We start from the raw sequence: 144,179 nt of genomic DNA on the forward strand, positions 1-144,179 counted from the left end.
TTCCCCGCTCAGGTCCCCGGAGTTCACCTTCTTCTTCCTGGTGCATGTAAGTGCATTGTCCGTGTATAATGCGCTGTCCGGGCAGTCACTAAGATCCTGCGCCCGATATCCTGCATGTGTCACTTCCCCGCTCAGGTCCCCGGAGTTCACCTTCTTCTTCCTGGTGCATGTAAGTGCATTGTCCGTGTATAATGCGCTGTGCGGGGAGTCACTAAGATCGTGTGCCCGATATCCTGCATGTGTCGCTTCCCCGCTCAGGTCCCCGGAGTTCACCTTCTTCTTCCTGGTGCATGTAAGTGCATTGTCCGTGTATAATGCGCTGTGCGGGGAGTCACTAAGATCCTGCACCCGATATCCTGCATGTGTCGCTTCCCCGCTCAGGTCCCCGGAGTTCACCTTCTTCTTCCTGGTGCATGTAAGTGCATTGTCCGTGTATAATGTGCTGTGCGGGGAGTCACTAAGATCCTGCGCCCGATATCCTGCATGTGTCGCTTCCCGGCTCAGGTCCCAGGAGTTCACCTTCTTCTTCCTGGTGCATGTAAGTGCATTGTCCGGGTATAATGCGCTGTGCGGAGAGTCACTAAGATCCTGCCCCCGATATCCTGCATGTGTCGCTTCCCGGCTCAGGTCCCTGGAGTTCACCTTCTTCTTCCTGGTGCATGTAAGTGCATTGTCCGGGTATAATGCGCTGTGCGGAGAGTCACTAAGATCCTGCCCCCGATATCCTGCATGTGTCGCTTCCCGGCTCAGGTCCCTGGAGTTCACCTTCTTCTTCCTGGTGCATGTAAGTGCATTGTCCGTGTATAATGCGCTGTGCGGGGAGTCACTAAGATCCTGCACCCGATATCCTGCATGTGTCGCTTCCCCGCTCAGGTCCCTGGAGTTCACCTTCTTCTTCCTGGTGCATGTAAGTGCATTGTCCGTGTATAATGCGCTGTGCGGGGAGTCACTAAGATCCTGCGCCCGATATCCTGCATGTGTGGCTTCCCCGCTCAGGTCCCCAGAGTTCACCTTCTTCTTCCTGGTGCATGTAAGTGCATTGTCCGTGTATAATGCGCTGTGCGGGGAGTCACTAAGATCGTGTCCCTGATATCCTGCATGTGTCGCTTCCCCGCTCAGGTCCCCGGAGTTCACCTTCTTCTTCCTGGTGCATGTAAGTGCATTGTCCGTGTATAATGCGCTGTGCGGGGAGTCACTAAGATCGTGCCCCCGATATCCTGCATGTGTCACTTCCCCGCTCAGGTCCCCGGAGTTCACCTTCTTCTTCCTGGTGCATGTAAGTGCATTGTCCGTGTATAATGCGCTGTGCGGGGAGTCACTAAGATCGTGCCCCCGATATCCTGCATGTGTCGCTTCCCCGCTCAGGTCCCAGGAGTTCACCTTCTTCTTCCTGGTGCATGTAAGTGCATTGTCCGTGTATAATGCGCTGTGCGGAGAGTCACTAAGATCCTGCACCCGATATCCTGCATGTGTCACTTCCACGCTCAGGTCCCCGGAGTTCACCTTCTTCTTCCTGGTGCATGTAAGTGCATTGTCCGTGTATAATGCGCTGTGCGGAGAGTCACTAAGATCCTGCACCCGATATCCTGCATGTGTCGCTTCCCCGCTCAGGTCCCTGGAGTTCACCTTCTTCCTGGTGCATGTAAGTGCATTGTCCGTGTATAATGCGCTGTGCAGGGAGTCACTAAGATCGTGCGTCCGATATCCTGCATGTGTCACTTCCCCGCTCAGGTCCCTGGAGTTCACCTTCTTCTTCCTGGTGCATGTAAGTGCATTGTCCGTGTATAATGCGCTGTGCGGGGAGTCACTAAGATCCTGCACCCGATATCCTGCATGTGTCACTTCCCCGCTCAGGTCCCCGGAGTTCACCTTCTTCTTCCTGGTGCATGTAAGTGCATTGTCCGTGTATAATGCGCTGTGCGGGGAGTCACTAAGATCCTGCACCCGATATCCTGCATGTGTCGCTTCCCGGCTCAGGTCCCCGGAGTTCACCTTCTTCTTCCTGGTGCATGTAAGTGCATTGTCCGTGTATAATGCGCTGTGCGGGGAGTCACTAAGATCGTGCCCCCGATATCCTGTATGTGTCGCTTCCCCGCTCAGGTCCCTGGAGTTCACCTTCTTCTTCCTGGTGCATGTAAGTGCATTGTCCGTGTATAATGCGCTGTGCGGGGAGTCACTAAGATCCTGCACCCGATATCCTGCATGTGTCACTTCCCCGCTCAGGTCCCTGGAGTTCACCTTCTTCTTCCTGGTGCATGTAAGTGCATTGTCCGTGTATAATGCGCTGTGCGGGGAGTCACTAAGATCCTGCGCCCGATATCCTGCATGTGTCGCTTCCCGGCTCAGGTCCCTGGAGTTCACCTTCTTCTTCCTGGTGCATGTAAGTGCATTGTCCGTGTATAATGCGCTGTGCGGGGAGTCACTAAGATCGTGCCCCCGATATCCTGCATGTGTCGCTTCCCCGCTCAGGTCCCTGGAGTTCACCTTCTTCTTCCTGGTGCATGTAAGTGCATTGTCCGTGTATAATGCGCTGTGCGGGGAGTCACTAAGATCGTGCCCCCGATATCCTGCATGTGTCGCTTCCCGGCTCAGGTCCCTGGAGTTCACCTTCTTCTTCCTGGTGCATGTAAGTGCATTGTCCGTGTATAATGCGCTGTGCGGGGAGTCACTAAGATCCTGCATCCGATATCCTGCATGTGTCGCTTCCCCGCTCAGGTTCCTGGAGTTCACCTTCTTCTTCCTGGTGCATGTAAGAGCATTGTCCGTGTATAATGCGCTGTGCGGGGAGTCACTAAGATCCTGCACCGGATATCCTGCATGTGTCGCTTCCCCGCTCAGGTCCCCGGAGTTCACCTTCTTCTTCCTGGTGCATGTAAGTGCATTGTCCGTGTATAATGCGCTGTGCGGGGAGTCACTAAGATCCTGCGCCCGATATCCTGCATGTGTGGCTTCCCCGCTCAGGTCCCCGGAGTTCACCTTCTTCTTCCTGGTGCATGTAAGTGCATTGTCCGTGTATAATGCGCTGTGCGGGGAGTCACTAAGATCGTGCCCCCGATATCCTGCATGTGTCGCTTCCCCGCTCAGGTCCCCGGAGTTCACCTTCTTCTTCCTGGTGCATGTAAGTGCATTGTACGTGTATAATGCGCTGTGCGGGGAGTCACTAAGATCCTGCACCAGATATCCTGCATGTGTGGCTTCCCCGCTCAGGTCCCCGGAGTTCACCTTCTTCTTCCTGGTGCATGTAAGTGCATTGTCCGTGTATAATGCGCTGTGCGGGGAGTCACTAAGATCCTGCGCCCGATATCCTGCATGTGTGGCTTCCCCGCTCAGGTCCCCGGAGTTCACCTTCTTCTTCCTGGTGCATGTAAGTGCATTGTCCGTGTATAATGCGCTGTGCGGGGAGTCACTAAGATCGTGCCCCCGATATCCTGCATGTGTCGCTTCCCCGCTCAGGTCCCCGGAGTTCACCTTCTTCTTCCTGGTGCATGTAAGTGCATTGTCCGTGTATAATGCGCTGTGCGGGGAGTCACTAAGATCGTGCCCCCGATATCCTGCATGTGTCGCTTCCCCGCTCAGGTCCCAGGAGTTCACCTTCTTCTTCCTGGTGCATGTAAGTGCATTGTCCGTGTATAATGCGCTGTGCAGGGAGTCACTAAGATCGTGCGTCCGATATCCTGCATGTGTCACTTCCCCGCTCAGGTCCCTGGAGTTCACCTTCTTCTTCCTGGTGCATGTAAGTGCATTGTCCTTGTATAATGCGCTGTGCGGGGAGTCACTAAGATCCTGCGCCCGATATCCTGCATGTGTCACTTCCCCGCTCAGGTCCCTGGAGTTCACCTTCTTCTTCCTGGTGCATGTAAGTGCATTGTCCGTGTATAATGCGCTGTGCGGGGAGTCACTAAGATCCTGCTCCCGATATCCTGCATGTGTCTCTTCCCCGCTCAGGTCCCTGGAGTTCACCTTCTTCCTGGTGCATGTAAGTGCATTGTCCGTGTATAATGCGCTGTGCGGGGAGTCACTAAGATCCTGCGCCCGATATCCTGCATGTGTCACTTCCCCGCTCAGGTCCCTGGAGTTCACCTTCTTCTTCCTGGTGCATGTAAGTGCTTGGCACAATTTGAAAGTTAAAGACTGAATCAGTCGCATTGTCCGACAGCCGCCTCCCGATTTCAGTCGCACGGAAGCTGCGCCGCTGCTGCAAAATCCCATTGCGTGTGACACAATCCCAGCGCAGACACCTGTTATACCTGTCAAAGCTGCGCAAATCCCGTTAACTCTGAACAGTCCGCCGAAAGTGCGATCCGCGACCCTTAGTAAATAAGCCCCATTGGCTGCACCCTAGACTGTTACCTTATACACCAGAACTAGAGTTGTTCACAGCCTAAGCAGGTGAGCATTAACCAATCACATTTCACATTCCCACCCGGACAATATTTCCCTATGAGCGATGCTTTGTGTTGTCTCTACATCTGTCCGCATGTTTGTGGGTTGTGCTTCCTCTTCTGCCCAGCAGGTGGCAGCATCAGCTGATAAATCCTCCATGTATGTATGTATGCTATACATTGTCACTGCTGCCAGAACTTCTCCATACAATATAAAACACAATAGATGGTGAGCTCTTGGGGCAAGGATGATAGAATATCTAATATTTCTATTTCTCTGATCCTTTTAATGAAGCTGAAATCACTGAGAAGAGAAAAAAAAGTTGTCACAGAGCCCAGTATATGTAGGGGAGAGGATAGTATAGATTATGGTATAACCTGATGTCATATATAGAGGAGGTTAGGTCTGAAAGACTCTCCATAGAGAGGATATAAGGCTCCATGTCATCTGTGACGGGTATATAATATCCCAATCCCTATGTATATACTCATATACAGATTCACATTATATATTATATAGGGTTATTACATGATATATGGCTATTATATGTCCTATATCCCTGCACATTATATATTATATAGGGTTATTACATGATATATGGCTATTATATGCCCTGTATCCCTGTACACTATATATTATATGAGGTTATTAATGGGGTATGGACATTATATGCCCTGTATCCCCGTACATTATATATTATATAGGGTTATTACATGATGTATGGCTATTATATGCCCTGTATCCCAGTACATTATATATTATATAGGGTTATTACATGATGTATGGCTATTATATGCCCTGTATCCCAGTACATTATATATTATATAGGGTTATTACATGATGTATGGCTATTATATGCCCTGTATCCCCGTACATTATATATTATATGAGGTTATTACATGATGTATGGCTATTATATGCCCTGTATCCCTGTACATTATATATTATATGAGGTTATTTCATGGTGTATGGATATTATATGTCCTGTATCCCCGTACATTATATATTATATGAGGTTATTTCATGGTGTATGGCTATTATATGCCCTGTATCCCTGTACATTATATATTATATGAGGTTATTTCATGGTGTATGGATATTATATGTCCTGTATCCCTGTACATTATATATTATATGAGGTTATTTCATGGTGTATGGATATTATATGCCCTGTATCCCTGTACACTATATATTATATAGGGTTATTACATGATGTATGGATATTATATGCCCTGTATCCCTGTACACTATATATTATATAGGGTTATTACATGATGTATGGATATTATATGTCCTGTATCCCTGTACATTATATATTATATGAGGTTATTTCATGGTGTATGGATATTATATGCCCTGTATCCCTGTACACTATATATTATATGAGGTTATTTCATGGTGTATGGATATTATATGCCCTGTATCCCTGTACACTATATATTATATGAGGTTATTTCATGGTGTATGGATATTATATGTACATTATATATTATATAGGGTTATTACATGATGTATGGATATTATATGTCCTGTATCCCCGTACATTATATATTATATAGGGTTATTTCATGGTGTATGGATATTATATGCCCTGTATCCCCGTACATTATATATTATATGAGGTTATTACATGGGGTATGGACATTATATGCCCTGTATCCCTGTACATTATATATTATATGAGGTTATTTCATGGTGTATGGATATTATATGCCCTGTATCCCTGTACACTATATATTATATGAGGTTATTTCATGGTGTATGGAGATTATATGTACATTATATATTATATAGGGTTATTACATGATGTATGGATATTATATGTCCTGTATCCCCGTACATTATATATTATATAGGGTTATTTCATGGTGTATGGATATTATATGCCCTGTATCCCCGTACATTATATATTATATGAGGTTATTACATGGTGTATGGATATTATATGTCCTGTATCCCTGTACATTATATATTATATAGGGTTATTTCATGGTGTATGGATATTATATGCCCTGTATCCCCGTACATTATATATTATATGAGGTTATTACATGGTGTATGGATATTATATGTCCTGTATCCCCGTACATTATATATTATATGAGGTTATTACATGGTGTATGGATATTATATGTCCTGTATCCCTGTACATTATATATTATATAGGGTTATTACATGGTGTATGGAGATTATATGCCCTGTATCCCCGTACATTATATATTATATGAGGTTATTACATGGTGTATGGATATTATATGCCCTGTATCCCTGTACACTATATATTATATGAGGTTATTTCATGGTGTATGGATATTATATGTACATTATATATTATATAGGGTTATTACATGATGTATGGATATTATATGTCCTGTATCCCCGTACATTATATATTATATAGGGTTATTTCATGGTGTATGGATATTATATGTCCTGTATCCCCGTACATTATATATTATATGAGGTTATTACATGGTGTATGGATATTATATGTCCTGTATCCCCGTACATTATATATTATATGAGGTTATTACATGGTGTATGGATATTATATGTCCTGTATCCCTGTACATTATATATTATATAGGGTTATTACATGGTGTATGGAGATTATATGCCCTGTATCCCCGTACATTATATATTATATGAGGTTATTACATGGTGTATGGATATTATATGTCCTGTATCCCTGTACATTATATATTATATGAGGTTATTTCATGGTGTATGGCTATTATATGCCCTGTATCCCCGTACATTATATATTATATGAGGTTATTTCATGGTGTATGGATATTATATGTACATTATATATTATATAGGGTTATTTCATGGTGTATGGATATTATATGTACATTATATATTATATAGGGTTATTTCATGGTGTATGGCTATTATATGCCCTGTATCCCTGTACACTATATATTATATGAGGTTATTTCATGGTGTATGGATATTATATGTACATTATATATTATATAGGGTTATTTCATGGTGTATGGATATTATATGTCCTGTATCCCTGTACATTATATATTATATGAGGTTATTTCATGGTGTATGGATATTATATTTTCTGAACCCTGTACATCAAAGATTATGGTATATAAGATTATTACATGCTGTCGGGATATTATATGTCCTATATCCCTGTACGTTATATATTATATGAGGTTATTACATGCTGTATGGACATTATATGCCCTGTGTCACCGTGCATTACATTATATTATAGGAATATATGGAGAATGTGAGGATTTTATATCCTGTGTTATTGCACAATGAGCAGTGTAGATCCTCCTACAGTATATAGAGGATTATATATCACCTATGACTATACACTATGTAGGAGATATTCAGGAAATTTTAGATTTTGTGTCCGTGTACAATATTGAGAGTTATAGGATGATATCATCTCTAGGGGGACTCTATATGTTCTGCATCACCTGGGAGTATAGGATTATTACCTGTATACACTATATATGTGATGTATTATGTGCACAATCCTGGTAAAGTATACATTATATAGGGTTATATGTGATGTGTGAGTATTTATTAACAATGACTGAGATTACTGGATTATTATAAATCACAATGGTTTCATCTCAGATGTTGCTGTACAATATAATGTTATATTATTATGTGAGATGTATAGGATTTCCATATCATAAATCACAGTACAATATGTAATATCAGATTAATATCTGTGGTCAGCTCCTCCATCACTTTATAATTATCTTATATTACTGGATTATTATCGGTGACCCTAGGAATGATATGTCCGATATTATGTTACTACATGTGTAGAGTAATGTTACTATATGAGGATGTCACTGCCACTTATAGAATATGGAGTGTAAGGTATGTACATTATATAAAACACTATTATATGAGGATGTCACTGCCACTTATAGAATATGGTGTGTAAGGTCTGTACATTATATAAAACACTATTATATGAGGATGTCACTGACACTTATAGAATATGGTGTGTAAGGTCTGTACATTATATAAAACACTATTATATGAGGATGTCACTGCCACTTATAGAATATGGTGTGTAAGGTCTGTACATTATATAAAACACTATTATATGAGGATGTCACTGACACTTATAGAATATGGAGTGTAAGGTCTGTACATTATATAAAACACGATTATATGAGGATGTCACTGCCACTTATAGAATATGGAGTGTAAGGTCTGTACATTATATAAAACACGATTATATGAGGATGTCACTGCCACTTATAGAATACGTGTGTGTAAGGTCTGTACATTATATAAAACACTATTATATGAGGATGTCACTGACACTTATAGAATATGGAGTGTAAGGTCTGTACATTATATGAAACACGATTATATGAGGATGTCACTGCCACTTATAGAATACGTGTGTGTATACAGTCTGTACATTATATGATGATTACTTACTGTGTGTATATTGTGTCCAGGATATGATAAAAGATCAATGTACAATATATATATATCATGTATTAGTAATATTATAGGATTGTTATAAATGATATTCTATATACAGCATCACTATATGCGGCAGATCATGGTCCGTGTATAATGTGTGATGTATGATGACTCTCTGCACAATAGATTATAGGATTATGATTGTTCATCATGTAATACGATTACAATATATATATATATTATAATGTTGTTACCATGTATGAGGATTATACATAATGTATAGCAGGATTATCTATCATGTATCCCTGTATGATAAATTACAGAATTATCATTTGATATGTAGCAGGATTATACATTATTATACATTGCTGTACAATCCGTCATACGATTATAATTTGTATGTATAAGAATGATATATCACGTGTCCCTGAGCAATATGTAACATTATAGGATTATTGGAGGAGATGTATAGCACAGGGATACATCATGTATAATCCTCCTAATCTCGTATTATAATCCTATGATAAAATGTGTAGTGTACAATGAGAGGTGATCGTATCGTGCAGTGATACAAGTGTAATCCTACATTACCGCTAATACTTTACATGTAATAACTCTGTAATATTATATATTGTACCTTAATACATGATAAATGAACATCAACTCTAATCATATATACATATATACAGTAATGTATAATTATATATATATACTGCATTATACAGCAATAATATATATGTCTAATAGCCCTATAATATTCTGTACAGTAATATATGACATATAACACTGACCCTAAATAATAGGATATACTGGGATACCTGATATCCTCACACATAATACATCATGGTCAGGGTATAATCCCACCATATTCTATATTATACGCCGATACCTGATATATAATCCTCATCTTCACACATATTATACAGTATAATCCTATAATATAACCTCCTGGGAGGTTCGGCAGAATTCCGGGATCCAGAGCTGAAATCCCCCGAAACCTGGAGCTGAGACCCTCAAACAGGGAACATGTGTGTGTGTATGTATGGATGTATGTATGGATGTGTCTGAGGAGGATTATATAGAGAAAACCTGAAGATTCTCTGAGGATACAGATATTTACCATCTAGAGAGATCAGTATAGAGGACGTAAACATATATATGTGTGTAATGTAAAGACTGATCCAGTTATACTGCCGAATGTGCATAAGGATATAGGGATCCAGACAGATCGTTATTGAGGACTTACATTATAGATAGATACATAGATATCTGTGTGTGTAGACATTCATGTGTATTGTGTGTGTATCTGTGTATGTACATGTATGTGTGTGTATTGTGTATCTGTGTATGTACATATATATGTGTGTATTGTGTATCTGTGTATCTGTACATATATATGTGTGTATTGTGTATCTGTGTATCTGTACATATATATGTGTGTATTGTGTGTGTACATATATATGTGTGTATTGTGTGTGTATCTGTACATATATATGTGTGTATTGTGTGTGTATCTGTGTGTGTACATATATATGTGTGTATGTGTGTGTATCTGTGTATGTACATATATATATGTACATACACAGATAAACACATACACAGATATATAGATATCTGTGTATGTACATATATTTATATATATATATATATATATATATATATATATATATATATATATATATATGTGTGTGTGTATCTGTGTGTGTACATATATATGTGTGTATGTGTGTGTATCTGTGTGTGTACATATATATATGTGTGTGTGTGTGTGTATCTGTGTGTGTACATATATATATGTGTGTGTGTGTATCTGTGTATGTAGATAGATCGTTATTGAGGATATAGATACACATATATATAGATTTATATGTATGCGTGTATGTATATATATATATATATATATGTGTGAGTGTATACCTGAGTGTATATATATATATATGTGTGGATAATGTATAGACTGATCTAGTAATAGTTCTGTATGTGATATACCTAAAATACGTGTATATCTGTATGCCTGCGTATACATATTAGTGTATATATGTGTGTGTGTGTAATGTATAGACTGATCTAGTTATAGTCCTGCATGTCATGAACATATAGATATATATATTTTATGTAGAAAATATAAATGCGTGTCTTATATAGACTGATCTAGTGCTGTAGGTGATGTACATATGGATATAGGGGATTATGTAGATCGTGTAATACAGGTGAGGATTTGTCTGTGTGATGTCTGCCTTATATTTACATTCACTGTATATTCATTTCACGTACTAGGAACAGGCAAGTACAGTCTTTTGCTCTCTGTTATCATCCACTTCGGACTCTACATAAGTTGCCCCCTGCCCAGGGGTGGGGGCTGGGCATTATAATCACCATGGCTGTGATATTTCTTATCATGTTGGTTAATGTTGAGTGTATACAGGGGGTTTAGGGTTACCACGGTGGCTGCATATGGGGGTCTCAAGTCTTGATTCCCTGTTTATTTGTGGTAAAAGGATCACATGAGAAACCATAGATGACATTTGAAAGAGATCAAAGGAGCAGCAGGGGTTAATGCTGGTTAAGCATTTGGGGTGGGGGGGGGGGGGCTCCTTGTGTGTGGGGTGTCTTGTCCTGGAGCAGCAGGGGTTAATGCAATGTGCACACAATGGGGGGCTCCTTCTATATAGGGGTGTCATTTCCTGTCCTGGAGCAGCAGGGTTTAATGCTGTGTGCACACATTGGGGGGCTCCCTGTGTTCTGGAGCAGCAAGGGTTAATGCTGTGTGCACATATTGGGGGGCTCCCTGTTTATGGGGGGTGTCCTGTCCTGGAGCAGAGGGGTTAACGCTGTGTGCACACATTTGGGGGGCTCCCTGTGTTCTGGAGCAGCAGGGGTTAATGCTGTGCACACATTTGGGGGGCTCCCTGTGTTCTGGAGCAGCAGGGGTTATTGCTGTGTGCACACATTTGGGGGGGGGCTCCCTGTGTTCTGGAGCAGCAGGGGTTAATGCTGTGCACACATTTGGGGGGCTCCCTGTGTTCTGGAGCAGCAGGGGTTATTGCTGTGTGCACACATTTGGGGGGCTCCCTGTTTATGGAGGGTGTCCTGGAGCAGCAGGGGTTATTGCTGTGTGCACACATTTGGGGGGCTCCCTGTGTTCTGGAGCAGCAGGGGTTATTGCTGTGTGCACACATTTGGGGGGGCTCCCTGTGTTCTGGAGCAGCAGGGGTTATTGCTGTATGCACACATTTGGGGGGCTCCCTGTGTCCTGGAGCAGCAGTGGTTAATGTTGTGTGCACACATTTGGGGGGGCTCCCTGTGTCCTGGAGCAGCAGTGGTTAATGCTGTGTGCACACATTTGGGGGGCTCCCTGTGTCCTGGAGCAGCAGTGGTTAATGCTGTGTGCACACATTTGGGGGGGGCTCCCTGTGTCCTGGAGCAGCAGGGGTTATTGCTGTATGCACACATTTGGGGGGCTCCCTGTGTTCTGGAGCAGCAGGGGTTATTGCTGTGTGCACACATTTGGGGGGCTCCCTGTGTTCTGGAGCAGCAGGGGTTATTGCTGTGTGCACACATTTGGGGGGCCCCCTGTGTTCTGGAGCAGCAGGGGTTATTGCTGTGTGCACACATTTGGGGGGCTCCCTGTGTCCTGGAGCAGCAGGGGTTAATGCTGTGTGCACACATTTGGGGGGCTCCCTGTGTTCTGGAGCAGCAGGGGTTAATGCTGTGTGCACACATTTGGGGGGCTCCCTGTGTTCTGGAGCAGCAGGGGTTATTGCTGTGTGCACACATTTGGGGGGCTCCCTGTGTTCTGGAGCAGCAGGAGTTATTGCTGTGTGCACACATTGGGGGGCTCCCTGTGTCCTGGAGCAGCAGGGGTTATTGCTGTGTGCACACATTTGGGGGGGGCTCCCTGTGTTCTGGAGTAGCAGGGGTTATTGCTGTGTGCACACATTTGGGGGGCTCCCTGTGTTCTGGAGCAGCAGTGGTTAATGCTGTGTGCACACATTTGGGGGGCTCCCTGTGTCCTGGAGCAGCAGGGGTTATTGCTGTGTGCACACATTTGGGGGGCTCCCTGTGTCCTGGAGCAGCAGGGGTTAATGCTGTGTGCACACATTTGGGGGGCTCCCTGTGTTCTGGAGCAGCAGGGGTTAATGCTGTGTGCACACATTTGGGGGGCTCCCTGTGTTCTGGAGCAGCAGGGGTTATTGCTGTGTGCACACATTTGGGGGGCTCCCTGTGTTCTGGAGCAGCAGGAGTTATTGCTGTGTGCACACATTTGGGGGGGCTCCCTGTGTCCTGGAGCAGCAGGGGTTATTGCTGTGTGCACACATTTGGGGGGCTCCCTGTGTGTGTGATGTCCCGGAGCCGCAGGGGTTAATGCCGGGGTGGGCCGGGCGTGCACATATTTGGCTGGCCCTCTCTCCCCAGGCTGGGGCTGTCAGTCACTGTGTGAGCAGTCAGAGGGGCAGCAGGACACATGCAGGACCATGAGTGACCGCAGGAGATGCCCGGGGGTCTCTCTCAGCTCCAGGGCTCATGCTTTCTCTGTGGAGGCGCTGATCGGGGGCCACAAGAAGAGGAAACTGCGGGACTGGGAGCCGGACAAGGGCCTGGACCTCTCCATGGACGGACTGGGACCCCCACAGGGAGAGCTGGGGGATGGGGAGGACACGGGGGGCTGCCTGGACCTCAACCCTGGTGAGTCACCCCCTTTATATACCATACCCCTGTATACTGTGCCCTCTGTATATACTATACTCCTGTATACTACTGCCCTGCCTGGTACTATACCCCTGTATATACAATACCCCTGTATACAGTGCCCCATGTATATACTATACCCCTGTATACTGTGCCCCATGTATATACTATACCCCTGCATACTGTGCCCCATGTATATACTATACCCCTGTATACTGTGCCCTCTGTATATACTATACCCCTGCATACTGTGCCCCATGTATGTACTATACCCCTGTATACTGTGCCCTCTGTATATACTATACCCCTATGGACTACTGCCCGGTAATATCTGTGTATAGTACTGCCTGCTACTTTACCCCTATATACTACTGCCTGGTACTATACTAGTGTGTACTGTACCTCCCGTATATACTATACTCCTATATAGTACTGCCCTGCCTGGTACTATACCCATATATGCGTGGTACTATGCCGCTATTTATACTATATACTACTGTCTGGTAATAATATATATAATATACTACTACTGCACCTCTATATACTTTACCCATATATATTATATTATACATATTATTACACATACACACAATATCCCTGTATACTGTGCCCCCAGTATATACTATTCATTTACTTTAATATACCCCTATATACTGCTGCCTGCCTGTATACGATACCCCTACATTATATAGCGCCTGATGTTACCTGTAAGTACTATATGTGATATGTTAGCACACGCTGCAGCCATATATGAGGATGTACAGTATATACCCCTGTTATATGTGATATTATATTATTATACGCCTCTTGCTATGCGGCCGCCTGGTGTTATATTATTATATGTTACTGACTGATGTTATATTATATATCTGACTGCTCTCCGCATATATATATATCGCGATATGTGACCGCCTGGCATTACGTTATTATATCTGGTGTGTAGTATTATTATATTATTATAGTTGTGTGTTTTGTGTTATTTTGTACACGTGTCATTATAGAATATGTGACTGGCAGGGGATTTATTACAGTATATTAGCGCCTTGTATCATATCTGCTTCTATATTAATATATAATAATATGTTACTGCCTGGTATTATACTACAGTATCTTCAGTGTGTCACTGCCTTGTGTTACATGGGACTGCCCGCTATGCTATTATTACTGTTATTATAGAATATGTGACTGGCAGGGGATTTATTACAGTATATTAGCGCCTTGTATCATATCTGCTTCTATATTAATATATATCATAATATGTTACTGCCTGGTATTATACTACAGTATCTTCAGTGTGTCACTGCCTTGTGTTACATGGGACTGCCCGCTATGCTATTATTACTGTTATTATAGAATATGTGACTGGCAGGGGATTTATTACAGTATATTAGCGCCTTGTATCATATCTGCTTCTATATTAATATATATAATAATATGTTACTGCCTGGTATTATACTACAGTATCTACAGTGTGTCACTGCCTTGTGTTACATGGGACTGCCGATATTCTATTATTACTAGATCATTATATGTGTGTTATTATAGAATATGTGACTGCCTTCATGATATCTGACAACCATTATATGTGCGATATATTAGAGCCTCACGGCCTGGTATTATATTATATAAACAGGATGTGATCGGCCTGGATTGTTACATTGTTACGTGGGGCTGCCCGGTATTTTATTATTTTATTTATTGATTTTTATTGTAAACCTCGGATTATATCGTGATGTGTGTGTCATATTAAAACAAACGTGCACGAGGTGGAATAAAAACCGCGTTTGTTTTTCACTATATGGAGTGCTGCCGTTTTTTACTTGTTGTACTCTATGGTGACAGTGTAGGGTAGCAATTTTTTAAAGAGACTGTGCTGCTATTGTTTCCAATTTATATATATATATGATCATAATAGTACACAGAGATCTAGATGAAATAATACAAAGCATGTTACATCATACATATAATCATATACAGACGTGTGGTATAGGCAGCCGGTGTACTATATATAACATATATATTATGGCACATACAATAGAGAGTTTCTCGCCCTGTGATGGGTCCCGGGTGTTTCTGTTCCTCGGACATAAGGATGTGTCTCTGGATATATATAATATGTATATGATAATGTATGTGCTCTCCTTCGATAATAAAGGATACGATGTGCTGGCGGCTTCTTCTTTTGTCGGTTCTGAGATAAATGTTTGTGGACTCGAGGTCTATACCTGATTATATAATATACAGCGGCGCATGTTATACATCTACAGGATATTATATACTGGCGATCATCTATACTGCTCTCTATAATATCCAATATACGGTGGTGTATAACGTCCTCTATAATAGCTATACTGTTCTATATCATATGATGTATACTGTGATGTATACTGCTCTCTATAATATGATGTATACTGCTCTCTATAATATGATGTATACCGTGATGTATACTGCTCTCTATAATGTGATGTATACTGTGATGTATACTGCTCTCTATAATGTGATGTATACTGTGATGTATACTGCTCTCTATATGATGTATACCGTGATGTATACTGCTCTCTATAATATGATGTATACCGTGATGTATACTGCTCTCTATAGTTTGATGTATACTATGATGTATACTGCTCTCTATAATATGATGTATACTGTTCTATATCATATGATGTATACTATGATGTATACTGCTCTCTATAATGTGATGTATACTGTGATGTATACTGCTCTCTATAATGTGATGTATACTGTGATGTATACTGCTCTCTATAATATGATGTATACCGTGATGTATACTGCTCTCTATAGTATGATGTATACTGTGATGTATACTGCTCTCTATAATGTGATGTATACTGTGATGTATACTGCTCTCTATAATATGATGTATACCGTGATGTATACTGCTCTCTATAATATGATGTATACCGTGATGTATACTGCTCTCTATAGTATGATGTATACTGTGATGTATACTGCTCTCTATAATGTGATGTATACTGCTCTCTATAATATGATGTATACTGCTCTCTATAATATGATGTATACTGCTCTCTATAATATGATGTATACCGTGATGTATACTGCTCTCTATAATGTGATGTATACTGTGATGTATACTGCTCTCTATAATGTGATGTATACTGTGATGTATACTGCTCTCTATATGATGTATACCGTGATGTATACTGCTCTCTATAATATGATGTATACCGTGATGTATACTGCTCTCTATAGTATGATGTATACTATGATGTATACTGCTCTCTATAATATGATGTATACTGTTCTATATCATATGATGTATACTATGATGTATACTGCTCTCTATAATGTGATGTATACTGTGATGTATACTGCTCTCTATAATGTGATGTATACTGTGATGTATACTGCTCTCTATAATATGATGTATACCGTGATGTATACTGCTCTCTATAGTATGATGTATACTGTGATGTATACTGCTCTCTATAATGTGATGTATACTGTGATGTATACTGCTCTCTATAATATGATGTATACCGTGATGTATACTGCTCTCTATAATATGATGTATACCGTGATGTATACTGCTCTCTATAGTATGATGTATACTGTGATGTATACTGCTCTCTATAATGTGATGTATACTGCTCTCTATAATATGATGTATACTGTTCCCCATAATGTGAATTATACGGTGATGTATTCTGGATTCTATACTATGATATATACTCGGTCCCATACTATAATATACCACCAGCTTTATAATATGATGTATACTCGGCTGTACTATAATGTATATAAGTCCCATGCTATGGCCTATACCCGGCTCTATAATATCATCTATACAGCTCTTTATGCTTTTATATATACTCTGCTCCATACTGTGGTATATACTCATCTGTATACCAGGATCTATACAATGATGTCTCCTATGTCTTATACCCGGTCTATCCCCGGCTGCGGCGTCTACCCGGTGATCTACACGTTATATACCGGGCTCTATCATGGGCTCTATATACTGCTGGATACCCGGCTGCGTACATGTTATATACCGGGCTCTATATACTGCTGGATACTCGGCTGTATACATGTTATATACCGGGCTGTATACACTTTATATACCGGGCTCTATCATGGGCTCTATATACTGCTGGATACCCGGCTGCGTACATGTTATATACCCGGCTCTATACACGTTATATACTCAGCCTCATACATGTTATATACCCGGCTGTATATACGTTATATACTCAGCCCCATACACGTTGTATACTCGGCTGTTTACATGTTATACACTCGGCCCCATACACGTTACATACCCGACTACTCCATAGACGTCGTATAACCGGCTGTATACACGTTATATACTCGGCCCCATACAAGTTATATACCCGGCTGTATACACGTTACATACCCGACTACTCCATAGACGTCGTATAACCGGCTGTATACACGTTATATACTCGGCCCCATACAAGTTATATACCCGGCTGTATACACGTTATATACTCGGCCCCATACAAGTTATATACCCGGCTGTACATACGTCATATACTCGGCCCCATACAAGTTATATACCCGGCTGTACATACGTCATATACTCGGCCCCATACAAGTTATATACCCGGCTGTACATACGTCATATACTCGGCCCCATACAAGTTATATACCCGGCTGTACATACGTCATATACTCGGCCCCATACACCTTCTATACTCGGTTCAGCCGTTTGTTACATTGTGTCAGTCACCCAGCAGGTGTCCTGATCGGGGTCATGGGGGTCACTTCTAGCTAAAGGTCAGGGGTCAAGTATAGGAGATGGACGGCAGATTTGTCCTTAGAAAACCGGAAAGACTGAGCGATCTCCCCCTATAATATCTGTGATATCCATCTACCACATATACTATCCCCAATACATCCTATAGCTACTGTATATAGTACATGTCACATAATATTCTCTATTTCTATCTGAATCTGTACACTCTATGTAATCTATACGGTGTATTTAATAACTACATTCCTGACAGTATATAATATATACTATGACACCAGATTCTTACCCCAGTGCTGTAGTATAAGATGCACATAGAGATACAGAGATTATTATATTTACTACACGTTCTGTGATATGATATATATATACAGGCAGTCCCCGGGTTACACACAAGATCGGGTCTGTAGGATTGTTCTTAAGTTGAGTTTGTATGTAAGTTGGAACTGTATACTTTATTATTGTAACCCTGGTAAAAAAAATGTTTGGTCTCTGTGACAATTGGATTTTAAAAATGTTGGGTTGTCATAAGAACCAGGAGTAACACTAAATATTAATTACAGACGCCTGTGATAACTGTTATAGCTGTTTATTGTAGCCTAGGACTAAAGTACAGCAAATTACTAAAATCCAGAGGTCCGTTTGTAACTAGGGGTCGTATGTAAGTCAGGTGTTCTTAAGTAGGGGACCGCCTGTATATATGAAACTTGTAAAGTAAAGTCCAGCTCACCTCCCTCTGGTCCTGGGGCAGAGCAGCCACACTCCGAGAACCTTCAGAAAAGCATCCAGAACTCTTAGGATCCAATCGATATGCAGCTTTATTCTATCAAAATCCATAGAACATACATACATATATACATACATACATACATACATACATTGGTGCAGAGATAACAGTCAAACTTTAGGCACAGGCGTCTGTTGTTATCTCTGCACCAATGTATGTATGTATGTATGTATGTGTGTATGTATGTATGTATGTGTGTATGTATGTATGTATGTTCTATGGATTTTAATGGAATAGAGTGCTGGATGCTTTTCTGAAAGATATATATATATATATATATATAATCTAAGGGATTATACCAACACAGGTGTATAACTACACATACACTAATATATCCAATGTAGATAATTAATCCTCACAATCATGTATTATATGCAGAGTGCTAGATAATATAATGGTACTTACATATAAATCAGTCATTTATAATACAAAGAGCTTATACATGAGTATAATCTAGAGCAAGTCTAATAATGATGTATGTATAATATATAGGGAGCTCATATCATAACATATGTATAATATGCAGGAAGCCTATAATATAGTGTATGATAACATATGTAATATATACGGGGAGCCTATAATATAGTGTATGATAACATATGTAATATATACAGGAAGCCTATAATATAGTGTATGATAACATATGTAATATATACGGGGAACCTATAATATAGTGTATGATAACATATGTAATATATACAGGAAGCCTATAATATAGTGTATGATAACATATGTAATATATACAGGGAGCCTATAATATAGTGTATGATAACATATGTAATATATACGGGGAGCCTATAATATAGTGTATGATAACATATGTAATATATACGGGGAACCTATAATATAGTGTATGATAACATATGTAATATATACAGGAAGCCTATAATATAGTGTATGATAACATATGTAATATATACAGGAAGCCTATAATATAGTGTATGATAACATATGTAATATATACGGGGAACCTATAATATAGTGTATGATAACATATGTAATATATACGGGGAACCTATAATATAGTGTATGATAACATATGTAATATATACAGGAAGCCTATAATATAGTGTATGATAACATATGTAATATATACAGGAAGCCTATAATATAGTGTATGATAACATATGTAATATATACAGGGAGCCTATAAAATAGTGTATGATAACATATGTAATATATACAGGAAGCCTATAATATAGTGTATGATAACATATGTAATATATACAGGAAGCCTATAATATAGTGTATGATAACATATGTAATATATACGGGGAGCCTATAATATAGTGTATGATAACATATGTAATATATACAGGAAGCCTATAATATAGTGTATGATAACATATGTAATATATACAGGAAGCCTATAATATAGTGTATGATAACATATGTAATATATACGGGGAGCCTATAATATAGTGTATGATAACATATGTAATATATACAGGAAGCCTATAATATAGTGTATGATAACATATGTAATATATACAGGAAGCCTATAATATAGTGTATGATAACATATGTAATATATACGGGGAGCCTATAATATAGTGTATGATAACATATGTAATATATACGGGGAGCCTATAATATAGTGTATGATAACATATGTAATATATACGGGGAGCCTATAATATAGTGTATGATAACATATGTAATATATACAGGAAGCCTATAATATAGTGTATGATAACATATGTAATATATACGGGGAGCCTATAATATAGTGTATGATAACATATGTAATATATACGGGGAGCCTATAATATAGTGTATGATAACATATGTAATATATACAGGAAGCCTATAATATAGTGTATGATAACATATGTAATATATACAGGAAGCCTATAATATAGTGTATGATAACATATGTAATATATACGGGGAGCCTATAATATAGTGTATGATAACATATGTAATATATACGGGGAGCCTATAATATAGTGTATGATAACATATGTAATATATACGGGGAGCCTATAATATAGTGTATGATAACATATGTAATATATACGGGGAGCCTATAATCATATATGTATAGAGTCTATAAGTGAGATATATACTGAAATATCTGATATGCAGATATATTATAGTGAGATAATCCAGTATGATGTGCAGAATAGTGTAATATATCCTATGACATAATATAGAGAGATTATCATCCCATTATCCTATAATCCACATAGAGGTCTAGAATCACAATGATAGTTCTGTGAGACTAATATTAGGCTCTTTAGTGTCTGCAGTTCTATGGCTGATGCCCCTGATAAATCTGCTGCCAGTGTCTTATGTTATGTGGGTTCTTTGTGACAGAACATCAAAAGTCTCAGCACAAAACTTTATAGAAAATCAAGAGTTCAGTCCAATTGTGAAAAGCAGTGTATGCAAATAATAGTACCAGCAGGGTCCATGTCGGGGGGGGGGGGGGGGGGGGGGCTCTGCGCTGTTCTGTGTCCTATCCAAATAATGGTACCAGCAGGGTCCATGTCAGGGGGGGCTCTGCGCTGCCCTGTGTCCTATCCAAATAATGGTACCAGCAGGGTCCATGTCAGGGGGGGCTCTGCGCTGTCCTGTGTCCTATCCAAATAATGGTACCAGCAGGGTCCATGTCAGGGGGGGCTCTGCGCTGCCCTGTGTCCTATCCAAATAATGGTACCAGCAGGGTCCATGTCAGGGGGGGCTCTGTGCTGTCCTGTGTCCTATCCAAATAATGGTACCAGCAGGGTCCATGTCAGGGGGCTCTGTGCTGCCCTGTGTCCTATCCAAATAATGGTACCAGCAGGGTCCATGTCAGGGGGGGCTCTGTGCTGCCCTGTGTCCTATCCAAATAATGGTACCAGCAGGGTCCATGTCAGGGGGGCTCTGTGCTGCCCTGTGTCCTATCCAAATAATGGCACCAGCAGGGTCCATGTCAGGGGGGCTCTGCGCTGTCCTGTGTCCTATCCAAATAATGGTACCAGCAGGGTCCATGTCAGGGGGGCTCTGTGCTGTCCTGTGTCCTATCCAAATAATGGTACCAGCAGGGTCCATGTCAGGGGGGGCTCTGCGCTGTCCTATGTCCTATCCAAATAATGGTACCAGCAGGGTCCATGTCGGGGGGGCTCTGTGCTGCCCTGTGTCCTATCCAAATAATGGTACCAGCAGGGTCCATGTCGGGGGGGCTCTGTGCTGCCCTGTGTCCTATCCAAATAATGGTACCAGCAGGGTCCATGTCAGGGGGGCTCTGTGCTGTCCTGTGTCCTATCCAAATAATGGTACCAGCAGGGTCCATGTCAGGGGGGCTCTGCGCTGCCCTGTGTCCTATCCAAATAATGGTACCAGCAGGGTCCATGTCAGGGGGCTCTGTGCTGTCCTGTGTCCTATCCAAATAATGGTACCAGCAGGGTCCATGTCAGGGGGGCTCTGCGCTGTCCTGTGTCCTATGCAAATAATGGTACCAGCAGGGTCCATGTCAGGGGGCTCTGTGCTGTCCTGTGTCCTATCCAAATAATGGTACCAGCAGGGTCCATGTCAGGGGGGGCTTTGTGCTGTCCTGTGTCCTATCCAAATAATGGTACCAGCAGGGTCCATGTCAGGGGGGCTCTGTGCTGTCCTGTGTCCTATCCAAATAATGGTACCAGCAGGGTCCATGTCGGGGGGCTCTGTGCTGCCCTGTGTCCTATCCAAATAATGGTACCAGCAGGGTCCATGTCAGGGTGGGCTCTGTGCTGCCCTGTGTCCTATCCAAATAATGGTACCAGCAGGGTCCATGTCAGGGGGGGCTCTGTGCTGTCCTGTGTCCTATCCAAATAATGGTACCAGCAGGGTCCATGTCAGGGGGGCTCTGCGCTGCCCTGTGTCCTATCCAAATAATGGTACCAGCAGGGTCCATGTCAGGGGGGCTCTGTGCTGTCCTGTGTCCTATCCAAATAATGGTACCAGCAGGATCCATGTCAGGGGGGCTCTGCGCTGCCCTGTGTCCTATCCAAATAATGGTACCAGCAGGGTCCATGTCAGGGGGCTCTGTGCTGCCCTGTGTCCTATCCAAATAATGGTACCAGCAGGGTCCATGTCAGGGGGGCTCTGCGCTGCCCTGTGTCCTATGCAAATAATGGTACCAGCAGGGTCCATGTCAGGGGGGCTCTGTGCTGCCCTGTGTCCTATCCAAATAATTGTACCAGCAGGGTCCATGTCAGGGGGGGCTCTGCGCTGCCCTGTGTCCTATCCAAATAATGGTACCAGCAGGGTCCATGTCAGGGGGGCTCTGTGCTGCCCTGTGTCCTATCCAAATAATGGTACCAGCAGGGTCCATGTCAGGGGCTCTGTGCTGCCCTGTGTCCTATCCAAATAATGGTACCAGCAGGGTCCATGTCAGGGGGGGCTCTGCGCTGTCCTGTGTCCTATCCAAATAATGGTACCAGCAGGGTCCATGTCAGGGGGCTCTGCGCTGCCCTGTGTCCTATCCAAATAATGGTACCAGCAGGGTCCATGTCGGGGGGGCTCTGCGCTGCCCTGTGTCCTATCCAAATAATGGTACCAGCAGGGTCCATGTCAGGGGGCTCTGCGCTGCCCTGTGTCCTATCCAAATAATGGTACCAGCAGGGTCCATGTCAGGGGGGGCTCTGTGCTGCCCTGTGTCCTATCCAAATAATGGTACCAGCAGGATCCATGTCAGGGGGGCTCTGTGCTGCCCTGTGTCCTATCCAGATAATGGTACCAGCAGGGTCCATGTCAGGGGGGCTCTGCGCTGTCCTGTGTCCTATCCAAATAATGGTACCAGCAGGGTCCATGTCAGGGGGGCTCTGTGCTGCCCTGTGTCCTATCCAGATAATGGTACCAGCAGGGTCCATGTCAGGGGGGCTCTGCGCTGCCCTGTGTCCTATCCAAATAATGGTACCAGCAGGGTCCATGTCAGGGGGCTCTGTGCTGTCCTGTGTCCTATCCAAATAATGGTACCAGCAGGGTCCATGTCAGGGGGGCTCTGTGCTGCCCTGTGTCCTATCCAAATAATGGTACCAGCAGGGTCCATGTCAGGGGGGGCTCTGCGCTGCCCTGTGTCCTATCCAAATAATGGTACCAGCAGGGTCCATGTCAGGGGGGGCTCTGCGCTGCCCTGTGTCCTATCCAAATAATGGTACCAGCAGGGTCTATGTCAGGGGGGCTCTGCGCTGCCCTGTGTCCTATGCAAATAATGGTACCAGCAGGGTCCATGTCAGGGGGGCTCTGCGCTGCCCTGTGTCCTATGCAAATAATGGTACCAGCAGGGTCCATGTCAGGGGGGGCTCTGCGCTGTCCTGTGTCTTATGCAAATAATGGTACCAGCAGGGTCCATGTCAGGGGGGCTCTGCGCTGCCCTGTGTCCTATGCAATTAATGGTACCAGCAGGGTCCATGTCAGGGGGGGCTCTGCGCTGCCCTGTGTCCTATCCAAATAATGGTACCAGCAGGGTCCATGTCAGGGGGGCTCTGCGCTGTCCTGTGTCCTATCCAAATAATGGTACCAGCAGGGTCCATGTCAGGGGGGGCTCTGCGCTGCCCTGTGTCCTATCCAAATAATGGTACCAGCAGGGTCCATGTCAGGGGGGCTCTGCGCTGTCCTGTGTCCTATCCAAATAATGGTACCAGCAGGGTCCATGTCAGGGGGGGCTCTGCGCTGTCCTGTGTCCTATCCAAATAATGGTACCAGCAGGGTCCATGTCAGGGGGGCTCTGCGCTGTCCTGTGTCCTATCCAAATAATGGTACCAGCAGGGTCCATGTCAGGGGGCTCTGCGCTGCCCTGTGTCCTATCCAAATAATGGTACCAGCAGGGTCCATGTCAGGGGGGCTCTGCGCTGTCCTGTGTCCTATCCAAATAATGGTACCAGCAGGATCCATGTCAGGGGGCTCTGTGCTGCCCTGTGTCCTATCCAAATAATGGTACCAGCAGGGTCCATGTCAGGGGGGGCTCTGTGCTGCCCTGTGTCCTATCCAAATAATGGTACCAGCAGGGTCCATGTCAGGGGGGCTCTGTGCTGTCCTGTGTCCTATGCAAATAATGGTACCAGCAGGGTCCATGTCAGGGGGGCTCTGTGCTGTCCTGTGTCCTATGCAAATAATGGTACCAGCAGGGTCCATGTCAGGGGGGGCTCTGTGCTGCCCTGTGTCCTATCCAAATAATGGTACCAGCAGGGTCCATGTCAGGGGGGGCTCTGTGCTGCCCTGTGTCCTATCCAAATAATGGTACCAGCAGGGTCCATGTCAGGGGGCTCTGCGCTGCCCTGTGTCCTATGCAAATAATGGTACCAGCAGGGTCCATGTCGGGGGGCTCTGTGCTGCCCTGTGTCCTATCCAAATAATGGTACCAGCAGGGTCCATGTCGGGGGGCTCTGCGCTGTCCTGTGTCCTATGCAAATAATGGTACCAGCAGGGTCCATGTCAGGGGGCTCTGCGCTGCCCTGTGTCCTATCCAAATAATGGTACCAGCAGGGTCCATGTCAGGGGGGCTCTGCGCTGCCCTGTGTCCTATCCAAATAATGGTACCAGCAGGGTCCATGTCAGGGGGCTCTGCGCTGCCCTGTGTCCTATCCAAATAATGGTACCAGCAGGGTCCATGTCAGGGGGGCTCTGTGCTGCCCTGTGTCCTATGCAAAGTTACACAACAGCATCTGTACCACAACTGCACCAAAAGATAGACAAGAAAGTAACCCCCCCCCCCCAGAGAGATACATTGTATACAAACGTACAGGAAGGAGATAATGATACAAAGATATTAAAGAGAAAATGTAGAATAACTGTTTGGGCAGGGATCCGGTACGTTCTGTTTGGGCAGGGATCCGTTATGTTCTGTTTGGGCAGGGATCCGTTATGTTCTGTTTGGGCAGGGATCCGTTATGTTCTGTTTGGGCAGGGATCCGGTATGTTCTGTTTGGGCAGGGATCCGTTATGTTCTGTTTGGGCAGGGATCCGTTATGTTCTGTTTGGGCAGGGATCCGGTATGTTCGGTTTGGGCAGGGATCCGGTATGTTCGGTTTGGGCAGGGATCCGTTATGTTCTGTTTGGGCAGGGATCCGTTATGTTCTGTTTGGGCAGGGATCCGGTATGTTCTGTTTGGGCAGGGATCCGGTATGTTCTGTTTGGGCAGGGATCCGGTATGTTCTGTTTGGGCAGGGATCCGGTATGTTCTGTTTGGGCAGGGATCCGGTATGTTCTGTTTGGGCAAGGATCCGGTATGTACTGTTTGGGCAGGGATCCGGTATGTTCTGTTTGGGCAGGGATCCGGTATGTTCTGTTTGGGCAAGGATCCGGTATGTACTGTTTGGGCAGGGATCCGGTATGTTCTGTTTGGGCAGGGATCCATTATGTTCTGTTTGGGCAGGGATCCGGTATGTTCTGTTTGGGCAGGGATCCGTTATGTTCTGTTTGGGCAGGGATCCGTTATGTTCTGTTTGGGCAGGGATCCGCTATCCGTGCGTTTGTTGGAAGGATATAATGCCGGAGGCTGTCGGACTCCGTACGGATAACAGGTCCATGACAAACTGACCAGAACGTACGACATAAAATGTACAATAACGGAGGTGTGGACGATTGTGTGAGCTTTGCATTATAGGGAGCATAGGGAGCATAAAGCTGTTATTCATTATTTTCTTTACATTGATGTCGATGGGATTTTTAACTGATGCGTTATATCTCTGAGCCTTATTTATACTGACTATAAAATATATAATATACAAAGATTCTACAAGCGCAAGGATATATAATATAGAGAAAGTTACTAATCACACAAACTTTAATGAACAATGATATTCACCATAACAAGTGAATATTTAATATAATATACAGAGAGCTGATTATCGCTCTGATATATAATATAAAGAGGTTATAATCACTATAATATAATTTATAATATGCAGAGAGGTCATGATACAAGCAGTCCCCGGGTTACGTACAGGATCTGTAGGTTTGTTCTTAAGTTGAATTTGTATGTAAGTCTGTACTGTATATTTTATTATTGTAACCCCAGCCAAATTTTTTGGTCTATGTGACAATTGGATCTTAAAAATGTTGGGTTGTCATAAGAACCAGAACTAACAATAAACATTAACTACAGATCCTTTTAGTAACTGTTACAGCTGTTCATTGTAGCCCAGGGCTAAAGTACAGTAAATTACCAATAGCCAGAGGTCCGTTTGTAACTAGGGGTCGTATGTAAGTCGGGTGTTCTTAAGTAGGGGACCGCCTAAATATAATATACAGAGAGGTTATAATTACTATGATATATAATATACACAGAGGTTATAATTACTATGATATATAATATACAGAGGTTATAATCACTATGATATATAATATACACAGAGGTTATAATCACTATGATATATAATATACACAGAGGTTATAATTACTATGATATATAATATACACAGAGGTTATAATTACTATGATATATAATATACAGAGGTTATAATCACTATGATATATAATATACAGAGAGGTTATAATCACTATGATATATAATATACAGAGAGGTTATAATCACTATGATATATAATATACACAGAGATTATAATCACTATGATATATAATATACAGAGAGGTTATAATCACTATGATATATAATATACAGAGAGGTTATAATTACTATGATATATAATATACACAGAGGTTATAATCACTATGATATATAATATACAGAGAGGTTATAATTACTATGATATATAATATACACAGAGGTTATAATCACTATGATATATAATATACAGAGAGGTTATAATCACTATGATATATAATATACAGAGAGGTTATAATCACTATGATATATAATATACACAGAGATTATAATCACTATGATATATAATATACAGAGAGGTTATAATCACTATGATATATAATATACAGAGAGGTTATAATTACTATGATATATAATATACACAGAGGTTATAATCACTATGATATATAATATACACAGAGGTTATAATCCCTATGATATATAATATACAGAGAGGTTATAATTACTATGATATATAATATACACAGAGGTTATAATCACTATGATATATAATATACACAGAGGTTATAATTACTATGATATATAATATACAGAGGTTATAATCACTATGATATATAATATACAGAGAGGTTATAATCACTATGATATATAATATACACAGAGGTTATAATCACTATGATATATAATATACACAGAGGTTATAATCACTATGATATATAATATACACAGAGGTTATAATTACTATGATATATAATATACAGAGGTTATAATCACTATGATATATAATATACAGAGAGGTTATAATCACTATGATATATAATATACAGAGAGGTTATAATCACTATGATATATAATATACAGAGAGGTTATAATTACTATGATATATAATATACACAGAGGTTATAATCACTATGATATATAATATACACAGAGGTTATAATTACTATGATATATAATATACAGAGGTTATAATCACTATGATATATAATATACAGAGAGGTTATAATCACTATGATATATAATATACAGAGAGGTTATAATCACTATGATATATAATATACACAGAGATTATAATCACTATGATATATAATATACAGAGAGGTTATAATTACTATGATATATAATATACACAGAGGTTATAATCACTATGATATATAATATACAGAGAGGTTATAATTACTATGATATATAATATATACAGAGGTTATAATTACTATGATATATAATATACAGAGAGGTTATAATCACTATGATATATAATATACACAGAGGTTATAATCACTATGATATATAATATACACAGAGATTATAATCACTATGATATATAATATACAGAGAGGTTATAATTACTATGATATATAATATACACAGAGGTTATAATCACTATGATATATAATATACAGAGAGGTTATAATTACTATGATATATAATATATACAGAGGTTATAATTACTATGATATATAATATACAGAGAGGTTATAATCACTATGATATATAATATACACAGAGGTTATAATCACTATGATATATAATATACACAGAGGTTATAATTACTATGATATATAATATACAGAGGTTATAATCACTATGATATATAATAGAGAGGATATAATCACTATGATATATAATATACAGAGGTTATAATTACTATGATATATAATATACAGAGAGGTTATAATTACTATGATATATAATATACAGAGAGGTTATAATTACTATGATATATAATATACAGAGGTTATAATTACTATGATATATAATATACACAGAGGTTATAATTACTATGATATATAATATACACAGAGGTTATAATCACTATGATATATAATATACACAGAGGTTATAATTACTATGATATATAATATACAGCGGTTATAATTACTATGATATATAATATACACAGAGGTTATAATTACTATGATATATAATATACAGAGAGGTTATAATTACTATGATATATAATATACACAGAGGTTATAATTACTATGATATATAATATACACAGAGGTTATAATTACTATGATATATAATATACACAGAGGTTATAATCACTATGATATATAATATACACAGAGGTTATAATTACTATGATATATAATATACAGAGAGGTTATAATTACTATGATATATAATATACACAGAGGTTATAATCACTATGATGTATAATATACACAGAGGTTATAATCACTATGATGTATAATATACACAGATGTTATAATCACTATGATATATAATATACACAGAGGATATAATCACTATGATATATAATATACACAGAGGTTATAATCACTATGATATATAATATACACAGAGGTTATAATCACTATGATATATAATATACAGAGAGGTTATAATCACTATGATATATAATATACAGAGAGGTTATAATCACTATGATATATAATATACACAGAGGTTATAATCCCTATGATATATAATATACACAGAGGTTATAATCACTATGATATATAATATACAGAGAGGTTATAATTACTATGATATATAATATACACAGAGGTTATAATCACTATGATATATAATATACAGAGAGGTTATAATTACTATGATATATAATATACAGAGAGGTTATAATCACTATGATATATAATATACAGAGAGGTTATAATCACTATGATATATAATATACACAGAGGTTATAATTACTATGATATATAATATACACAGAGGTTATAATTACTATGATATATAATATACACAGAGGTTATAATCACTATGATATATAATATACAGAGGTTATAATTACTATGATATATAATATACACAGAGGTTATAATTACTATGATATATAATATACACAGAGGTTATAATTACTATGATATATAATATACAGAGAGGTTATAATCACTATGATATATAATATACACAGAGGTTATAATCACTATGATATATAATATACACAGAGGTTATAATCACTATGATATATAATATACAGAGAGGTTATAATTACTATGATATATAATATACACAGAGGTTATAATCACTATGATATATAATATACAGAGGTTATAATTACTATGATATATAATATACACAGAGGTTATAATTACTATGATATATAATATACACAGAGGTTATAATTACTATGATATATAATATACAGAGAGGTTATAATCACTATGATATATAATATACACAGAGGTTATAATCACTATGATATATAATATACAGAGGTTATAATTACTATGATATATAATATACACAGAGGTTATAATTACTATGATATATAATATACACAGAGGTTATAATTACTATGATATATAATATACAGAGAGGTTATAATCACTATGATATATAATATACAGAGAGGTTATAATCACTATGATATATAATATACACAGAGGTTATAATCACTATGATATATAATATACAGAGAGGTTATAATCACTATGATATATATATAATATACAGAGAGGTTATAATCACTATGATATATAATATACAGAGAGGATATAATCACTATGATATATAATATACACAGAGGTTATAATCACTATGATATATAATATACAGAGAGGTTATAATTACTATGATATATAATATACAGAGGTTATAATCACTATGATATATAATATACAGAGAGGTTATAATCACTATGATATATAATATACAGAGAGGTTATAATCACTATGATATATAATATACAGAGAGGTTATAATTACTATGATATATAATATACACAGAGGTTATAATCACTATGATATATAATATACACAGAGGTTATAATTACTATGATATATAATATACAGAGGTTATAATCACTATGATATATAATATACAGAGAGGTTATAATCACTATGATATATAATATACAGAGAGGTTATAATCACTATGATATATAATATACACAGAGATTATAATCACTATGATATATAATATACAGAGAGGTTATAATTACTATGATATATAATATACACAGAGGTTATAATCACTATGATATATAATATACAGAGAGGTTATAATTACTATGATATATAATATATACAGAGGTTATAATTACTATGATATATAATATACAGAGAGGTTATAATCACTATGATATATAATATACACAGAGGTTATAATCACTATGATATATAATATACACAGAGATTATAATCACTATGATATATAATATACAGAGAGGTTATAATTACTATGATATATAATATACACAGAGGTTATAATCACTATGATATATAATATACAGAGAGGTTATAATTACTATGATATATAATATATACAGAGGTTATAATTACTATGATATATAATATACAGAGAGGTTATAATCACTATGATATATAATATACACAGAGGTTATAATCACTATGATATATAATATACACAGAGGTTATAATTACTATGATATATAATATACAGAGGTTATAATCACTATGATATATAATAGAGAGGATATAATCACTATGATATATAATATACAGAGGTTATAATTACTATGATATATAATATACAGAGAGGTTATAATTACTATGATATATAATATACAGAGAGGTTATAATTACTATGATATATAATATACAGAGGTTATAATTACTATGATATATAATATACACAGAGGTTATAATTACTATGATATATAATATACACAGAGGTTATAATCACTATGATATATAATATACACAGAGGTTATAATTACTATGATATATAATATACAGCGGTTATAATTACTATGATATATAATATACACAGAGGTTATAATTACTATGATATATAATATACAGAGAGGTTATAATTACTATGATATATAATATACACAGAGGTTATAATTACTATGATATATAATATACACAGAGGTTATAATTACTATGATATATAATATACACAGAGGTTATAATCACTATGATATATAATATACACAGAGGTTATAATTACTATGATATATAATATACAGAGAGGTTATAATTACTATGATATATAATATACACAGAGGTTATAATCACTATGATGTATAATATACACAGAGGTTATAATCACTATGATGTATAATATACACAGATGTTATAATCACTATGATATATAATATACACAGAGGATATAATCACTATGATATATAATATACACAGAGGTTATAATCACTATGATATATAATATACACAGAGGTTATAATCACTATGATATATAATATACAGAGAGGTTATAATCACTATGATATATAATATACAGAGAGGTTATAATCACTATGATATATAATATACACAGAGGTTATAATCCCTATGATATATAATATACACAGAGGTTATAATCACTATGATATATAATATACAGAGAGGTTATAATTACTATGATATATAATATACACAGAGGTTATAATCACTATGATATATAATATACAGAGAGGTTATAATTACTATGATATATAATATACAGAGAGGTTATAATCACTATGATATATAATATACAGAGAGGTTATAATCACTATGATATATAATATACACAGAGGTTATAATTACTATGATATATAATATACACAGAGGTTATAATTACTATGATATATAATATACACAGAGGTTATAATCACTATGATATATAATATACAGAGGTTATAATTACTATGATATATAATATACACAGAGGTTATAATTACTATGATATATAATATACACAGAGGTTATAATTACTATGATATATAATATACAGAGAGGTTATAATCACTATGATATATAATATACACAGAGGTTATAATCACTATGATATATAATATACACAGAGGTTATAATCACTATGATATATAATATACAGAGAGGTTATAATTACTATGATATATAATATACACAGAGGTTATAATCACTATGATATATAATATACAGAGGTTATAATTACTATGATATATAATATACACAGAGGTTATAATTACTATGATATATAATATACACAGAGGTTATAATTACTATGATATATAATATACAGAGAGGTTATAATCACTATGATATATAATATACACAGAGGTTATAATCACTATGATATATAATATACAGAGGTTATAATTACTATGATATATAATATACACAGAGGTTATAATTACTATGATATATAATATACACAGAGGTTATAATTACTATGATATATAATATACAGAGAGGTTATAATCACTATGATATATAATATACAGAGAGGTTATAATCACTATGATATATAATATACACAGAGGTTATAATCACTATGATATATAATATACAGAGAGGTTATAATCACTATGATATATATATAATATACAGAGAGGTTATAATCACTATGATATATAATATACAGAGAGGATATAATCACTATGATATATAATATACACAGAGGTTATAATCACTATGATATATAATATACACAGAGGTTATAATCACTATGATATATAATATACACAGAGGTTATAATCACTATGATATATAATATACAGAGGTTATAATTACTATGATATATAATATACACAGAGGTTATAATCACTATGATATATAATATACAGAGAGGTTATAATCACTATGATATATAATATACAGAGGTTATAATTACTATGATATATAATATACACAGAGGTTATAATCACTATGATATATAATATACAGAGAGGTTATAATCACTATGATATATAATATACAGAGGTTATAATTACTATGATATATAATATACACAGAGGTTATAATTACTATGATATATAATATACAGAGAGGTTATAATCACTATGATATATAATATACACAGAGGTTATAATCACTATGATATATAATATACACAGAGGTTATAATCACTATGATATATAATATACAGAGAGGTTATAATTACTATGATATATAATATACAGAGAGGTTATAATTACTATGATATATAATATACACAGAGGTTATAATCACTATGATGTATAATATACACAGAGGTTATAATCACTATGATGTATAATATACACAGATGTTATAATCACTATGATATATAATATACACAGAGGATATAATCACTATGATATATAATATACAGAGAGGTTATAATCACTATGATATATAATATACAGAGGTTATAATTACTATGATATATAATATACACAGAGGTTATAATTACTATGATATATAATATACAGAGAGGTTATAATCACTATGATATATAATATACACAGAGGTTATAATCACTATGATATATAATATACACAGAGGTTATAATCACTATGATATATAATATACAGAGGTTATAATTACTATGATATATAATATACACAGAGGTTATAATCACTATGATATATAATATACAGAGAGGTTATAATCACTATGATATATAATATACAGAGGTTATAATTACTATGATATATAATATACACAGAGGTTATAATCACTATGATATATAATATACAGAGAGGTTATAATCACTATGATATATAATATACACAGAGGTTATAATCACTATGATATATAATATACAGAGAGGTTATAATTACTATGATATATAATATACAGGAGTTATAATCACTATGATATATAATATACACAGAGGTTATAATTACTATGATATATAATATACACAGAGGTTATAATCACTATGATATATAATATACACAGAGGTTATGAGTATATTTCAATAACCTGGTGACACAGATATATAAGAGGCATTTTGGCTCCATTCTTCCTCATGCTGCTTGGCGTTTCTTTATAACTATATATATAATGTATTATCTATAGGGGCCGGGTCTGATGGTGTAATCCTCCTATCCCTGGGGTGTGTGATACTTCCGCACTCTATTGGATGTATGTAGTTTCTTACTTTGGCCTCTTCTTTTGGGACATTATGTGATTGTTGATCCAGCGACTATTTTGGGGTTATTCATGTTCTGACATTTGTCTCTCTCTGCTCATAAATTACTGTAATTATAATTTGTGATTATCAATGTGACAAGACGGGGTCTGGCATGTGCTGCAGGGACTGCTATGTGCTGCAGGGACTAGTATGTGCTGCAGGGACTAGTATGTGCTGCAGGGACTAGTATGTGCTGCAGGGACTAGTATGTGCTGCAGGGACTAGTATGTGCTGCAGGGACTGCTATGTGCTGCAGGGACTAGTATGTGCTGCAGGGACTGCTATGTGCTGCAGGGACTAGTATGTGCTGCAGGGACTGGTATGTGCTGCAGGGACTAGTATGTGCTGCAGGGACTGCTATGTGCTGCAGGGACTGCTATGTGCTGCAGGGACTAGTATGTGCTGCAGGGACTAGTATGTGCTGCAGGGACTAGTATGTGCTGCAGGGACTAGTATGTGCTGCAGGGACTGCTATGTGCTGCAGGGACTGCTATGTGCTGCAGGGACTAGTATGTGCTGCAGGGACTGCTATGTGCTGCAGGGACTGCTATGTGCTGCAGGGACTAGTATGTGCTGCAGGGACTGCTATGTGCTGCAGGGACTAGTATGTGCTGCAGGGACTGGTATGTGCTGCAGGGACTAGTATGTGCTGCAGGGACTGCTATGTGCTGCAGGGACTAGTATGTGCTGCAGGGACTGGTATGTGCTGCAGGGACTAGTATGTGCTGCAGGGACTAGTATGTGCTGCAGGGACTAGTATGTGCTGCAGGGACTGCTATGTGCTGCAGGGACTGCTATGTGCTGCAGGGACTAGTATGTGCTGCAGGGACTGCTATGTGCTGCAGGGACTGCTATGTGCTGCAGGGACTAGTATGTGCTGCAGGGACTGCTATGTGCTGCAGGGACTAGTATGTGCTGCAGGGACTGGTATGTGCTGCAGGGACTAATATGTGCTGCAGGGACTGCTATGTGCTGCAGGGACTGGTATGTGCTGCAGGGACTAGTATGTGCTGCAGGGACTAGCATGTGCTGTAGGGACTAGTATGTGCTGTAGGGACTGGTATGTGCTGCAGGGACTAGTATGTGCTGCAGGGACTGGTATGTGCTGCAGGGACTAGTATGTGCTGCAGGGACTAGTATGTGCTGCAGGGACTGGTATGTGCTGCAGGGACTGCTATGTGCTGCAGGGACTAGTATGTGCTGCAGGGACTGGTATGTGCTGCAGGGACTAGTATGTACTGCAGGGACTAGTATGTGCTGCAGGGACTAGCATGTACTACAGGGACTAGTATGTGCTGCAGGGACTGCTATGTGCTACAGGGACTGGCATGTACTGCAGGGACTAGTATGTGCTGTAGGGACTAGGATGTGTTGTAGGGACTAGCATGTGCTGTAGGGACTAGTATGTGCTGCAGGGACTAGCATGTGCTGTAGGGTCTAGTATGTGCTGCAGGGACTAGTATGTGCTGCAGGGACTAGCATGTGCTGTAGGGTCTAGTATGTGCTGCAGGGACTAGCATGTGCTGCAGGGACTAGTATGTGCTGCAGGGACTAGCATGTGCTGCAGGGACTAGTGTGTGCTGCAGGGACTGGTATGTGCTGCAGGGACTAGCATGTGCTGCAGGGACTAGTGTGTGCTGCAGGGACTGGTATGTGCTGCAGGGACTAGTATGTGCTGCAGGGACTAGTATGTGCTGCAGGGACTGGCATGTGCTGCAGGGACTGGTATGTGCTGCAGGGACTAGTATGTACTGCAGGGACTAGTATGTACTGCAGGGACTAGTATGTGCTGCAGGGACTAGTATGTACTGCAGGGACTAGCATGTACTACAGGGACTAGTATGTGCTGCAGGGACTGCTATGTACTACAGGGACTGGCATGTACTGCAGGGACTAGTATGTGCTGCAGGGACTAGTATGTGCTGCAGGGACTAGCATTTACTGCAGGGACTAGTATGTGCTGTAGGGACTACTATGTGCTGTAGGGACTACTATGTGCTGCAGGGACTAGTATGTGCTGCAGGGACTAGTATGTGCTGCAGGGACTAGTATGTACTGCAGGGACTAGTATGTGCTGCAGGCACTAGCATGTGCTGTAGGGTCTAGTATGTGCTGCAGGGACTAGTATGTGCTGCAGGGACTAGCATGTGCTGCAGGGACTAGCATGTGCTGTAGGGTCTAGTATGTGCTGCAGGGACTAGCATGTGCTGCAGGGACTAGTATGTACTGCAGGGACTAGTATGTACTGCAGGGACTAGTATGTGCTGCAGGGACTAGTATGTGCTGTAGGGACTAGTATGTGCTGCAGGGACTAGTATGTGCTGCAGGGACTAGTATGTGCTGCAGGGACTGGCGTGTGCTGCAGGGACTAGTGTGTGCTGCAGGGACTAGTATGTGCTGCAGGGACTAGTATGTACTGCAGGGACTAGTATGTGCTGCAGGGACTAGCATGTGCTGTAGGGACTAGTATGTGCTGTAGGGACTGGTATGTGCTGCAGGGACTAGTATGTGCTGCAGGGACTAGTATGTGCTGCAGGGACTGGTATGTGCTGCAGGGACTGCTATGTGCTGCAGGGACTAGTATGTGCTGCAGGGACTGCTATGTGCTGCAGGGACTAGTATGTGCTGCAGGGACTAGTATGTGCTGCAGGGACTAGTATGTGCTGTAGGGACTAGTATGTGCTGCAGGGACTAGTATGTGCTGCAGGGACTGGCGTGTGCTGCAGGGACTAGTGTGTGCTGCAGGGACTGGCGTGTGCTGCAGGGACTAGTGTGTGCTGCAGGGACTAGTATGTGCTGCAGGGACTAGTGTGTGCTGCAGGGACTAGTATGTGCTGTAGGGACTGGCGTGTGCTGCAGGCACTAGTATGTGCTGCAGGGACTGGCGTGTGCTGCAGGGACTGGCGTGTGCTGCAGGCACTAGTATGTGCTGCAGGGACTAGTATGTGCTGCAGGGACTGGCGTGTGCTGCAGGGACTAGTGTGTGCTGCAGGGACTAGTATTTGCTGCAGGGACTGGCGTGTGCTGCAGGGACTAGTGTGTGCTGCAGGGACTGGCGTGTGCTGCAGGGACTAGTGTGTGCTGCAGGGACTAGTATGTTCTGTAGGGACTGGTGTGTGCTGCAGGGACTGGCGTGTGCTGCAGGGACTGGCGTGTGCTGCAGGCACTAGTATGTGCTGCAGGGACTAGTATGTGCTGCAGGGACTGGCGTGTGCTGCAGGGACTAGTGTGTGCTGCAGGGACTAGTATTTGCTGCAGGGACTGGCGTGTGCTGCAGGGACTAGTGTGTGCTGCAGGGACTGGCGTGTGCTGCAGGGACTAGTGTGTGCTGCAGGGACTAGTATGTTCTGTAGGGACTAGTGTGTGCTGCAGGGACTGGCGTGTGCTGCAGGGACTAGTGTGTGCTGCAGGGACTAGTATGTTCTGTAGGGACTGGTGTGTGCTGCAGGGACCTATATACATCCTGGAGAGCGGAGAGGATTACATACTGACCCCCATAACAGGCTACTGTATGGTATGTATCTAATCTCGTTCTTCTGAAAAGACACTACAACTCCCAGGATCTCCATGAGCTCTGAGTGTAAATCTATAATTGTAAATATATATATATGATGTGATATAATGTATAGATATTACAACTCCCATCATGTCCTGGTGCTCTGTTTCTATATATGATGTGATATAATGTATAGATATTACAACTCCCATCATGTCCTGGTGCTCTGTTTCTATATATGATGTGATATAATGTATAGATATTACAACTCCCATCATGTCCTGGTGCTCTGTATCTATATATGATGTGATATAATGTATAGATATTACAACTCCCATCATGTCCTGGTGCTCTGTTTCTATATATGATGTGATATAATGTATAGATATTACAACTCCCATCATGTCCTGGTGCTCTGTTTCTATATATGATGTGATATAATGTATAGATATTACAACTCCTATTATGTCCTGGTGCTCTGTTTCTATATATGATGTCATGTAATGTATATATACTACAACTCCCATCATGACCTGGTGCTCTGTATGTCTATAGCCCCGTAGGTATATTTAAGACAATATAATAGACAGATACTACAACTCCCATCAGGTCGTGTTGTTTTCTGTATAGCTGTGTATGTATAGATGATGTAATCGAATATACATATACTACAACTCCCATCATGTCCTGGAGCTCTGTATGTCTATAGCCCCGTAGGTATATTTAAGACAATATAATAGACAGATACTACAACTCCCATCATGTCTTGGAGCTCAGTGTGTCTATAATTCTGTATCTTAATATGAAATGATATAATGTAAAAATACTACAACTCCCATCAGGTCGTGTTGTTTTCTGTATAGCTGTGTATGCATAGATGATGTAATCGAATATACATATACTACAACTCCCATCATGTCCTGGAGCTCAGTGTGTCTATAATTCTGTATCTTAATATGAAATGATATAATGTAAAAATACTACAACTCCCATCATGCTATGGTGTATCTATAGCCCTATATGTATAAGTGATGTAATATATGTACAGAAACACACGCAGCTGCAGGACATGATGGGAGTTGTAGTATCACTATATTATCATACACGGCTATAGAACCAGGATACAATGGGAGTTATAGTATCTATAGTGGTGTATCCACATATGACGTGATATAATGTACTGATACTACAACTCCTATCATGTCCTGGCGTTCAGTGTGTCTATAATTCTGTATCTTAATATGAAGTGATATAATGTATAGATACTACAACTCCCATCATGTCCGGGTGCTGTGTATGTATCTGATCATGTGACTCGCTCAAGGGAGAGATTGATTAGAAGTGTCTGAGGTAAAACTATTTTATATAGTGAAACCAATCAGGGCGCAGCTTTAATTGTATAAACAGCTGTGAGAAAATGAAAGCCGAGCTCTGATTGGTTTCCATGGGCAACTAGAACAGTTCTGCTCAGACACTTGTGAACCTCCCCCTGTACAGTGTATGTGAGGTAATCACATGACCCCTCAGGCCCCTCCCTCCATACACCATTCTAACGGTTAACAACATAGAATAAACCAATCACAGAGCAGCTTTCATTTTACCTCATGTGTAAGACGTGAGCGGAGCAGTGACCTCATTAGGTGCAACATGGGCGGAGCTACTGTATAGAAAGGAGGGGCCTCCGGTATATAATGTACAGTATATCCATGTGATGTGTGATGTATATACATGTGCGGTGTATATAGGGTATAATGTATATCCATGTGCGGTGTATATAGGGTATAATGTATATACATGTGCGGTGTATATAGGGTATAATGTATATCCATGTGCGGTGTATATAGGGTATAATGTATATCCATGTGCGGTGTATATAGGGTATAATGTATATACATGTGCGGTGTATATAGGGTATAATGTATATCCATGTGCGGTGTATATAGGGTATAATGTATATACATGTGCGGTGTATATAGTGTATAATGTATATCCATGCGCGGTGTATATAGTGTATAATGTATATCCATGTGCGGTGTATATAGGGTATAATGTATATCCATGTGCGGTGTATATAGTGTATAATGTATATCCATGTGCGGTGTATATAGGGTATAATGTATATCCATGTGTGGTGTATATAGGGTATAATGTATATACATGTGCGGTGTATATAGGGTATAATGTATATCCATGTGCGGTGTATATAGTGTATAATGTATATCCATGTGCGGTGTATATAGTGTGTAATGTATATCCATGTGCGGTGTATATAGTGTATAATGTATATCCATGTGTGGTGTATATAGTGTGTAATGTATATCCATGTGCGGTGTATATAGTGTATAATGTATATCCATGTGTGGTGTATATAGGGTATAATGTATATACATGTGTGGTGTATATAGGGTATAATGTATATCCATGTGCGGTGTATATAGTGTATAATGTATATCCATGTGCGGTGTATATAGGGTATAATGTATATCCATGTGCGGTGTATATAGTGTATAATGTATATCCATGCGCGGTGTATATAGTGTATAATGTATATCCATGTGCGGTGTATATAGGGTATAATGTATATCCATGTGCGGTGTATATAGGGTATAATGTATATACATGTGCGGTGTATATAGGGTATAATGTATATCCATGTGCGGTGTATATAGGGTATAATGTATATCCATGTGCGGTGTATATAGGGTATAATGTATATCCATGTGCGGTGTATATAGTGTATAATGTATATCCATGTGCGGTGTATATAGGGTATAATGTATATCCATGTGCGGTGTATATAGTGTATAATGTATATCCATGTGCGGTGTATATAGTGTATAATGTATATCCATGTGCGGTGTATATAGTGTATAATGTATATCCATGTGCGGTGTATATAGGGTATAATGTATATCCATGCGCGGTGTATATAAGGGTATAATGTATATCCATGTGTGGTGTATATAGTGTATAATGTATATCCATGTGCGGTGTATATAGTGTATAATGTATATCCATGTGCGGTGTATATAGTGTATAATGTATATCCATGCGCGGTGTATATAGGGTATAATGTATATCCATGCGCGGTGTATATAGGGTATAATGTATATCCATGTGCGGTGTATATAGGGTATAATGTATATCCATGTGCGGTGTATATAGGGTATAATGTATATCCATGTGCGGTGTATATAGGGTATAATGTATATCCATGTGCGGTGTATATAGGGTATAATGTATATACATGTGCGGTGTATATAGGGTATAATGTATATCCATGTGCGGTGTATATAGTGTATAATGTATATCCATGTGCGGTGTATATAGTGTATAATGTATATCCATGTGCGGTGTATATAGGGTATAATGTATATCCATGTGCGGTGTATATAGTGTATAATGTATATCCATGCGCGGTGTATATAAGGGTATAATGTATATCCATGTGTGGTGTATATAGTGTATAATGTATATCCATGCGCGGTGTATATAGGGTATAATGTATATCCATGCGCGGTGTATATAAGGGTATAATGTATATCCATGTGTGGTGTATATAGTGTATAATGTATATCCATGCGCGGTGTATATAGGGTATAATGTATATCCATGTGTGGTGTATATAGTGTATAATGTATATCCATGTGTGGTGTATATAGTGTATAATGTATATCCATGCGCGGTGTATATAGGGTATAATGTATATCCATGTGTGGTGTATATAGTGTATAATGTATATCCATGTGCGGTGTATATAGTGTATAATGTATATCCATGTGTGGTGTACATAGTGTGTGATGTATATCCATGTGTGGTGTATATAGGGTGTAATGTATATCCATGCGCGGTGTATATAGGGTATAATGTATATCCATGTGCGGTGTATATAGGGTGTAATGTATATCCATGTGCGGTGTATATAGGGTGTAATGTATATCCATGTGCGGTGTATATAGGGTGTAATGTATATCCATGCGCGGTGTATATAGGGTGTAATGTATATCCATGTGCGGTGTATATAGTGTATAATGTATATCCATGCGCGGTGTATATAGTGTATAATGTATATCCATGTGCGGTGTATATAGGGTATAATGTATATCCATGTGCGGTGTATATAGTGTATAATGTATATCCAGGTGCGGTGTATATAGTGTATAATGTATATCCATGTGCGGTGTATATAGGGTGTAATGTATATCCATGCGCGGTGTATATAGGGTATAATGTATATCCATGCGCGGTGTATATAGGGTATAATGTATATCCATGCGCGGTGTATATAGGGTATAATGTATATCCATGCGCGGTGTATATAGGGTATAATGTATATCCATGCGCGGTGTATATAGGGTATAATGTATATCCATGCGCGGTGTATATAGTGTATAATGTATATCCATGCGCGGTGTATATAGGGTATAATGTATATCCATGCGCGGTGTATATAGTGTATAATGTATATCCATGCGCGGTGTATATAGGGTATAATGTACAGTATATCCATGTGATGTGTGATGTATATCCATGTGTGGTGTATATAGTGTATAATGTATATCCATGCGCGGTGTATATAGTGTATAATGTATATCCATGCGCGGTGTATATAGTGTATAATGTATATCCATGCGCGGTGTATATAGTGTATAATGTATATCCATGCGCGGTGTATATAGTGTATAATGTATATCCATGCGCGGTGTATATAGGGTATAATGTATAGTACATCTGTGTGTAGTGCATACAGTTTATACCATGTCTGTATATTGCTGTACGTTGTGTATAATGTATAGATGTGTATTTACTATCAGTACGTATAGAGTCTGTATATAGAGTGTAATGTACTGTATAGATGTGTATACAGTTCATATAATATATATGTTGTACATAAGGTATATAATCTACATGATGTATGTAAAGTGTATAAATCATACCATGTATATAGGGGATATAAACTTTATGGTGTATATAATCCATACGGTGTATATATTGTATGTTATATTTATTGAGCATATAATGTATATGGTATACACAGGGTTTATACAAGTTATATAATCTATATGGGGTATACAGGTTATATATTCTATATGGTGTATACAGGTTATACAATCTATATGGGATATACAGGTAATATATTGTATATGGTGTATACATGTTATACAATCTATTTGGGGTATACAGGGTATATAATCTTTATGGGGTATACAGGGTATATAATGTATACAGGATATACAGGGTGTATAATCTATATGATGTATATGGGGTATATAATGTATATGGGGTACACATGGTATATAATCTATACAGGGTATACAGGGTATATAATCTATATGGGGTAGACAGGGTATATAATCTATATGGGGTAGACAGGGTATATAATCTATACGGGGTATACAGGGTATATAATCTATACGGGGTATTCAGGGTATATAAGCTATACGGGGTATACAGGGTATATAAGCTATATGGGGTATACAGGTTATAAAATCTATTTGGGGTATACATGTAATATATTCTATATGGGGTATACAGGGTATATAATCTATATGGGGTATATGGGGTATATAATCTATATGGGGTATACAGGGTATATAATCTATACGGGGTATACAGGGTATATAATCTATACGGGGTATACAGGGTATATAATCTATACGGGGTATTCAGGGTATATAAGCTATATGGGGTATACAGGTTATAAAATCTATTTGGGGTATACATGTAATATATTCTATATGGGGTATACAGGGTATATAATCTATATGGGGTATATGGGGTATATAATCTATATGGGGTATATGGGGTATATAATCTATATGGGGTATATGGGGTATATAATATATATGGGGTATACAGGGTATATAATGACTCTCCATGTGTATACTTTCCTGCAGCCACTGTGACACTACAACCCCCATCATGTGTGTCTCTGGCTTGTAGTGAATATGTGCTGTATATTTATTATAAGTGATCGTTGCCCCTTTCCTGTCGGTACCAGGATCTCCTCCATCTCCTCCGTCCTATAAGATATAATCTCCGGATTATACGCTCAGCGTCAGGCTGCCGGACATGCTTACACTTTGCGGATATCGGATTTACTGTTATTGTGGAATCTGGGAGCGGTCGTCACTAAGATCTCCTGTTTTCTGAGGATGTTTAGTATTTGGAGAGATTATTGATGTCTCATGATTTATATTTATTGTTACTTATTATTTGTTATTATTTCCTGTTATTATTATACCATTACTCTTTGGATTGTTGGGATTATTTGTCATTTTGTTGCTGAGCTGCAGGAGATGCGTTATATAAAGATGTTCTGTTCATATAAGAAGGATTTGTTTTATTTCTATTATAATAATTTTTGTTCTTATTTCATCTTCTGATGGTTCATAATTTCCACCATTCCGTAATATATACAGAACAGAAATATATACAAACATTTAGAGAGAGAAAGATCTACACTCTATGCACTCTATACAATGATTTTAGTTATTTTTCGTCAAAATGCATTGGCCATTAACCCTTTCACAGTGGCCTCTTTTTAGTGGGTCCCTACATTATAGGGTGCAACATCACATGGCATCCACAACTGCTGCTCTCTAGTGATGGATAGGCTGTATTCTCAGTGATGGCACCGCTGCTCTCTAGTGATGGATAGGCTGTATTCTCAGTGATGGCACCGCTGCTCTCTAGTGATGGATAGGCTGTATTCTCAGTGATGGCTCCGCTGCTCTCTAGTGATGGATAGGCTGTATTCTCAGTGATGGCGCCGCTGCTCTCTAGTGAGGGATAGGCTGTATTCTCAGTGATGGCACCGCTGCTCTCTAGTGAGGGATAGGCTGTATTCTCAGCGATGGCACCGCTGCTCTCTAGTGAGGGATAGGCTGTATTCTCAGCGATGGCACCGCTGCTCTCTAGTGATGGATAGGCTGTATTCTCAGCGATGGCACCGCTGTTCTCTAGTGATGGATAGGCTGTATTCTCAGTGATGTCACCGCTGCTCTCTAGTGATGGATAGGCTGTATTCTCAGTGATGGCACCGCTGCTCTCTAGTGATGGATAGGCTGTATTCTCAGTGATGTCACCGCTGCTCTCTAGTGATGGATAGGCTGTATTCTCAGTGATGGCACCGCTGCTCTCTAGTGAGGGATAGGCTGTATTCTCAGTGATGGCACCGCTGCTCTCTAGTGATGGCACCGCTGCTCTCTAGTGATGGATAGGCTGTATGTGTGATACAGTCTGCTGAGCTGTGTATCTAATCCTGTGATGTGTGATACAGTCTGCTGAGCTGTGTATCTAATCCTGTGATGTGTGATACAGTCTGCTGAGCTGTGTATCTAAGCCTGTGATGTGTGATACAGTCTGCTGAGCTGTGTATCTAAGCCTGTGATGTGTGATACAGTCTGCTGAGCTGTGTATCTAATCCTGTGATGTGTGATACAGTCTGCTGAGCATCTAATCCTGTGATGTGTGATACAGTCTGCTGAGCTGTGTATCTAAGCCTGTGATGTATGATACAGTCTGCTGAGCTGTGTACCTAATCCTGTGATGTGTGATACAGTCTGCTGAGTTGTGTATCTAATCCTGTGATGTGTGATACAGTCTGCTGAGCTGTGTATCTAATCCTGTGATGTGTGATACAGTCTGCTGAGCATCTAATCCTGTGATGTGTGATACAGTCTGCTGAGCTGTGTATCTAAGCCTGTGATGTATGATACAGTCTGCTGAGCTGTGTATCTAATCCTGTGATGTGTGATACAGTCTGCTGAGCTGTGTACCTAATCCTGTGATGTGTGATACAGTCTGCTGAGTTGTGTATCTAATCCTGTGATGTGTGATACAGTCTGCTGAGCTGTGTATCTAATCCTGTGATGTGTGATACAGTCTGCTGAGCTGTGTATCTAATCCTGTGATGTGTGATACAGTCTGCTGAGCTGTGTATCTAATCCTGTGATGTGTGATACAGTCTGCTGAGCTGTGTATCTAATCCTGTGATGTGTGATACAGTCTGCTGAGCTGTGTATCTAATCCTGTGATGTGTGATACAGTCTGCTGAGCTGTGTATCTAATCCTGTGATGTGTGATACAGTCTGCTGAGCTGTGTATCTAATCCTGTGATGTGTGATACAGTCTGCTGAGCTGTGTATCTAATCCTGTGATGTGTGATACAGTCTGCTGAGCTGTGTATCTAATCCTGTGATGTGTGATACAGTCTGCTGAGCTGTGTATCTAATCCTGTGATGTGTGATACAGTCTGCTGAGCTGTGTATCTAATCCTGTGATGTGTGATACAGTCTGCTGAGCTGTGTATCTAATCCTGTGATGTGTGATACAGTCTGCTGAGCTGTGTATCTAATCCTGTGATGTGTGATACAGTCTGCTGAGCTGTGTATCTAATCCTGTGATGTGTGATACAGTCTGCTGAGCTGTGTATCTAAGCCTGTGATGTGTGATACAGTCTGCTGAGCTGTGTATCTAAGCCTGTGATGTGTGATACAGTCTGCTGAGCTGTGTATCTAAGCCTGTGATGTGTGATACAGTCTGCTGAGCTGTGTATCTAATCCTGTGATGTGTGATACAGTCTGCTGAGCTGTGTATCTAAGCCTGTGATGTGTGATACAGTCTGCTGAGCGGTGTATCTAATCCTGTGATGTGTGATACAGTCTGCTGAGCTGTGTATCTAATCCTGTGATGTGTGATACAGTCTGCTGAGCTGTGTATCTAATCCTGTGATGTGTGATACAGTCTGCTGAGCTGTGTATCTAATCCTGTGATGTGTGATACAGTCTGCTGAGGTGTGTATCTAATCCTGTGATGTGTGATACAGTCTGCTGAGCTGTGTACCTAAGCCTGTGATGTGTGATACAGTCTGCTGAGCTGTGTATCTAATCCTGTGATGTGTGATACAGTCTGCTGAGCTGTGTATCTAATCCTGTGATGTGTGATACAGTCTGCTGAGCTGTGTATCTAATCCTGTGATGTGTGATACAGTCTGCTGAGCGGTGTATCTAATCCTGTGATGTGTGATACAGTCTGCTGAGCGGTGTATCTAATCCTGTGATGTGTGATACAGTCTGCTGAGCTGTGTACCTAATCCTGTGATGTGTGGAGACACAAAAAATAAATACAGAGGTGAAATGTCTTGAACCTTTTTGCTGCAGGTTACATGTGGCAGCGTCTAATAATCACCGATCACCAATCTATGATGTAACATTGGTTACAATGTATCTTTGTATTGACATTGGTTCTTGCCCTGTTTTTATGCAGCAATCTTGGTTCTAGTCCTGTATCCTTGGTTTTGGTCCTGTATCTATGTATTGAGCTTGCTTCTGGTCTTATATCTCTGCAGTAAGCTTGGTTCTGGTATGACATCTGTGTAAACGTGGTTCTGGTTCTTTAACTATGAAGCAGGCTAAGTTCCTTTACTATATCTATGTAATAAACCAGGCTCTGGTCCGGTTTCTATGAAATATGCTTAGTTTTTGTGCTGTATCTGTGCAATAATCTTGGTTCCGGTGTTCTATATATGTAGTAAGCTAGGTTCTGGTCATGTACCCATGTAGTAAGCTTGGTTCTGATGCTGTATCTGTGTCAAGCTTGGTAATAATGCTGTATCTATGTATGAAGCTTGGTTTGAGTGCTGTATCTATGTATCAAGCTTGGTTCTGGTGCTGTATCTATGTATCAAGCTTGGTTCTGGTGTTGTATCTTATTATCCAGCTTGGTTATAATGCTGTATCTATGTATCAAGCTTGGTTCTAGTGTTGTATCTATGTATCAAGCTTGGTTCTGGTGTTGTATCTTATTATCCAGCTTGGTTATAATGCTGTATCTATGTAGCAAGCTTGGTTATAATGCTGTATCTATGTAGCAAGCTTGGTTATAATGCTGTATCTATGTATAAAGCTTGGTTCTGGTGCTGTATCTATGTATCAAGCTTGGTTCTGGTGCTGTATCTATTTATCCAGCTTGGTTATAATGCTGTATCTATGTATCAAGCTTGGTTCTAGTGCTGTATCTGTGTATCAAGCTTGGTTCTGGTATTGTATCTTATTATCCAGCTTGGTTATAATGCTGTATCTATGTATCACGCTTGGTTCTGGTGCTGTATCTATTTATCCAGCTTGGTTCTAGTACTGTATCTATGTATCAAACTTGGTTCTAGTGCTGTATCTATGTATCAAGCTTGGTTCTATTGCTGTATCTATGTATCAAGCTTGGTTCTAGTGCTGTATCTATGTATCAAGCTTGGTTATTATGCTGTTACTATGTATCAAGCTTGGTTCAATTGCTGTATCTATGTATCAAGCTTGGTTATAATGCTGTATCTATGTATCACGCTTGGTTCTGGTGTTGTATCTTATTATCAAGCTCGGTTATAATGCTGTATCTATGTATCAAGCTTGGTTCTGGTGCTGTATCTATTTATCCAGCTTGGTTATAGTGCTGTATGTATGTATCAAGTTTGGTTATAATGCTGTATCTCTGTATAAAGCTTGGTTCTAGTGCTGTAACTGTGTATCCAGCTTGGTTATAGTGCTGTATCTATGTATCAAGCTTGGTTCAAGTGCTGTATCTATGTATCAAGCTTAGTTCAAGTGCTGTATCTATGTATCAAGCTTAGTTCAAGTGCTGTATCTATGTATCAAGCTTGGTTCAAGTGCTGTATCTATGTATCAAGCTTGGTTCTAGTGCTGTATCTATGTGTCAAGCTTGGTTATAATGCTGTATCTCTGTATAAAGCTTGGTTCTAGTGCTGTATCTATGTATCAAGCTTGGTTCTAGTGCTGTATCTATGTGTCAAGTTTGGTTATAATGCTGTATCTCTGTATAAAGCTTGGTTCTAGTGCTGTATCTATGTATCAAGCTTGGTTCTAGTGCTGTATCTATGTGTCAAGCTTGGTTATAATGCTGTATCTATGTATCAAGCTTGGTTCAAGTGCTGTATCTATGTATCAAGCTTGGTTATAATTCTGTATCTATGTATAAAGCTTGGTTCTTGTACTATGTATCAAGGTTGGTTATAATGCTGTGTATCTATGTATCAAGCTTAGTTCTGGTGTTGTATCCATTTATCCAGTTTGGTTAAAGTGCTGTAATTATGTATCACGCTTGGTTCAAGTGCTGTATCTATGTATCACGCTTGGTTCAAGTGCTGTATCTATGTATCAAGCTTGGTTCAAGTGCTGTATCTATGTATCAAGCTTGGTTCTAGTGCTGTATCTATGTATCAAGCTTGGTTCTAGTGCTGTATCTATGTGTCAAGCTTGGTTATAATGCTGTATCTATGTATCAAGCTTGGTTCTAGTGCTGTATCTATGTGTCGAGCTTGGTTATAATGCTGTATCTATGTATCAAGCTTGGTTATAATGCTGTATCTATGTATAAAGCTTGGTTCTAGTGCTGTATTTATGTATCAAGCTTGGTTCTGGTGCTGTATCTATTTATCTAGCTTGGTTATAATGCTGTATCTATGTATCAAGCTTGGTTCTGGTGTTGTATCTAATTATCCAGCTTGGTTATAATGATGTATCTATGTATCAAGCTTGGTTCTGGTGTTGTATCTAATTATCCAGCTTGGTTATAATGCTGTATCTATGTATCAAGCTTGGTTCTGGTGCTGTATCTATGTATCAAGCTTGGTTCTGGTGCTGTATCTATGTATCAAGCTTGGTTATAGTGCTTTTTATATGATTATACTTCACAAGGTCCTGGCGGTGGCTTCAGGTGATATTTCAGATGTGCCCTGTGTCTCTATGTGTCTCTATGTGTCTCTATGTGTCTCTATGTGTCTCTATGTGTCTCTATGTGTCTCTATGTGTCTCTATGTGCCTCTATGTGCCTCTATGTGCCTCTATGTGCCTCTATGTGCCTCTATGTGTCTCTATGTGTCTCTATGTGCCTCTATGTGCCTCTATATGCCTCTATGTGCCTCTATGTGCCTCTATGTGTCTCTATGTGCCTCTATGTGTCTCTATGTGTCTGTATGTGTCTCTATGTGCCTCTATGTGTCTCTATGTGTCTCTATGTGCCTCTATGTGCCTCTATGTGTCTCTATGTGCCTCTATGTGTCTCTATGTGCCTCTATGTGCCTCTATGTGTCTGTATGTGTCTCTATGTGTCTCTATGTGCCTCTATGTGTCTCTATGTGTCTCTATGTGCCTCTATGTGTCTCTATGTGTCTGTATGTGTCTGTATGTGTCTCTATGTGCCTCTATGTGTCTCTATGTGTCTCTATGTGCCTCTATGTGTCTCTATGTGTCTCTATCTATGTATCAAGCTTGGTTATAATGCTGTATCTATGTATAAAGCTTGGTTCTAGTGCTTTATTTATGTATCAAGCTTGGTTCTGGTGCTGTATCTATTTATCTAGCTTGGTTATAATGCTGTATCTATGTATCAAGCTTGGTTCTGGTGTTGTATCTAATTATCCAGCTTGGTTATAATGATGTATCTATGTATCAAGCTTGGTTCTGGTGTTGTATCTAATTATCCAGCTTGGTTATAATGCTGTATCTATGTATCAAGCTTGGTTCTGGTGCTGTATCTATGTATCAAGCTTGGTTATAGTGCTTTTTATATGATTATACTTCACAAGGTCCTGGCGGTGGCTTCAGGTGATATTTCAGATGTGCCCTGTGTCTCTATGTGTCTCTATGTGTCTCTATGTGTCTCTATGTGTCTCTATGTGTCTCTATGTGCCTCTATGTGCCTCTATGTGCCTCTATGTGCCTCTATGTGTCTCTATGTGTCTCTATGTGCCTCTATGTGCCTCTATGTGCCTCTATGTGCCTCTATGTGCCTCTATGTGTCTCTATGTGCCTCTATGTGTCTCTATGTGTCTGTATGTGTCTCTATGTGCCTCTATGTGTCTCTATGTGTCTCTATGTGCCTCTATGTGCCTCTATGTGTCTCTATGTGCCTCTATGTGTCTCTATGTGCCTCTATGTGCCTCTATGTGTCTGTATGTGTCTCTATGTGTCTCTATGTGCCTCTATGTGTCTCTATGTGTCTCTATGTGCCTCTATGTGTCTCTATGTGTCTGTATGTGTCTGTATGTGTCTCTATGTGCCTCTATGTGTCTCTATGTGTCTCTCTGTGCCTCTATGTGTCTCTATGTGTCTCTATCTATGTATCAAGCTTGGTTATAATGCTGTATCTATGTATAAAGCTTGGTTCTAGTGCTTTATTTATGTATCAAGCTTGGTTCTGGTGCTGTATCTATTTATCTAGCTTGGTTATAATGCTGTATCTATGTATCAAGCTTGGTTCTGGTGTTGTATCTAATTATCCAGCTTGGTTATAATGATGTATCTATGTATCAAGCTTGGTTCTGGTGTTGTATCTAATTATCCAGCTTGGTTATAATGCTGTATCTATGTATCAAGCTTGGTTCTGGTGCTGTATCTATGTATCAAGCTTGGTTATAGTGCTTTTTATATGATTATACTTCACAAGGTCCTGGCGGTGGCTTCAGGTGATATTTCAGATGTGCCCTGTGTCTCTATGTGTCTCTATGTGCCTCTATGTGCCTCTATGTGTCTCTATGTGCCTCTATGTGTCTCTATGTGCCTCTATGTGCCTCTATGTGTCTGTATGTGTCTCTATGTGTCTCTATGTGCCTCTATGTGTCTCTATGTGTCTCTATGTGCCTCTATGTGTCTCTATGTGTCTGTATGTGTCTGTATGTGTCTCTATGTGCCTCTATGTGTCTCTATGTGCCTCTATGTGTCTCTATGTGTCTCTATCTATGTATCAAGCTTGGTTATAATGCTGTATCTATGTATAAAGCTTGGTTCTAGTGCTTTATTTATGTATCAAGCTTGGTTCTGGTGCTGTATCTATGTATCTAGCTTGGTTATAATGCTGTATCTATGTATCAAGCTTGGTTCTGGTGTTGTATCTAATTATCCAGCTTGGTTATAATGATGTATCTATGTATCAAGCTTGGTTCTGGTGTTGTATCTAATTATCCAGCTTGGTTATAATGCTGTATCTATGTATCAAGCTTGGTTCTGGTGCTGTATCTATGTATCAAGCTTGGTTATAGTGCTTTTTATATGATTATACTTTACAAGGTCCTGGCGGTGGCTTCAGGTGATATTTCAGATGTGCCCTGTGTCTCTATGTGTCTCTATGTGTCTCTATGTGCCTCTGTGTGCCTCTGTGTGCCTCTGTGTGCCTCTGTGTGCCTCTGTGTGCCTCTGTGTGCCTCTGTGTGTCTCTGTGTGTCTCTATGTGTCTCTATGTGTCTCTATGTGCGACTGTAACTTTAACTCTTTACCGTCCCAGGGTGATTGGCAGGCAGTTTGTGTGACATGCTGTGCTGCACCTTACTGCCAGGTTCTGGTCTAACCCTAAAATGTTTTGCACTTATTTACAAAAAATAAAAATTAAAAAAATAATCAATTTTCTGATTTGTAAATGTTCTGCTCATCATACTGTCAATTTAACCCCCAACGACAAATCACTCGGCAACATTCCAGATTTTCAAGGAAATTTTAGATTCAATGATTCCAGAGGCCGATTCATATTTATAGAGGTTATAAAAGTTCTATTTATTAGGAACTCCCCACAAAGTATCGCGTTTTTAAATTGCGCCCCTCAAACTATCCAAATCAGCCCTCGTTATGCCTGGGAACCGGAAATAGAACAAGATGGAGGTTCTATACGGAATGTTCAAAATGTAACAATAAAATGTTGTGTTATTTGTATTTGCTGTACAAAGCAGAAACCCCGAAAATGTGACCCCACTCTGACCCCACTCTGGACACTAAACCCCCCAAGGAGAATAGTAACTCTATTTCTGAGGTGGCTTTACCCGCTGATTACATTTTGGTAACTCTTTGTTTTATGCTCCATAGAGCAGATATCCTGTTATTTCTGCCGACGTCTCATGGATAAAGCTTTTCTGTGTTTGAATAATTTTGCAGAATAAAAACTCATTTAGAGAGAAGAATTTTTGCTTTTTGTTGATTCTGATTCGTTGTGTCGGGGCTTATTTTTTGTGGGATTAGTTGTACTTTTTGCTGGAATCGTGGTGGAGTAAAGGTGACTTTTTGAGAGCTTTCTACGAAGCTTTTGTTTGGTTGGTGTTTTTAGTTTATTGTTACGGTTGCGACAATACCTTATGTGTGCAGTTTGTGGGGAGATTTTCACTTTTTTTTTTATCGTTTAGGGGGCATTTATTATCTATAAAACAATGTTTTAAGTGTAGAAGATCCACGTCCAGGTCCATGCGATATTCATACATACATGAGACCTCGAACATAAAACACATAGCAGGACACATACTGAGGCAGGAAACCAATGGCGTCCCACATGTCTGGGGACAGAAAACGGGGGACAGTGCCATCGGATGATTCGACTGATTCGGACTGAGCACGGGATTTAACTTTCAAATTGTGTCGGAAGAGAATGCACTTACATGCACCGGGAAGAAGGTGAACACCGGGGACCTGAGCGGGGAAGCGACACATGCAGGATATCGGGTGCAGGATCTTAGTGACTCCCTGCACAGCGCATTATACACGGACAATGCACTTACATGCACCGGGAAGAAGGTGAACACCGGGGACCTGAGCGGGGAAGCGACACATGCAGGATATCGGGTGCAGGATCTTAGTGACTCCCTGCACAGCGCATTATACACGGACAATGCACTTACATGCACCAGGAAGAAGAAGGTGAACTCCAGGGACCTGAGCGGGGAAGCGACACATGCAGGATATCGGGTGCAGGATCTTAGTGACTCCCCGCACAGCGCATTATACACGGACAATGCACTTACATGCACCAGGAAGAAGAAGGTGAACTCCGGGGACCTGAGCGGGGAAGCGACACATGCAGGATATCGGGTGCAGGATCTTAGTGACACCCTGCACAGCGCATTATACACGGACAATGCACTTACATGCACCAGGAAGAAGAAGGTGAACTCCAGGGACCTGAGCGGGGAAGTGACACATGCAGGATATCGGGTGCAGGATCTTAGTGACTCCCCGCACAGCGCATTATACACAGACAATGCACTTACATGCACCAGGAAGAAGAAGGTGAACTCCGGGGACCTGAGCGGGGAAGCGACACATGCAGGATATCAGGCGCACGATCTTAGTGACTCCCTGCACAGCGCATTATACACAGACAATGCACTTACATGTACCAGGAAGAAGAAGGTGAACTCCAGGGACCTGAGCGGGGAAGCGACACATGCAGGATATCGGGCGTACGATCTTAGTGACTCCCCGCACAGCACATTATACACGGACAATGCACTTACATGCACCAGGAAGGAGAAGACGAACTCCTGGGACCTGAGCGGGGAAGTGACACATGCAGGATATCGGGCGCAGGATCTTAGTGACTCCCCGCACAGCACATTATACACGGACAATGCACTTACATGTACCAGGAAGAAGAAGGTGAACTCCGGGGACCTGAGCGGGGAAGTGACACATGCAGGATATCGGGCGCAGGATCTTAGTGACTCCCCGCACAGCGCATTATACACGGACAATGCACTTACATGCACCAGGAAGAAGAAGGTGAACTCCGGGGACCTGAGTGGGGAAGCGACACATGCAGGATATCGGGCGCAGGATCTTAGTGACTCCCCGCACAGCGCATTATATACGGACAATGCACTTACATGTACCAGGAAGAAGAAGGTGAACTCCAGGGACCTGAGCGGGGAAGCGACACATGCAGGATATCGGGCGCAGGATCTTAGTGACTCCCCGCACAGCGCATTATACACGGACAATGCACTTACATGCACCAGGAAGAAGAAGGTGAACTCCGGGGACCTGAGCGGGAAAGGGACACATGCAGGATATCGGGCGCAGGATCTTAGTGACTCCCCGTACAGCGCATTATACACGGACAATGCACTTACATGCACCAGGAAGAAGAAGGTGAACTCCGGGGACCTGAGCGGGGAAGTGACACATGCAGGATATCGGGTGTACGATCTTAGTGACTCCCCGCACAGCGCATTATACACGGACAATGCACTTACATGCACCAGGAAGAAGAAGGTGAACTCCGGGGACCTGAGCGGGGAAGCGACACATGCAGGATATCAGGTGCAGGATCTTAGTGACTCCCCGCACAGCGCATTATACACGGACAATGCACTTACATGCACCAGGAAGAAGAAGGTGAACTCCGGGGACCTGAGCGGGGAAGTGACACATGCAGGATATCGGGTGTACGATCTTAGTGACTCCCCGCACAGCGCATTATACACGGACAATGCACTTACATGCACCAGGAAGAAGAAGGTGAACTCCGGGGACCTGAGCGGGGAAGTGACACATGCAGGATATCGGGGGAAGGATCTTAGTGACTCCCCGCACAGCGCATTATACACGGACAATGCACTTACATGCACCAGGAAGAAGAAGGTGAACTCCGGGGACCTGAGCGGGGAAGTGACACATGCAGGATATCGGGTGCAGGATCTTAGTGACTCCCCGCACAGCGCATTATACACGGACAATGCACTTACATGCACCAGGAAGAAGGTGAACTCCGGGGACCTGAGCGGGGAAGTGACACATGCAGGATATCGGGCGCAGGATCTTAGTGACTCCCTGCACAGCACATTATACACGGACAATGCACTTACATGCAACAGGAAGAAGAAGGTGAACCCCGGGGACCTGAGCGGGGAAGCGACACATGCAGGATATCGGGGGCAGGATCTTAGTGACTCCCCACACAGCGCATTATACACAGACAATGCACTTACATGCACCAGGAAGAAGAAGGTGAACTCCAAGGACCTGAGCGGGGAAGCGACACATGCAGGATATCGGGTGCAGGATCTTAGTGACTCCCCGCACAGCCATTATACATGGACAATGCACTTACATGCACCGGGAAGAAGAAGGTGAACTCCAGGGACCTGAGCGGGGAAGCGACACATGCAGGATATCGGGCGCAGGATCTTAGTGACTCCCCGCACAGCGCATTATACACAGACAATGCACTTACATGCACCAGGAAGAAGAAGGTGAACTCCGGGGACCTGAGCGGGGAAGTGACACATGCAGGATATCGGGTGTACGATCTTAGTGACTCCCTGCACAGCGCATTATACACGGACAATGCACTTACATGCACCAGGAAGAAGAAGGTGAACTCCGGGGACCTGAGTGGGGAAGCGACACATGCAGGATATCAGGTACAGGATCTTAGTGACTCCCCGCACAGCGCATTATACACGGACAATGCACTTACATGCACCAGGAAGAAGAAGGTGAACTCCGGGGACCTGAGCGGGGAAGTGACACATGCAGGATATCGGGTGTACGATCTTAGTGACTCCCCGCACAGCGCATTATACACGGACAATGCACTTACATGCACCAGGAAGAAGAAGGTGAACTCCGGGGACCTGAGCGGGGAAGTGACACATGCAGGATATCGGGTGCAGGATCTTAGTGACTCCCCGCACAGCGCATTATACACGGACAATGCACTTACATGCACCTGGAAGAAGAAGGTGAACTCCAGGGACCTGAGCGGGGAAGTGACACATGCAGGATATCAGGCGCAGGATCTTAGTGACTCCCCGCACAGCACATTATACACGGACAATGCACTTACATGCACCAGGAAGAAGGTGAACTCCAGGGACCTGAGCGGGGAAGCGACACATGCAGGATATCGGGCGCACGATCTTAGTGAATCCCCACACAGCGCATTATACACGGACAATGCACTTACATGCACCAGGAAGAAGAAGGTGAACTCCAGGGACCTGAGCGGGGAAGCCACACATGCAGGATATCGGGTGCAGGATCTTAGTGACTCCTCACACAGCGCATTATACACGGACAATGCACTTACATGCACGAGGAAGAAGAAGGTGAACTCCAGGGACCTGAGCGGGGAAGTGACACATGCAGGATATCGGGCGCAGGATCTTAGTGACTCCCCGCACAGCGCATTATACACGGACAATGCACTTACATGCACGAGGAAGAAGAAGGTGAACTCCAGGGACCTGAGCGGGGAAGCGACACATGCAGGATATCGGGCGCAGGATCTTAGTGACTCCCCGCACAGCGCATTATACACAACCAATGCACTTACATGCACCAGGAAGAAGAAGGTGAACTCCGGGGACCTGAGCGGGGAAGTGACACATGCAGGATATCGGGTGTACGATCTTAGTGACTCCCCGCACAGCGCATTATACACGGACAATGCACTTACATGCACCAGGAAGAAGAAGGTGAACTCCGGGGACCTGAGCGGGGAAGTGACACATGCAGGGTATCGGGTGCAGGATCTTAGTGACTCCCCGCACAGCGCATTATACACGGACAATGCACTTACATGCACCAGGAAGAAGGTGAACTCCAGGGACCTGAGCGGGGAAGCGACACATGCAGGATATCGGGCGCACGATCTTAGTGACTCCCCACACAGCGCATTATACACGGACAATGCACTTACATGCACCGGGAAGAAGAAGGTGAACTCCAGGGACCTGAGCGGGGAAGCGACACATGCAGGATATCGGGCGCTGGATCTTAGTGACTCCCCGCACAGAGCATTATACACGGACAATGCACTTACATGCACCAGGAAGAAGAAGGTGAACTCCAGGGACCTGAGTGGGGAAGCGACACATGCAGGATATCGGGTGCAGGATCTTAGTGACTCCCGCACAGCGCATTATACACGGACAATGCACTTACATGCACCGGGAAGAAGAGGGTGAACTCCGGGGACCTGAGCGGGGAAGCGACACATGCAGGATATCGGGCGCTGGATCTTAGTAACTCCCTGCACAGCGCATTATACACGGACAATGCACTTACATGCACCAGGAAGAAGAAGGTGAACTCCCGGGACCTGAGCGGGGAAGCGACACATGCAGGATATCGGGTGCAGGATCTTAGTGACTCCCCGCACAGCGCATTATACACGGACAATGCACTTACATGCACCAGGAAGAAGAAGGTGAACTCCAGGGACCTGAGCGGGGAAGCGACACATGCAGGATATCGGGTGCAGGATCTTAGTGACTCCCCGCACAGCGCATTATACACGGACAATGCACTTACATGCACCAGGAAGAAGAAGGTGAACTCCAGGGACCTGAGCGGGGAAGCGACACATGCAGGGTATCGGGTGCAGGATCTTAGTGACTCCCCGCACAGCGCATTATACACGGACAATGCACTTACATGCACCAGGAAGAAGAAGGTGAACTCCAGGGACCTGAGCGGGGAAGCGACACATGCAGGAAATCGGGCGCAGGATCTTAGTGACTCCCCGCACAGCGCATTATACACGGACAATGCACTTACATGCACCAGGAAGAAGAAGGTGAACTCCAGGGACCTGAGCGGGGAAGCGACACATGCAGGATATCGGGTGCAGGATCTTAGTGACTCCCCGCACAGCGCATTATACACGGACAATGCACTTACATGCACCAGGAAGAAGAAGGTGAACTCCAGGGACCTGAGCGGGGAAGCGACACATGCAGGATATCGGGTGCAGGATCTTAGTGACTCCCCACACAGCACATTATACACGGACAATGCACTTACATGCACCAGGAAGGAGAAGACGAACTCCTGGGACCTGAGCGGGGAAGTGACACATGCAGGATATCGGGCGCAGGATCTTAGTGACTCCCCGCACAGCACATTATACACGGACAATGCACTTACATGTACCAGGAAGAAGAAGGTGAACTCCGGGGACCTGAGCGGGGAAGTGACACATGCAGGATATCGGGCGCAGGATCTTAGTGACTCCCCGCACAGCACATTATACACGGACAATGCACTTACATGTACCAGGAAGAAGAAGGTGAACTCCAGGAACCTGAGCGGGGAAGCGACACATGCAGGATATCAGGCACAGGATCTTAGTGACTCCCCGCACAGCGCATTATACATGGACAATGCACTTACATGCACCAGGAAGAAGAAGGTGAACTCCGGGGACCTGAGCGGGGAAGGGACACATGCAGGATATCGGGCGCAGGATCTTAGTGACTCCCTGCACAGCGCATTATACACGGACAATGCACTTACATGCACCAGGAAGAAGAAGGTGAACTCCGGGGACCTGAGCGGGGAAGTGACACATGCAGGATATCGGGTGTACGATCTTAGTGACTCCCCGCACAGCGCATTATACACGGACAATGCACTTACATGCACCAGGAAGAAGAAGGTGAACTCCGGGGACCTGAGCGGGGAAGTGACACATGCAGGATATCGGGTGTACGATCTTAGTGACTCCCCGCACAGCGCATTATACACGGACAATGCACTTACATGCACCAGGAAGAAGAAGGTGAACTCCAGGGACCTGAGCGGGGAAGTGACACATGCAGGATATCGGGTGTACGATCTTAGTGACTCCCCGCACAGCGCATTATACACGGACAATGCACTTACATGCACCAGGAAGAAGAAGGTGAACTCCGGGGACCTGAGCGGGGAAGTGACACATGCAGGATATCGGGGGAAGGATCTTAGTGACTCCCCGCACAGCGCATTATACACGGACAATGCACTTACATGCACCAGGAAGAAGAAGGTGAACTCCAGGGACCTGAGCGGGGAAGTGACACATGCAGGATATCGGGCGCAGGATCTTAGTGACTCCCCGCACAGCGCATTATACACGGACAATGCACTTACATGCACCAGGAAGAAGAAGGTGAACTCCAGGGACCTGAGCGGGGAAGCGACACATGCAGGATATCGGGGGAAGGATCTTAGTGACTCCCCGCACAGCGCATTATACACGGACAATGCACTTACATGCACCAGGAAGAAGAAGGTGAACTCCGGGGACCTGAGCGGGGAAGTGACACATGCAGGATATCGGGTGCAGGATCTTAGTGACTCCCCGCACAGCGCATTATACACGGACAATGCACTTACATGCACCAGGAAGAAGGTGAACTCCGGGGACCTGAGCGGGGAAGCGACACATGCAGGATATCGGGCGCAGGATCTTAGTGACTCCCTGCACAGCACATTATACACGGACAATGCACTTACATGCAACAGGAAGAAGAAGGTGAACCCCGGGGACCTGAGCGGGGAAGCGACACATGCAGGATATCGGGGGCAGGATCTTAGTGACTCCCCACACAGCGCATTATACACAGACAATGCACTTACATGCACCAGGAAGAAGAAGGTGAACTCCGGGGACCTGAGCGGGGAAGCGACACATGCAGGATATCGGGTGCAGGATCTTAGTGACTCCCGCACAGCGCATTATACACGGACAATGCACTTACATGCACCAGGAAGAAGAAGGAGAACTCCGGGGACCTGAGCGGGGAAGCGACACATGCAGGATATCGGGGGCAGGATCTTAGTGACTCCCCGCACAGCCATTATACATGGACAATGCACTTACATGCACCGGGAAGAAGAAGGTGAACTCCAGGGACCTGAGCGGGGAAGTGACACATGCAGGATATCGGGCGCAGGATCTTAGTGACTCCTCACACAGCGCATTATACACGGACAATGCACTTACATGCACGAGGAAGAAGAAGGTGAACTCCAGGGACCTGAGCGGGGAAGCGACACATGCAGGATATCGGGCGCAGGATCTTAGTGACTCCCCGCACAGCGCATTATACACGGACAATGCACTTACATGCACCAGGAAGAAGAAGGTGAACTCCGGGGACCTGAGCGGGGAAGTGACACATGCAGGATATCGGGTGTACGATCTTAGTGACTCCCCGCACAGCGCATTATACACGGACAATGCACTTACATGCACCAGGAAGAAGAAGGTGAACTCCGGGGACCTGAGCGGGGAAGTGACACATGCAGGATATCGGGTGTACGATCTTAGTGACTCCCCGCACAGCGCATTATACACAGACAGTGCACTTACATGCACCAGGAAGAAGAAGGTGAACTCCGGGGACCTGAGCGGGGAAGTGACACATGCAGGATATCGGGTGCAGGATCTTAGTGACTCCCCGCACAGCGCATTATACACGGACAATGCACTTACATGCACCAGGAAGAAGGTGAACTCCAGGGACCTGAGCGGGGAAGCGACACATGCAGGATATCGGGCGCACGATCTTAGTGACTCCCCACACAGCGCATTATACACGGACGATGCACTTACATGTACCAGGAAGAAGAAGGTGAACTCCGGGACCTGAGCAGGGAAGAGACACATGCAGGATATCGGGCGCAGGATCTTAGTGACTCCCCGCACAGCGCATTATACACGGACAATGCACTTACATGCACCGGGAAGAAGAAGGTGAACTCCAGGGACCTGAGCGGGGAAGCGACACATGCAGGATATCGGGCGCTGGATCTTAGTGACTCCCCGCACAGAGCATTATACACGGACAATGCACTTACATGCACCGGGAAGAAGAGGGTGAACTCCGGGGACCTGAGCGGGGAAGCGACACATGCAGGATATCGGGCGCTGGATCTTAGTAACTCCCTGCACAGCGCATTATACACGGACAATGCACTTACATGCACCAGGAAGAAGAAGGTGAACTCCGGGGACCTGAGCGGGGAAGTGACACATGCAGGATATCGGGCGCAGGATCTTAGTGACTCCCCGCACAGCACATTATACACTGACAATGCACTTACATGCACCAGGAAGAAGAAGGTGAACTCCAGGGACCTGAGCAGGGAAGCGACACATGCAGGATATCAGGCGCAGGATCTTAGTGACTCCCCGCACAGCGCATTATACACGGACAATGCACTTACATGCACCAGGAAGAAGGGGAACACCGGGGACCTGAGCGGGGAAGCGGCACATGCAGGATATCGGGCGCAGGATCTTAGTGACTCCCTGCACAGCACATTATACACGGACAATGCACTTACATGCACCAGGAAGAAGAAGGTGAACTCCGGGGACCTGAGCGGGGAAGCGACACATGCAGGATATCAGGCACAGGATCTTAGTGACTCCCTGCACAGCGCATTATACACAGACAATGCACTTACATGCACCAGGAAGAAGAAGGTGAACTCCGGGGACCTGAGCGGGGAAGTGACACATGCAGGATATCGGGCGCATGATCTTAGTGACTCCCCGCACAGCGCATTATACACGGACAATGCACTTACATGCACCAGGAGGAAGAAGGTGAACTCCAGGGACCTGAACGGGGAAGCGACACATGCAGGATATCGGGCACAGGATCTTAGTGACTCCCCGCACATCGCATTATACACGGACAATGCACTTACATGCACCAGGAAGAAGGTGAACTCCTGGGACCTGAGCGGGGAAGGGACACATGCAGGATATCAGGTACAGGATCTTAGTGACTCCCCACACAGCGCATTATACACGGACAATGCACTTACATGCACCAGGAAGAAGGTGAACACCGGGGACCTGAGCGGGGAAGCGACACATGCAGGATATCGGGGGCAGGATCTTAGTGACTCCCCGCACAGCGCATTATACACGGACAATGCACTTACATGCACCAGGAGGAGGAAGGTGAACTCCAGGGACCTGAGCGGGGAAGCGACACATGCAGGATATCGGGCGCACGATCTTAGTGACTCCCCGCACAGCGCATTATACACGGACAATGCACTTACATGCACCAGGAAGAAGAAGGTGAACTCCGGGGACCTGAGCGGGGAAGCGACACATGCAGGATATCGGACGCAGGATCTTAGTGACTCCCCGCACAGCGCATTATACACGGACAATGCACTTACATGCACCAGGAAGAAGAAGGTGAACTCCAGGGACCTGAGCGGGGAAGCGACACATGCAGGATATCGGGGGCAGGATCTTAGTGACTCCCCGCACAGCGCATTATACACGGACAATGCACTTACATGCACCAGGAAGAAGAAGGTGAACTCCGGGGACCTGAGCGGGGAAGCGACACATGCAGGATATCGGACGCAGGATCTTAGTGACTCCCTGCACAGCGCATTATACACGGACAATGCACTTACATGCACCAGGAAGAAGAAGGTGAACTCCAGGGACCTGAGCGGGGAAGCGACACATGCAGGATATCGGACGCAGGATCTTAGTGACTCCCCGCACAGCGCATTATACACGGACAATGCACTTACATGCACCAGGAAGAAGGTGAACTCCGGGGACCTGAGCGGGGAAGCGACACATGCAGGATATCGGGTGCAGGATCTTAGTGACTCCCCGCACAGCGCATTATACATGGACAATGCACTTACATGCACCAGGAAGAAGAAGGTGAACTCTGGGGACCTGAGCGGGGAAGCGACACATGCAGGATATCGGGTGCAGGATCTTAGTGACTCCCCGCACAGCGCATTATACACGGACAATGCACTTACATGCACCAGGAAGAAGAAGGTGAACTCCGGGGACCTGAGTGGGGAAGCGACACATGCAGGATATCGGGTGCAGGATCTTAGTGACTCCCCGCACAGCGCATTATACACGGACAATGCACTTACATGCACCAGGAAGAAGAAGGTGAACTCTGGGGACCTGAGCGGGGAAGCGACACATGCAGGATATCGGACGCAGGATCTTAGTGACTCCCCGCACAGCGCATTATACACGGACAATGCACTTACATGCGCCAGGAAGAAGAAGGTGAACTCCGGGGACCTGAGCGGGGAAGCGACACATGCAGGATATCGGGTGCACGATCTTAGTGACTCCCCGCACAGCACATTATACACGGACAATGCACTTACATGCACCAGGAAGAAGAAGGTGAACTCCGGGGACCTGAGCGGGGAAGCGACACATGCAGGATATCAGACGCACATTCTTAGTGACTCCCCGCACAGCGCATTATACACAGACAATGCACTTACATGCACCAGGAAGAAGAAGGTGAACTCCGGGGACCTGAGCGGGGAAGCCACACATGCAGGATATCGGGCGCAGGATCTTAGTGACTCCCCGCACAGCACATTATACACGGACAATGCACTTACATGCACCAGGAAGAAGGTGAACTCCTGGGACCTGAGCGGGGAAGGGACACATGCAGGATATCAGGTACAGGATCTTAGTGACTCCCCGCACAGCACATTATACACGGACAATGCACTTACATGCACCAGGAAGAAGAAGGTGAACTCCAAGGACCTGAGCGGGGAAGCGACACATGCAGGATATCAGGTACAGGATCTTAGTGACTCCCCGCACAGCGCATTATACACGGACAATGCACTTACATGCACCAGGAAGAAGAAGGTGAACTCCAAGGACCTGAGCGGGGAAGCGACACATGCAGGATATCAGGTACAGGATCTTAGTGACTCCCCGCACAGCGCATTATACACGGACAATGCACTTACATGCACCAGGAAGAAGAAGGTGAACTCCTGGGACCTGAGCGGGGAAGTGACACATGCAGGATATCGGGTGCAGGATCTTAGTGACTCCCCGCACAGCGCATTATACACGGACAATGCACTTACATGCACCAGGAAGAAGAAGGTGAACTCCTGGGACCTGAGCGGGGAAGCGACACATGCAGGATATCGGACGCAGGATCTTAGTGACTCCCCGCACAGCGCATTATACACGGACAATGCACTTACATGCACCAGGAAGAAGAAGGTGAACTCTGGGGACCTGAGCGGGGAAGCGACACATGCAGGATATCGGGTGCAGGATCTTAGTGACTCCCCGCACAGCGCATTATACACGGACAATGCACTTACATGCACCAGGAAGAAGAAGGTGAACTCCGGGGACCTGAGTGGGGAAGCGACACATGCAGGATATCGGGTGCAGGATCTTAGTGACTCCCCGCACAGCGCATTATACACGGACAATGCACTTACATGCACCAGGAAGAAGAAGGTGAACTCCGGGGACCTGAGCGGGGAAGCGACACATGCAGGATATCGGGTGCAGGATCTTAGTGACTCCCCGCACAGCACATTATACACGGACAATGCACTTACATGCGCCAGGAAGAAGAAGGTGAACTCTGGGGACCTGAGCGGGGAAGCGACACATGCAGGATATCAGGCGCAGGATCTTAGTGACTCCCCGCACAGCGCATTATACACGGACAATGCACTTACATGCGCCAGGAAGAAGAAGGTGAACTCCGGGGACCTGAGCGGGGAAGCGACACATGCAGGATATCGGGTGCAGGATCTTAGTGACTCCCCGCACAGCACATTATACACGGACAATGCACTTACATGCACCAGGAAGAAGAAGGTGAACTCCGGGGACCTGAGCGGGGAAGCGACACATGCAGGATATCAGACGCACATTTTTAGTGACTCCCCGCACAGCGCATTATACACAGACAATGCACTTACATGCACCAGGAAGAAGAAGGTGAACTCCGGGGACCTGAGCGGGGAAGCCACACATGCAGGATATCGGGCGCAGGATCTTAGTGACTCCCCGCACAGCACATTATACACGGACAATGCACTTACATGCACCAGGAAGAAGGTGAACTCCTGGGACCTGAGCGGGGAAGGGACACATGCAGGATATCAGGTACAGGATCTTAGTGACTCCCCGCACAGCACATTATACACGGACAATGCACTTACATGCACCAGGAAGAAGAAGGTGAACTCCAAGGACCTGAGCGGGGAAGCGACACATGCAGGATATCAGGTACAGGATCTTAGTGACTCCCCGCACAGCGCATTATACACGGACAATGCACTTACATGCACCAGGAAGAAGAAGGTGAACTCCTGGGACCTGAGCGGGGAAGTGACACATGCAGGATATCGGGTGCAGGATCTTAGTGACTCCCCGCACAGCGCATTATACACAGACAATGCACTTACATGCACCAGGAAGAAGAAGGTGAACTCTGGGGACCTGAGCGGGGAAGCGACACATGCAGGATATCGGACGCAGGATCTTAGTGACTCCCCGCACAGCGCATTATACACGGACAATGCACTTACATGCACCAGGAAGAAGAAGGTGAACTCTGGGGACCTGAGCGGGGAAGCGACACATGCAGGATATCGGGTGCAGGATCTTAGTGACTCCCCGCACAGCGCATTATACACGGACAATGCACTTACATGCACCAGGAAGAAGAAGGTGAACTCCGGGGACCTGAGTGGGGAAGCGACACATGCAGGATATCGGGTGCAGGATCTTAGTGACTCCCCGCACAGCGCATTATACACGGACAATGCACTTACATGCACCAGGAAGAAGAAGGTGAACTCCGGGGACCTGAGCGGGGAAGCGACACATGCAGGATATCGGGTGCAGGATCTTAGTGACTCCCCGCACAGCACATTATACACGGACAATGCACTTACATGCGCCAGGAAGAAGAAGGTGAACTCTGGGGACCTGAGCGGGGAAGCGACACATGCAGGATATCAGGCGCAGGATCTTAGTGACTCCCCGCACAGCGCATTATACACGGACAATGCACTTACATGCGCCAGGAAGAAGAAGGTGAACTCCGGGGACCTGAGCGGGGAAGCGACACATGCAGGATATCGGGTGCAGGATCTTAGTGACTCCCCGCACAGCACATTATACACGGACAATGCACTTACATGCACCAGGAAGAAGAAGGTGAACTCCGGGGACCTGAGCGGGGAAGCGACACATGCAGGATATCAGACGCACATTTTTAGTGACTCCCCGCACAGCGCATTATACACAGACAATGCACTTACATGCACCAGGAAGAAGAAGGTGAACTCCGGGGACCTGAGCGGGGAAGCCACACATGCAGGATATCGGGCGCAGGATCTTAGTGACTCCCCGCACAGCACATTATACACGGACAATGCACTTACATGCACCAGGAAGAAGGTGAACTCCTGGGACCTGAGCGGGGAAGGGACACATGCAGGATATCAGGTACAGGATCTTAGTGACTCCCCGCACAGCACATTATACACGGACAATGCACTTACATGCACCAGGAAGAAGAAGGTGAACTCCAAGGACCTGAGCGGGGAAGCGACACATGCAGGATATCAGGTACAGGATCTTAGTGACTCCCCGCACAGCGCATTATACACGGACAATGCACTTACATGCACCAGGAAGAAGAAGGTGAACTCCTGGGACCTGAGCGGGGAAGTGACACATGCAGGATATCGGGTGCAGGATCTTAGTGACTCCCCGCACAGCGCATTATACACAGACAATGCACTTACATGCACCAGGAAGAAGAAGGTGAACTCTGGGGACCTGAGCGGGGAAGCGACACATGCAGGATATCGGACGCAGGATCTTAGTGACTCCCCGCACAGCGCATTATACACGGACAATGCACTTACATGCACCAGGAGGAAGAAGGTGAACTCCAGGGACCTGAGCGGGGAAGCGACACATGCAGGATATCGGGCGCACGGTCTTAGTGACTCCCCGCACAGCGCATTATACACAGACAATGCACTTACATGCACCAGGAAGAAGAAGGTGAACTCCAGGGACCTGAGCGAGGAAGTGACACATGCAGGATATCGGGCGCATGATCTTAGTGACTCCCCGCACAGCGCATTATACACAGACAATGCACTTACATGCACCAGGAAGAAGAAGGTGAACTCCAGGGACCTGAGCGGGGAAGGGACACATGCAGGATATCAGGTACAGGATCTTAGTGACTCCCCGCACAGCGCATTATACACAGACAAAGCACTTACATGCACCAGGAAGAAGAAGGTGAACTCTGGGGACCTGAGCGGGGAAGCGACACATGCAGTATATCGGGCGCAGGATCTTAGTGACTCCCCGCACAGCGCATTATACACGGACAATGCACTTACATGCACCAGGAAGAAGAAGGTGAACTCCAGGGACCTGAGCGGGGAAGTGACACATGCAGGATATCGGGCGCATGATCTTAGTGACTCCCCGCACAGCGCATTATACACAGACAATGCACTTACATGCACCAGGAAGAAGAAGGTGAACTCCGGGGACCTGAGCGGGGAAGCGACACATGCAGGATATCGGACGCAGGATCTTAGTGACTCCCCGCACAGCGCATTATACACGGACAATGCACTTACATGCACCAGGAAGAAGAAGGTGAACTCCAGGGACCTGAGCGGGGAAGCGACACATGCAGGATATCGGGCGCACGATCTTAGTGACTCCCCGCACAGCACATTATACACAGACAATGCACTTACATGCACCAGGAAGAAGGTGAACTCCAAGGACCTGAGCGGGGAAGCGACACATGCAGGTTATCGGGGGCAGGATCTTAGTGACTCCTCGCACAGCGCATTATACACGGACAATGCACTTACATGCACCAGGAAGAAGAAGGTGAACTCCGGGGACCTGAGGGGGGAAGCGACACATGCAGGATATCGGGCGCAGGATCTTAGTGACTCCCCGCACAGCACATTATACACAGACAATGCACTTACATGCACCAGGAAGAAGAAGGTGAACTCCAGGGACCTGAGCGGGGAAGCGACACATGCAGGATATCGGGCGCAGGATCTTAGTGACTTCCCGCACAGCGCATTATACACGGACAATGCACTTACATGCACCAGGAAGAAGAAGGTGAACTCTGGGGACCTGAGCGGGGAAGCGACACATGCAGGATATCGGGCGCATGATCTTAGTCACTCCCCACACAGCGCATTATACACGGACAATGCACTTACATGCACCAGGAAGAAGAATGTGAACTCCAGGGACCTGAGCGGGGAAGCGACACATGCAGGATATCGGGTGCATGATCTTAGTGACTCCCCGCACAGCGCATTATACACGGACAATGCACTTACATGCACCAGGAAGAAGAATGTGAACTCCAGGGACCTGAGCGGGGAAGCGACACATGCAGGATATCGGGTGCAGGATCTTAGTGACTCCCCGCACAGCGCATTATACACGGACAATGCACTTACATGCACCAGGAAGAAGAAGGTGAACTCCTGGGACCTGAGCGGGGAAGCGACACATGCAGGATATCGGGCGCATGATCTTAGTGACTCCCCGCACAGCACATTATACACGGACAATGCACTTACATGCACCAGGAAGAAGAAGGTGAACTCTGGGGACCTGAGCGGGGAAGCGACACATGCAGGATATCGGGTGCAGGATCTTAGTGACTCCCCGCACAGCGCATTATACACGGACAATGCACTTACATGTACCAGGAAGAAGAAGGTGAACTCCAGGGACCTGAGCGGGGAAGCGACACATGCAGGATATCGGGGGCAGGGTCTTAGTGACTCCCCGCACAGCACATTATACACAGACAATGCACTTACATGCACCAGGAAGAAGAAGGTGAACTCTGGGGACCTGAGCGGGGAAGCGACACATGCAGGATATCGGGCGCAGGATCTTAGTGACTCCCCGCACAGCGCATTATACACGGACAATGCACTTACATGTACCAGGAAGAAGAAGGTGAACTCCAGGGACCTGAGCGGGGAAGCGACACATGCAGGATATCGGGGGCAGGGTCTTAGTGACTCCCCGCACAGCGCATTATACACGGACAATGCACTTACATGCACCAGGAAGAAGAAGGTGAACTCCAGGGACCTGAGCGGGGAAGTGACACATGCAGGATATCGGACGCAGGATCTTAGTGACTCCCAGCACAGCACATTATACACGGACAATGCACTTACATGCACCAGGAAGAAGAAGGTGAACTCCGGGGACCTGAGCGGGGAAGCGACACATGCAGGATATCGGGCGCAGGATCTTAGTGACTCCCCGCACAGCGCATTATACACGGACAATGCACTTACATGCACCAGGAAGAAGAAGGAGAACTCCAGGGACCTGAGCGGGGAAGTGACACATGCAGAATATCGGGGCAGGATCTTAGTGACTCCCCGCACAGCGCATTATACACGGACAATGCACGTACATGCACCAGGAAGAAGAAGGTGAACTCCAGGGACCTGAGCGGGGAAGCGACACATGCAGGATATCGGGGCACGATCTTAGTGACTCCCCGCACAGCACATTATACACGGACAATGCACTTACATGCACCAGGAAGAAGAAGGTGAACTCCGGGGACCTGAGCGGGGAAGCGACACATGCAGGATATCGGGGCAGGATCTTAGTGACTCCCTGCACATCGCATTATACACGGACAATGCACTTACATGTACCAGGAAGAAGAAGGTGAACTCCAGGGACCTGAGCGGGGAAGCGGCACATGCAGGATATCGGGGGCAGGGTCTTAGTGACTCCCCGCACAGCGCATTATACACGGACAATGCACTTACATGCACCAGGAAGAAGAAGGTGAACTCCAGGGACCTGAGCGGGGAAGGGACACATGCAGGATATCGGACGCAGGATCTTAGTGACTCCCCGCACAGCACATTATACACGGACAATGCACTTACATGCACCAGGAAGAAGAAGGTGAACTCCAGGGACCTGAGCGGGGAAGGGACACATGCAGGATATCGGACGCAGGATCTTAGTGACTCCCCGCACAGCACATTATACACGGACAATGCACTTACATGCACCAGGAAGAAGAAGGTGAACTCCAGGGACCTGAGCGGGGAAGCGACACATGCAGGATATCGGGGCAGGATCTTAGTGACTCCCTGCACATCGCATTATACACGGACAATGCACTTACATGCACCAGGAAGAAGAAGGTGAACTCCGGGGACCTGAGCGGGGAAGCGACACATGCAGGATATCGGGCGCAGGATCTTAGTGACTCCCCGCACAGCGCATTATACACGGACAATGCACTTACATGCACCAGGAAGAAGAAGGAGAACTCCAGGGACCTGAGCGGGGAAGTGACACATGCAGAATATCGGGGCAGGATCTTAGTGACTCCCCGCACAGCGCATTATACACGGACAATGCACGTACATGCACCAGGAAGAAGAAGGTGAACTCCAGGGACCTGAGCGGGGAAGCGACACATGCAGGATATCGGGGCACGATCTTAGTGACTCCCCGCACAGCACATTATACACGGACAATGCACTTACATGCACCAGGAAGAAGAAGGTGAACTCCAGGGACCTGAGCGGGGAAGCGACACATGCAGGATATCGGGGCAGGATCTTAGTGACTCCCTGCACATCGCATTATACACGGACAATGCACTTACATGTACCAGGAAGAAGAAGGTGAACTCCAGGGACCTGAGCGGGGAAGCGACACATGCAGGATATCGGGGGCAGGGTCTTAGTGACTCCCCGCACAGCGCATTATACACGGACAATGCACTTACATGCACCAGGAAGAAGAAGGTGAACTCCGGGGACCTGAGCGGGGAAGCGACACATGCAGGATATCGGGTGCAGGATCTTAGTGACTCCCCGCACAGCGCATTATACACGGACAATGCACTTACATGCACCAGGAAGAAGAAGGAGAACTCCAGGGACCTGAGCGGGGAAGTGACACATGCAGGATATCGGGTGCACGATCTTAGTGACTCCCCGCACAGCGCATTATACACGGACAATGCACTTACATGCACCAGGTGAACTCCGGGGACCTGAGCGGGGAAGCGACACATGCAGGATATCGGGGCAGGATCTTAGTGACTCCCCGCACAGCACATTATACACGGACAATGCACTTACATGCACCAGGTGAACTCCGGGGACCTGAGCGGGGAAGCGACACATGCAGGATATCGGGGCAGGATCTTAGTGACTCCCCGCACAGCACATTATACACGGACAATGCACTTACATGCACCAGGAAGAAGAAGGTGAACTCCGGGGACCTGAGCGGGGAAGCGACACATGCAGGATATCAGGCGCAGGATCTTAGTGACTCCCCGCACAGCGCATTATACACGGACAATGCACTTACATGCACCAGGTGAACTCCGGGGACCTGAGCGGGGAAGCGACACATGCAGGATATCGGGGCAGGATCTTAGTGACTCCCCGCACAGCGCATTATACACGGACAATGCACTTACATGCACCAGGAAGAAGAAGGTGAACTCCAGGGACCTGAGCGGGGAAGCGACACATGCAGGATATCAGGCGCAGGATCTTAGTGACTCCCCGCACAGCGCATTATACACGGACAATGCACTTACATGCACCAGGAAGAAGAAGGTGAACTCCGGGGACCTGAGCGGGGAAGCGACACATGCAGGATATCGGGTGCAGGATCTTAGTGACTCCCCGCACAGCGCATTATACACGGACAATGCACGTACATGCACCAGGAAGAAGAAGGTGAACTCCGGGGACCTGAGCGGGGAAGCGACACATGCAGGATATCGGGTGCAGGATCTTAGTGACTCCCCGCACAGCACATTATACACGGACAATGCACTTACATGCACCAGGAAGAAGAAGGTGAACTCCAAGGACCTGAGCGGGGAAGAGACACATGCAGGATATCGGGCCCACGATCTTAGTGACTCCCCGCACAGCGCATTATACACGGACAATGCACTTACATGCACCAGGAAGAAGAAGGAGAACTCCAGGGACCTGAGCGGGGAAGTGACACATGCAGGATATCGGGTGCACGATCTTAGTGACTCCCCGCACAGCACATTATACACGGACAATGCACTTACATGCACCAGGAAGAAGAAGGTGAACTCCGGGGACCTGAGCGGGGAAGCGACACATGCAGGATATCAGGCGCAGGATCTTAGTGACTCCCCGCACAGCGCATTATACACGGACAATGCACTTACATGCACCAGGAAGAAGAAGGTGAACTCCGGGGACCTGAGCGGGGAAGCGACACATGCAGGATATCGGGGGCAGGGTCTTAGTGACTCCCCGCACAGCACATTATACACAGACAATGCACTTACATGTACCAGGAAGAAGAAGGTGAACTCCAGGGACCTGAGCGGGGAAGCGACACATGCAGGATATCGGGGGCAGGGTCTTAGTGACTCCCCGCACAGCGCATTATACACGGACAATGCACTTACATGCACCAGGAAGAAGAAGGAGAACTCCAGGGACCTGAGCGGGGAAGTGACACATGCAGAATATCGGGGCAGGATCTTAGTGACTCCCCGCACAGCGCATTATACACGGACAATGCACGTACATGCACCAGGAAGAAGAAGGTGAACTCCAGGGACCTGAGCGGGGAAGCGACACATGCAGGATATCGGGGCACGATCTTAGTGACTCCCCGCACAGCACATTATACACGGACAATGCACTTACATGCACCAGGAAGAAGAAGGTGAACTCCGGGGACCTGAGCGGGGAAGCGACACATGCAGGATATCGGGGCAGGATCTTAGTGACTCCCTGCACATCGCATTATACACGGACAATGCACTTACATGTACCAGGAAGAAGAAGGTGAACTCCAGGGACCTGAGCGGGGAAGCGGCACATGCAGGATATCGGGGGCAGGGTCTTAGTGACTCCCCGCACAGCGCATTATACACGGACAATGCACTTACATGCACCAGGAAGAAGAAGGTGAACTCCAGGGACCTGAGCGGGGAAGGGACACATGCAGGATATCGGACGCAGGATCTTAGTGACTCCCCGCACAGCACATTATACACGGACAATGCACTTACATGCACCAGGAAGAAGAAGGTGAACTCCAGGGACCTGAGCGGGGAAGGGACACATGCAGGATATCGGACGCAGGATCTTAGTGACTCCCCGCACAGCACATTATACACGGACAATGCACTTACATGCACCAGGAAGAAGAAGGTGAACTCCAGGGACCTGAGCGGGGAAGCGACACATGCAGGATATCGGGGCAGGATCTTAGTGACTCCCTGCACATCGCATTATACACGGACAATGCACTTACATGCACCAGGAAGAAGAAGGTGAACTCCGGGGACCTGAGCGGGGAAGCGACACATGCAGGATATCGGGCGCAGGATCTTAGTGACTCCCCGCACAGCGCATTATACACGGACAATGCACTTACATGCACCAGGAAGAAGAAGGAGAACTCCAGGGACCTGAGCGGGGAAGTGACACATGCAGAATATCGGGGCAGGATCTTAGTGACTCCCCGCACAGCGCATTATACACGGACAATGCACGTACATGCACCAGGAAGAAGAAGGTGAACTCCAGGGACCTGAGCGGGGAAGCGACACATGCAGGATATCGGGGCACGATCTTAGTGACTCCCCGCACAGCACATTATACACGGACAATGCACTTACATGCACCAGGAAGAAGAAGGTGAACTCCGGGGACCTGAGCGGGGAAGCGACACATGCAGGATATCGGGCGCAGGATCTTAGTGACTCCCCGCACAGCGCATTATACACGGACAATGCACTTACATGCACCAGGAAGAAGAAGGTGAACTCCAGGGACCTGAGCGGGGAAGCGACACATGCAGGATATCGGGGCACGATCTTAGTGACTCCCCGCACAGCACATTATACACGGACAATGCACTTACATGCACCAGGAAGAAGAAGGTGAACTCCGGGGACCTGAGCGGGGAAGCGACACATGCAGGATATCGGGGCAGGATCTTAGTGACTCCCTGCACATCGCATTATACACGGACAATGCACTTACATGTACCAGGAAGAAGAAGGTGAACTCCAGGGACCTGAGCGGGGAAGCGACACATGCAGGATATCGGGGGCAGGGTCTTAGTGACTCCCCGCACAGCGCATTATACACGGACAATGCACTTACATGCACCAGGAAGAAGAAGGTGAACTCCGGGGACCTGAGCGGGGAAGCGACACATGCAGGATATCGGGTGCAGGATCTTAGTGACTCCCCGCACAGCGCATTATACACGGACAATGCACTTACATGCACCAGGAAGAAGAAGGAGAACTCCAGGGACCTAAGTGGGGAAGTGACACATGCAGGATATCGGGTGCACGATCTTAGTGACTCCCCGCACAGCGCATTATACACGGACAATGCACTTACATGCACCAGGTGAACTCCGGGGACCTGAGCGGGGAAGCGACACATGCAGGATATCGGGGCAGGATCTTAGTGACTCCCCGCACAGCACATTATACACGGACAATGCACTTACATGCACCAGGTGAACTCCGGGGACCTGAGCGGGGAAGCGACACATGCAGGATATCGGGGCAGGATCTTAGTGACTCCCCGCACAGCACATTATACACGGACAATGCACTTACATGCACCAGGAAGAAGAAGGTGAACTCCGGGGACCTGAGCGGGGAAGCGACACATGCAGGATATCAGGCGCAGGATCTTAGTGACTCCCCGCACAGCGCATTATACACGGACAATGCACTTACATGCACCAGGTGAACTCCGGGGACCTGAGCGGGGAAGCGACACATGCAGGATATCGGGGCAGGATCTTAGTGACTCCCCGCACAGCGCATTATACACGGACAATGCACTTACATGCACCAGGAAGAAGAAGGTGAACTCCAGGGACCTGAGCGGGGAAGCGACACATGCAGGATATCAGGCGCAGGATCTTAGTGACTCCCCGCACAGCGCATTATACACGGACAATGCACTTACATGCACCAGGAAGAAGAAGGTGAACTCCGGGGACCTGAGCGGGGAAGCGACACATGCAGGATATCGGGTGCAGGATCTTAGTGACTCCCCGCACAGCACATTATACACGGACAATGCACTTACATGCACCAGGAAGAAGAAGGTGAACTCCAAGGACCTGAGCGGGGAAGAGACACATGCAGGATATCGGGCCCACGATCTTAGTGACTCCCCGCACAGCGCATTATACACGGACAATGCACTTACATGCACCAGGAAGAAGATGGTGAACTCCAGGGACCTGAGCGGGGAAGTGACACATGCAGGATATCGGGCGCACGATCTTAGTGACTCCCCGCACAGCACATTATACACGGACAATGCACTTACATGCACCAGGAAGAAGAAGGTGAACTCCGGGGACCTGAGCGGGGAAGCGACACATGCAGGATATCAGGCGCAGGATCTTAGTGACTCCCCGCACAGCGCATTATACACGGACAATGCACTTACATGCACCAGGAAGAAGAAGGTGAACTCCGGGGACCTGAGGGGGGAAGCGACACATGCAGGATATCCGGGCGCAGGATCTTAGTGACTCCCCGCACAGCGCATTATACACGGACAATGCACTTACATGCACCAGGAAGAAGAAGGTGAACTCCGGGGACCTGAGCGGGGAAGTGACACATGCAGGATATCAGGTGCAGGATCTTAGTGACTCCCCGCACAGCGCATTATACACGGACAATGCACTTACATGCACCAGGAAGAAGAAGGTGAACTCCGGGGACCTGAGCGGGGAAGCGACACATGCAGGATATCGGGCGCAGGATCTTAGTGACTCCCCGCACAGCGCATTATACACGGACAATGCACTTACTGAGGACTCCGCAGACGGGTAAGTAGATGACACCCAATCTCTCGGCTTGTTCTCTGTCCTAAATACAAAGTGCATTTATCCAAACATCCTTTACAAGAACCAAGCGGAGCAGCACTCATCCCTGCCGGTCCAAATACTCATTTTGTTAGTAAAACTTACATTAAGTCAGAGCGACATGAACGGCAGGGAGGACTCCTGGGACACCCGCTCCGGGTTTATGGGACGTGGTGTCTGGTCACATGTGACGCGTTTGGCTGCTGGAGGTCTCGGCAGGGGACATTTATCTCCTCGCTGTTTCTGAGATTTTCTGTAACTTATATCTCTGGGAGTCTCCCCCCCTTCTGGCAGCTGTCAGGTGGAGGAGGGGTGTGTGTTGCCCCTTTCTGGACTAGTTTGGATCTGGTTGGGCTTAACCCCCCGCATGCAGTGAAGGAACAGGTGAAAAACTGCAGAGGACTATTCCTGGGAAATCTGTGGCGAGTGCGGACGGGATTTGTGATAGGCCTGCAGGGGGAGATTTATCCGGAGCGCCGGTGTATGATAGTGGCCACGCTGGGGGGCGCGGCCGGGGGGGGGGGGGTGGGCGACGACCACGCAAAACTACTCCTGAAAAATGAGATATTAATAACATCAGGTTTTACTATATTATTTTATACTGATTCTTCCTGAAAATAGTTCTCAGTGGAAGTTGATCACTGGCTGTACATGAACGAACAAGCCAGGAATGATTGTGGATGGTGGAGGCAGGGGGCTTATTCCATGGGGCAGGGGGCTTATTCCATGGGGCAGGGGGCTTATTCCTGGAGCTGTCCATGGGGCAGGGGGCTTATTCCTGGAGCTGTCCATGGGGCAGGGGGCTTATTCCAGGAGCTGTCCATGGGGCAGGGGGCTTATTCCTGGAGCTGTTCATGGGGCAGGGGGCTTATTCCTGGTGCTGTCCATGGGGCAGGGGGCTTATTGCTGGAGCTGTCCATGGGGCAGGGGGCTTATTCCTGGAGCTGTCCATGGGGCAGGGGGCTTATTCCTGGTGCTGTCCATGGGGCAGGGGGCTTATTGCTGGAGCTGTCCATGGGGCAGGGGGCTTATTCCTGGAGCTGTCCATGGGGCAGTGGGCTTATTCCGGGAGCTGTCCATGGGGCAGGGGGCTTATTCCTGGAGCTGTCCATGGGGCAGGGGGCTTATTGCTGGAGCTGTCCATGGGGCAGGGGGCTTATTCCTGGAGCTGTCCTTGGGGCAGGGGGCTTATCCCTGGAGCTGTCCTTGGGGCAGGGGGCTTATTCCAGGAGCTGTCCATGGGGCAGGGGGCTTATTCCTGGAGCTGTCCATGGGGCAGGGGGCTTATTCCTGGAGCTGTCCATGGGGCAGGGGGCTTATTCCGGGAGCTGTCCATGGGGCAGGGGGCTTATTCCTGGAGCTGTCCATGGGGCAGGGGGCTTATTGCTGGAGCTGTCCATGGGGCAGGGGGCTTATTGCTGGAGCTGTCCATGGGGCAGGGGGCTTATTCCTGGAGCTGTCCATGGGGCAGGGGGCTTATTCCGGGAGCTGTCCATGGGGCAGGGGGCTTATTCCTGGAGCTGTCCATGGGGCAGGGGGCTTATTGCTGGAGCTGTCCATGGGGCAGGGGGCTTATTCCTGGAGCTGTCCTTGGGGCAGGGGGCTTATTCCTGGAGCTGTCCTTGGGGCAGGGGGCTTATTCCTGGAGCTGTCCTTGGGGCAGGGGGCTCATTGCTGGAGCTGTCCATGGGGCAGGGGGCTTATTCCCGGAGCTGTCCTTGGGGCAGGGGGCTTATTCCTGGAGCTGTCCTTGGGGCAGGGGGCTTATTCTTGGAGCTGTCCATGGGGCAGGGGGCTTATTCCTGGAGCTGTCCTTGGGGCAGGGGGCTTATTCCTGGAGCTGTCCTTGGGGCAGGGGGCTTATTCCTGGAGCTGTCCATGGGGCAGGGGGCTTATTCCTGGAGCTGTCCTTGGGGCAGGGGGCTTATTCCTGGAGGTGTCCATGGGGCAGGGGGCTTATTCCCGGAGCTGTCCTTGGGGCAGGGGGCTTATTCCTGGAGCTGTCCTTGGGGCAGGGGGCTTATTCCTGGAGCTGTCCTTGGGGCAGGGGGCTTATTCCTGGAGCTGTCCATGGGGCAGGGGGCTTATTCCTGGAGCTGTCCTTGGGGCAGGGGGCTTATTCCCGGAGCTGTCCTTGGGGCAGGGGGCTTATTCCTGGAGCTGTCCTTGGTGCAGGGGGCTTATTCCTGGAGCTGTCCATGGGGCAGGGGGTTTATTCCTGGAGCTGTCCATGGGGCAGGGGGCTTAGTCCTGGAGCTGTCCTTGGGGCAGGGGGCTTATTCCTGGAGCTGTCCATGGGGCAGGGGGCTTATTCCTGGAGCTGTCCTTGGTGCAGGGGGCTTATTCCTGGAGCTGTCCTTGGTGCAGGGGGCTTATTCCTGGAGCTGTCCTTGGGGCAGGGGGTTTATTCCCGGAGCTGTCCTTGGTGCAGGGGGCTTATTCCTGGAGCTGTCCTTGGGGCAGGGGGCTTATTCCTGGAGCTGTCCTTGGGGCAGGGGGCTTATTCCTGGAGCTGTCCTTGGTGCAGGGGGCTTATTCCTGGAGCTGTCCTTGGGGCAGGGGGCTTATTCCTGGAGGTGTCCATGGGGCAGGGGGCTTATTCCCGGAGCTGTCCTTGGGGCAGGGGGCTTATTCCTGGAGCTGTCCTTGGGGCAGGGGGCTTATTCCTGGAGCTGTCCTTGGGGCAGGGGGCTTATTCCTGGAGCTGTCCATGGGGCAGGGGGCTTATTCCTGGAGCTGTCCTTGGGGCAGGGGGCTTATTCCCGGAGCTGTCCTTGGGGCAGGGGGTTTATTCCTGGAGCTGTCCTTGGTGCAGGGGGCTTATTCCTGGAGCTGTCCATGGGGCAGGGGGTTTATTCCTGGAGCTGTCCATGGGGCAGGGGGCTTATTCCTGGAGCTGTCCTTGGGGCAGGGGGCTTATTCCTGGAGCTGTCCATGGGGCAGGGGGCTTATTCCTGGAGCTGTCCTTGGTGCAGGGGGATTATTCCTGGAGCTGTCCATGGGGCAGGGGGCTTATTCCTGGAGCTGTCCTTGGGGCAGGGGGCTTATTCCTGGAGCTGTCCATGGGGCAGGGGGCTTATTCCTGGAGCTGTCCTTGGGGCAGGGGGCTTATTCCTGGAGCTGTCCATGGGGCAGGGGGCTTATTCCTGGAGCTGTCCATGGGGCAGGGGGCTTATTCCTGGAGCTGTCCTTGGTGCAGGGGGCTTATTCCTGGAGCTGTCCTTGGGGCAGGGGGCTTATTCCTGGAGCTGTCCATGGGGCAGGGGCTTATTCCTGGAGCTGTCCTTGGTGCAGGGGGCTTATTCCTGGAGCTGTCCTTGGTGCAGGGGGCTTATTCCTGGAGCTGTCCTTGGGGCAGGGGGCTTATTGCTGGAGCTGTCCTTGGGGCAGGGGGTTTATTCCCGGAGCTGTCCTTGGGGCAGGGGGTTTATTCCCGGAGCTGTCCTTGGGGCAGGGGGCTTATTCCTGGAGCTGTCCTTGGGGCAGGGGGCTTATTGCTGGAGCTGTCCTTGGGGCAGGGGGTTTATTCCCGGAGCTGTCCTTGGGGCAGGGGGTTTATTCCTGGAGCTGTCCTTGGGGCAGGGGGCTTACTGCTGGAGCTGTCCATGGGGCAGGGGGCTTATTCCCGGAGCTGTCCTTGGGGCAGGGGGTTTATTCCTGGAGCTGTCCTTGGGGCAGGGGGTTTATTCCCGGAGCTGTCCTTGGTGCAGGGTCTTGCTCCTGATGCTTGGGGTCCTTACTATAGCTCCGCTGGGCAGTGTCTGTAGTGTCTTCCTGTCAGTCCTGCAGTCTGGCTCAGTCACCTGCTCTGGAGATGGGGCCACAGTTATTCAAGTGTTTCTGCCAGTTTTCTGTCTGACGGGCAAACTGCTTGTACATGGATTTCTTAAGCGTCTGCGCCAGATGTTTGGTCCACCATGCCGCAAAATTCTGCACATTAAGGGCTGTTCCAGTGCAGAGTCAGGCCGTGCACCACATTTATTACAGCTGCCCCTGACAGTTACTCAGTTTATGTACAATTGGCGTGTGCCGGGTGCACCAGATTATTGAGGACCTTGTGCCAGTCACCGATACTCTGCTGCACTGTTTGCATCACTATTGATAAATCTGACCCATAGAGTCTCAACAGGAATATTCGCTAATTTGAATATTTTAATATTAATATCCTTTGTCTACTATTAATGTCACCTGGTGGAAAGCAGGCTATTAGAATTGGCTGGTCACCCAGAACTTTCCATAGGGCAACTCCTTCTTGTCTGTTTGTCTTCCACCAGTGACCTATCCTTTATTGCTGTTACCACTGTTCCATTGGTTTGGACAATAAACAGGCTGTAGGTTGGATGGTATGGTCTCGCTATGGGCCCCTCCTATAACATCAGCAGAGGACCGTTATCAGCCAGAGTGCCCCACAGGGATCCTTACCATTGTGAGAACGGGAAGAGTAGCAGTAACATCCAGCAAGGCTTCAGCCACAAGACCACCCATGTTCTGGACTATTATTGCCACTGTTAGGCCCTGTTGGGCATGTTGCCTCTTTCCAGTTGCTAAAACTGTACCTGAGGCAGGGGCTTCATTATTGGCGTTGGACCTATAGATGGGCAGGGGGCTTGTTCTATGCTCCTGGAGCTCTACATGGGGCTGGGGCTTGTTCTATGCTCCTGGAGCTCTACATGGGGCAGGGGGCTTTTTCTGTGCTCCTGGAGCTCTACATGGGGCAGGGGGCTTGTTCTATGCTCCTAGAGCTCTACATGGGGCTGGGGCTTGTTCTATGCTCCTAGAGCTCTACATGGGGCAGGGGGCTTGTTCTATGCTCCTAGAGCTCTACATGGGGCTGGGGCTTGTTCTATGCTCCTGGAGCTCTACATGGGGCAGGGGGCTTTTTCTGTGCTCCTGGAGCTCTACATGGGGCAGGGGGCTTGTTCTATGCTCCTGGAGCTCTACATGGGGCAGGGGGCTTGTTCTGTGCTCCTGGAGCTCTACATGGGGCAGGGGGCTTGTTCTGTGCTCCTGGAGCTCTACATGGGGCAGGGGGCTTGTTCTGTGCTCCTGGAGCTCTACATGGGGCAGGGGGCTTGTTCTGTGCTCCTGGAGCTCTACATGGGGCAGGGGGCTTGTTCTGTGCTCCTGGAGCTCTACATGGGGCAGGGGGCTTGTTCTGTGCTCCTGGAGCTCTACATGGGGCAGGGGGCTTGTTCTGTGCTCCTGGAGCTCTACATGGGGCAGGGGGCTTGTTCTGAGCTCCTGGAGCTCTACATGGGGCAGGGGGCTTGTTCTATGCTCTTGGTGCTATGGTAATGGTTGTACATTTTTTTTGCTTTTGCAACAGAGTCTCCATATTTCTATGTCTATGTGGTTGCTCCACGGAGCTCATACTCCAGACTTCTCTGTCCTCCTCCTCCTCCAGACTCCTCTGTCCTCCTCCTCCTCCAGACTCCTCTGTCCTCCTCCTCCAGACTCCTCTGTCCTCCTCCTCCTCCAGACTCCTTTGTCCTTTGTCCTCCTCCTCCAGACTCCTCTGTCCTCCTCCTCCTCCAGACTCCTCTGTCCTCCTCCTCCTCCAGACTCCTCTGTCCTCCTCCTCCTCATCCAGACTCCTCTGTCCTCCTCCTCCTCCTCCAGACTCCTCTGTCCTCCTCCTCCTCCTCCTCCAGACTCCTCTGTCGTCCTCCTCCTCCCCCTTCAGACTCCTCTGTCCTCCTCCTCCTCCAGACTCCTCTATCCTCCTCCTCCTCCTCTAGACCCCTCTGTCCTCCTTCTCCAGACTCCCCTGTCCTCCTCCTCCAGACTCCCCTGTCCTCCTCCTCCAGACTCCTCTGTCCTCCTCCTCCTGCAGACTCATCTGTCCTCCTCTGTCCTCCTCCTCCTGCAGACTGCTCTGTCCTCCTCCTCCTCCAGACTCCTCTGTCCTCCTCCTCAAGACTCCTCTGTCCTCCTCCTCCTCATCCAGACTCCTCTGCCCTCCTCCTCCAGACCCCTCTGTCCTCTTCCTCCTCCAGACTCCTCTGTCCTCCCCCCTTCCCCAGACTCCTCTGTCCTCTTCCTCCTCCAGACTCCTCTGTCCTCCTCCTCCTCCTCCAGACTCCTCTGTCCTCCTCCTCCAGACTCCTCTGTCCTCCTCCTCCAGACCTCTCTGTCCTCCTCCTCCAGACTCCTCTGTCCTCTTCCTCCTCCAGACTCCTCTGTCCTCCCCCCTTCCCCAGACTCCTCTGTCCTCTTCCTCCTCCAGACTCCTCTGTCCTCCTCCTCCTCCTCCAGACTCCTCTGTCCTCCTCCTCCAGACTCCTCTGTCCTCCTCCTCAAGACTCCTCTGTCCTCCTCCTCCTCATCCAGACTCCTCTGTCCTCCGACTCCTGCAGACTCCTCTGTCCTCCTCCTCCAGACTCCTCTGTCCTCCTCCTCAAGACTCCTCTGTCCTCCTCCTCCTCATCCAGACTCCTCTGCCCTCCTCCTCCAGACCCCTCTGTCCTCTTCCTCCTCCAGACTCCTCTGTCCTCCCCCCTTCCCCAGACTCCTCTGTCCTCTTCCTCCTCCAGACTCCTCTGTCCTCCTCCTCCTCCTCCAGACTCCTCTGTCCTCCTACTCCAGACTCCTCTGTCCTCCTCCTCCAGACTCCTCTGTCCTCCTCCTCCAGACCCCTCTGTCCTCCTCCTCCAGACTCCTCTGTCCTCCTCCTCCAGACTCCTCTGTTCTCCTCCTCCAGACTCCTCTGTCCTCCTCCTTCAGACTCCTCTGTCCTCCTCCTCCAGACTCCTCTGTCCTCCTCCTCCAGACTCCTCTGTCCTCCTCCTCCAGACCCCTCTGTCCTCTTCCTCCTCTAGACTCCTCTGTCCTCCTCCTCACTCCTCCTCCTCACTCCTCTGTCCTCCTCCTCACTCCTCTGTCCTCCTCCTCACTCCTCTAGACTCCTCCTCCTCCAGACTCCTCTGTCCTTCTCCTCCAGACTCCTCTGTCCCCCTCCTCCTCCAGACCCCTCTGTCCTCCTCCCGACCCCTCTGTCCTCCTCCAGACTCCCCTGTCCTCCTCCAGACTCCTCTGTCCTCCTCCAGACTCCTCTGTCCTCCTCCTCCTCCAGACTCCTCTGTCCTCCTCCTCCTCCAGACTCCTCCTCCTCCAGACTCATCTGTCCTCCTCCTCCTCCAGACTCCTCTGTCCTCCTCCTCCAGACCCCTCTGTCCTCTTCCTCCTCCAGACTCCTTTGTCCTCTTCCTCCTCCAGACTCCTTTGTCCTCCTCCTCCTCCAGACTCCTCTGTCTTCCTCCTCCTCCAGACCCCTCTGTCCTCTTTCTCCTCCAGACTCCTCTGTCCTCCTCCTCCAGACCCCTCTGTCCTCCTCCTCCAGACTCCTCTGTGCTCCTCCTCCTCCTCCAGACCCCTCTGGCCTCCTCCTCCAGACCCCTCTGTCCTCTTCCTCCTCCTCACTCCTCTGTCCTCCTCCTCCTCCTCCAGACTCCTCTGTCCTCCTCCTCCAGACTCCTCTGTCCTCCTCCTCCAGACTCCTCTGTCCTCCTCCTCCAGACTCCTCTGTCCTCCTCCTCCAGACCCCTCTGTCCTCCTCCTCTAGACTCCTCTGTCCTCCTCCTCCTCCAGACTCCTCTGTCCTCCTCCTCCAGACCCCTCTGTCCTCCTCCTCCAGACCCCTCTGTCCTCCTCCTCACTCCTCTGTCCTTCTCCTCACTCCTCTGTCCTCCTCCTCACTCCTCTGTCCTCTAGACTCCTCTGTCCTCCTCCTCCAGACCCCTCTGTCCTCCTCCTCTAGACTCCTCTGTCCTCCTCCTCCTCCAGACTCCTCTGTCTTCCTCCTCCAGACCCCTCTGTCCTCCTCCAGACTCCTCTGTCCTCCTCCTCACTCCTCTGTCCTTCTCCTCACTCCTCTGTCCTCCTCCTCACTCCTCTGTCCTCTAGACTCCTCTGTTCTCCTCCTCCAGACTCCTCTGTCCTTCTCCTCCAGACTCCTCTGTCCCCCTCCTCCTCCAGACCCCTCTGTCCTCCTCCCGACCCCTCTGTCCTCCTCCAGACTCCCCTGTCCTCCTCCAGACTCCTCTGTCCTCCTCCAGACTCCTCTGTCCTCCTCCTCCTCCAGACTCCTCTGTCCTCCTCCTCCTCCAGACTCCTCCTCCTCCTCCAGATTCCTCAGTCCTCCTCCTCTGTCCTCCCCCTCCAGACTCCTCCTCCTCCAGACTCATCTGTCCTCCTCCTCCAGACTCCTCTGTCCTCCTCCTCCTCCAGACTCCTCTGTCCTCCTCCTCCAGACTACTCTGTCCTCCTGCTCCTCCAGACCCCTCTGTCCTCTTCCTCCTCCAGACCCCTCTGTCCTCTTCCTCCTCCAGACCCCTCTGTCCTCCTCCTCCTCCAGACTCCTCTGTCCTCCTCCTCCAGACTCCTCTGTCCTCTTCCTCCTCCAGACTCCTCTTTCCTCCTCCTCCTCCAGACTCCTCTGTCCTCCTCCCCCTCCAGACTCCTCTGTCCTCCTCCCCCTCCAGACTCCTCTGTCCTCCTCCTCCTCCAGACCCCTCTGTACTCTTCCTCCTCCAGGCTCCTCTGTCCTCCTCCTCCTCTAGACCCCTCTGTCCTCTTCCTCCTCCAGACTCCTCTGTCCTCTTCCTCCTCCAGACCCCTCTGTCCTCTTCCTCCTCCTCACTCCTCTGTCCTCCTCCTCTGTCCTCCTCCTCACTCCTCTGTCCTCCTCCTCACTCCTCTGTCCTCTAGACTCCTCCTCCTCCAGACTCCTCTGTCCTCCTCCAGACTCCTCTGTCCCCCTCCTCCTCCAGACCCCTCTGTCCTCCTCCCGACCCCTCTGTCCTCCTCCAGACTCCCCTGTCCTCCTCCAGACTCCTCTGTCCTCCTCCAGACTCCTCTGTCCTCCTCCTCCTCCAGACTCCTCTGTCCTCCTCCTCCTCCAGACTCCTCCTCCTCCTCCAGATTCCTCAGTCCTCCTCCTCTGTCCTCCTCCTCCAGACTCCTCCTCCTCCAGACTCATCTGTCCTCCTCCTCCTCCAGACTCCTCTGTCCTCCTCCTCCAGACCCCTCTGTCCTCTTCCTCCTCCAGACTCCTTTGTCCTCTTCCTCCTCCAGACTCCTTTGTCCTCCTCCTCCTCCAGACTCCTCTGTCCTCCTCCTCCTCCAGACCCCTCTGTCCTCCTCCTCCAGACTCCTCTGTGCTCCTCCTCCTCCTCCAGACCCCTCTGGCCTCCTCCTCCAGACCCCTCTGTACTCTTCCTCCTCCTCACTCCTCTGTCCTCCTCCTCCTCCTCCAGACTCCTCTGTCCTCCTCCTCCAGACTCCTCTGTCCTCCTCCTCCAGACTCCTCTGTCCTCCTCCTCCAGACTCCTCTGTCCTCCTCCTCCAGACCCCTCTGTCCTCCTCCTCCAGACCCCTCTGTTCTTCTCCTCCAGACTCCTCTGTCCTCCTCCTCCTCCAGACTCCTCTGTCCTCCTCCTCCAGACCCCTCTGTTCTTCTCCTCCAGACCCCTCTGTCCTCCTCCTCCAGACTCCTCTGTCATCCTCCTCCAGACCTCTGTGTCCTCCTCCTCCAGACCCCCCTGTCCTCTTCCTCCTCCAGACCCCTCTGTCCTCCTCCAGACTCCTCTGTCCTCCTCCTCACTCCTCTGTCCTCCTCCTCACTCCTCTGTCCTCTAGACTCCTCCTCCTCCAGACTCCTCTGTCCTTCTCCTCCAGACTCCTCTGTCCCCCTCCTCCTCCAGACCCCTCTGTCCTCCTCCAGACTCCCCTGTCCTCCTCCAGACTCCTCTGTCCTCCTCCAGACTCCTCTGTCCTCCTCCTCCTCCAGACTCCTCTGTCCTCCTCCTCCTCCAGATTCCTCAGTCCTCCTCCTCTGTCCTCCTCCTCCAGACTCCTCCTCCTCCAGACTCATCTGTCCTCCTCCTCCTCCAGACTCCTCTGTCCTCCTCCTCCTCCAGACTACTCTGTCCTCCTGCTCCTCCAGACCCCTCTGTCCTCTTCCTCCTCCAGACCCCTCTGTCCTCTTCCTCCTCCAGACTCCTCTGTCCTCCTCCTCCTCCAGACTCCTCTGTCCTCCTCCCCCTCCAGACTCCTCTGTCCTCTTCCTCCTCCAGACTCCTCTGTCCTCTTCCTCCTCCAGACCCCTCTGTCCTCTTCCTCCTCCAGACCCCTCTGTCCTCTTCCTCCTCCAGACTACTTTGTCCTCTTCCTCCTCCAGACTCCTCTGTCCTCCTCCTCCAGACCCCTCTGTCCTCCTCCTTCTCCAGACTCCTCTGTGCTCCTCCTCCTCCTCCAGACCCCTCTGGCCTCCTCCTCCAGACCCCTCTGTCCTCTTCCTCCTCCTCACTCCTCTGTCCTCCTCCTCCTCCAGACCCCTCTGTCCTCCTCCTCCTCCAGACTCCTCTGTCCTCCTCCTCCTCCAGACTCCTCTGTCCTCTTCCTCCTCCAGACTCCTCTGTCCTCCTCCTCACTCCTCTGTCCTCCTCCTCACTCCTCTGTCCTCCTCCTCACTCCTCTGTCCTCCTCCTCCTCCAGACTCCTCTGTCCTCTTCCTCCTCCAGACTCCTCTGTCCTCCTCCTCCTCCAGACTCCTCTGTCCTCCTCCTCCTCCAGACTCCTCTGTCCTCTTCCTCCTCCAGACTCCTCTGTCCTCCTCCTCACTCCTCTGTCCTCCTCCTCACTCCTCTGTCCTCCTCCTCCTCCAGACTCCTCTGTCCTCTTCCTCCTCCAGACTCCTCTGTCCTCCTCCTCACTCCTCTGTCCTCCTCCAGACTCCTCTGTCCTCCTCCTCCAGACCCCTCTGTCCTCTTCCTCCTCCAGACTCCTCTGTCCTCCTCTGTGTTTACTGCAGTGATGTGGTGTAATGGGGTGCAGCACCCCTCTCTCCGCTCTGAGCCCCTCTGTACTGTGTATAATGGCGCATTGTTCTGAGTCGCGGTGTAACAGGTGCTCATCCTCTGCGCAGACAGTGCGGGTGCCAGGAGGAGCTGCCCTCTGCCAGCTGCTGCCATCCGTCATGTCTCGCCCAGCTGTGCACTGTGCTGCCATGTTAGGGGGCGCTGTGACTGGTGGTGGCACTCAGACCCCTCTCTGCGGGCGGCCGGCTGCAGGAGGATCAGCGGAGCTCCTGCTCCAGCCTGCAGTTCTTCCTCTATCACCAATACAATGGGGCAGAGGAGGGGGGGGGGGGGTAATCTGCTGTGTTTTGGTTGTAGTTTGGGCACTTGGTCTCTAAAAGGTTCCCCATCACTGATCCAATTCCTTCCATCCCATCCACACAGCCAGGACCCAGCTGCAGTACCACATCCTGACCAGCAGGGGGCGGGGAGGACACAGGAATCTCAGCAGGAGCCCAGAGGAGCAGCAGCAGGAGAGAGGATGATGAGGATGAGTGTGACCAGGGCTCAGGTTATACCAGGTCACAGGAAGAGCTCATCATAGATCACAAGTTATAATACACCTATCCTTATTATGGGGGATGTGGGGGTCAGTGTTATGGGGGGCTGTGGAGGTCACTGTTATGAGATGCACATACATCTTATCGTGTTCTCCAATCACACCCATAGCTGCAGTCATAATCCTGTATTCTCCAGTTGCATTTAAAGCTGCAGTCAAAATTCTGCTTTGATATCATCATATTCTCTATTCACATCCAGAGCTGCAGTCACTAGTTTCCAGAATGTAACAAGCAGTTAAATCTGTTGCTCCTGGGGGGCAAATTGAGTTTAGGTTGGGGGAGTGCAGTTCTGGATGTGACTGGAGCAGTTATTTGCCCTGTGATCTAGGGGGCGCTATAGTCATTGATGTTGTGTCCTGTCTTCTGACCGGTGTCCTCTGCATCTTCTCTGCAGACTCTGAACACAGCACAAGCTCAGACACTGAGGTTCTGGCGGAGCGAACCTCCTGCTCGTATGAGTCCTGCCCGGACCTGGCGCCTCCACGAGTCCCCGACCCCCAGCCTCTATCTGTGTCATCTATGGATGAGATCCAGGTGGAGCTGCAGTGTGCCGACCTCTGGAAGAGATTCCATGACATCGGAACAGAGATGATCATCACCAAGGCCGGCAGGTGAGTCACGGCAGCGGCAGACAGGTGCGACAGGGGCAGCAAAGAACAGGTGTGGTAGATGACAGGTGCAGTGGATGACATCTTTAGCAGGGAACAAGGGTAGCACATGACAGGTGTGGCCGGGGACAGGTGCAGTGGATGACAGGTGTGGTAGAGAACAGGTGCAGTGGATGACAGGTGTGGTAGGGAACAGGTGCAGTGGATGACAGGTGTGGTAGAGAACAGGTGCAATGGATGACAGGTGTGGTAGAGAACAGGTGCAATGGATGACAGGTGTGGTAGAGGACAGGTGCAGTGGATGACAGGTGTGGTAGAGAACAGGTGCAGTGGATGACAGGTGTGGTAGGGAACAGGTGCAGTGGATGACAGGTGTGGTAGAGAACAGGTGCAATGGATGACAGGTGTGGTAGAGGACAGGTGCAGTGGATGATAGGTGTGGTAGAGGACAGGTGCAGTGGATGACAGGTGTGGTAGAGGACAGGTGCAGTGGATGACAGGTGTGGTAGAGGACAGGTGCAGTGGATGATAGGTGTAGTAGAGGACAGGTGCAGTGGATGACAGGTGTGGTAGAGGACAGGTGCAGTGGATGACAGGTGTGGTAGAGGACAGGTGCGGTAGATGACAGGTGTGGTAGAGGACAGGTGCAGTAGATGACAGGTGTGGTAGAGGACAGGTGCAGTGGATGACAGGTGTGGTAGAGGACAGGTACAGTAGGTGACAGTTGAAGAAGAGGACAGGTGCAGCAGATGACTGGTATGGCGGGGTATTGGTGCAGCAGAGAACAGGTGTAGAGGATGACAGGTGTGGCGAGGGGATTGGTGAAGCGGATGACAGGTGTGGCGAGGGGATCCGTGAAGCAGATGACAGGTGTGGGGGACAGGTGAAGCAGATGACAGGTGTGGTGGGGGACAGGTGAAGCAGTTGACAGGTGTGGTGAGGGGATCGGTGAAGCAGATGATATGTGTGGTGAGGGGATTGGTGAAGCAGATGACAGGTGTGGTGGGGGACAGGTGAAGCAGATGACAGGTGTGGCGAGGGGATCGGTGAAGCAGATGACAGGTGTGGTGGGGACAGGAGAAGCAGATGACAGGTGTAGCGAGGGGACAGGTGAAGCAGATGGCAGGTGTGGTGAGGGGAACGGTGTAGCAGATGACAGATGTGTCAAAGGGATTGGAGAAGCAGATGACAGGTGTGGTGGGGGACAGGTGCAGTAGATGACAGGTGTGGTAGAGGACAGGTGCAGTGGATGACAGGTGTGGTAGAGGACAGGTGCAGTAGGTGACAGGTGTGGTAGAGGACAGGTGCAGTGGATGACAGGTGTGGTAGAGGACAGGTGCAGTGGATGACAGGTGTGGTAGAGGACAGGTACAGTAGGTGACAGTTGAAGAAGAGGACAGGTGCAGCAGATGACTGGTATGGCGGGGTATTGGTGCAGCAGAGAACAGGTGTAGAGGATGACAGGTGTGGCGAGGGGATTGGTGAAGCGGATGACAGGTGTGGCGAGGGGATCCGTGAAGCAGATGACAGGTGTGGTGGGGGACAGGTGAAGCAGATGACAGGTGTGGTGGGGGACAGGTGAAGCAGTTGACAGGTGTGGTGAGGGGATCGGTGAAGCAGATGATATGTGTGGTGAGGGGATTGGTGAAGCAGATGACAGGTGTGGTGGGGGACAGGTGAAGCAGATGACAGGTGTGGTGGGGGACAGGTGAAGCAGATGACAGGTGTGGTGAGGGGATCGGTGAAGCAGATGATATGTGTGGTGAGGGGATTGGTGAAGCAGATGACAGGTGTGGTGGGGGACAGGTGAAGCAGATGACAGGTGTGGCGAGGGGATCGGTGAAGCAGATGACAGGTGTGGTGGGGACAGGAGAAGCAGATGACAGGTGTAGCGAGGGGACAGGTGAAGCAGATGGCAGGTGTGGTGAGGGGAACGGTGTAGCAGATGACAGATGTGTCAAAGGGATTGGAGAAGCAGATGACAGGTGTGGCGGGTGGACAGGTGAAACAGATGACAGGTGTGACACAGGTGTAGAGGATGACTGGTGTGTCGAGGGGATTGGTGAAGCAGATGACAGGTGTGGAGGGGGACGTGTGAAGCAGATGACAGACGTGGCGGGGGACAGGTGAAGCAGATGACAGGTGTGGCAGGGGAACAGTTGTAGAGGATGACAGGTGTGTCGAGGGGATTGGTGAAGCAGATGACAGGCGTGGTGAGGGGATCGGTGAAGCAGATGACAGGTGTGGCGAGGAGACAGGTAAAGCAGATAGCAAGTGTGGCGGGGCAGGTGAAGCAGATGACAGGTGTGGCAAGGGGATCGGTGAAGCAGATGGCAGGTGTGGCGAGGGGACAGGTGAATCAGATGACAGATGTGACAAGGGGGTCGGTAAAGCAGATGGCAGGTGTTGCAGGGGACAGGTGAAGAAGATGACAGGTGTGGCAGGGGAACACGTGTAGAGGATGACAGGTGTGGCGGGGGGATCGGTGAAGCAGATGACAGGTATGGGGGGACAGGTGAAGCAGATGACAGACGTGGCGGGGGACAGGTAAAGAAGATGACGGGTGTGGCCAGGGATAAATGTGGATCAGATGGCAGGTGTGGGAGGGACAGGTACAGCAGAGGAAAGGTTTAGCAAAGGACAGGGGTAGCCTGGGGACAAGTGAAGCAGATGAAAGGTGTGGCAGGGGAACAGATGAAGCAGATGACAGGTGTGGCGAGGGGATCGGTGAAGCAGATGACAGGTGTGGCGAGGAGACAGGTGAAGCAGATGACAGGTGTGGCGAGGGGATCGGTGAAGCAGATGACAGGTGTGGCGGGGACAGGTGAAGCAGGTGACAGGTGTGGCGAGGGCACAGGTGAATCAGATGACCGATGTGACGAGGGGGTCGGTGAAGCAGATGGCAGGTGTGGCGGGGACAGGTGAAGCAGATGACAGGTGTGGCAGGGGAACACGTGTAGAGGATGACAGGTGTGGCGGGGGGATCGGTGAAGCAGATGACAGGTGTGGGGAGGACAGGTGAAGCAGATGACAGACGTGGCGGACAGGTGAAGCAGATGACAGGTGTGGCGGGGGACAGGTGAAGCAGATGATGGGTGTGGCCAGGGATAAATGTGCATCAGATGGCAGGTGTGGGAGGCACAGGTACAGTAGAGGAAAGGTTTAGCAAAGGACAGGGGTAGCCTGGGGACAAGTGAAGCAGATGACAGGTGTGGTGGGAGACCGGAAAAGCAGATGACAGGTGTGGCAGGGGAACAGATGAAGCAGATGACAGGTGTGGCAGGGGAACAGGTGTAGAGGATGACAGGTGTGGCGAGGGGATTGGTGAAGCAGATGACAGGTGTGGCGAGGGGATCAGTGAAGCAGATGACAGGTGTGGCGGGGGACAGGTGAAGCAGATGACAGGTGTGGCAGGGGAACAGGTGTAGAGGATGACAGGTGTGGCGAGGGGATTGGTGAAGCGGATGACAGGTGTGGCGAGGGGATCAGTGAAGCAGATGACAGGTGTGGCGGGGAACAGATGAAGCAGATGACAGGTGTGGCAGGGGAACAGGTGTAGAGGATGACAGGTGTGGCGAGGGAATTGGTGAAGCGGATGACAGGTGTGGCGAGGGGATCAGTGAAGCAGATGACAGGTGTGGCGGGGGACAGGTGAAGCAGATGACAGGTGTGGCGGGGGGCAGGTGAAGTAGATGACAGGTGTGGTTGGGGACAGGTGAAGCAGGGGACAGGTGCAGCAGAGAACAGATGTGGCTGGGGACAGGTTCAGCAGATGACAGGGGTGGCTGGAAACAGGCGCTGGAGATAAAAGGTTTAGCAGGGAACAGGGGTAGCAGATAACAGGTGTGGCCAGGGACAGTTGTAGGGGGGGGGACAAGTAAAGCAGATGACAGGTATAACAGGGGACAGATGCAGCAGTGAACAGGTGTGGAGGGGGACAGTTACAGTAGATGAAAGGTGTAGCAGGGGAAAGGTGAAGCAGGGGACAGGTACATCAGATGACAGGGGTGGCTGGAAACAGGTGCAGCAGATGAAAGGTTTAGCAGGGGGGGGACAAGTGATGCAGATGACAGGTGTGGTGGGAAACAGGTGAAGCAGATGACAGGTGTGGCGAGGGGATCGGTGAAGCAGATGACAGGTGTGGCGAGGGGATCGGTGAAGCAGATGACAGGTGTGGCGAGGGGATCGGTGAAGCAGATGACAGGTGTGGTGAGGGGATCGGTGAAGCAAATGACAGGTGTAGCGAAGGGATTGGTAAAGCAGTTGACAGGTGTGGCGAGGGGATTGGTGAAGCAGATGACAGGTGTGGCGAGGGGATCGGTGAAGCAGATGACAGGTGTGGTGAGGGGATCGGTGAAGCAGATGACAGTTGTGGCGAAGGGATCGGTGAAGCAGATGACAGGTGTGGCAGGGGACAGATGAAGCAGATGACAGGTGTGGCGAGGGGATCGGTGAAGCAGATGGCAGGTGTGGCGAGCAGTTCGGTAATGCAGATGACCGGTGTGGCAGGGAATCGGTGAAGCAGATGACAGGTGTGGTGGGAGACAGGTGAAGCAGATGACCGGTGTGGCGGGGGAAAAGTGAAGCAGATGACAGGTGTGGTGGGGGACAGGTGAAGCAGATGATATGTGTGGTGGGGGACAGGTGAAGCAGATGGCAGGTGTGGCGGGGGACAGGTGAAGCAGATGACAGGTTTGGCAAGGGGATCAGTGAAGCAGATGACAGGTGTGGCGAGGGGACAGGTGAAGCAGATGACAGGTGTGGCAAGGGGACAGGTGAAGCAGATGACAGGTGTGGGGGGGGGTTCTGTGAAGCAGATGACAGGTGTGGCGAGGGGATCGGTGAAGCAGATGGCAGGTGTGGCAAGGGGATTGGTGAAGTAGATGACAGGTGTGGTGGCTGGACAGGTGAAGCAGATGACAGGTGTGGCACGGGAACAGGTGTAGAGGATGACAGGTATGGTGGGATCGGTGTAGCAGATGACAGACGTGGCGGGGGACAGGTGAAGAAGATGACAGGTGTGGCAGGGGAACAGGTGTAGAGGATGACAGGTGTGTCGAGGGGATCGGTGAAGCAGATGACAGATGTGGCGGGGAACAGGTGAAGCAGATGAGAGTTGTGGCGGAGGACAGGTGAAGAAGATGACAGGTGTGGCGGGGGACAGGTGAAGAAGATGACAGGTTGGCAGGGGAACAGGTGTAGAGGATGACAGGTGTGTCGAGGGGATCGGTGTAGCAGATGACAGACGTGGCGGGGGACAGGTGAAGCAGATGACAGATGTGGCGGGGGACAGGTGAAGCAGATGACTGGTGTGGCAGGGGAACAGGTGTAGAGGATGATAGGTGTGTCGAGGGGATCAGTGAAGCATATGACAGGTGTGGCGAGGGGATCGTGAAGCAGATGACAGGTGTGGTGGGAGACCAGTGAAGCAGATGATAGGTGTGGCGAGGGGATCAGTGAAGCAGATGAGATTTGTGGCGGAGGACAGGTGAAGAAGATGACAGGTGAAGCAGATGGCAGGTTTGGCAAGGGGATCAGTGATGCAGATGACAGGTGTGGCGAGGGGACCGGTGAAGCAGATGACAGGTGTGGCGAGGGGATCGGTGAAGCAGATGGCAGGTATGGCGGGGGACAGGTGAAGAAGGTGAAGAGGTGTGGCACTGAGTGCTGTAGACTACCTGCTGCTCTGTCCCTGGTCATCCAGTGTTACATGGTTTGTCTTGATGACATGACATATGTCGCTGGCTTGGTCTATTACCAGTGATGTTGCGGTTTTCTAACACTGGTGATCTAGTAGTCATCGCTGATCCAGATGTGACCATGTTATGTGGCCGCTGTTCTCGACGGATCATTGGTCCATTCTAAATGCTCCAGTATTGCAGGAACTGTTCTTTCTGATTTATTAATTAAGAGTACCCTACATAATCATAATTGGGGATCCAGAAATGTAATTCCGACAATATATATCTCTACATTGAAGTGTCCATGACCTGTGATCCGGTGATGTGGTGGCCTGGACTTGCTGTCATCCAGTGATGTGGTGGCCAGGACTTGCTGTCATCCAGTGATGTGGTGGCCAGAAGTTGTTGTCATCCAGTGATGTGTTGGCCAGGACTTGTTGTCATCCAGTGATGTGGTGGCCAGGACTTGCTGTCATCCAGTGATGTGGTGGCCAGGACTTGTTGTCATCCAGCGATGTTGTGGCCAGAAGTTGTTATCATCCAGTGATGTGGTGGCCAGGACTTGTTTTGATCCAGTGATGTGGTGGCCAGAAGTTGTTGTCATCCAGTGATGTGGTGGCCAGAAGTTGTTGTCATCCAGTGATGTGGTGGTCAAGATTTGTTGTCATCCAGTGATGTGGTGGTCAGGACTTGTTGTCATCCAGTGATGTGGTGGACAAGACTTGTCATCCAGTGATGTTGTAATCTAGTGATGTGGTGGTCAAGATTTGTTGTCATCCAGTGATGTTGTGGCCAAAGTTTGTTGTGATCCAGTGATGTGGTGGCCCGGACTTGTTGTCATCCAGTGATGTGGTGGCCAGGACTTGTTGTCATCCAGTGATGTGGTGGCCAGGACTTGTTGTGATCCGTTGATGTGGTGGCCAGAATTTGTTGTCATCCAGGGATGTGAGGGCCATGCCTTGTTGTCATCCAGTGATGTGGTGGCCATGCCTTGTTGTCATCCAGTGGTGTGGTGGCCGGGACTTCTTGTCATCCAGTGATGTGCTGGCCAGGACTTCTTGTCATCCAGTGATGTGGTGGCCAGGACTTGCTGTCATCCAGTGATGTGGTGGCCAGGACTTGTTGTCATCCAGCAATGTTGTGGCCAGAAGTTGTTATCATCCAGTGATGTGGTGGCCAGGACCTGTTTTGATCCAGTGATGTGGTTGCCATAAGTTGTTGTCATCCATGTCATGTCATGTCATGTCATGTGGTGGCCAAGACTTGTTGTCATCCAGCGATGTTGTGGCCAGAAGTTGTTATCATCCAGTGATGTTGTGATCCAGTGATGTGGTGGCCAGGACTTGTTGTGATCCAGTGATGTGGTGGCCGGACTTGTTGTCATCCAGTGACGTGGTGGCCAGGACTTGTTGTCATACAGTCATACAGTGATGTGGTGGCCAGGACTTGTTGTAATCCGGTGATGTGGTGGCCGGGACTTGTTGTCATCCAGTGATGTGGTGGTCAGGACTTGTTGTGATCCGGTGATGTGGTGGCCGGGACTTGTTGTCATCCAGTGATGTGGTGACCAGGACTTGTTGTCATCCAGTGATGTGATGGCCAGGACTTGTTGTCATCTAGTGATGTGGTGGCCAGGACTTGTTGTCATCTAGTGATGTGGTGGCCAGGACTTGTTGTGATCCAGTGGTGTGGTGGTCAGGACTTGTTGTCATCTAGTGATGTGGTGGCCGGTACTTGTTATCATCCAGTGATGTGGTGGTCAGGACTTGTTGTCATCCAGTGATGTGGTGGCCGGTACTTGTTATCATCCAGTGATGTGGTGGTCAGGACTTGTTGTCATCCAGTGATGTGGTGGCCAGGACTTGTTGTGACCAGTGATGTGGTGGCCAGGACTTGTTGTCATCCAGTGATGTGGTGGCCAGGACTTGTTGTGATCCAGTGGTGTGGTGGTCAGGACTTGTTGTCATCTAGTGATGTGGTGGCCGGGACTTCTTGTCATCCAGTGGTGTGATGGCCAGGACTTGTTGTGATCCAGTGATGTGGTGGCCAGGACTTGTTGTGATCCAGTGACGTGGTGGCCAGGACTTGTTGTCATCTAGTGATGTGGTGGCCGGGACTTCTTGTCATCCAGTGGTGTGGTGGCCAGGACTTGTTGTCATCCAGTGATGTGGTGGTCAGGACTTGTTGTCATCCAGTGATGTGGTGGCCGGGACTTGTTGTCATCCGGTGATGTGGTGGCCAGGACTTGTTGTCATCCGGTGATGTGGTGGCCAGGACTTGTTGTCATCCGGTGATGTGGTGGCCAGGACTTGTTGTCATCCGGTGATGTGGTGGCCAGGACTTGTTGTCATCTAGTGATGTGGTGGCCCGGACTTGTTGTCATCCAGTGATGTGGTGGCCAGGACTTGTTGTCATCCGGTGATGTGGTGGTCAGGACTTGTTGTCATCCGGTGATGTGGTGGCCGGGACTTCTTGTCATCCGGTGATGTGGTGGCCAGGACTTGTTGTCATCCGGTGATGTGGTGGCCAGGACTTGTTGTCATCCGGTGATGTGGTGGCCAGGACTTGTTGTCATCCGGTGATGTGGTGGCCAGGACTTGTTGTCATCTAGTGATGTGGTGGCCCGGACTTGTTGTCATCCAGTGATGTGGTGGCCAGGACTTGTTGTCATCCGGTGATGTGGTGGCCAGGACTTGTTGTAATCCGATGATGTGGTGGCCAGGACTTGTTGTCATCTGGTGATGTGGTGGCCAGGACTTGTTGTCATCTAGTGATGTGGTGGCCCGGACTTGTTGTCATCCAGTGATGTGGTGGTCATGGCTTGTTGTGATCCAGTGATGTGGTGGCCAGGACTTGTTGTCATCTAGTGATGTGGTGGCCGGGACTTGTTGTCATCCAGTGATGTGGTGGCCGGGACTTCTTGTCATCCAGTGATGTGTTGGTCATGGCTTGTTGTCATCCAGGGATGTGGTGGCCAGGACTTGTTGTCATCCGGTGATGTGGTGGCCAGGACTTGTTGTCATCCAGTGATGTGGTGGCCAGGACTTGTTGTCATCCGGTGATGTGGTGGCCAGGACTTGTTGTCATCCAGTGATGTGGTGGCCAGGACATGTTTTCATCCAGTGATGTGGTGGCCAGGACTTGTTGTCATCCAGTGATGTGGTGGCCAGGACTTTTTGTCATCCGGTGATGTGGTGGCCAGGACTTGTTGTCATCTAGTGCTGTGGTGGCCGGGACTTCTTTTCATCCAGTGATGTGGTGGCCAGGACTTGTTGTCATCCAGTGATGTGGTGGCCAGGACTTGTTGTCATCCAGTGATGTGGTGGTCAGGACTTGTTGTCATCCAGTGATGTGGTGGCCAGGACTTGTTGTGATCCAGTGATGTGGTGGCCGGGACTTGTTGTCCAGTATCTAGCTGTTCAGTGATCAGTAATCCAGTGATGTAGTTTCGATGATCAATGATCCAGTATTGAGTTTAAACAGACAGCAAATATCCCTATAGACATAACAGACATAAAGGAGTCTTCAAGTTCTCCTGTTCCCCCCACAATCTGCAATGTTGGTATGGTCCAGAGATGTGGGAAGGGACATGAACGCTGCGGATGTTATAAACCGGGTTCATCTCATGAGGAGATGTTGGAGTCTGGGAGCCAGAGGCTGAGGAACCTCTAAGACTCCTAAAGTGACAGCAGAAGATAGCAGACGTCTTGTCATGTATTTACTCTTTGGAAACTAGAGAGTGGAGTCTCTGCGTGTTTATTACGAGGAGGAGGAATCTCAGAGGAATTTTATGATAATTTGGGACTTTCCAAAAATAAGTTGTGAATACAGACTGAATCATTTACGAGGAATCTCAACTCTCGGGGCAAGTCCTAAGAAACTGGAGCCAGGGATTCTGGAGTGAAGTGTCTGCTCCCTCTTCCTGTTCTCTCTCTGCTATTTTCTACTGATGTCAGCCAATTCTCTGCTCCAAGGTAAATCAAATCTGTGGGAAGACACCGTTCTTTGTGTTAAATCATAGCTGAGAACCTTCACCCTCAAAAGAGGAAGAAGACTTTTCTATCATCCACGTGAGATGTTACTCCACCCTATAGGAACGGCTTGGGTGCAGGAAGCCTCCAGAGCTGCATTCATAATTCTGCTTCCCGCCACCTGCGGTCTGTGAGCATAGTGCTGACACACACACCCTTACAGGTTAGCTGAGCTAAGACGCTGAGGTATTCAACAACGCAGCATAGAACCGGTCACATAGACCTGATCCAGCAGAAGGCACCTGGCGGATGTGAGGTCCTGCAGCTTGAGGACCCAACAGAGACTTTTATAACTTTTGGTTTTTACAGTTTCCTGGTGGTTGCTGAAGTTGTAGGCTAATCTATAAAGGGATCCCCAATAGGGAGGTGATAATCTGCACGTCTGGAAGAAAACACCAATTAGTCCAAAGTCTGGTCCTGCCGGCCTACCCAGAGCGTCTAGGTCAAAGTTCATGGCAAAGCCAGAAAATAAAAGTGTGTTTGTGTAACCCCATTAACCTTCCCTGGATACGACATGTATCCCCCAGATCAGACCCAGAGGAATGTCCCCTGGAGGGGGGAAAGGCAAATGTGCAAACCCCATGGATTCCGTCTCAGACCTTTTACGAGAATTTTCCAAATTGCCAACATAGACCAAGCAGCATTAGGAGAAGAATCTTCTGGAAAGCTGTCAGCGCTCCATGGCTCTCTGGTTTGGTGCACATTCTGTGGTTGGGTCTATGGAGATATTTATGATGTGTGAAGATGTGAAGTAACAACTCCTACTCCTCTTCATCCAGGGAAAACGCTAAGTCTGAGTAATGTGGAAAGACCTAGGAGCAGGCTGAAGACCCCGGTCCTATCACACCCCAGGATGGCCAGACCAGGCCTCATGTGCTGGACCCAGGTACATCCTGTAGATCCATGGTCAATGTTAGTAGCTGCTGGAAATGGTGACTATTGGCCATATTGTCAAACAGAAGAATAGTCCTGAAACTTACCAGGAAGAGGTAAGAGAAGTATCATCAGATACTTCATGGTCAAGTGTGTAGCTCTGTAAGGAGCCGTCAGGCAAGCAGAGGGTTTGGTTACAGAAGTCCTGGAAATTACATTCATCCCCTCCCAGGGGACAATATTTGACGCACCCTCTCACTGACCTCACAAGGGAGTAATGATCATTAGACATGGAGGATCCTTGGCCACCTCAGTGACGGTACAATGGCTGCTCCTGCCTCGGTGAGGTGTCGAAGCATTGACATCCCTCTCTATGATGAAACTAGTTCATCTTGACTGAAGAGAGAAAGCGAAGATTGTCCAGAGGCTTTTCCTCCTACCGAGCGGCAGCATGGACCTTCCCGGGAGGAGAATGAAGATATTGGAGAAGATGATGGTTCTTCTGGTCTCTCTTTGAGTCGTGAACCCGAGGAGTCGTGAACCCGAGGAGTCGTGAACCCGAGGAGTCGTGAACCCGAGGAGTCGTGAACCCGAGGAGTCGTGAACCCGAGGAGTCGTGGAGCAAGTGAGGCCTGCAGGTCTGTGGATGTTGTTGTGTGACCTCCTGGATGAGGTAGTCTTGGATGGTCGGCCTCTCCTGGGAAGGTTCACCACAGTTTTCTCCATTTGTGGATAATGGATCTCACGGTGGTTCTAGTTCTCTTGTGTCCCACACAGTTAGAGTTGGCTTCATCACCTTCTCCAGACTGATGGATCTGAAAGACTTTGTGTAATTTGTCTCTTGTTTCTCCAATTTTTAGATTCGTTTGATGATTAGAAACATTAAAGTTACAAACATCCAAAAGATAAGAAATGACAAAGGGGGCACATACTTTTCTACACTGCTGTATACCGAGTCACATGGCTTGTCTATATCTCGTGGTCTAACGAGGGAAGGCTCAGGGTTGTCCCTCTCAGAAAACCATCAGGACACAGGTTCAGGGTGGAGTTTGAAGCCATCATCCACTTTTAGACCCCAATAAATTTCCCAAAATAGTCAGATAATCCTAGTGCCTCCGCTACTGACATCCAGACCCAAAACTAGTCCCCCCCGGCGCAGGTCGTCGCTCGTACATTTAGGTGATGAATGTTCAGCTATGTGACTGCAGACAGGACTGATCACTAATCCTATAGATTCTGTATCTTCTGGCCATTCTATGACTGCCCCCTCATCCTCCTCATCCTCCTCATCCTCCATATCCTCCACATCCTCCTCATCCTCCTCATCCTCCACATCATCCTCATCCCCCTCATCCTCCTCATCCACCACATCCTCCTCATCCTCCACATCCCCCTCATCCTCCACATCCCCCTCATCCCCCTCATCCTCCTCATCCTCCACATCCCCCTCATCCTCCACATCCTCCTCATCCTCCACATCCCCCTCATCCCCCTCATCCACCACATCCTCCTCATCCTCCACATCCCCCTCATCCTCCACATCCCCCTCATCCTCCACATCCTCCTCATCCTCCACATCCCCCTCATCCTCCACATCCTCCTCATCCTCCACATCCTCCTCATCCTCCTCATCCTCCACATCCCCCTCATCCTCCTCATCCTCCACATCATCCTCATCCCCCTCATCCTCCTCATCCACCACATCCTCCTCATCCTCCACATCCTCCTCATCCTCCACATCCCCCTCATCCTCCTCATCCTCCACATCATCCTCATCCCCCTCATCCTCCTCATCCACCACATCCTCCTCATCCTCCTCATCCTCCTCATCCTCCACATCCCCCTCATCCTCCTCATCCTCCACATCCCCCTCATCCTCCTCATCCTCCACATCCTCCTCATCCTCCACATACCCCTCATCCTCCACATCTTCCTCACCCCCCTCATCCTCCACATCCCCCTCATCCTCCACATCATCCTCATCCTCCTCACCCCCCCATCCTCCTCACCCCCCTCATCCTCCTCATCCTCCACATCCCCCTCATCCTCCTCACCCCCCTCATCCTCCACATCCCCCACATCCCCCTCATCCTCCACATCCTCCACACCCCCCTCATCCTCCACGTCCCCCTCATCCACCACATCCCCCTCATCCTCCTCATCCTCCTCATCCTCCACATCCCCCACATCCCCCTCATCCTCCACATCCCCCTCATCCTCCACATCCTCCACATCCCCCTCATCCTCCACATCCTACACCCCCCCTCATCCTCCACATCCCCCTCATCCTCCTCATCCCCCTCATCCTCCACATCCCCCTCATCCCCCTCATCCTCCACATCCCCCTCATCCCCCTCATCCTCCACATCCCCCTCATCCTCCACATCCCCCTCATCCTCCTCATCCTCCTCATCCTCCTCATCCTCCTCACCCCCCTCATCTTCCTCATCCTCCTCACCCCCCTCATCCTCCTCATCCTCCACATCCCCCTCATCCTCCACATCCCCCTGATCCTCCACATCCCCCTCATCCTCCACATCCCCCTGATCCTCCACATCCCCCTGATCCTCCACATCCCCCTCATCCTCCACATCCCCCACATCCCCCTCGTCCTCCACATCCTCCACACCCCCCTCATCCTCCACGTCCCCCTCATCCACCACATCCCCCTCATCCTCCTCATCCTCCTCATCCTCCACATCCCCCACATCCCCCTCATCCTCCACATCCCCCTCATCCTCCACATCCTCCTCATCCTCCTCATCCCCCTCATCCTCCACATCATACACCCCCCCCTCATCCTCCACATCCCCCTCATCCTCCTCATCCCCCTCATCCTCCACATCCCCCTCATCCCCCTCATCCTCCACATCCCCCTCATCCTCCTCATCCCCCTCATCCTCCAAATCCCCCTCATCCCCCTCATCCTCCACATCCCCCTCATCCTCCTCATCCTCCTCACCCCCCTCATCCTCCTCATCCTCCACATCCCCCTCATCCTCCACATCCCCCTCATCCTCCACATCCTCCACATCCCCCTCATCCCCCACATCCCCCTCATCCCCCCTCATCCTCCACATCCTCCTCATCCTCCTCATCCTCCTCATCCTCCACATCCCCCTGATCCTCCACATCCCCCTCATCCTCCACATCCTCCTCATCCTCCACATCCCCCTGATCCTCCACATCCCCCTCATCCTCCACATCCTCCTCATCCCCCTCATCCTCCCCATCCTCCACATCCTTCTCACCCTCCTCATCCTCCCCATCCTCCACATCCCCCTCATCCTCCACATCCCCCTCATCCTCCACATCCTCCACATCCCCCTCATCCCCCACATCCCCCTCATCCCCCCTCATCCTCCACATCCCCCTCATCCTCCACATCCTCCTCATCCTCCACATCCCCCTGATCCTCCACATCCCCCTCATCCTCCACATCCTCCTCATCCCCCTCATCCTCCCCATCCTCCACATCCTCCTCATCCTCCTCATCCTCATCATCCTCAACATCCCCCTCATCCTCCACATCCCCCTCATCCTCCTCATCCTCCTCATCCTCATCATCCTCAACATCCCCCTCATCCTCCACATCCCCCTCATCCTCCTCATCCTCCTCATCCTCCTCATCCTCCACATCCTCCACATCCCCCTCATCCTCCACATCCTCCTCATCCTCCACATCCTCCACATCCCCCTCATCCTCCTCACCCTCCTCATCCTCCCCATCCTCCACGTCCTCCTCACCCTCCTCATCCTCAACATCCCCCTCATCCTCCACATCCTCATCATCCTCAACATCCCCCTCATCCTCCACATCCCCCTCATCCTCCTCATCCTCCTCATCCCCCTCATCCTCCTCATCCCCCTCATCCTCCTCATCCTCCACATCCTTCTCATCCTCCACATCCTCCACATCCCCCTCATCCTCCACATCCCCCTCATCCTCCACATCCTTCTCATCCTCCTCATCCCCCTCACCCTCCTCATCCTCTTCATCCCCCTCATCCTCCTCATCCCCCTCATCCTCCTCATCCTCCTCATCCTTCTCATCCTCCACATCCTCCTCATCCCCCTCATCCTCCTCATCCTCCACATCCTTCTCATCCTCCACATCCTCCTCATCCTCCTCATCCTCCACATCCTCCTCATCCCCCTCATCCTCCTCATCCTCCACATCCACCACATCCTCTTCATCCCCCTCATCCTCCACATCCTTCTCATCCTCCTCATCCTCCTCATCCTCCTCATCCTCCTCATCCTCCTCATCCTCCACATCCTTCTCATCCTCCACATCCTCCACATCCCCCTCATCCTCCTCATCCTCCACATCCCCCTCATCCTCCACATCCCCCTCATCCTCCACATCCTTCTCATCCTCCACATCCTTCTCATCCTCCACATCCTCCTCATCCTCCACATCCCCCTCATCCTCCACATCCCCCTCATCCACCACATCCTCCTCATCCTCCACATCCTCTTCATCCCCCTCATCCTCCACATCCTCCTCATCCTCCACATCCTTCTCACCCCCCTCATCCACCACATCCTTCTCATCCTCCACATCCTCCACATCCTCCACATCCTCCTCATCCTCCACATCCCCCCCATCCTCCACATTCTTCTCATCCTCCACATCCTCCTCATCCTCCACATCCTCCACATCCTCCTCATCCTCCACACCCCCCTCATCCTCCACATCCTCCACATCCTCCTCATCCTCCACATCCTCTTCATCCCCCTCATCCTCTACATCCCCCTCATCCTCCTCATCCTCCACATCCCCCTCATCCTCCACATCCTCCACATCCTCCTCATCCTCCTCATCCTCCACATCCCCCCCATCCTCCACATCCTTCTCATTCTCCACATCCTCCTCATCCTCCACATCCTCCTCATCCTCCACACCCCCCTCATCCTCCACATCCTCCACATCCTCCTCATCCTCCACATCCTCCACATCCTCCTCATCCTCCACATCCTCCTCATCCTCCACACCCCCCTCATCCTCCACATCCTCCACATCCTCCTCATCCTCCACATCCTCCACATCCTCCTCATCCTCCACATCCTCTTCATCCCCCTCATCCTCTACATCCCCCTCATCCTCCTCATCCTCCTCATCCTCCTCATCCCCCTCGTCCTCCTCATCCTCCTCCTCACACGTTTTGTTCTGTTGATTATAGGCGAATGTTTCCGGCAATGAGAGTAAAAATCTCCGGGTTGGATCCTCATCAGCAATATTACATAGCGATGGACATCGTGCCAGTGGACAACAAAAGATACCGGTGAGGACAAACTCTGAGGACAGAGGACCTGTCATAGGGGGTAGATCAGTGTCCTCTAAACCCGTCTCCTCTGTCCACTCGTTATCTGTCAGCCTTGTTATCTTCTATTGTTACTTACATAGTCTCAGCTTATCTTGGTGAGGTTGCGGTTGCACTGTTGGTCTGGAGTATGAGGGGGACAAGACATCCCACTAGAGACGCTACTGGTACCCTTCAGACCCCCCCAAGGCTGATCAGTTACCTCCTGACCCCCACTGTCCTACTCAAAACTCCTCTGTCCTCCTCCCCCAGACTCCTCTGTCCTCCTCCTCCAGACTCCTCTGTCCTCCTCCTCCTCCAGACTCCTCTTTCCTCCTCCTCCTCCAGACTCCTCTGTCCTCCTCCAGACTCCTCTGTCCTCCTCCTCCCGCAGACTCCTCTGTCCTCCTCCTCCTCCGTCCTCCTCCTCCTCCAGACTCCTCTGTCCTCCTCCTCCTCCAGACTCCTCTGCCCTCCTCCTCCAGACTCCTCTGTCCTCCTCCAGACTCTTTTGTCCTCCTCCTCCTCCAGATTCCTCTGTCCTCCTCCTCCAGACTCCTCTGTCCTCCTCCAGACTCCTTCAGTCTTCTATGTTCCCTCCTTCAGACTCATGTGTCCTCCTCCGGACTCCTTTGTCCTCCTCCTCCTCCAGACTCCTTTGTCCTCCTCCTCCTCCAGACTCCTCTGTCCTCCTCCTCCTCCAGACCCCTCTGGCCTCCTCCTCCAGATCCCTCTGTCCTCCTCCTCCAGATCCCTCTGTCCTCCTCCTCCAGACCCCTCTGGCCTCCACCTCCAGACTCCTCTGTCCTCCTCCAGATCCCTCTGTCCTCTTCCTCTTCCTGCAGTCTTCTATGTTCCCTCCTTCAGACTCATGTGTCTTCCTCCAGACTCTTTTGCCCCTCTCCTGCCCCTCTGCCCCCAACTATGTCCTTCTCCAGACCACCAGTTTGCCCCTCAGACACCTCTCTCCTCCTCCAGCTACCCATCCACAACCCTCTGTACTGCTTCAAACTCCTTTCTCTTAACCATAGTCCCTGTGCCCACTTTCCCCTTTCAGACTCCATAGCCTTCTGTAGACTTCTCCTTCGGTGGATCTTCACCTTCACCCCCACCCCACCTCTGCCATCCATGTATATATTGCTAGAAATATGAATATGAGCCGAGTCTAATGATTCACTCTTGTGGTGCAGATATGTTTACCACAGCTCCAAATGGATGGTGGCTGGAAACGCTGACTCCCCAGTTCCTCCTCGGGTTTACATCCATCCAGACTCCTTGGCCTCTGGAGACACCTGGATGAGGCAGGTGGTCAGCTTCGACAAGCTCAAACTCACAAACAACGAGCTCGACGATCAAGGACATGTAAGTACTGCCCGGTCTGGCGAGGATACATCTGTCACCCACATGGGACACGAGATCGAGATTTATCATTAGAGACCAACCATAGTCTGATAGAAGGTCGTCCAAGAGTTTTACCCAGTGTTTTCTCCGACCTCTCGACCCCCATGGCCATCTAGACCCGGGAGCCTTGACCTTTACCTTTTGTTCTTCATCCACTTATCAGCTTTAGAGATGGCTGAGCCTATTAGATTTCTAGATTTCTGCCTCGGATCCCACACTGCATGCCTCTTAATGCTCCATTGGTCTGTGTTTGGATACAGGGAATAATCCCATGACTCCCGTGTATGTGGTTACAGATAATCCTGCACTCCATGCACAAGTATCAGCCCCGCGTCCACGTCATCCGGAAGGACTTCAGCAGCGACTTGTCTCCCACCAAGCCTGTTCCGGCAGGAGAAGGAGTGAAAACCTTCAACTTTCCCGAGACGGTCTTCACCACTGTGACTGCCTATCAGAACCAGCAGGTGAGGCTCCAGCCGGGATCCGGGCTCCTTCCAGGGAACGTGCTTTGTATTTTGCAGAATCACTTATTTCATTGAGGATCATTAGTCTTTATTTTTAGCAGCCGTGAGTCACGGGCTTTGTTGTGTTCCAGATTACAAGGCTGAAGATTGACAGGAACCCCTTTGCCAAAGGATTCCGGGACTCGGGAAGAAACCGGTATGTCAGAGAATTAGTGTGCAGGCCAGAGCTGAGAGTTTTGGCTTCAGATCCTTCCTGGGATCATTTTGCAAACACATTTTCATGTGAAAAAAAAAGAAAATGGTATTTTTATGTGGACTTGATTGACGTGAGAGGAGCCAGGAGGCGTCCAAGACATAATTCTGTTTGGACTCAGATCAAAGGGAAAGACATAGTCATTCATCAAGCCGGGGTCCTTCTCCTCATCCCCCAATGTGTACCCACATAACCTCAGACTGATGGTCAGGAAGCCACCACCTATCCACAGCTCCATGGAAAAGTTAAGCCCAGAAGAAGATTATGTTGTAAAATGTTATAACTTCAGTTTCATTGTGATGCCCATTCCATTCCCGCCATGGAATTTCTTCACTCCCACTGTACTTTCCTACGGGCCGTCTAAACCTGGGGATTAAGATGAGAAATTGTAACTGATATTTATAGACTGGTTCATATTCAAAGAAGTCCCCATCATATGTCGTCCTTCCATTATCATCTAACGTGATTCTCAGGCTAGAGAATTACAATCTATACATGTAATCTATAGACCGCTACTACAGATCAATCCATTGGTGTAAGCCAAAGACCTTCATTGTAGGGCAGTCCATCCAGCTCAGCCATAGACCTTCATTGTAGGGAAGTCCATCCAGCTCAGCCGTAGACCTCCATTGTAGGGCAGTTCATCCAGCTCAGCCGTAGACCTCCATTGTAGGGCAGTTCATCCAGCTCAGCCGTAGACCTCCATTGTAGGGCAGTTCATCCAGCTCAGCCGTAGACCTCCATTGTAGGGCAGTTCATCCAGCTCAGCCGTAGACCTCCATTGTAGGGCAGTTCATCCAGCTCAGCCGTAGACCTTCATTGTAGGGCAGTTCATGGATCTCAGCCAAAGACCTCCATCATAGGGCAGTTCATCCATCTCAGCCATAGACCTCCATTATTGGGTAGTGCATCTTTCTCAGCCGTAGACCACCGTTTTAGGGAAGTCCATACATCTCAGTGGTAGACCCCTATTTTAGGACAATCCATCCATCTCAGCCATAGACCTTCATTGTAGGGCAGTCCAACCATCTCAGCCATAGACCTTCATTGTAGGGCAGTCCACCGATCTCAGTGGTAGACCTCCATTATAGGACAATCCATCAGAAGCCATAGACCTCCAACATAGGGCAGTTCATGTATCTCAGCCATAGATCTCAGCCATAGACCTGCATTGTAAGGCAGTACATACATCTCTGCCATAGACCTCCATTATAGGGCAGTCCATGCATTTCAGCTGTAGACCTCCTGTGCAGGGGCAGTTCATCTATCTAGGCCGTAGACCTCCATTGTAGGGCAGTCTAGACATCTCAGCCATATACCTGCATTATAGGGCAGTCTAGACATCTCACCTGTAGACCTCCATTAAAGGGCAGTCTAGACATCTCAGCCATATACCTGCATTATAGGGCAGTCTAGACATCTCACCTGTAGATCTCCATTGTAGGGCAGTCTAGACATCTCAGCCATATACCTGCATTATAGGGCAGTCTAGACATCTCACCTGTAGACCTCCATTAAAGGGCAGTCTATCCATCTCAGCCATATACCTGCATTATAGGGCAGTCTAGACATCTCACCTGTAGACCTCCATTAAAGGGCAGTCTATCCATCTCATCTTTAGACCTCAATTGTAGGATAGTCTATCAATCTCAGTGGTAGACCTCCAGTGTAGGGCAGTCCATCCATCTCAGCCATAGATCTTCATTGTAGGGCAGTCCATGCATCTCAGCCTTAGACCTCCACCACATCCAGTCCATCCATGTACACTACAGACCTCCACTACAGACAAGGCAAGACCTCTATTGTAGTCATAGACCTCCATTTGGTCCAGTTCATCCATGGATGAATTAGACCTTCATGGTAAGCTTCTCCATAAATGTAAGCAAATATTTCTGTTAAAGACCAGTCCAACCATCTCAGCCATAGACCTCCATTGTAGGGAAGTCCAACCATCTCAGCCATAGACCTCCATTGTAGGGAAGTCCAACCATCTCAGCCATAGACCTCCATTGTAGGGAAGTCCAACCATCTCAGCCATAGACCTCCATTGTAGGGCAGTCCAACCATCTTAGCCATAGACCTCCATTGTAGGGCAGTCCAACCATCTCAGCCATAGACCTCCATTGTAGGGCAGTCCAACCATCTCAGCCATAGACCTCCATTGTAGGGCAGTCCAACCATCTCAGCCATAGACCTCCATTGTAGATAAATCCATTAATGTAAGCAAATACCTCCATTGTAGGGCAGTCCAACCATCTCCGCCATAGACCTCCATTGTAGGGCAGTCCAACCATCTCAGCCATAGACCTCCATTGTAGGGCAGTCCAACCATCTCAGCCATAGACCTCCATTGTAGGGCAGTCCAACCATCTCAGCCATAGACCTCCATTGCGGATAAATCCATCAATGTAAGCAAATGCCTTCATTGTAGAGCAGTCCAACCATGAAAGCCATAGACCTCCATGTCTGCTGTTGACCTCCAATGTTGAACAGTCCAGGTCCAGGTCCATGTAAGCCATAGACCTCCATATTAGCCATAGAGCTATAGACCTGTGCATTCCTAGACCTCCATAATGAATTTCAGATGACTGTAGCTCATCAGACTTTCTGGGACTGATATTAATAGTCCCCATACAACTGTGATGGAGACTTCAGTTCACGCCTCCTCGCGTCGGCCAGACTATAAGCAGAACAGGACAAAAACACTTGTCACAATAGATTTCTCCTTCTCCGAGGAGATGGGATCCAGAGTACGTGGCGCAGGACCGACAGTCTATAAAACCCCCCTGTAATTGCCTGCAGTGCTCTCAGAATAGCCCAGAGGATCGGCAGTAGAAGAGGGTCTGGTCTATAAATACTGCGCACATAAAGCAGATTACTGGCCGAGGTGTGGGCTGATACATGGAGAAGGCTGGGGATTTGCATCAGACATTGGCCGGGCTGTAATACATGTCCTAATAACCAAGGATTAGGGGGCACGGCCGACCCATAACATATGGCTAATTTCTATTGAGACTCCACAGAGACATGAATGGCGGCTATAAAGAAGAGGGATCGCTCTGCGCTCGTCACAATGAGATGTAGCAAACAGTTTATTATTCAACACCTTCTCCTATAATCACTTCTATATGTGATGTGTAGGGGGGGGGGCTGTGCAGAAAAACAGACGACTATGGGAATGCTGGAACGTTTACATTGTGTCTCTTATAGATTCATGAGTTTTGCTTTACTTGACGATCGTACGACATCAGATACATGGGATGAAGCTGATGGGTCACACAAAAAGCCATCTAGAACCTTCCATCACATGTCATTTTTATCGATTCGTTACGTCCAGAATGGGATTGAGCTTATTGAGGAAGTTTACGTTTATTTTTGTTAATTGTTGGCTCTTTTCGGCCAAGAAATCCGACGCTTGTCCTTCACCCATCACCTCAGAAATGACCTTTTCTACACTTTACTACCAAGTGACTTTCTTCTCCACATTCACCATCACCTTCCATGACTTCATAGCCCACGGCTCAGTAACCATCAGCCATAATCTTCCAGATGACTTCCATCTTATCCTAATGCCATGTATTACTTCCAAGTAAATGTCACTTTACCCGAATGACAAAGGATCTTCATCCATCTTCTCCCAAGTGACGTTAAGCTCACCCTACTGCCAAAGGACCTGCATCCGACTTCTCCAGATCAAACTTCACCTCATTCTCCTGCCAGGTGACCTCCATGTAACATCCGCCAAATGTCCTCTCCAAATGGACCTCCACAATACCTCCTGCCAGGTGACCTCCATGTAACATCCGCCAAATGTCCACTACCTAACCCTACTGCTAAATGACCTTTATCTTCTCCACAAAACCTCCTGCCAGGTGACCTTTATCTGTCTTCTCCCAAAAGACCTTCATCTAGCTCAAGTGACCACCGCCAAGAAGATAGAGGGAATAAGAATAATTTCAGAAGAAGACTAGGGGGATCCCAAAACATCCGTATTTCCTCATCTTCCATCTTCCAGCTGGATCTTCCAGTGGACTCAGTTGTAGAGTAGCATCCAAATCTACCCAACTTGGTTTCATAACGTGACCCAATTGAGATCCGTTCTTTGAACCATGCTAAGTGCCCCCTGAGGTTGTTGGTTGATGTTTGGAGCACCTTCCAGGGTTTGGCCATCCTTACATGACACAGCTCGAATAGCAACGTTCATCAACTACTTCAAGATGTTCCTGGCTTTCCTTCCAGCCTTCCTTCATCTTACTTTCCCTTCCGTTACTCAGCTGTCCATCTCCAGTGACATGTCTGTGAATCATCCAGATATCACTCATCTTCCCTCAGACATCTTCTACCTTCCACCGGCTTCACGATGGTGACGTTGCGGACACAGTCTGGACCATGTGGATCCCATTACCCAGATATGCAAAACATCTTGTTCCATTTTCCATACAATACAACAGTTTGATTTATTGCTCGATATTAAAAACGTGGAGCGCTAAGACAAGGGAAAGAAAGATGAAAAGATACATCAAATTTTTCATACCTATTAAAAGTACAAAACTCTGTATAAATGGATCCAAATGTAGCGAGATCCAAGGAGTGGCCCTCAGAGCTCGGCTTTGGTTTTCATTTGTGTTCGACACAAAGTCATGTATGTAAGGTCGGTCCTGCTCCGGCGCGGAGCACAAGAGCTGCTCCAGACACTTAGTGTCACACTCCTATGAAGCCGACTCTGACAGTGGAGGAGGACCGGGTCCTCGGCAGATGCCTGTATCATGTATCCAGGCAGTATATCAGCTGGAGGAGTCCTGGGAGGACTAACTCCAAACCCAAAGGATATTCTGATGAATAAACACCCGTAGGTGAAAAGCCGGCTCACCCGGACAGACCGAATCCAAGTCCTCCAGGCCTCCCCTCTGGTCCTGACCGAATCCAAGTCCTCCTGGCCTCCCCTCCGGTCCAGACCGAATCCAAGTCCTCCTGGCTACCCCTCCGGTCCAGACCGAATCCAAGTCCTCCTGGCTACCCCTCCGGTCCAGACCGAATCCAAGTCCTCCTGGCCACCCCTCCGGTCCAGACCGAATCCAAGTCCTCCTGGCCTCCCCTCCGGTCCAGACCGAATCCAAGTCCTCCTGGCCTCCCCTCCGGTCCAGACCGAATCCAAGTCCTCCTGGCCTCCCCTCCGGTCCAGACCGAATCCAAGTCTTCCTGGCCACCCCTCTAGTCCAGACCGAATCCAAGTCCTCCTGGCCTCCACTCCGGTCCAGACCGAATCCAAGTCCTCCTGGCCTCCCCTCCGGTCCAGACCGAATCCAAGTCCTCCAGGCCTCCCCTCCGGTCCAGACCGAATCCAAGTCCTCCTGGCCTCCCCTCCGGTCCAGACCGAATCCAAGTCCTCCTGGCCTCCCCTCCGGTCCAGACCGAATTCAAGTCCTCCTGGCCTCCCCTCCGGTCCAGACCGAATCCAAGTCCTCCTGGCCTCCCCTCCGTTCCAGACCGAATCCAAGTCCTCCTGGCCTCCCCTCCGTTCCAGACCGAATCCAAGTCCTCCAGGCCTCCCCTCCGTTCCAGACCGAATCCAAGTCCTCCTGGCCACCCCTCTGGTTCAGACCGAATCCAAGTCCTCCTGGCCACCCCTCTGGTTCAGACCTAATCCAAGTCCTCCTGGCCTCCCCTCCGTTCCAGACCGAATCCAAGTCCTCCTGGCCTCCCCTCCGGTCCAGACCGAATCCAAGTCCTCCTGGCCTCCCCTCCGGTCCAGACCGAATCCAAGTCCTCCAGGCCTCCCCTCCGTTCCAGACCGAATCCAAGTCCTCCTGGCCACCCCTCTGGTTCAGACCTAATCCAAGTCCTCCAGGCCTCCCCTCCGGTCCAGACCGAATCCAAGTCCTCCTGGCCTCCCCTCCGGTCCAGACCAAAACCAAGTCCCCCAGGCCTCCCCTCCGTTCCAGACCGAATCCAAGTCCTCCTGGCCACCCCTCTGGTTCAGACCTAATCCAAGTCCTCCAGGCCTCCCCTCCGGTCCAGACCGAATCCAAGTCCTCCTGGCCTCCCCTCCGGTCCAGACCAAAACCAAGTCCCCCAGGCCTCCCCTCCGGTCCAGACCGAATCCAAGTCCTCCTGGCCTCCCCTCCGGTCCAGACCAAAACCAAGTCCCCCAGGCCTCCCCTCCGGTCCAGACCGAATCCAAGTCCTCCTGGCCTCCCCTCCGGTCCAGACCGAATCCAAGTCCTCCTGGCCACCCCTCCGGTCCAGCCCGAATCCAAGTCCTCCTGGCCACCCCTCCGGTCCAGACCGAATCCAAGTCCTCCTGGCCACCCCTCTAGTCCAGACCGAATCCAAGTCCTCCTTGCCACCCCTCCAGTGCACACAGTGGAAAGTCTACAGCCGCAGGGTCCACACAAAAAATACGCAGCATACTTGGCACTCGTAGGAAACCATCAGGGGTAATAAAAAGATTAGCGTCTCAGGAACATAACAATAGATGTGCAGACGATCAACGCGTTTCACCACAGACAGAGTCTCAGTCATGATCTAAGACGCTCTGCGCCGAAACACGTTAATCGTCTGCGCATATATTGTTATATATGACCCTGTGCCCTGATAATCTAAGCACATTGTCAGCACACAGCATCTCACAGCACAGAGGGATCATGAAGTGTCTGCTCAGAGACATATATTAAATCCCTGCTGCTACTAACATCATACACAAAGGTCCTCTCCAGAGACAATACATAACACTGGCTGCAGAGAGCACAGAGCACAGCAGTGTGAGGTCTGATTACACATCTCTCCAGGGACAATACATAACACTGTCTGCAGAGAGCACGGAGCACAGCAGTGTGAGGTCTGATTACACATCTCTCCAGGGACAATACATAACACTGTCTGCAGAGAGCACAGAGCACAGCAGTGTGAGGTCTGATTACACATCTCCCCTGGGACAGTACATAACACTGGCTGCAGAGAGCACAGAGCACAGCAGTGTGAGGTCTGATTACACATCTCTCCAGGGACAATACATAACACTGTCTGCAGAGAGCACAGAGCACAGCAGTGTGAGGTCTGATTACACATCTCTCCAGGGACAATACATAACACTGGCTGCAGAGAGCACAGAGCACAGCAGTGTGAGGTCTGATTACACATCTCTCCAGAGACAATACATAACACTGGCTGCAGAGAGCACAGAGCACAGCAGTGTGAGGTCTGATTACACATCTCTCCAGGGACAGTACATAACACTGGCTGCAGAGAGCACAGAGCACAGCAGTGTGAGGTCTGATTACACATCTCTCCAGGGATAATACATAACACTGGCTGCAGAGAGCACAGAGCACAGCAGTGTGAGGTCTGATCACACATCTCTCCAGGGACAATACATAACACTGGCTGCACAGAGCACAGAGCACAGCAGTGTGAGGTATGATTACACATCTCTTCAGGGACAATACATAACACTGGCTGCAGAGAGCACAGAGCACAGCAGTGTGAGGTCTGATTACACATCTCTCCAGGGACAATACATAACACTGGCTACAGAGAGCACAGAGCACAGCAGTGTGAGGTATCATTACACATCTCTCCAGGGACAATACATAACACTGGCTGCAGAGAGCACAGAGCACAGCAGTGTGAGGTCTGATTACACATCTCTCCTCGCATAATACATAACACTGGCTGCAGAGAGCACAGAGCACAGCAGTGTGAGGTCTGATTACTCATCTCCCCTGGGACAGTACATAACACTGGCTGCAGAGAGCACAGAGCACAGCAGTGTGAGGTCTGATTACACATCTCTCCAGGGACAATACATAACACTGGCTGCAGGGAGCAGAGCACAGCAGTGTGAGGTCTGATTACACATCTCTCCAGGGACAATACATAACACTGGCTGCAGAGAGCACAGAGCACAGCAGTGTGAGGTATGAATACACATCTCTCCAGGGACAATACATAGCACTGGCTGCAGAGAGCACAGAGCACAGCAGTGTGAGGTCTGATTACACATCTCTCCAGGGACAATACATAACACTGGCTGCAGAGAGGACAGAGCACAGCAGTGTGAGGTCTGATTACACAACTCTCCAGGGACAATACATAACACTGGCTGCAGAGAGCACAGAGCACAGCAGTGTGAGGTCTGATTACACATCTCTCCAGGGACAGTACATAACACTGGCAGCAGAGAGCACAGAGCACAGCAGCGTGAGGTCTGATTACACATCTCTCCAGGGATAATACATAACACTGGCTGCAGAGAGCACAGAGCACAGCAGCGTGAGGTCTGATTACACATCTCTCCAGGGACAATACATAACACTGGCTGCAGAGAGCACAGAGCACAGCAGTGTGAGGTCTGATTACACATCTCTCCAGGGACAATACATAACACCGGCTGCAGAGAGCACAGAGCACAACAGTGTGAGGTATGATTATACATCTCTCCAGGGACAATACATAACACTGGCTGCAGAGAGCACAGAGCACAGCAGTGTGAGGTCTGATTACACATCTCTCCAGGGACAATACATAACACTGGCTGCAGAGAGCACAGAGCACAGCAGTGTGAGGTCTGATTACACATCTCTCCAGGGACAATACATAACACTGGCTGCAGAGAGCACAGAGCACAGCAATGTGAGGTCTGATTACACATCCCTCCAGGGACAATACATAACACTGGCTGCACAGAGCACAGCAGTGTGAGGTCTGATTACACATCTCTCCAGGGACATTACATAACACTGGCTGCAGAGAGCACAGAGCACAGCAGTGTGAGGTCTGATTACACATCTCTCCAGGGACAGTACATAACACTGGCTGCAGAGAGCACAGAGCACAGCAGTGTGAGGTCTGATTACACATCTCTCCAGGGACAATACATAACACTGGCTGCAGAGAGCACAGAGCACAGCAGTGTGAGGTCTGATTACACATCTCTCCAGGGACAATACATAACACTGGCTGCAGAGAGCACAGAGCACAGCAGTGTGAGGTCTGATTACACATCTCTCCAGGGACAATACATAACACTGGCTGCAGAGAGCACAGAGCACAGCAGTGTGAGGTCTGATTACACATCTCTCCAGGGACAATACATAACACTGGCTGCAGAGAGCACAGAGCACAGCAGTGTGAGGTCTGATTACACATCTCTCCAGGGACAATACATAACACCATCGCCTGCATCTATGGCAGAGGGTGATTTTTGGAGGTCCATAGACATCAGAGAGACCTCCAGGGCCTGACTATTCCATGTATCAGAGCTTGGCCCCGGTTTCCTCTTGAGGTGGGGCCCGGATGAGTTGGTCTTTGGCAGCACATAAAGCGCCTCTCCTGGGGATTGTACACACTGCAGAGTAGTTCGCTGTTTGTCAGGGGATCTGCTCTGCGCTTTTATGGGGTGTGATATAAATGGATTCTGTCTTCGATTTAGCTAATTGTTTGTCTCGTTTGCAGGACGGGCCTGGAGGCTATCATGGAGACGTACGCCTTCTGGAGGCCACCGGTCCGCACTCTTACCTTTGAAGATTTTACGACCATGCAGAAGCAACAAGGTGAGCTCAGCCCTGTCCAGATACCAGGGACTTGCACTTGTTTGGGGGGGCTTCCTCGCTCATGTGTTGAGCAGCTGAGGGTCTGTACCGGTGGTTTTCGTTAGAGATGAAAAAATCCTCGGAGGAATAAGCTTTGGAGGTGATGAAAACAGCATTTCTCTCTGCCTCTCCGCCCAGAAGTTTATGATAATTCCTGGCTCTGGATCAGCCGCACGTTGCATCACATTAATCGCATTAGAGGGATGAGGTGGTGGACCAGGTCCGATCTGTCCTAACTTCTCGGCCGCTCCTTGTAGAACATATATCCCCCTGGAGATGTAGACCAATGAGTCCGTCATCCTCCAGGGGACCTGCCCGTGGCGGACCTGCCCGTGGTGGACCTGCCCGTGGGTGACCTGCCCTGGAGGACCTGCCTGTGGGGGACCTGCCCAAGGAGGACCTGCCAGTGGTGGACCTGCCCGTGGGGGACCTGCCTGTGGGGGACCTGCCCGTGGTTGACCTGTCTGTGGTTGACCTGCCCGTGGTGGACCTGCCCAAGGAGGACCTGCCCGTGGTGGACCTGCCCGTGGTGGACCTGCCCATGGTGGACCTGTCTGTGGGTGACCTTCTCAGCCGCTCCTTGTAGAACATATATCCCCCTGGAGATGTAGACCAATGAGTCCGTCATCCTCCAGGGGACCTGCCCGTGGCGGACCTGCCCGTGGTGGACCTGCCCGTGGGTGACCTGCCCTGGAGGACCTGCCTGTGGGGGACCTGCCCAAGGAGGACCTGCCAGTGGTGGACCTGCCCGTGGGGGACCTGCCCGTGGGGGACCTGTCTGTGGTTGACCTGCCCGTGGTGGACCTGCCCAAGGAGGACCTGCCCGTGGTGGACCTGCCCGTGGTGGACCTGCCCATGGTGGACCTGTCTGTGGGTGACCTGCCCGTGGTGGTCCAGCGCTGTGTAGATCCATCACATTTCCAGATCTCATCATTGTAATTGGAAAAACTATAATTGAAGGGGTTTTCTGGTTTAGCTGGTGCTCAATACTTATGATAGGTGATCAATGTGATCAGCTGCTTCACAGTCCAGTAACATCATGTAGATCCATCAGGTGGTCCCTGATCTCCCCCATAGAGGGCCTCACGCTGTCACCCCCAGAAGAAGCGACGGCAGAGCTGGGAACATGTGAGTTCTTGCTCCTCTCTCTTCGAGGCATTACTCATTGGTGCCCATCTTACTGGTGACCTTCATGCTCAGGTGGATACGGACCATTAGCAGTCATTACTCCAATGTTCAGCAGAGGGTAAGTATCACATGGGCTGACAGCGATCTGGCATCCATCGCTATAATCTCCTGACTGGGAGCAGGTCAGACATCACATCCATCACTGCCGCTAAATATAATGCTGGAAACCGGTGTCCTGTACAAGGGGGGGTCATGTGATGTGTAGGATCCGTATACTGATCCATATACTGATGTGTACGAGGGCGGGGGGTCCGTATACTGATGTGTACAAGGGCGGGGGGTCCGTATACTGATGTGTGTGAGTGATGAGTAATGTTGGGGATCCATCCTTGTGTTGGCCAGTCGTAGTACCTTTGATTTGCTTCCTCCAGCCTTTGGTTGGAGAACAATGACTCTCTGGTCACACTTGTTAACATGTTCTCTCCGTTCTTCTCCCAGGTGGCAGCACCGGAACGTCCCCCACAACCTCCAGCACTGGGACCCCATCTCCATCGGCCTCGTCCCACCTGCTCTCTCCATCTTGTTCTCCTCCAACCTTTCATCTGACGCCCAACTCCTTCAATGTCGGCTGCCGGGAGAACCAGCTGTGCAACCTGAATCTGTCCGAGTATCCGGCCTGTGCCAGGAGCAACATGGCCGCCCTCCAGAGCTACTCCAGCCTGGGCGATAATGGATACAACCGGCTGCAGGGAGGAAACTCCTCTGGTACCCAACCCTCCGAGACCTTCATGTCCCAGAGGACTTCCACCTTAATCTCTGGAATGCCAGCTCCGTCCTCCTTGCCAAGCAACAGCAAGATGGATGCCTACAGTGGGCAGCTGGGCTCATACCCAACCTCACAATTTCAGTATATGATGCAGGCGGGGACCCCCTCGTCCAGCTCATCCTCCTCCCACATGTTTGGAAGCGGCCACATGCAGCAGGGTTCCTACAATGCCTTCTCCATCCACAACCCGTACAACCTATACGGATACAACTTCCCGGCTTCTCCTCGCCTGGCAGCGAGTCCCGAGAAACTGACTGCACCACAAGGCACTTTACTCTGCTCCTCCCCCTCCAATGTTGCCTTTGGGGAGAGGCAGTACCTGTCCTCTGGTATGGATGCCATGCACATGATTGGCAATCCTACCACCAACCAGCAAGCGGCCAACGCCTGTGACAGCAGACAGTACGGAGCGGTGCCAGGATCCTCCTCACAGATGTCCGTGCACATGGTCTGAAGACTGTCCTGGGTCGGCAGGGTGGAAGGATGAGACCTCGGTGCCTTATGGAAGGAGTCGTGACCATCTCCTGGAACTTTGTGGATGTACAATCAGTATCATGGACCTCCGTGCAGCAGGACTTCTACATCTCTCCATGAGACTGTTGAGGATTCTCCGGACGTGCGGTGGGATCATCCTTAAGGATCGATGGATCTGACAATCATTTTTCAGAAAATATTTATATCTTCAAAAAAGTTTTTCAACGCGAGATGTTGTGATGTGTTCCCGGATGGCTGGACCCCTGTGGAAGGTCCTCTGGATATCACAGGGACACGGGATGTTGTGATGTGTTCCCGGATGGCTGGACCCCTGTGGAAGGTCCTCTGGATATCACAGGGACACGGGATGTTGTGATGTGTTCCCGGATGGCTGGACCCCTGTGGAAGGTCCTCTGGATATCACAGGGACACGGGATGTTGTGATGTGTTCCCGGATGGCTGGACCCCTGTGGAAGGTCCTCTGGATATCACAGGGACACGGGATGTTGAGTTCTATGACTTGTGCTGGATGTAGATTTGTTCTTTGACACGTGAGACCGCTGCCGGGAAATTGGAGCGTGGAGCGTGATGGGGATTGGGAAATGAGGGGGAAGACGCTCCTTTGAACTGGTGATTGGGAAGTGAGGTGGAAGGGGAGCAGGAAGGTTTACGACAGACGCCTCGGTGGAAGTGCGGGGCCTTGGATTATCTGGATTACGATCTTCTCTGTCCGGACACCTGTGTACATACGGACAAGGGATTTCTTCTTCCACGTTGCGACGACCTATCACATTGGTGTTTTGTTTGAATTGTTGTGATATAGGAATGAAAGCTCTTAGTGCACTTTGGAGCAGCGTTCAGAGGCTCCCTCATCCATGTCCGCCACGGATCATAGTACCACACGACTGGGAGGCCTCGCTATCCCAGGGTTTGGGTTCCTCCAGCTCGGATTTGGACACCTCCTTCTCTATGGTGCGGTAACACAGGTGCTACAATGTAGAGAGGAGACAGTATCAGAGCCCCAACCTCCAGGTCTGGAGTGCCCCTTTAAGTTGGTCTTCCATTTCCGACACCAAAGATGAGTTAGGAAACAATCAGTCTTCCAGTTTGGTGCCAAGAAAGTGTGTACATTGCAATGAGCCGTGTGCCACGTGCCTTACTCTACTCTTTGTATATTATAGCTGGTATTTGCCAAAGTTACTTTTACAGAGTTTATGCTTCAGGACACTTTACAGGGCGCCCACTTCAGCCACGTGGACCTCTCCAGATAGATGCATGGTGGAGCAGGAGGTGGCCATATTTAGTCTCGTAGGCCTAGATGAGGACATCCATGAAGACCAGGACCCCTGTGGACATCTCTGGGTTTCGTTCCTTGGGTTGGGTCATGGTTTGGGGTAGATGTTTGGTTCTAGACATCTCCTCACCGTCCTTTATGTTTGACCTACATCTTCAGGACAACCTTAGAGACACGAGTCATGTAGCATTACATCTAGCTGCCATCGTACACAGGCTCAGTACTTCCTCCATTCCCCGTGCCACCTGTGTCCATGCTGTCTAGGGATAGGGAGTGATAGTTGGGGAGCTCGCACCTCTCTTTGGTGTAGGTCCTGCTTGTATCCACTGTATAATTATTGCGCTGCTTTATGTGTTAATATTGCTTTTCGTTGTGCCTTCTTGTTTCATGAGAGCAGCAGCCCCCATTTCCCACCACCGCTGCCATGTACCCACCAAGATGCCCCTGCCGCCCATTACATTGGCCCTACTCCAGCCCACCACCACTATAATGTACCACACCCATCTACCCAACCGCTCCACCGGGTACAATTCATGGCGCCCCCACCATCATGTACAATCCATGGCACCCCTGCACCCCACCATCATGTACAATCCATGGCACCCCTGCACCCCACCATCATGTACAATCCATGGCGCCCCTGCACCCTACCACTATGCAGAATCCGTGGCACCCCTGTACCCCACCACTCTATAATCAGTGGCACCCCCCACTATGCACAATCCGTGGCGCCCTTGCACCCTTCCACTATGTACAATCCACTTGTATCATCCATATACTGGTGTGAAGTCCTGCATGTACTGGGGGTCGGTGGGACCTACCTGTGAGGTTGGTGTCGGGGCTGCAGCTCTCATGACAATATGAAGCCGCAGTTGTGTGATAAATAAGACATAATACGGTTTCTGTTTGGATGTGATGTAGATATTGGTATTTAAGTGAGAAATTGCGGCGGGGGAGGGGAGAGCAGTGGCCGCTATGTAACATATCACTGTGTATAACGCACTCTGTCTATAAGTGCCCCCCACACAGACGCTCAATAAATATCTCCGCTCCCTGTTATTACGTGTCATGTGTATAATACACCCAGTAATCACCTCATGTATAACCGCTATAATGCGACATCCCCCACCGGGTCCTGACCTAGTGGCTTGGGGGAGGATGGATGCCCCTGGACCCTGACTGGCTGGCTCGATGCACGGCCTAGCGCCGACTCTGCGTCATTGGTCCAGGTGGAACAGGCCCTGTCTATGCTGGGCAGGTGGACTGCAAGAAAGAGCCGCGGTAAGATGGAAACAGTTCTCCCGCTGTATGCGAGTGTAAAGGATTCCTGGGCAGATGCTACAGGGGAGGCCCATGACCTTAGTGGCAGCCAGGGATCACACGTGGACAAGAGATGTTAAACATCAAGTCACAGAACATCAAGTCACAGAACATCAAGTCACAGAACACAGCAAAGGTTACCGGCCGTGGTAGAAGTATAATCTGTCCAGGTCGCGGGTTGGATGATGTCGGGCAGAGTCCAGCTTCTGTAGCTTTAGGCTGGAGAGGTTAGAAGCTACTATGGAAGCAATTCGAGGCCGGCTCTATGAGGGACCAGTGCTGCAGGACCCCATGATGACTGCAGGCCCTGTGTCCTCTCACATGGAGATCTAGTCTGGTCCAGAACTTTAAGGCCACAGGAAGTTTGACATAGGCTTCCCCTGGGGGCGGAGTTTCCAGGGGTTCAACCAGAGGCCTAGCGACAGGATTCAATTCACATTTATCAAACATCACATCATTGGTCAATGTAAACTTTCCAGGCAGGTGCTGAGCAATGGAATTACCCTCTACAGTCAGTAGGTGGCACTTACTAGGGGCTTCAGGACTTACTAGGGACTTCAGGACTTACTAGGGGCTTCAGGACTTACTAGGGGCTTCAGGACTCACTAAGGGCTTCAGGACTTACTAGGGGCTTCAGGACTCACTAAGGGCTTCAGGACTTACTAGGGGCTTCAGGACTCACTAAGGGCTTCAGGACTCACTAAGGGCTTCAGGACTTACTAGGGGCTTCAGGACTCACTAGGGGCTTCAGGACTCACTAAGGACTTCAGAACTCACTAGGGGCTTCAGGACTCACTTAGGGCTTCAGGACTCACTAAGGGCTTCAGGACTCACTTACTAGGGGCTTCAAGACTTACTAGGGGCTTCAGGAAAGTCCCTATGCGGGTGACTGTGGTGCAGTTACTGATGATGGGTGATGTTCTGCTTCTGATGTAACCAGGACCCTCCACCCCTCGGTCCAGATCCCATCCTCATCCCTGGTCTTAGTCATGTCTGACATGAGGGTGCAATGTCTCCTGAGCCATATGATGATGTCCTGAGGGGGGACAGACTCATTCCAGAACATTATGGTGACAATCGCAGTATCTAGCTTGGAGATGGGAATGAAACTAAACCTGTTCCACCCCTCAGTATCTCTGTAGCGGGGACATTGAGCCCAGAACCGGTCCAGATTAGACATCAGCTTGAAGCTGATATCATACCCCTGTCTGTCAGGCAGATTTATTACGGCCAGGATGTCGGCTGGCTGGAAACCCATCTGGGCGCACAACATGTCCCTGACCACGTGCCGCCTGTCAGGCAGATCCTCCTTAGCTCCCCTGTGTCTAAACCTGACAACGTTCCTCCTCTTGAAGGCCTGGCCGGTGTAATGGGTGCTGGAGGAGAAAAATGGGGAACCCCGACTCCATGCATTACCTGATGACTGACCCCTGTCCTGCTGTGGGGGATGTGTGGGCCGGGGACCATCTGCACTAGGGCCCTGCTGACCACCCGGACCATGGGGCTTCTGACCACCCGGACCATGGGGCTGCTGACCACCCAGACCATGGGGCTGCTGACCACCCAGACCATGGGGCTGCTGACCACCCAGACCATGGGGCTGCTGACCACCCAGACCATGGGGCTGCTGACCACCCGGACCATGGGGCTGCTGACCACCCGGACCATGGGGCTGCTGACCACCCGGACCATGGGGCTGCTGACCACCCGGACCATGGGGCTGCTGACCACCCGGACCATGGGGCTGCTGACCACCCGGACCATGGGGCTGCTGACCACCCTGACCATGGGGCTGCTGACCACCCGGACCATGGGGCTGCTGACCACCCGGACCATGGGGCTGCTGACCACCCGGACCATGGGGCTGCTGACCACCCGGACCATGGGGCTGCTGACCACCCGGACCATGGGGCTGCTGACCACCCGGACCATGGGGCTGCTGACCACCCGGACCATTGGGCACTGCTGCCTGTGGTGTGACTAGTGGGGGGAATTCCTCAGCTGTAGATTGTCCCTCACCCTCCACAACAACATCAGTGCTATCTGCGTCATTAGCTGCCCTAGACTGCACTGGAGATGACTCCTCAGCTGGGACATTATTATGCACAGAGACATCAGACATATCAGAAACAGCATCCACAATATTAGGCACATCAGTAGCATCATCAATATCAGCATTAACCCCTTGCACATCACAGTCCTGAATGTCCTCCCCAGAAACATCCTGCACAGCAAAGTCCTGTGGAGAAACACCCTGAGGTGCCATGGTGTTACCTTCAGGTGCGAGTCCTGAGTCCTCCTGCAGTTTGCTGCCTCCTGGGACTTGTGGTGTTTGCACAACTTCACTGCTGTCATCAGGTCCACTTACTGCTGGGACTTGTGGTGCCTCACCAAGGGTTGCTGGGACTTGTAGTACCTCACCGTGTTGATGTTGTCTTCTTTTGTATACATCTCCCTCCTCAAAAAGAAGAGTTGCCGGCTGCAGTACTGGCCTTACATGGGACTGCTGGGTCTCAGACCTGGATGTTGACGCAGACATCTTGTCAAACCTCTGCTGGTTCCTATAGGTCTCTCCAACTGGTCCCATTTGGTCAATAACAGACTCCATCACCCTCACAATGTCAGAAAGCTGTTTGGCCAGGGAGTCCAGCTTGTTATCCAGCAGGTTCTGCTTCCCCGGGTTCGCTGCCTTCAGTCTGTATGCGCAGTCTATTTGCTTTTGCAGGTACAGCTTTTGTTTTTTGAGTGTCTCCATTTTCCTCACCAGTGCTGGGATCTGAGCGGCCAGCTGGAGCTCCGGTGATGGGGGCTGGAGCACAGGTGATGGGGGCTGGAGCTCTGGTGATGGGGGCTGGAGCTCCGGTGATGGGGGCTGGAGCTCCGGTGATGGGGGCTGGAGGTCCGGTGATGGGGGCTGGAGCTCTGGTGATGGGGGCTGGAGCTCCGGTGATGGGGGCTGGAGCTCCGGTGATGGGGGCTGGAGGTCCGGTGATGGGGGCTGGAGCTCCGGTGATGGGGGCTGGAGCTCCGGTGATGGGGGCGGGAGCTCTGGTGATGGGGGCTGGAGCTCCAATGATGGGGGCTGGAGCTCCGGTGATGGAGGATGGAGCTCTGGTGATGGGGGCTGAAGCTCTGGTGATGGGGGCTGGAGCACAGGTGATGGGGGCTGGAGCTCCGGTGATGGGGGCTGGAGCACAGGTGATGGGGGCTGGAGCTCCGGTGATGGGGGCTGGAGCACAGGTGATGGGGGCTGGAGCTCCGGTGATGGGGGCTGGAGCACAGGTGATGGGGGCTGGAGCTCCGGTGATGGGGGCTGGAGCACAGGTGATGGGGGATGGAGCTCCGGTGATGGGGGCTGGAGCTCCGGTGATGGGGGCTGGAGCTCCGGTGATGGGGGCTGGAGGTCCGGTGATGGGGGCTGGAGCACAGGTGATGGGGGCTGGAGCTCCGGTGATGGGGGCTGGAGCACAGGTGATGGGGGCTGGAGCTCTGGTGATGGGGGCTGGAGCTCCGGTGATGGGGGCTGGAGCTCCGGTGATGGGGGCTGGAGGTCCGGTGATGGGGGCTGGAGCTCCGGTGATGGGGGCTGGAGCTCCGGTGATGGGGGCTGGAGCTCCGGTGATGGGGGCTGGAGGTCCGGTGATGGGGGCTGGAGCTCTGGTGATGGGGGCTGGAGCTCCGGCGATGGGGGCTGGAGCTCCGGTGATGGGGGCTGGAGCTCCGGTGATGGGGGATGGAGCTCTGGTGATGGGGGCTGAAGCTCTGGTGATGGGGGCTGGAGCACAGGTGATGGGGGCTGGAGCTCCGGTGATGGGGGCTGGAGCACAGGTGATGGGGGCTGGAGCTCCGGTGATGGGGGCTGGAGCACAGGTGATGGGGGCTGGAGCTCCGGTGATGGGGGCTGAAGCTCCGATGATGGGGGCTGGAGCACAGGTGATGGGGGCTGGAGCTCCGGTGATGGGGGCTGGAGCACAGGTGATGGGGGATGGAGCACAGGTGATGGGGGCTGGAGCACAGGTGATGGGGGCTGGAGCTCCGGTGATGGGGGCTGGAGCACAGGTGATGGGGGCTGGAGCTCCGGTGATGGGGGCTGGAGCACAGGTGATGGGGGCTGGAGCACAGGTGATGGGGGCTGGAGCTCCGGTGATGGGGGCTGGAGCACAGGTGATGGGGGCTGGAGCTCCGGTGATGGGGGCTGGAGCTCCGGTGATGGGGGCTGGAGCACAGGTGATGGGGGCTGGAGCTCCGGTGATGGGGGCTGAAGCTCCGATGATGGGGGCTGGAGCTCCGGTGATGGGGGCTGGAGCTCCGGTGATGGGGGCTGGAGCACAGGTGATGGGGGCTGGAGCTCCGGTGATGGGGGCTGGAGCTCCGGTGATGGGGGCTGGAGCTCCGGTGATGGGGGCTGGAGCTCCGGTGATGGGGGCTGGAGCTCCGGTGATGGGGGCTGGAGCACAGGTGATGGGGGCTGGAGCACAGGTGATGGGGGCTGGAGCTCCGGTGATGGGGGCTGGAGCACAGGTGATGGGGGCTGGAGCACAGGTGATGGGGGCTGGAGCTCCGGTGATGGGGGCTGGAGCACAGGTGATGGGGGCTGGAGCTCCGGTGATGGGGGCTGGAGCACAGGTGATGGGGGCTGGAGCACAGGTGATGGGGGCTGGAGCACAGGTGATGGGGGCTGGAGCACAGGTGATGGGGGCTGGAGCACAGGTGATGGGGGCTAGAGCTCCGGTGATGGGGGCTGAAGCTCCGGTGATGGGGGCTGAAGCTCCGATGATGGGGGCTGGAGCTCCGGTGATGGGGGCTGGAGCTCCGGTGATGGGGGCTGGAGCTCCGGTGATGGGGGCTGGAGCTCCGGTGATGGGGGCTGGAGCTCCGGTGATGGGGGCTGGAGCTCCGGTGATGGGGGCTGGAGCACAGGTGATGGGGGCTGGAGCACAGGTGATGGGGGCTGGAGCTCCGGTGATGGGGGCTGGAGCACAGGTGATGGGGGCTGGAGCTCCGGTGATGGGGGCTGGAGCTCCGGTGATGGGGGCTGGAGCTCCGGTGATGGGGGCTGGAGCTCCGGTGATGGGGGCTGGAGCACAGGTGATGGGGGCTGGAGCTCCGGTGATGGGGGCTGGAGCTCCGGTGATGGGGGCTGGAGCTCCGGTGATGGGGGCTGGAGCTCCGATGATGGGGGCTGGAGCTCCGGTGATGGGGGCTGGAGCTCCGGTGATGGGGGCTGGAGCACAGGTGATGGGGGCTGGAGCTCCGATGATGGGGGCTGGAGCACAGGTGATGGGGGCTGGAGCTCCGGTGATGGGGGCTGGAGCACAGGTGATGGGGGCTGGAGCACAGGTGATGGGGGCTGGAGCACAGGTGATGGGGGCTGGAGCACAGGTGATGGGGGCTGGAGCTCCGGTGATGGGGGCTGGAGCACAGGTGATGGGGGCTGGAGCTCCGGTGATGGGGGCTGGAGCACAGGTGATGGGGGCTGGAGCTCCGGTGATGGGGGCTGGAGCACAGGTGATGGGGGCTGGAGCACAGGTGATGGGGGCTGGAGCTCCGGTGATGGGGGCTGGAGCTCCGGTGATGGGGGCTGGAGCTCCGGTGATGGGGGCTGGAGCTCCGGTGATGGGGGCTGGAGCTCCGGCGATGGGGGCTGCAGTTTGCTGCTGGACTGTTGCTTGCTTGCAGGCCTGGATCCTGTAGGCACACCATGAATGATCTTTCCTGGGACCGGACCCTGAGATTTTGGTGCAGAGTCCTGAGACTTAGGGTCCGGAGGTCTTGCAGACACAACTGTGGTAGCACCTTTAGTTTTTCCTTCTTGGCCGCTTTTGCTCTCCTTCACAGCCTGCAGGCCCCCAGACCTGGTGCGCTCAGACTGTAGCACCACGCTCTGCTGCAGGTTCTCCTGGATTGTCTGCCTCTCCAGCGATGTCCTCCTCTGCCTGCCCGGGGTGGAGGTGGATTGTCTGTCTCTCCAGTGATGTCCTCCTCTGCCTGCCCGGGGTGGAGGTGGATTGTCTGTCTCTCCAGTGATGTCCTCCTCTGCCTGCCCGGGGTGGAGGTGGATGGTCTGTCTCTCCAGTGATGTCCTCCTCTGCCTGCCCGGGGTGGATGGTCTGCCTCTCCAGTGATGTCCTCCTCTGCCTGCCCGGGGTGGAGGTGGATGGTCTGTCTCTCCAGAGATGTCCTCCTCTGCCTGCCCGGGGTGGAGGTGGATGGTCTGTCTCTCCAGAGATGTCCTCCTCTGCCTGCCCGGGGTGGAGGTGGATGGTCTGTCTCTCCAGAGATGTCCTCCTCTGCCTGCCCGGGGTGGAGGTGGATGGTCTGCCTCTCCAGAGATGTCCTCCTCTGCCTGCCCGGGGTGGATGGTCTGCCTCTCCAGTGATGTCCCCCTCTGCCTGCCCGGGGTGGATGGTCTGCCTCTCCAGTGATGTCCTCCTCTGCCTGCCCGGGGTGGAGGTGGATGGTCTGTCTCTCCAGTGATGTCCTCCTCTGCCTGCCCGGGGTGGAGGTGGATGGTCTGCCTCTCCAGTGATGTCCTCCTCTGCCTGCCCGGGGTGGAGGTGGATGGTCTGCCTCTCCAGCGATGTCCTCCTCTGCCTGCCCGGGGTGGATGGTCTGCCTCTCCAGTGATGTCCTCCTCTGCCTGCCCGGGGTGGAGGTGGATGGTCTGCCTCTCCAGTGATGTCCTCCTCTGCCTGCCCGGGGTGCAGGTGGATGGTCTGTCTCTCCAGTGATGTCCTCCTCTGCCTGCCCGGGGTGGAGGTGGATGGTCTGCCTCTCCAGCGATGTCCTCCTCTGCCTGCCCGGGGTGGAGGTGGATGGTCTGCCTCTCCAGCGATGTCCTCCTCTGCCTGCCTGGGGTGGAGGTGGATGGTCTTCCTCTCCAGTGATGTCCTCCTCTGCCTGCCCGGGGTGGAGGTGGATTGTCTGCCTCTCCAGCGATGTCCTCCTCTGCCTGCCCGGGGTGGAGGTGGATTGTCTGCCTCTCCAGTGATGTCCTCCTCTGCCTGCCCGGGGTGGAGGTGGATTGTCTGCCTCTCCAGCGATGTCCTCCTCTGCCTGCCCGGGGTGGAGGTGGATTGTCTGCCTCTCCAGCGATGTCCTCCTCTGCCTGCCCGGGGTGGAGGTGGATAGTCTGCCTCTCCAGTGATGTCCTCCTCTGCCTGCCCGGGGTGGAGGTGGATGGTCTGTCTCTCCAGAGATGTCCTCCTCTGCCTGCCCGGGGTGGAGGTGGATGGTCTGTCTCTCCAGAGATGTCCTCCTCTGCCTGCCCGGGGTGGAGGTGGATGGTCTGTCTCTCCAGAGATGTCCTCCTCTGCCTGCCCGGGGTGGAGGTGGATGGTCTGCCTCTCCAGAGATGTCCTCCTCTGCCTGCCCGGGGTGGATGGTCTGCCTCTCCAGTGATGTCCCCCTCTGCCTGCCCGGGGTGGATGGTCTGCCTCTCCAGTGATGTCCTCCTCTGCCTGCCCGGGGTGGAGGTGGATGGTCTGTCTCTCCAGTGATGTCCTCCTCTGCCTGCCCGGGGTGGAGGTGGATGGTCTGCCTCTCTAGTGATGTCCTCCTCTGCCTGCCCGGGGTGGAGGTGGATGGTCTGCCTCTCCAGCGATGTCCTCCTCTGCCTGCCCGGGGTGGATGGTCTGCCTCTCCAGTGATGTCCTCCTCTGCCTGCCCGGGGTGGAGGTGGATGGTCTGCCTCTCCAGTGATGTCCTCCTCTGCCTGCCCGGGGTGGAGGTGGATGGTCTGTCTCTCCAGTGATGTCCTCCTCTGCCTGCCCGGGGTGGAGGTGGATGGTCTGCCTCTCCAGTGATGTCCTCCTCTGCCTGCCCGGGGTGGAGGTGGATGGTCTGCCTCTCCAGCGATGTCCTCCTCTGCCTGCCTGGGGTGGAGGTGGATGGTCTGCCTCTCCAGTGATGTCCTCCTCTGCCTGCCCGGGGTGGAGGTGGATTGTCTGCCTCTCCAGCGATGTCCTCCTCTGCCTGCCCGGGGTGGAGGTGGATTGTCTGCCTCTCCAGTGATGTCCTCCTCTGCCTGCCCGGGGTGGAGGTGGATTGTCTGCCTCTCCAGCGATGTCCTCCTCTGCCTGCCCGGGGTGGAGGTGGATTGTCTGCCTCTCCAGCGATGTCCTCCTCTGCCTGCCCGGGGTGGAGGTGGATTGTCTGCCTCTCCAGTGATGTCCTCCTCTGCCTGCCCGGGGTGGAGGTGGATTGTCCACCTGAGGCTTGCAATGGAGTTTGCTTTTCACTCTGGGTGTAACTTGCCTTTGGACTTTCCATCACAGATGATACAACACTCACACAAGCAGGATTCTCCAGGTTCCTGCTTTTCACTGCTTCTTTATCCATACAAACTTTCTGGACATTACTGCAGACACTGGATTCATTCTTGGCAACAATGGCATTTTCATCCCTTGCTGTAGTTGTCTGGGTATTGTTTCCCAGATTAGGCCTTGGAGCCTGGGCCTTGCATGGGGAGCTTCCCCACCCAGGGTGGCCCCGCCCTGGGCTAGCTCCAGACATGCAGAGGTCTCAGGAGCTCAACTAGCACACAACCTCACCTCTAGGAGGCAGGATTATAGTAGTTATATCCCTGTACATAGGGGGCAGTATTATAGTAGTTATATTCTTGTACATAGGGGGCAGTATTATAGTAGTTATATTCCTGTACATAGAGGCCAGTATTATAGTAGTTATATTCCTGTACATAGGGGGCAGTATTATAGTAGTTATATTCCTGTACATAGGGGGCAGTATTATAGTAGTTATATTCCTGTACATAGGGGGCAGTATTATAGTAGTTATATTCCTGTACATAGGGGCCAGTATTATAGTAGTTATATTCCTGTACATAGGGGGCAGTATTATAGTAGTTATATTCCTGTACATAGGGGGCAGTATTATAGTAGTTATATTCTTGTACATAGGGGGCAGTATTATAGTAGTTATATCCCTGTACATAGGGGGCAGTATTATAGTAGTTATATTCCTGTACATAGGGGGCAGTAATATAGTAGTTATATCCCTGTACATAGGGGGCAGTATTATAGGAGTTATATTCCTGTACATAGGGGGCAGTATTATAGGAGTTATATTCCTGTACATAGGGGGCAGTATTATAGGAGTTATATTCTTGTACATAGGGGGCAGTATTATAGTAGTTATATTCTTGTACATAGGGGGCAGTATTATAGTAGTTATATTCCTGTACATAGAGGCAGTATTATAGTAGTTATATTCTTGTACATAGGGGGCAGTAATATAGTAGTTATATCCCTGTACATAGGGGGCAGTATTATAGTAGTTATATTCCTGTACATAGGGGGCAGTATTATAGTAGTTATATTCCTGTACATAGGGGGCAGTATTATAGTAGTTATATTCCTGTACATAGGAGGCAGTATTATAATAGTTATATTCCTGTACATAGGTGGCAGTATTATAGGAGTTATATTCTTGTACATAGGGGGCAGTATTATAGTAGTTATATTCTTGTACATAGGGGGCAGTATTATAGTAGTTATATTCTTGTACATAGGGGGCAGTATTATAGTAGTTATATTCTTGTACATAGGGGGCAGTATTATAGTAGTTATATTCTTGTACATAGGGGGCAGTATTATAGTAGTTATATTCTTGTACATAGGGGGCAGTATTATAGTAGTTATATCCCTGTACATAGGGGGCAGTATTATAGTAGTTATATTCCTGTACATAGGGGGCAGTATTATAGTAGTTATATTCCTGTACATAGGGGGCAGTATTATAGTAGTTATATCCCTGTACATAGGGGGCAGTATTATAGTAGTTATATTCTTGTACATAGGGGGCAGTATTATAGTAGTTATATCCCTGTACATAGGGGGCAGTATTATAGTAGTTATATTCCTGTACATAGGGGGCAGTATTATAGTAGTTATATTCCTGTACATAGGAGGCAGTATTATAGTAGTTATATTCCTGTACATAGGAGGCAGTATTATAGTAGTTATATTCCTGTACATAGGGGGCAGTATTATAGTAGTTATATTCTTGTACATAGGGGGCAGTATTATAGTAGTTATATTCCTGTACATAGGGGGCAGTATTATACTAGTTATATTCTTGTACATATGGGGCAGTATTATAGTAGTTATATTCTTGTACATGGGGGCAGTATTATAGTAGTTATATTCCTGTACATAGGGTGCAGTATTATAGTAGTTATATTCTTGTACATAGGGGGCAGTATTATAGTAGTTATATTCCTGTACATAGGGGGCAGTATTATAGTAGTTATATTCCTGTACATAGGGGGCAGTATTATACTAGTTATATCCCTGTACATAGGGGCAGTATTATAGTAGTTATATTCCCGTTCATAGGGGGCAGTATTATAGTAGTTATATTCCTGTAAATAGGGGGCAGTATTATAGTAGTTATATTCTTGTACATAGGGGGCAGTATTATAGTAGTTATATTCCTGTACATAGGGGGCAGTATTATAGTAGTTATATTCCTGTACATAGGGGGCAGTATTATAGTAGTTATATTCCTGTACATAGGGGGCAGTATTATAGTAGTTATATCCCTGTACATAGGGGCAGTATTATAGTAGTTATATTCCTGTACATAGGGGGCAGTATTATAGTAGTTATATTCCTGTACATAGGGGGCAGTATTATAGTAGTTATATTCCTGTACAAAGGGGGCAGTATTATAGTAGTTATATTCCTGTACATAGGGGGCAGTATTATAGTAGTTATATTCCTGTACATAGGGGGCAGTATTATAGTAGTTATATTCCTATACATAGGGGGCAGTATTATAGTAGTTATATCCCTGTACATAGGGGGCAGTATTATCGTAGTTATATTCCTGTAAATAGGGGGCAGTATTATAGTAGTTATATTCTTGTACATAGGGGGCAGTATTATAGTAGTTATATTCTTGTACATAGGGGGCAGTATTATAGTAGTTATATTCCTGTACATAGGGGGCAGTATTATAGTAGTTATATTCCTGTACATAGGGGGCAGTATTATAGTAGTTATATTCTTGTACATAGGGGGCAGTATTATAGTAGTTATATTCTTGTACATAGGAGGCAGTATTATAGTAGTTATATTCCTGTACATAGGGGGCAGTATTATAGTAGTTATATTCCTGTACATAGGGGGCAGTATTATAGTAGTTATATTCCTGTACATAGGGGGCAGTATTATAGTAGTTATATTCTTGTACATAGGGGACAGTATTATAGTAGTTATATTCCTGTACATAGGGGGCAGTATTATAGTAGTTATATTCCTGTACATAGGGGGCAGTATTATAGTAGTTATATTCTTGTACATAGGGGGGCAGTATTATAGTAGTTATATTCTTGTACATAGGGGGCAGTATTATAGTAGTTATATTCCTGTACATAGGGGGCAGTATTATAGTAGTTATATTCCTGTACATAGGGGGCAGTATTATAGTAGTTATATTCCTGTACATAGGGGGCAGTATTATAGTAGTTATATTCCTGTACATAGGGGGCAGTATTATAGTAGTTATATTCCTGTACATTGGGGGCAGTATTATAGTAGTTATATTCCTGTACACAGAGGGCAGTATTATAGTAGTTATATTCCTGTACACAGAGGGCAGTATTATAGTAGTTATATTCCTGTACATAGGGGGCAGTATTATAGTAGTTATATCCCTGTACATAGGGGGCAGTATTATAGTAGTTATATTCCTGTACATAGGGGGCAGTATTATAGTAGTTATATTCCTGTACATAGGTGCAGTATTATAGTAGTTATATTCCTGTACATAGGGGGTAGTATTATAGTAGTTATATTCCTGTACATAGGGGGCAGTATTATAGTAGTTATATTCCTGTACATAGGGGGCAGTATTATAGTAGTTATATTCCTGTACATAGGGGGCAGTATTATAGTAGGTATATTCTTGTACATAGGGGGCAGTATTATAGTAGTTATATTCTTGTACATAGGGGGCAGTATTATAGTAGTTATATTCCTGTACATAGGGGGCAGTATTATAGTAGTTATATTCTTGTACATAGGGGACAGTATTATAGTAGTTATATTCCTGTACATAGGGGGCAGTATTATAGTAGTTATATTCCTGTACATAGGGGGCAGTATTATAGTAGTTATATTCTTGTACATAGGGGGCAGTATTATAGTAGTTATATTCCTGTACATAGGGGGCAGTATTATAGTAGTTATATTCCTGTACATAGGGGGCAGTATTATAGTAGTTATATTCCTGTACATAGGGGGCAGTATTATAGTAGTTATATTCCTGTACATAGGGGGCAGTATTATAGTAGTTATATTCCTGTACATAGGGGGCAGTATTATAGTAGTTATATTCCTGTACATAGGGAGCAGTATTATAGTAGTTATATTCCTGTACATAGGGAGCAGTATTATAGTAGGTATATTCTTGTACATAGGGGGCAGTATTATAGTAGTTATATTCCTGTACATAGGGGGCAGTATTATAGTAGTTATATTCCTGTACATAGGGGGCAGTATTATAGTAGTTATATTCCTGTACATAGGGAGCAGTATTATAGTAGTTATATTCCTGTACATAGGGGGCAGTATTATAGTAGTTATATTCCTGTACATAGGGGGCAGTATTATAGTAGTTATATTCCTGTACATAGGGGGCAGTATTATAGTAGTTATATTCTTGTACATAGGGGGCAGTTTTATAGTAGTTATATTCCTGTACATAGGGGGCAGTATTATAGTAGTTATATTCCTGTACATCCGGTGTGTGGGGTTCTGCACGGTCTCATATATGAGATATTACACTGTGTGAGGTCTCTATAACCACAAGAATCTAGGAAACCTCAGTGAGGATGTGATAGAAATGTTACATTCTCCCCTCGGAGCTGCGGTTCCTTTTACACATTTCTCTCAGGAAGATGATAATTGTGACTGTTCTCCTCCCCCAGATTCTGCTCCCTTTATAGACCTTCTGCACTGTAGCTTTACAGGCTTTTACACTGTGCACGGGCACTTTCACTCTCACATGGTGAAATTTTATTAGGCAGAGGGAGGGGGAAGTGCTGAGGGGAAGTGGAGACAGTGTAACAGGCTGTGAAGCTACAGCATGTAATAGCCCCCAGAACACGTCTGGCTCATTAGCATAATCAATAAAGTTAATTTTATAAGGCAGGAGACCATGGATAACAGATATAAGAAGGTCCCACAGTCCTGGATCTAGGAGTAATGTCCCTGGGATATCAGGATGGAGATTTCCTGTAAGGGTCTCTCTAATGTCTTTTGTAGATTCAGAGGCCTGATATCGTCCCCCTAGACAGTAGCGTGGTTGCAGCACATGTGAGGTCCCTGCGGGGCGAGGCGGGCGCCAGTCGGGCTTCTCCCTGGTGTCCCGGCTCCGCTCCCTCTCATTAGCAGATCTCTCGCTGCGTGAGGCTGAGCCCCGGACGTCTCTTTTCTGCTCTTTACAATGAAATCCTCATCAGAGACTTGGCCGGAATCTTTTATAATGTGTGTGAAACGTGGAGCCGAGGTTTAGTCCAGCTGAAACCTCACGTCGCACCATAAAATGCTGCGTCCACTTGGCTCAGACACAAGTATCGGGGGAGGGGGCGCTTCATGTCGCTGCCGCAGTTTATTCCCATGTTCTGACGTGGAAGTTCTGAGCGAGAATCTCTTCCCACAATGCACCAGGGTGGAGCGCGTGGCCTGCAACATGGAGCCACGGATCTAGGGTCCACGTCGCGGGGAAAAGAGGCACCTGGTGCCCTCTGACCTATAAGACCCCAGGATGACACGTGGCAGGTGGGTGAGGACCTCCCTGGCTCCAGTCTCGTCCGTCACATCCGAAGAAATGGGAAGGAGGTCATCGGGATGAGGGGTCGGCGGGGTCCGGCTTGTGCCCGGCGGATATGATGAAGGCTCAGCCGTCCTCTCACCATGGACCATTGTCCTCCATTGTCTCCTCCATCCTCCCTGCACATTGTGGATGCAGAATCCTGAATAATAACATATTTTTGCCCTGAGACAATGGGATTGTGTGGTCATAGAGCTGACGAGGAGGCTCCCGGCTCATCATCGGCCTCCACTGAGGAGGTTTCTGGCAGCAGTTGCCTTCGTGTGGTCAGAAGTCGTCATATGTAGATGCAGTAAATAACTTCTACATCTGACGGATGATTAATACCAGTGATAAGATGGATGATGCTCGTGCGGCTCCAGATGTGGTAATCGCATACAATCATCTCGCCATTACACCGGTGATATAAGGTACAGCACTGAGCGAGGACGCATGAGGTCAGAGGCTGAACCACGGCCAATGGGCGCTCAGTCAGAGGAGGCTCATCTATAATAATAATACAAGAACTTCTCCTCCACCAATCTCTTCATTATCTCCTTCTCCTCCTTCACATCATTCTCTTCATCTTCTTTCTCTTCATCCTCCTCTTCATTTTCCTCTGCCGTCTCCTCGCCCTCCTCTGACGACTCCTCGCCCTCCTCTGCCGACTCCTCGCCCTTCTCTGCCGACTCTTTGTCCTCCTCTGCCTTCTCCTTATCCTTTGACTTCTCTGCGTCCTCCTCTGCCTTCTCCTTATCCTTTGCCGTCTCTGCGTCCTCCTCTGCCATCTCTTCGTCCTCCTCTGCCATCTCTTCGTCCTCCTCTGCCATCTCTTCGTCCTCCTCTGCCATCTCTTTGTCCTCCTCTGCCTTGTCCTTATCCTTTGCTTTCTCTGCGTCCTCCTCTGACGTCTCTGCGTCCTCCTCTGACGTCTCTGCGTCCTCCTCTGACGTCTCTGCGTCCTCCTCTGACGTCTCTGCGTCCTCTTCTGACGTCTCTGCGTCCTCCTCTGACGTCTCTGCGTCCTCCTCTGACGTCTCTTCATCCTATTTATCATCCTCTTATTTCTCTTCACATCTTCTCCGCTCCGTATTCCTGTGCCCCCCCCTTTGCCCTTCCTCAATAATTGGGTAAATCAAAGTTTCTAAGGGCACCTTCTCCAAATCGTTGTTCCGTGTAAATGGAGACAAAGGATTTATTTAAATGGGCTGAGAATTATCTGCAAATGTCCCATTCATTGGAGTTTGCTGGAGTCCAAGAGGACAGAGGAATCCATCAAAATGTGTGACTGAGCCCGAATAGCTGGCGTCACAGCGTGGGAAGAGAGTCTAGAAATCCTTCTGGATGCTTCCGTGTCCTCGAGCTTGGTCGTCACTTTTGAGTGGGAAGTTCTCACACTTGGTTCTGTTTTGATGAAACATTCGAGCTGAAATCAAAGGCGGCTTTGTCTGAACTGCAGCTATTTCCAGTGACTTCAGCTTTTTCCAGAAGACACAACACTCCATTTACCAGGAAGGTGATATTTGTGGCTCTCACCAGTCCCAGTTACAAGACCTTGGGGGGAAGAGCAGACGTTTTATAGCCAACTGCTTCCCAGATCATTAGGAACTTCCCCAATATCCCATGAAATGGTGGAGAACGATCCATCATCCTGGAGGAAGATCTCAGCCGCCGGGGATTGTGGACAATGAATTATAATACAATGAACCCTCTCCAGAGGACCACCCATGAGAAGATCACCTCCAGATCAGAACCTACAAGGACATCAATCCTCACGTTATAATTAGTGTTGGATTGGGAAGTCTTCTCTCTCTCTGGACTTGTGACTTCCATCTTGTTGAGGATCACTTGGTGCTCTGGCAGCAGGTCTGACTCCAAACCACCATGTACACGGTCAGTACCAGAATAGGATAAGGCATATTATAGTCGCCATGTACATGGGCCGTGGGGATGAACCACCAAGTAGGGGTCTAAACTGAGGTGCATTACTGGGCTGTAACTGGTCCACACAGTCAAGTTTGGGGGTCGGTATTATATTCAGCACATGGGGGTAGTAGGACCTTACTTTTTTGGTCACTGATTCTGTTACATCAAACATTCATCTATGGTAAGATGTGCCCCACAGGTTTTGGGTAGTATTGTGAGTAAATGAGCCTCAGGGGCGGCTTTGGGAGTGCAGTCGGCAGTGTCCGGTGGCCTTTCGCTTCCTAAGAAGGACCCAAGATCTTGTTAATGGTATAAATTTTGCCTTGGGGCCTGGAGGGTCATGTTACTGTGACCTGGATCTGATAATCCATTTTCGGTAGATGCTGTCACTGCGGATGGTCTTTGGCCCCAGTGTGAACGCGCTTCTGACACCTATGAGGCGGCCATGGATGATATTTGAGGCCTTCGTCTGCTGTTTTTATAGAACCTCCTGCTACTGAGTGAAGCGTTGAGTAAACTGTCATCACCAGATACAAGTCACATTCTTCTACCCCCCATTATAAAGCTAAAGAGGGGTCTTCACTTTCCATTCCGGACACTGATTCCTCCCTCCCACCCAAAGACCCTGGAATAACACCCAAGTGATTACGCTTTCAACGCCATTAGGCAGATTAGGAGTAAAGCCCCCAGTAAGTGAGGGTCCCTGGATGCCGCTGTTGTGCTATAAACAGGTGCTGATCCCCGGATAACATCCCGGAGAGACAGTCCCGCTAATGCATTAGGACTTAATGCTCGGAAATGAGCAGATGAAAGCAGAGGGATCGCGGGCGCAGAATGTAACCTTGGTGCCTCCTTTGTTGTGTCCTGTGCAGCGACATCCATGAAGCAACAACACGTGAAACCCGGGACGATGGGTGCAGTCATTCCAGGACACTATGGGCAGAAGTTACAGGAGGGGTGGACCATCATAAATGAGGTGGTCCCATAGTGGCCACAGAGTGACGGGAAACACGGGGCTACCACAGCGCTTCCAACCTGAGGATCATAACCAGTCCACACACTGGTTATATGGAAATATCACCAGCCCTGCAGCCTCATCAGCCCCAGTAATAACTAGAGCAACGTATCCATTATGATACCAATTGTCTCTCATTATCCTCTGTAACTGTCAAACCAAGTGCCTCTTGTTATCCTCTGTAACCACTCAGCCAGATGCCTCTTGTTAGCCTCTGTAACCACTCAGCCAGATGCCTCTTGTTAGCCTCTGTTACCACTCAGCCAGATGCCTCTTAGCCTCTGTAACCACTCAGCCAGATGCCTCTTGTTAGCCTCTGTAACCACTCAGCCAGATGCCTCTTGTTAGCCTCTGTAACCACTCAGCCAGATGCCTCTTGTTTGCCTCTGTAACCACTCAGCCAGATGCCTCTTGTTTGCCTCTGTAACCACTCAGCCAGATGCCTCTTGTTAGCCTCTGTTACCACTCAGCCAGATGCCTCTTGTTAGCCTCTGTAACCACTCAGCCAGATGCCTCTTGTTAGCCTCTGTTACCACTCAGCCAGATGCCTCTTGTTTGCCTCTGTAACCACTCAGCCAGATGCCTCTTGTTAGCCTCTGTAACCACTCAGCCAGATGCCTCTTGTTAGCCTCTGTAACCACTCAGCCAGATGCCTCTTGTTAGCCTCTGTAACCACTCAGCCAGATGCCTCTTGTTTGCCTCTGTAACCACTCAGCCAGATGCCTCTTGTTTGCCTCTGTAACCACTCAGCCAGATGCCTCTTGTTTGCCTCTGTAACCACTCAGCCAGATGCCTCTTGTTAGCCTCTGTAACCACTCAGCCAGATGCCTCTTGTTTGCCTCTGTAACCACTCAGCCAGATGCCTCTTGTTAGCCTCTGTAACCACTCAGCCAGATGCCTCTTGTTTGCCTCTGTAACCACTCAGCCAGATGCCTCTTGTTTGCCTCTGTAACCACTCAGCCAGATGCCTCTTGTTAGCCTCTGTAACCACTCAGCCAGATGCCTCTTGTTAGCCTCTGTAACCACTCAGCCAGATGCCTCTTGTTAGCCTCTGTAACCACTCAGCCAGATGCCTCTTGTTAGCCTCTGTAACCACTCAGCCAGATGCCTCTTGTGTAACCATCATCACAGGTGGCTCTTGTTACCTTCTCTAACTATCCAACCAGGTGTCTCCTTTGAGCTTCTGTGTCCATTACAACAGTCACATCTCCGCCAGTTGCCTCTTTACCCATCATGCCCTAAACGAGTTACCATAAACGCTGCATTGATGCGGCTAGAGCTGATCGAATCCCTTGAAGTTCGGGTTTGACAAGTTTGGATGAACTTTGAACAAAAGTTTGGTTATTCAACCTTGAATATGAACCCCACTGAGATAAAAAAAAAATGGGTAACAAAGTCCTTAAAATAATATAAAAAATTTTTTAAAAAAATAAATTGGTATTGAGACTCGGTTACTGTCACTGTTCTATAAGGTTTCTAGGGGCTAAAAGCTGCTTTGGGCACTCAAACCCAAAATCGCTTATAACCTGATGTGGGTCCTAACTCTCGGGGCCTTCACCTACATTCACTCATCAAGTGGTAGAATGTTCATGGCAGCTGCTGAGGAGCTCTATAAATCTAGGGGGAGGTATATCACGGCTCGTACAGCAGTTCTCTAGTGTACAAGCCCTGAAATACATGAAGTTTATTCTTTATTTATGAAGGCATTGCAATTATTTCCCCCTTTAGGCCACCTTCATGCTCAGTGGGCATGGAGGGACGTGAAGGGGCTGTGCCTGGTGGCAGAATGGGCTGAAGAGGAACTTTCCTGCCCGAACCCTCCGCATTCGTAGCCTGTGCCCCTTCAGCTCAGGCAGGAGGAGGAGCGCTGGAGGCAGCTCAGGCAGGAGGAGGAGCGCTGGTGGCAGCTCAGGCAGGAGGGGGAGTGCTGGAGGCAGCTCAGGCAGGAGGGGGAGCGCTGGAGGCAGCTCAGGCAGGAGGAGGAGCGCTGGAGGCAGCTCAGGCAGGAGGAGGAGCGCTGGAGGCAGCTCAGGCAGGATTAGGATCCCTGGAGGCAGCTCAGGCAGGAGGAGGAGTGCTAGAGGCAGCTCAGGCCGGAGGAGGTGTGCTAGAGGCAGCTCAGGCAGGAGGAGGAGTGCTAGAGGCAGCTCAGGCAGGAGGCAGAGCACTGGAGGCAGCTCAGGCAGGAGGGGGATCGCTGTAGGCAGCTCAAGCAGCAGGAGGAGCGCTGGAGGCAGCTCAGGCAGGAGGAGGAGTGCTGGAGGCAGCTCAGGCAGGAGAGGGAGCGCTGGAGGCAGCTCAGGCAGGAGGGGGAGCACTGGAGGCAGCTCAGGCAGGAGGAGGAGTGCTGGAGGAAGCTCAGGCAGGAGGGGGAGCGCTGGAGGCAGCTCAGGCAGGAGAGGGAGCGCTGCAGGCAGCTCAGGCAGGAGGAGCGCTGGAGGCAGCTAAGGCAGGAGGAGGAGTGCTGGAGGCAGCTCAGGCAGGAGAGGGAGCGCTGGAGGCCGCTCAGGCAGGATTAGGATCCCTGGAGGCCGCTCAGGCAGGAGGTGGAGCACTGGAGGCAGCTCAGGCAGGAGGAGGAGTGCTAGAGGCAGATCAGGCAGGAGGAGGAGTGCTAGAGGCAGCTCAGGCAGGAGTAGGAGCGCTGGAGGCAGCTCAGGCAGGAGGGGGAGCGCTGGAGGCAGCTCAAGCAGGAGGGGGAGCGCTGGAGGCAGCTCAGGCAGGAGAGGGAGCGCTGGAGGCAGCTCACGCAGAAGGAGGAGAGCTGGAGGCAGCTCAGGCAGGAGGAGGAGCGCTGGAGGCAGCTCAGGCAGGAGAGGGATTGCTGGAGGCAGCTCAGGCAGGTGGATGAGCGCTGGAGGCAGCTCAGGCAGGAGGATGAGCGCTGGAGGCAGCTCAGACAGGAGGGGGAGCGCTGGAGGCAGCTCAGGCAGGAGGGGGAGCGCTGGAGGCAGCTCAGGCAGGAGGGGGAGCGCTGGAGGCAGCTCAGGCAGGAGGGGGAGCGCTGGAGGCAGCTCAGGCAGGAGGGGGAGCGCTGGAGGCAGCTCAGGCAGGAGGGGGAGCGCTGGAGGCAGCTCAGGCAGGAGGGGGAGCGCTGGAGGCAGCTCAGGCAGGAGGGGGAGCGCTGGAGGCAGCTCAGGCAGGAGGATGACCGCTGGAGGCAGCTCAGGCAGGAGGATGACCGCTGGAGGCAGCTCAGGCAGGAGGGGGAGCACCGGAGGCAGCTCAGGAAGGAGGGGGAGCGCCAGAGGCAGCTCAGGCAGGAGGGGGAGTGCCGGAGGCAACTCAGGTAGGAGGGGGAGTGCCGGAGGCAACTCAGGTAGGAGGATGAGCGCTGGAGGCAGCTCAGGCAGGAGGATGAGCGCTGGAGGCAGCTCAGGCAGGAGGGGGAGCGCTGGAGGCCGCTCAGGCAGGATAGGGAGCGCTGGAGGCAGCTCAGGCAGGAGGCAGAGCACTGGAGGCAGCTCAGGCAGGAGGCAGAGCGCTGGAGGCAGCTCAGGCAGGAGAGGGAGCACCGGAGGCAGCTCAGGCAGGAGGGGGAGCGCCGGAGGCAGCTCAGGCAGGAGGGGGAGCGCTGGAGGCAGCTCAGGCAGGAGGGGGAGCGCTGGGGGCAGCTCAGGCAGGAGGAAAGCGCTGGAGGCGGCTTAGGCAGGAGAGGGAGCACTGGAGGCGGCTCAGGCAGGAGGGGGAGCGCTGGAGGCCGCTCAGGCAGAAGAGGGATTGCTGCAGGCAGCTCAGGCAGGAGGGGGAGTGCTGGAGGCAGCTCAGGCAGGAGGGGGAGCACTGGAGGCAGCTCAGGCAGGTGGATGAGTGCTGGAGGCAGCTCAGGCAGGAGGGGGAGCGCTGGAGGCAGCTCAGGCAGGAGGGGGAGCGCTGGAGGCAGCTCAGGCAGGAGGGGGAGCGCTGGAGGCAGCTCAGGCAGGAGGGGGAGTGCTGGAGGCAGCTGAGGCAGGAGGAGGAGCGCTGGAGGCAGCATTTCATTTGGGGATGGAGGGGTTAACAGCTTTATTATTTGGTATATCAGTGTATGGGGTTGGATGTGCCATGCTGAATCTTCACCACACTATATAGAACTATATAGTTTCCATCACATTGTAAAGACACTACTCTTGGTCATTGTTAGTGGGTCTGTGTCTCACGGGTCTTTACTATAAGATGTGGAAAAGGAACAAAATGTTTTATAGACATTATTTCCCCATTCAGGGGGGATCAGGCCTCTACCCTAGGACTGCAAACACTGAGACCTTAGATTCAGATCTTCCCCCAAGATGTTTTGTACTGGATTTTAAATTGATGATGGAGGATTTAGATTTTCTTCCTCTTTTAAACACCAGTCCTGGATATGGCTAGACGTTTCTTTCTAGAAGAGTCTTGACACCAGCCTTATCCCTAATCCGCCTGAGGGTCCCCTGTTTATGGTATATTGCCGTCTATGAGGGTCCCACACCCGAATCCTAATAGATAATTATGTAATAGATATTACAGTGTGATGCTATTATGTTATACATGTACATAACATGCATCTGCCTATACCCTATGGCTCATATAGATATTACATCTGAGGAAGGCCCCTTCTTAGGTGGAAGCATCATATTATTGTGATAGGATTTGGGTTTGGTGTTAATGAGAGCAGCAGACATCTCCTCTCCTGGACTGCAGGATGCATGGAAAGGGTTAAAGCTAATAGCCTTGAAGGGACGCTCCAGACCTCTAGGAATCTGGGTGCAGATGTGACTGGCATGCTCCTCTTGGTGACAGCTGGCATTTTTATGGGTGATGTGTAATGACAGTTGTCGGCCCCTCCACAGTGAGCGCGGTCGCTTGGATCAGACATCGGTGATTTATCACATTTTTCATCAATCCCGGGCTCGGCAGGCGTGACCTGACATCGGGGTGATGGGAGTCAGCGGCTGTGCAGGTATAAATAACCACATACGTACTTCCCATATAGGCATGTGCTGTATGTACGAGGCCTGCCAGTCACCGCGCCAAAGATCACATTACCAGGATCTGCCTTCACGCAACGTGCAAACACAACAGGATCAGGAAAGGTCCACATATTGTAAAGTAATATCATGGTACCCCAAGGAAGGTCCCATAGGACCATAAAGACCCCGAACAAGTGGAAATGTGATTGGCGTTTGAGGGCATGTGGTGGGCATGGAAGGGACAGAATAACTAATACATGAGCCTCCCAGTGCACCCAGTATATATACTACAAGTGCCAACTGGGTCTTCCCAAATATCATCAATAGGAAAAGTGCAAACCTTATCACCTCGTATATCATCCACATCGAACTATCAAGTGCCATCTCTATCATCCTAAATCATGGTACCAGGCAGATACACAGAGGCGAAATCAAGTATCTCATACAAGAGAAGAACAGAACTTAATATTTAATCCATTTCCCTTAGTTTGCAGTTCCAGAGGTCACATGTCTCCTGTAGTTCTTATAGTTTGCAGCAGGGATCCAGTTCCACTCCTACAAACTGATCTTCTTCAGATATTTCAGGGTTTTTTTCTGGAGCTGTTCCATAGTTGTCCTGTCTGTATGTTTTGGTTTATTGTACTGAAGACCCAGCCACCGCCCATC

The 144,179-nt window shown here is 48.6% G+C and overlaps 1 protein-coding gene across 2 annotated transcripts; it reads left to right on the forward strand.

Annotated features, from left to right (window-relative positions):
• Window positions 1-13,240: 13,240 nt before the first annotated feature.
• On the forward strand, window positions 13,241-121,139 carry LOC140119728 (T-box transcription factor TBX15). Of its 2 annotated transcripts, none has more exons than XM_072139078.1 (8): window positions 13,241-13,494; window positions 88,954-89,170; window positions 104,939-105,040; window positions 106,249-106,420; window positions 106,756-106,923; window positions 107,055-107,119; window positions 116,630-116,727; window positions 118,393-121,139. In XM_072139078.1, the coding sequence occupies exons 1-8, from the start codon at window positions 13,284-13,286 to the stop codon at window positions 119,172-119,174; spliced, it is 1,815 nt and encodes a 604-aa protein (XP_071995179.1). In that variant the 5' UTR covers window positions 13,241-13,283; the 3' UTR covers window positions 119,175-121,139. The 2 variants fall into 2 exon arrangements, with proteins under 2 accessions (XP_071995179.1, XP_071995180.1); XM_072139079.1 differs by lacking the exon at window positions 13,241-13,494 and adding an exon at window positions 40,462-40,481.
• The last annotated feature ends 23,040 nt before the right edge of the window (window positions 121,140-144,179 follow it).

The sequence above is a fragment of the Engystomops pustulosus genome, chromosome 2 (assembly GCF_040894005.1).
Source record: "Engystomops pustulosus chromosome 2, aEngPut4.maternal, whole genome shotgun sequence".
NCBI lineage: Eukaryota > Metazoa > Chordata > Amphibia > Anura > Leptodactylidae > Engystomops > Engystomops pustulosus.

Coding starts and splice junctions, on each gene's coding strand:
- LOC140119728 (XM_072139078.1), top strand. CDS start 13,284: ATGAGTGACCGCAGGAGATGCCCGGGGGTCTCTCTCAGCTCCAGGGCT. Junction 89,171..104,938: donor ATCATCACCAAGGCCGGCAG/GTGAGTCACGGC, acceptor TGTTGATTATAG/GCGAATGTTTCCGGCAATGA. Junction 116,728..118,392: donor GACCATGCAGAAGCAACAAG/GTGAGCTCAGCC, acceptor TTCTTCTCCCAG/GTGGCAGCACCGGAACGTCC.